At 36.8% G+C, this 144,179-nt stretch overlaps 1 protein-coding gene across 1 annotated transcript; it reads right to left on the bottom strand.

Annotated features, from left to right (window-relative positions):
- Positions 1 to 61,116: 61,116 nt before the first annotated feature.
- Positions 61,117 to 129,681, bottom strand: LOC113107546 (protein FAM19A2). The gene is made up of 6 exons (XM_026270140.1): positions 129,507 to 129,681; positions 127,428 to 128,005; positions 87,125 to 87,237; positions 68,694 to 68,843; positions 65,439 to 65,563; positions 61,117 to 61,910 (listed from the first exon to the last, which is right to left on the bottom strand). Exons 3-6 carry the CDS (start codon positions 87,234 to 87,236, stop codon positions 61,899 to 61,901), a joined length of 399 nt encoding a protein of 132 aa, XP_026125925.1. The 5' UTR covers position 87,237; positions 127,428 to 128,005; positions 129,507 to 129,681; the 3' UTR covers positions 61,117 to 61,898.
- Positions 129,682 to 144,179: the final 14,498 nt, after the last annotated feature.

Genomic DNA, 144,179 nt, shown 5'->3' with positions numbered 1-144,179 from the left:
GAAAATAACAAGCACAACTGACTCTAAACCGGTTAACAAGATATATTCCCCGACCTATCAGCCCGTGTGTGTGTGTGTGTGTGTGTGTGCTATTGAGAGATGTGTTCTCCCTCTGCCCACTGTCTGATTGTGTAGATAGCTGTGCCGTCTCGTTTATAAGCTCCGGATGAGGAGACAGGAAACACGGTCTGGCCAGGCGAGATATTCGCATTACAACTAGTCAAACTCTCTCCATGAACCAAACTCCCACATGCTGTCTGCTCCGAGTCCAGCTATCACACTTCCACCCTCAAAATCATTCTGATAACTCTTGTGCGCTTCCTCTGGGGAGCAAGACCGGGTGACTGCACACTGGGATCTCCAGGGAAGGCGAGGGGAAACGGCTTCTTTTTTTCCCAAGATGAGGAGGATTGAAAACTCATGAGTGGACACAAGGGCATCCTGATTTAATCTCACGCACACATGGCTGTTTGAAGATGGTTGGAGTGATTGTGAGTGTGTGCGGGGTTCTCTCCAATAGCTTTTACACCCTTCCCCTTCTTTTCGCATCATGTTTGAAACAAGTGAGCAGTGGATGAAGTGTGAAGATGCCACTCAGTTTCTCCATCCCTTTAGCCGTCTGCATATGAAACGACGTGTACATGAGACACCCTCTGGAAAGAGCAGAGAGAATCAGGGGCTACGAGGTCAGGTTTCCATGGCGACGGGAGTGCGAAGATGACGAGTATCCTCTTCTTCCTCCCGTCAAATGCCAAACCTGTCCGTCCTCATTAACCTCTGAGCTCTTTCGTTCTCGCTCTCTCACTTCCTTAGGCATACAGACACCCCTGTCATGTCAGCACTAAAATATATGCGGTTGACTTCTGTTGATCTCAGCTATAACGCCCTCTGCATATAAACATATGGTAAAGAAATTCACTCGCTGATCAAAGAGTGGGGTGCCGCGGTGAATGTCTGATGGTAGATTTAGAGATGGAAGAAAAAACTGGCAGTGAGGGTGGTGGAAATCTTTTATAGCACTGAGCTGCCCGAAACAAGTGCGTTACAGGAGATAACTCGTCCCCGGGCTGAGCTGTGTTCTGGATGGCTGATTTAGATTGGGATTTTTATTAACAGCACAAGCTCCTTTGTGCTTTTAAAACCAAGGCGCCCAGGATAATTTGAAGTCAGAATAACGTAAGGATTTAAGGCTTTCAACTGAATATATGTAGTCTTAAGGTGTGGTCACATTTACTGTTGTTCATAAAATTTTCGCAAGTAATATCCATTCATTCCAATATAAAAAATAAAATAAATTGACATGACATTCAGTCAAGTATGGTGACCCATACTCAGAACCCATGCTATGTATTTAAGACATCCAAAGTGCACACACAAACTATGAACACACACCCGGAGCAGTGGGCAGCCATTTATGCTGCAGCACCCAGGGAGCAGTTGGGGGTTTGATCCCTTGGTCAAGGGCACCTGATTAATTGTATTGTTGGCTCGAGACTCAAAACCACATAAAGATGTTGCTGTCGGTAGGGCTGTAGTACTTGAGTCCGGTCTTGGACTCGAGTCCGGACTCGAGACATATTTCTGTCGTCTCGGACTTGTCTCGGACTCTTTGCATTTGCACTCGGACTTGTCTCGGACTTGGCCATTGGACTCGCCAAGTCTTCTAGTTGGTCTCGACCAAGTCCAGCAAAAAAATTAAATAAAAAATTTTGCTGGCGCAAACCAGCAAAACATAAAGATGCAAACATGTAGGACAAGTAGACAATGTATCCGTATCAAAGCTGATTATTAACCTACTCTTGAGAGATAACTGATTTGGTTTTTGAGAGACTGAGATGCGCAGCGCGGCTGTTTGATTGGTGAGCGCGCTGTGCTTATTCCATTCATTCATATCATATCATACCCTAAGCTTTAAATATTTGCCTTTTAAATATATACAAATACTATAACGTTTAAAATTACTCTTGCAATGCTCTGATTTCTGAGAGATGCACAGAGAGGCGACAACAATGCGGTGTTTGATTTGTGCTCTTTTCATTCATAAAGTTTACATTCATTCACTTCTGCCGCTGATCCCCTGGCTCACCTGTTATCACACTGTTATCAAACACCAGACTGTGTCAGCTTCAGCCGAGTATTCAGGCAGAATTATTCCTTGTCCGTTATTCGTTTTTAAAGCCATTATCCTTGCCATTCCGAATAAGGTATTCGGCTTCAGGCACAACCCTAATTATTACATTACATATTTTATTTTTTACATACAACATAGATAAGGTCTAGGTACAGCTCCACGCAATATTGTTATTCTAAATTTCACGTCGTATTTGCAAACACTTTGTATGCATTATGGTTAATGCATGCTGGAGTAGTCTACTGTTTCCAACAGCGCCGACTAGTCTATGCAAGCACTAGCACAGTAGGACAAAAATTTTGCTGTATTTATGTGCGCATGCCCAGTAGAGCCAGACGTATCCCTTCTAGCCTAGCTGCGCGCATTTGTCATATCCCGAGCTTTGCGTGTGTCTGTGCACTGTGCCAAGGCATCAGTCATATACATTTTTGACCACAGACATAATGTCAGCAAAAGCAGCATTATTAAGTAAATCAAATGAAAATAAAGTACATACAAATAATTTGACCTTACAGTTCCAAACTTTGTTCTTGAGGGCCATGTGTCCTTTATAGTTTAGCTCCCAGGATCGGACTGGGGGTAAAACCAGTACTCATTACCAGGGCCCCAAAGGAAGAGAGGGCCCTTGAAAAGTATGAATCTGAAATATATTTTATTTTACCTGGATATTTTCATGGGTGGGGGGCATGGGGGCCCATCAGGACCACCTATGCATAGGGCCGGGATCTTGTGAAACGCCCCTTTCTTCAACCCTAGCTTCAACCCTAATTATACACACTTGAACCAGCTAATCAAGATCTTACTAGACACACTGATCTTCCAGGTGTGTTAAGGCCAGTTGGAGCTAAACTTTTCAGGACATTGGCCATCCAGGATCTAGTTTGGAGATCCCTGTCCTACAGAGTTGTTACTTTGCACATGCTTTTTGATCATTACAAATAATAATGTACAATTATTTTCTTAGAATAGGATATATGCTGTCTCTCACATCACATACATTATCAGTAGTTAAGTATGTGGTCTTGAAGAGGACCCTTTTTTCTCTTATTTGGACTCACTCTTGACTTGGACTCGAAACTTTTGGACTTGGACTCGAAACTTTTGGACTTGGACTTGACTTGGACTCGAACCTCTTTGGACTCGGTCTTGACTCGGTCTCGACTAGTCCTGGACTTGGACTTGACTTGGACTCGACAAAGCTGGACTTGACTACAGCTCTAGCTGTCGGTCGACTTCAGAGTTCCTGCTGCTGGCAGGAATGCAACCAAGAAATGGCCAGGAGGAGAAATATGCTCTTTAAGAACGTCCTGATCACTAGTTCCTAGAACTAAGTTCCGGGAACTACGTGGAGCGAAAGCCCCTTCTGAATAAAAGATTTACCAAAGGAGATTTTGCAACACTTCAATTTGGTCATGCAAATTTTCTACACTGACCATCAGAAAGCTGCATAGTTTCATTAGTTTCATCATGAGTGCAACATTGTTCCAGGTGAGATACCAAACAAGTTTACTGTCAGAAAATCCATTCATATCAAACCGATTATGTGATCCAAACTAAATGTATTAGTTTGGAAATCATACATATGGTTAAATGTGTTTTGAGGACATAACACAGTATAGTGAATCATGTGAAAATGATGATTTATTAATTGATCATCTTCTCCTGTAATCATAATTTGTGTGGAAAGAAATACAAATATTTGGGTATTTACTGCCACTGGTGTTAATTTCAGCTGGAAACTGCAGTAAATTGTTTATGAAGTTTACTTTTTGCAAAAATGTTGGTATATGCATAATTTCCCAGTGAGCTTATATTGGCATTTGTGGCTTTTAGAAAAAATAAAATAATAATAATTAATAATAAAAAAAGTTAAACTCCCACTATTTAAATTATAATTTTATGTTGGTTTGAATATTTTAGGTTTAATGGCATTATGTTGTTATGGCAATGAAGTTGGGAACTTGCATATAACTGTTCACAGAAAAGGTTACAGAGCAGTAAATATTTTTACATTTACAGATCGGTAAACATTGGCTGACATTTCCCTGAATGTGAAACGTATGTGTAACTGTCATAATGCTGACATTTCTAATGGACTACAGATTGTCCGACTCCATGAACAGTCCCCTTCATCAGATAATGCATTTGATTGAATACCTGCAGTGAGATCATTCGGAGAGAAAGAGAGTCAAGACCAAAACATGAAACCGAGAACTAAGGACCCTGCTGTTAGAGAAAAAAAAAAGTATAAATTATGCCCAGAGAGATGGGGAAAAGGTAAATGGATGGTGGGAGGAGCAAACAGAAACAAAGTATGATGCAAATTCATTAGTGTTGACAATTAAATGTGTCATCTGTGATTTACACCTGCATTACATTGTTCTTTTGTAATTGAGGAAGGTGTAATAGACGTGATGTTGACACTAGATGCTAATAAAATCCAGTACCTGGCCTATATTCTACAGTGTATTACCCAACATCCATTGCACCTCACAGCCAACATTAGCCTGTATCCAGGGCTCACCAAAGAGTGGCCTACACTACTCACTGATTAGACTGCTTGTTCTTTGCTGCTGTTTCACACTAATAATAGACTGGTCCTGAAAAATTTATAAGGCTGTCTCTCCCACTTTCTCAATCGCACACACACACACACACACACACACACACACTCAGACACACACTCTTGTTGTCTACGCTTCAGTGGGGCATGAAATAAGTGACTAAGCACTGACCTATGCGATTATAGGAGAGAGAGAGAGGGGTTGGGGTATATCCTATTTTTAAAATGATTGATTTGGACGGGCCCATTTTTCTTTCAAAGAGATTAATTTGCCTCCAGGTCCTACTGCTGCAGGCCACCACAGCTACAAAGCACACCGTAAACTCAGGTGAGGGGTTAAAGGCAGTCGGATGGGCAAATTCAGTCAAAAGTAGGGAGTACTTTATTCAGAATATGCTTATAATGGTGTTATTCAGTGCAGTGCTATTCTTTTAAGTGTTTATGTAAGCAATTTATTTAGATTCTGTTCTGTTCAGTTCTATTTGATTGTTGCAATTCATTTTTTCAATATCAATAGCTACGGATAAATATATTGTATGTTTGGATATACCCAATGTCCTATAGGTACTGAGAGCATCTAACATGTACAGTAGTTTCATAAGCACAGACTTTTTTTAAATTATTTTTATTATTTTTTTGAGATTTTCTGTTTACATTATGAATATATTTGAATTCTTACATTTTACTATTAGTCTATTTAGGCATTTTTGAGTCCCTAAACCAAACCACCTACTGAAAAAAAAGTTCAAAAGCTGTTACTGGGGCGTTACTTTTTCAAAGGGTACTCATTTGTACCTTATTTACCCCTAAAAGATGTGTAATTGCACTTTAAAGGTACTAATTAATACAAAAAGAGTACATATTAGAACATAAATAGTGAAAATTAGTAAATTTTGAAAAGGTGCCAGTGACAGCCTTTGTAACTTTTTTTCTGGGAATGTAACATTGATTCTGATATGACTGGAATTTTTTTTATTACATTTGTGAATATTTTATTATTTACATTGCATTTCAGCTGTCAAATATATATCGTCAGCTGTATATAAATATGTTAAAAATGGAAATTGTCAATGATCCATAGTGTATGTGTGTGTGTCTGTGTGGGCATGTTTTTGTGACATATTAGGACACAACTTTGTATAATGACATGGGTATGACACAGGTATTACAAGGAGAGGGTGACTAATGAGGACATAACCCATATCCCCATTTTTCAAAACGCTTATAAATCATACAGAATTCGTTTTTTTGAGAAAGTAAAAATGCACAAAGTTTCCTGTGAGGGTTAGGGTTAGGTGTAGGGTTGGTGTAGGGCCATAGAATATACAGTTTGTACAGTATAAAAACCTTTACACCTATGGGATGTTCCCACTTTTCACAAAAACATCTATATATATATGTTGATAATTGACATCATTTTCATTAATTTTAACAGCAAGAGTGAACAGAGTTAGAATGAAACTGTCAGTTTGTGAATGTGTTTAATGTGATGACACAATCATGTATAATTATTTTCAATAGTACAGTAAATGGGTTTTTAAACAGATCATTCATAAAATGCTTAACTTTTAGATGCTGTTGTCAATATATATTTCAGCATCTATATAAAAATAAATCAAATTTACATACAAATTCCTATGAATGATGTCAAGGTATTATGAGTATTGTTGTGTCAAATCTGGTGCTAGTATGTTTTTTCTAACTGCTTTTATGAAGTCCTGTTGACCCAGGAGTGTAATGACTTTCTCAGTTATGCAGCATGAGGGCTTGTCTGGACTTACTAGTGATTTGTTTGAAACCCCGATTATCCCCGGTCTATTCCGGTCATACAACTGCTCCACTGACCCCCCAACAAAGCAAATACATTGTTAACCTGATGGAGAGAGAGAGCTTTTGAGAAGTCTTTAGAAAAGTCTCATGATGGATTCTTTTCCCATTTTAACATAATACAGAGTCAAATCAATCTGCAGAAATTTGCAAGCAGCCGAAATAAGCTTTTAAAGAGCTTTGTGTGTAATCAGCACAAGAAGGGATTCAAGTCCCCAAGCAGAGAAAGAGAGCGTGAGAGAGGGAATAAGAGAGGAGAAATCGGAAAACTCTGCTGGATTTCATCTAGAACATATGTATTTAGGTGGTTTCTCGGCTGGGTGTAAAGTGTGTGTAAAATTAAATGGTATGATTGTGTTGTCACTCCCTCTCTGTGGAGTAAATGGTGCTGTTGTGTATCCCTGTGGGCAACTGTTCATGTGTGTGTTGGGTTTACAGCTGTAATTGTGTGTGCGTAATTGACTTTATTTTTATATTTGTATATAACCTTTAGTATGGTGGCCTTGGGCAGCTCAAAAACACTTGTAAAACAAACAAAATAATTAGCACACAACATGACATTATTATCCTACAGCACTACAGCATCGACTGAAGTGATATTTAAATGCTACATTTCAAGTTGCTCAAAACAGAAAAAAAACAACAACAACACTGAGCTGGTTAGGTTTTCACAGGGAAAATTAATATAGAGAGCTGTCAAATGCAGGTTTGCTCTAAATGTGTTTAGAGTTAGAATTGACATTTATATTTATGCGTTAGAGGGTTATGAAAGCCTCAAAATATACATACTTTTAATTATGTTACCATAACATTTGTTTTTATTGAGCAACAAGATTTTTAAGAGTCAACAAAATTCAGTTATGATTTCCATATTTACTTGGTAGCAAGTTTTTCCCTACAGTGGAAATGATTAATACCCACTTTAAAACTTTACCATAAACCATACTTTAAAGTAAGTGTCTATAAATTATACAAAAAATATATCAATTTAAAAAAAATATAACACAAATACACCAGTGTTAAACAATCCTTATGGGAAAAAAGTATACATTTCTTAAAAAATAATAATAATAATAAAAATAAAAAAATCTTACTAGTCTTACTAATCTCAAACTAACGTCTAATAGTTAGTAACTATTTAGACATTTTCTATTTGTAAAAGGTTCATATTTTCACCAAAAACACCCCAGGAATTATGACTCCATGCATGCACATGCACATACAGTCTTGCACACTAGTATGCGGAGACTTCACTGACCCTGGTTTCTTCACAGTTCCTGTTTTTGCACCGCTGCATCTATGATGCTTCTCCCAAATGTCAGGGGAAACTTTTAAGTTTCCATGCTTATAGCACAAATAAATTGTGACCGATTCTGTAATGCAGCCGGTGACAATTTTATGATCGAGGATTCAGTACACTGGCCTATAATTCAGAGAATGGCAGTGACTTTTGTCTCAGGCTTATTAAAGACCATATTTCAGTCTCATCATAAACAGCACAATCACCTTTACTGGTGGCTTAAGGGGGCCGGAGTGCATGTGGTCCAACAGCTATGACTGACTGGCTGGACATATGGTATGTAAATCAGCATTGATGATCTCAGATAAAACTGTCCGCTAAACTGCTGCCGATTCTGTGAGATGTTATGGGTTCGATTTCATGCAATAGATTCTTTGGAACAATACAATAATAAAACTAGAGTACACATTTTTTTTAACAAACTACAGGAATCCACCCTTTTATATATGTCATGCTTTTAGTTGATGGAGCAAATCTAAATTAAATCAAGACCAATAATGAATCGATAATAAAATATTCTTGTTTAAAAGCAGATGAGGAGGATTGGCTGAATAAAGTTCTTATGATCAATACTTTAGTGTTGTTTTCCAATCATTTTGTTTCAAGAGTGACTGAATCGAGCTCCTGAATGAGATTTACTGAGGCATGTTGCTGTGCTGTTTTAATAAATGTATTCAGTCTATTTTGAAATGCTTATAGAATTTCATCCAAAATGTATTGACTGTATTCACACACACACACACACACACACACACACACACACACACACACACACACACACACACACACACACACACACACTAACGGTTATGATAAAATAACTTCATAAGACAAAATGCCAGTCATATTGATATCTGTTCTCATCTTTACTCATTACTTGGGAGACATTTGGAGTGACTTAGAAGGGAATATTTGAAAAAAAGAACACTGAACATTTCACCAGTCAGCGTGTAAGCATAAATATTTTACTACAAACATAATTAAAAGAGGCATTATGAATTCAGAAGCTGAATATCATCAGGTATTCCACCAAAATGCTGAATTAAACACTGATGGTGTTTAATTTTTCAAGAGGCTGCCGGAGGACTCTGAAGATTCTGCGTGACGGGGAGTCTGTTTGCTTTCTGGTTCACTCCTAATTTTTGCAAACATCATTTGTCATGTGACGCGATAGTTCTCTGCCGCTATCATTTTTATTCGCACCCTGATTTGAAATACGACGTGCGACAGGAACAGAAAAGTCAAGTTGTTTGCTCATAAAAAATGAATGAGATGTGAGATCCAGATATCTTTATTAATCTCATCAATTAGTCAGCGTGACGATAATTAAACCATCTCAGCTTCTCATTTATAATCATTAACTGCGGAGGAGAGATTTATGCATAGGGTTATGTGACTGTTCCATGTGTGTATCTGACGGTGTGGTTTATACATTCATTTGTTTGTCTTTTCCTCCATCTTATTGTTAATGCCTAATGTAACATTAGATAAACACTCATGCAGGCAGAGAAGAAGTTCTTGCTGAATACTGAATCATTAAATGCTGCGAGTGAACATGCGGTTTGGGGAAGACATGTCTGTCTGTGTGTGTTAATATGACTGAGTTTCTGTAATCTGACCGTTTACAGCCGGCTGACACTAATGTTCCCTCTAAGGGAGAATCTCATACCTCTCATTTGTTCCTGTCGTATTTTCTCTCTCTTTCTCTTCTGCTCCTTGGTTTTTGATGTCTCTTCCAAATAGTGTATCAATGACTGTAGTTTTGTCTGCATGCCTGCCTGTCCATTTGTCAGTCCGTCCATCCATCCACTGCTGCCACTATGTTTGGCACTTGATGTGGTGTGCTTTGGATCATGAGGCTTCTCAATCTTGATTTCATCAGTCCAAAGAATCTTATTCCTGAACATGGTAGGGTTTTTAGATGTTTTCTGGCAAAGACTAATCTTGCTTTCCTGTTCTTGAATGTTACCAGTGGTTTTGCTATCTCTCTCATATCTTTTTGTTAATTTTTCAGCTTAATGATGTCCTCCTTCACTTTCATCCAGATCTCCTTGGACTTCATATTGGTAGCACCAGTCAAACAGCTTCCAAAAGGCAATTTAATACCTAATATCAACTCAAACTTTAATCTGCTTTAATTTGTCTTGAAGTAATGAGGGAATAGAAAGCACCTGGTCAATAAACCTCTTCTTAGTGAACTGTCCAAATACTATTGATACTATATATAGTAACAATAAAATAACATACACAGTTAGTATAAGATCCTGGATCACCTTTGTCAATAATCAGAAACTTTACTAGGCATACGATCACAAATAATCATAAAAAATTTTCACATCCACCAGTTTTAAGAAATATCTTCGCTCTTGGCTAGTTCGATAACCAAAGGAAGTGTTGTACTTTCAGCTCTGTTAAACACATTTCTATGGCGTTTAAATCCATTCCGCAGACTTCAGCAGATTTTCCTCCAAAACGCAAAAGAAGTCAGCAGATTGCATCTGGGCCTAGTCATGTGTTATCTTTGCCTGGGGCACCGAGTGAACCAGGACTTTCACCGCCACCCCATCAAAATAAAAAAGGTCCATGACATCCTGATCTTGTAGTATTTGTGCGAACTGAGTTCCTCTTTTTTTGTTCAAGACATTTCAAAATCTGTCTCTGAGCTGATCTCTGTCAGAAAGAAACTGAAGAGAGAGAGATTTGAATTTTGTTGGCATTTTTCTCTTGCTTTCACTTTTCTGTCTTATCCATTTTATCTCTCTTGCCCTTCCTCCCTCTCTTTTAATCTTTGTTCTGCCTTTCTCTGCAGTGTGGGCTGAGATAATGAATACACAGAGATGTAGGGACCCGCTTTGTGTTTGTGATTGCGTTCTGTTTGTCCCTTTCTGATCATAATGGAGGAGACATTCGCACAGGTGTGGGTATGTGTGTTTAATTCTCTCACCACACTGACAGCTGGAGAGCAGAGAATCCAAACTTGAATAACTTCCTCTCAGGGCAGTATGTTTTGTACAATCACCGCGGTAATAACATCTCAACAGAGTTAACATATGTCTGTTTATGTTTTTTTTTCAGTCACATACCTTAGAGGAAGCGCTTCAGCATAGAGGTGTGCATAAAACATAGAAAGAGTGTGCAGCTCAAGGACATGGTATCATCACTTATATCTTGTAGATGAGCGTATTTCCATTACACATGACTATCATATCCAGACCCCTCACAGAACATCAGGCGAAGATTTATGATAGGAAATTCACATTTCATAAGATCATCTCATCAGAACGTTTGTGAGTTTGTATGTGAGTTGTTGTTGTGCATGCAGATGTATTCAGTCTTGAATAAAGCCTAAAGCATCTTCACTATTGTATGTGTGTGTCCTGACCTTGCCCCAGACTGAGGTTAATGATGATCATTTGGGAAATATTACATCATCAATATCATGTCTTTCATTCGGATTGAAACTTGCGCTATTTATCATGGATAAAGAGGATTATCTTTCGGGCAGTCAAGAGCAAAATGAATAATGTTTTTTTTGTCTAAGTAGTCAATTGGCACCATTTAACATCTTTAATAACAACTAACATAATAAGGGTACAAGCCTTTACTCCAGTAGTCGGTGTGATCATTCAGAATTTTTTTGGAAACCATTATAAATTTTTCTTTAGGATTCATTAAAAGTTTAAAAGGAAAGCCTTTATTTGAAATGTTTTTTTTTTTTTTTTTTTTTTTTTTTACAAATGTCATTTATAATCCGTTTATAATCAATTTATTGCATCCTTGTCTCCACTAAAAGTGAGTAAAAAATTTTTTGAAGATCTTCTCCATGCAGTTTTGAAATTAGCTGGGATGTGATGGACTGAATATAGACACATTTAAATTAATTGAATTGATGTTTATGCGTGTATGATGTGTCTTTGTGTGTGTGTTTGATAAAGAGTTTTAATAAAACATGTATAGTTTATTTACATTTATCTTTATTTTTGCAGCTGCCATGCTTTCAATTATAGACCATTCTATTGAATGAAAAGCGCTATAAATTTATCATGTTGACACAAAAACAAAGAGCAAACCTTTTTTTCTTTTTTTCTGCCAATTTAAACTTAAAAGTGGTTGTTTGTATAGAGACTCATAATACATCTCTCTCAAGTAAATAAATGTGAATATTTACTTATTTTTTCTTCTCTAATGACATTCAGCTACTTTCAAATTCTCTGACCTGCAGACTTGTGTACATTTATTGCCCAATGGAATTATATAAATATTATATGTTGTATAATATATAAAATGTAAAACTTTTTTATAGAATCATTATATGAAAATAATAATATAAATATAATATAAACAGTATTACTCATATAATAATTAAGTACACTTTCTCACTGACATATTTAAAATTGTCATTTCAGATTATTAGATTATACAGTGCAAGCAGGGTTCCCATGCACAGTCCTCTTATTATTATTCCTTCTCACTTTAAACAGCTTTAACTTTTTACCCCTATGGTAAAAACTCAGCAAACTTTGCATGCATGAAGGATATGTGGCTAATTGCATTTTATGTCATTCTGGTTTGGATGGGATGTATGGTTGCCTAGCAACTGACAGAATGTCAGGCCCTCTACCCCGTTTGAGCTCGAGACTTAAATTTTCACATGAGAGTTCCTCAGCTCATGGGGAACAAATTTGCCTTAAGGACCCATTGGTTACACCGTGAAAAAGCCTTAGTATTTTTCAGTAAAAGCTTTACAAATCCTTTTTCTTACGAACATGAAAACTGACATAGATTTCTTGAGTTTTATGTGTGTAGAAATTACAATGTAAGACAATTTTTCAGTCTTAATCAGTCGTGACCATATACGCATATATGATAATAATCAGTGCAACTCCATGCAGACTGTAATGGTAAAGGGATATTCTGGGTTCAATCCACATTAAACTCAGTCAACAGCACTTAAAAAAGAAAAAGTAAAAAAAAAAACAGGAACTGAGGTTACACTGAGGAATAAGAGTTCATTCACTTATTGTGATTCGAGTCACTTCCGAGACACTAAAAACATGAAAGAACACAGTCCTATGCATCACTCTAAAACAAATCACAACATACTGTACTTACGTAATTAAATCACAGGCTTTTGTGCACTACACTCTAAACAAAAATTGAACTAAATAGCAGTAAAAGTGGTTCATTGACTTGTAATCATAGGGGAACCACTGTTATATACAGCACCTATTTTTAAAAGTGCGGTAGCACTTTATTTTACAGTACGTGTACTTACATGTTCTTATAGTGTACTTACAGTGTATTTATCTAAGAAATTTCTGGTAATACAAGGTAACTACATAGGTCAGGGGTAGGTTTAGGGGTAGGTTCAGGGTTAGTACCTAGTTATTACATAGTTATTGTAATTACTAAAATAAGTACAGAGTATGTACAAGCAGCACCTTTGTAAAATGGTGCTATGTAGAACCATTAGAGCCCTATTCTCTTCCTTAGATTTTAGATGTGTTACTCTGCTCTTACATGCTTGCTATGAATGGGAATTTACTACAATGGCAAAATCTGTTTGTGCCAGGGCCCTGAAATATGTCCTTATGAGGGGGGCTAAGGTGCAAAAAGCCTAAGAACCATGTTATCTTGAGGAAATACACTGCATTTTAATGTAATTTTTATCACTTTGTCCAACTACACTAAGAGACTGTGAGAGAGTTAGAGAACCGTTAGAGAACCTTCAAAGAACTAAACAGGGGCTTCATGGGTTCTTTGTATGGTAGTGCTATAAAGTACCCCAAATAACACATTTTGTGTTTGTAAATGTCTGTTTACTGTTAGTCATATTGTTATTTTAGGTTGATTGACTGATGCTTTGCTAAAGCAATGGTGTACAACACAACATTGGAGACTTATATTGTATTCATATTTTTGGTTCCTTATAAAAATGTGGTGGAACAGATTAGGCATAATTAATGGGAAACACTAAGAATCTACAATAATATTATAATACGGGAAAAATAATAAGAATCGACAGTGATATTGAAATAGGGGAAAAATAATCAAATGAATTTAAAAGCACAGGGAGCAGCGCAACAAGTAGGGCCTGTCATTGTCTTTACAGCAGCTCAGCGATGTACCTCACTAGAGAAGGCAGCAGTCGCACACATATTTTGCTCATGTGTTAAATATGTGAACAAATGCACATCAACACACATGCAAACAAAGCAGTCTCCTGTTCTGTTTTCAACCTGATTGTGTACAGAGCCTTTATTGTCTTTGAGCAGAAAGGGAGGAGAGAGAGAGAGAGAGAGAGAGCAAGAGCTTGTCTTTTAAATGAGAATAAGTGAGGGAAACAGTCCTAATTGCAGCAATGGGGACAGAAAGGAGACACCCATGAGGATACTGAGCACACAAGAGTGACAACATGATAGATAGCCTAAAACTCTTGATCTTCTCCGTCTGCCAATCTCTTTCTTTCTTTTGTCTAACCTGTTGGCTAATACCAATGCATACTAATCTCATTAGTAATCAGAGGTATTCACGTGTAAAGTGTGATTCCATCCCACATATGATTCACACATTTGCCTAGACACTGAAACATAATATTAACACATTGAAAGCATCTAAAACCTAAGCATTTAACATTACTTTAGTGATGTAAGATTATTAACAAATACTTTCAGTTTAATAAAATATTGAATTCATTGAATTATTAGTTTGTTAATAGTAGTTACTCAAATTAAATACAGTAAACATGCAGCGTACATTTAACTACCTATTATGTATTTATATTGATTACATGCTCAGGTCTAGTTTGGGAGCTCATAATACATATAATAGATAAATATATCTATACAGATTTATTTTTAATATAACAGATTCATAATTAATCTTTTATAGCTACAAATATTAATGAGATCAAGCGAGTGGTACTTCAGGCAGGTGACAGCTTTGGCTGGTCAGTAGGATACAGTGTGTCACTGAGGCCTGGTTCTGTCTCTGTGACCCGAGGTCTGTGTTGCTCTGTGGGAATCGGATGTTCTGGACAGTTACATGTGTCTTGCGAGAGGCCGTTTCAGTGTAATTGATATGACTGTGGTGCTCGACAGATGTTTTCTGGAGCGCTATGGGAAGATAAGAGGATTAAGGCAACGACCAGAGAGCATTATGGGAGTGTTAAAAGAACGTTCTACAGTAATAAGGATTTTTTGGTAGAGCATTGGGAGAACAACCTCCTGAAAATATAAACGTTTTGAGGGGGATGTTTTTTGGGTCGAAGGTACCGTTTGGAAAATATTATAGCAAAGTTGAGACTTGAGATAATGTTCTCAGGTATTGTGGATATATTGGGAGTGTTTTCACTCCCAGGCATTTCGATATAACACTTAAAATGAGACCTCATGTCCCATAAATTGTTGGTTCTCAGGAGAATTAGTTTGTTTAATGCTCTGAGCCATGAACGGAATAAGATGATTACATCGCCAGAGTCTATTTACTTCTTATTTACTGTTATGCTGGGCAGAGTTTACTTAACAGACCCCTGTGTGCATTTCATATGCATTTATTAATTGGGCACAGAGATCATAAAATATACAACTCTTGGAACAGGGTCATTTCAACAACAACTGCAAGCTGGCATTTGACCTGGCACTTTTCAAATGACTGTGGCAACTTTCCAGCACATTTATTTATAGTTAAATTAATTATGAAGCTACAGAAATATCAAAGTAAATGATTTATTTGTACATCTTTTCGAAAACATAAAAAATAAATGTGGGACCACCTTTTAAACAAGCCTCTGATAACCGAATGAATCTGACTGGAGTGAGAGAGATGACTGGAGTATTTTAATAATAATTGCGTGAGAGGCCCAATTAAACATGTCAGGGAAAACCTAATGGTACCAAATGGACTTTAAACCCACTGGAAAACCCAACTGGAAATATTAACACTGAATTTTTATGTCACGGAGGTCTTCCAATGAAGCTCAACTTTGAAGAAGTCAAGCATGACACATGTGTAAAGTTTAGTGAGTCAGTGCCCATGACAACGACTACTGTAATAACCAAAATAATATTAATTAATGCATAAGTACAATGTAGTCAACGTGTTCTTCATTTTCTGAGTGCGTTTTTTTTTTTCATGTCCAAAATGTTGGAATTTTCCTTTCTTTCCAAATAATTTTGTATTTAAATACCTTAACCAAATTTAGTGTATTCTTCTTCCCAATATAATATACTCCTTATAAATGTAATTAAAAATGTATAAATTATATGACTATTAAATGTAATGTATTATCTTGTGTGTACCTGCTTGTGTAAGAGAGATTAAAGTGATCAATGAAATCACATGTAATAATAATATAAATGAATTAAATCAAACTTTTTGTTTTTATTTTGTTTATATATATATATATATATATATATATATATATATATATAATGCATTAATAAAATAGTCCAATTTACATCCAATATCATGAACATATACTTATGTAAACAAAATAAAACCAAAAGGTTTGATTTAATTAATTTATATTATTATTAAGTTATATCATTAATCACGTTATTCTCTCTTACACACAAACACATACACACAATAATACATTACATTTAATAGTCATATAATCTTCCACTACCCCAGTTATTAAATTAAATAAAAGGCCATCAAAGTTATAGTGTATGTACCAAGTATTTAAATAGAGGGATGTAGTCATGCATGGCAAACTGTGAGACTGAATTCCACTAAATGAGTTTGATGGGACTGACAAGACAGCGAAAGAAAGTGAGGGAGGAAGGAACGAAGGAAGAGGGGGAGAGTGTGTGCTGTAGTTTTTTCAATAAAAATCAGACCTGAGTTCTTGACAGGTTGTTCTACCTCATTAGAGACTTTGGGCTGTTTGAACGGCAGGGTGAGATCTTACCTTCTCTAATCCTATGGATTAGCTAATGTAGACACTGTTAACTCAATTATTAGTCTCTCTAAACATACAAAGAGAGAAAGCGATAAGCCATGTTAAGATAAGGCGAGATCCACCGTTTCGCTGCTATTTATTGTATGATTTACCATTGTACTATTTTAATTGCAGGGAAAGCCTCACTGGAGCATGCTGGGATTAAGTCTTTTGCTCAAGGGCACAATGGTGCTGGAGGAAGATTGGGATTTCATCTCTCCAGTTCATGGATCCCTGTAACTTTAGTTCAAACTCAATAATACCTCAGCGCAATTAACCCAATTAGTCATTAACTTTCCATTATCGTTTAAAGAAAATACAAATTATAATAATGATCATTTTCCCACACCCCAAGTCCAAAAATAGATGGTCTTCGTCAGTTTCAGATGAGTGTTGAGATGTTTCTGGTCATCCCGAGCGCATGTTCAAACAGAATGGATGTCTTTAGGAACCCAGCAGTGAGAGCCGTTCAGTGGAGCAGGAGCAGGAGGATGCTCAGCTGAAATTAAACAGCAGGCTGGATCCAGTTTGTTCATCTGGCCTGACTGCCAACGTGGCGATTTATCCAGAACCAAATTCTCAGTGCGTCAGATAAACTGCTCCCTCACTCATGATAATGTGTGTGTGTGTGTGTGTTTTCTGTACGGAGACAGCGAGTGAGCGGCACACAATTTGATGTTTATTACCTGGCTGAGGTGGGATATAGTTTCCTGATGGAAGAAGCATTTTCTGTGGATGAAATTGACATGCTGTTTCTCTCCTCAGTCGGGGGTGGGGGGTTGACCTCCCCCTGTGATGGCAGACGGCCAGCCGACCCACTACAAGGTGAATTTCATTTGTCAGAAGTGTTTACCAACATTTTACCAAAGTTATTACAGCCCTGTCATCGCAGAGAGGCAACAGAGTAATGAAAAGTACACAAATATAACAACCTAGGAGCGAGGAATAGAGAAAGAGAATGAGAAAAAGATCTCTTTTTTTTTTGTACCTTTATTCATTTAGAATCAGTGATATTTGAGAAGACTGCTCTACAATCCTCTAGCATTCTTAACACCAGTTAAGACCCTTATTTATAGGCCTTTCTCCATTCTGACCTCCATAACCTTGCTGACCCTGTCAACACTGTCATTTCCAGTATGTTACATAATTCTGCTCCACCCACATCCACCGCCTGCTGGTGTCAAGGTTTCAAAGTGACGCTGTATGCTTGAGTCACGATGTGACCGCACAGATAGCATTTTAACAAGTGACTCGTGCCTGCATTTGTACCCTACACCGGCAATGTCACAATAATCTTACATTTTATTTCAGTATTATTTAATGTTTCCATTTTTTATATATTATATTATATTATATTATAAATGGTATTGTTAATAATTATATACATTTATAATAATTTATATATAATTTATTTCTAATATTATATATAAAAATTACTATACATTCTTATTAATATAAAATAATATTATAAATAATTATAAATGATATTATTATTTTTTATTTAAATCAAATTATTAAGTTAAAATAAAATCATATTGGAATTAATAGTTACAAATTCATTTGTAAAAAAAAATCAATAAATAATAGTTGCTGTAATTAATTGAATAATAATATTAATTGAATTTATATTAAATAAATATAATGATACACCACCACCAGTAGCCTGCACAGTGGTAACAAGGCATGATGGATCCATGTTCTCATTCTGTTTATGCCAAATTCTGACTCTACCATCTGAATGTCTCAACAGAAATCAAGATTCATCAGACCAGGCAACATTTTTCCAGTCTTCAACTGTCCAATTTTGGTGAGCATGTGCAAATTGTAGCCTCTTTTTCCTATTTGTAGTGGAGATGAGTGGTACCCAGTGGGGTCTTCTGCTGTTGTAGCCCATCCGCCCAGGGCCGGCGCTAGCCATTTGGGTGCCCTAAGCACAAATGCTTGGCGGTGCCCCCCCTCCCCCTCCCCAACCACCCACCAACCAAAGAAATAACTACCATTCAGAATTTCTTAGTTAGGTTCTCTTTACTTCCAAAATAACTGCTGCAAATGAATAATTGGAACTGAACAATTTAAACACAGAAAGTTAAAAAAGTGCAAAAAAAGTTTAGTGGAAATAACAGTATAAGTGTATGCATTTTATTAAGTTTGAATTTTAAAGTGCACATTTTAAACTGCAAATAACCATGCATAACTGCACAGTAGAAATTACTCAACAGAGGGACTACATCTCTATGAAGAGACCATTCTGCTATTCTATAGAACTATATTAAACATTTTCACTACCATCAGTTGTCAGAGGCCCTACAGAGGCACACGCCTACATTTCCTAGCTGCAAAATCAGCTATCAGCAGTGTTGGGAACCTTACTTTAAAAAAGTAATTAGTTATTGTCATGATTCTGCCTTCATGTCCTGACTTTTCTCTAGTTTTGAGGCAGGATCATGACAGACCCGTGTTTTGTGTCCAAGCACATGGCCTTGTCTTTGGGCCATGTGCTTGTGTTGTCTCGTTCCCTTGCCCCGCCCCCCTTGTTATCATAGTTGTCGTGATTGCCTTACCTGTGCCACCTGTTGAGTCTTGATTAGTTCTCCTATTTAGATCCCCTAGTGTGCTCTGTCTTTTGTTGGTTCGTTGTGATTGTTTCCACATTGTTTCTATAGATGTTTCTACATGGTTCTTGTGAATGTTAGCTTGTGAGATATTGCAAGTCCTTGTAACCCCTTGAAGAAAGTCTTTGTGTTACCCGTAAGTGTTTTGTTTGTAGTTCGTGTTCCAGTGTTTAGAGTTTGTTTATCGTGTCAACCCAGTCCTGTTAAGTTATTTAGTCTCTGCCCTAGTCGTTGTTTTCCCCCTCGTGGGTTTTGTTTTCCCCTTTTTGTCTTTAATATACCCTCTGTGTAGTGATTCCTGTCTGCGTATGAGTTCCGCCCTTACCCTCCACATAAGTTATAGTTACTCACTACTTGTTCCAAAAAGTAACTGAGTTAGTAACTGAATTACTCTATAATAAAAGTAACTCGTTACCAGGGAAAGTAACTATTTGCGTTACTGTAAAAAAGAAAAAAGTTAAAAAAAAAAAAGTTTTTTTTTTTTTTTTTTTCAGTTTTCACAAGTCAGTTGACATTAGTAGAACAGACAGGTACATAACTTTCAATATTTATTGCACTTCAACAGACAGCAAGAGTTTTATCCTGCACTTCAAGTATTATCTTTGAAAGAAAGGGTGTTTTTGGCCACTAGCTTTGTAGATGCGTGTCACACATTGCATGTACACATTACATGCACGTTCTTGCCTTTGACTACAATGAATTTGAAGTAGTGCTTATATCTTTACCTTGAAAATGCCGACTTTTCATCGGATTGCTCCTGACTCGCCATCCCTGCTGCGAATCTCTGTGTAGCTTTTGTGTGTGTGTGTGTGTGTTTGGCACCGCTGGCGCAGCCGCGTGTGCCGGCATGTGTGTAAAAACACTGGCTCTGATTGGCTACCATGGAACACATGACTCTGCCTTAGCCAATCACAACCGCTTATCTCGTCATTAACCCACCTGCTCACTCGCTGTGTGAGCCAGGGGTGCGTTCGGATTGCGTAGTTTATTAAATCAATGCATAGTAACGCACCACATTTAACGTTAACGGCGTTGTAACGACGGGAAAAGTAATTAGTTAGATTACCGCGTCACTGAAAAAATAACGTCGTTAACGCCGTTCTTTTAAAACTAACATTTTTATTTAAAACATTGTCTTACCTGCAAGCGACGCGCGAGCATCATCCCGCTGTCTCTTCTTTTTTTTTTTTTTTTTGCGCCCCCGACTCTTGGTACCTTTTCGAGGCCATGTCTGAGGTCGGTGTCTGCCAAATTTGACATTGATTGAGGCATAATCGAACAGACCACTGGGGGGTGGGGAAGGGGGGGGGGGCACCAGAGGGAGACTGGCACAGAGATTCACCTTTTTCTCGACTAATTTGGTCTAGGCCTATATTACTTTTGTATTGCTTTTGTATATTAACATGCTTTTAGAAATATTTTATTTGTTATTTATACTAGTAGCCTATTGTGATGATTTTTTCACGACCCAGATTTTTTGGTGCCCCCTAGGGTGACCACCCGTCCGCGTAGCGCGTGCGCGCACAGCGTTTGAAGCCCCATTCATGCGTCCCGCAAATTGAGACTGTGTCACGCATAATCAATGCTTGCTCAAAAAAAGTTGGTCGCTCTATATCCTCGAGCCCCAGGCAGCCAAATATATATTACTATTACAAATACCATCGATGAAACCACAAAGCTGACGCGGGAAATATGTATAACTGCAATATAAAGTAATTTTGAGTATTATTGCTATTAGTATTATTTTCTAAAATTAGGTACATGTAATATAAAAGTACACATGGCAATGTTTTTGCAACAGCTCCAAGTCTCACGTGCAGTGTAGGCTATACGTCACTGTCCGAATCCGTTCACTTATTTATTTGTTCACTCCTTCCTTATATAGTGAACTCAACTGCCATACACTATATAGGGATTAGTGAATTCCCTTCCCTTGAGTTGTGATGTTAGACTTTTTTTTTTTTTTTTACTGTTCCTGTGGTGTTGAGCACCTACAATTCATTTTAATCCTATAATTGTATTATATATTTAAAGTTAATAAATTGTAATGAAAAATAAATAAAATAGCTAAAGTAAATCGTTAGTGGAAGTGCATCTGTCAATGTTTAGGGGAATAGGGCATTATTAATATACTTATTAATATACCATGTAAGGTGGTTTGTGCTAGGAATGGGTAAACCACTATCAGTGAGTCTGCCCATGGGGTGTCCCACATTGTCCCTCAGAAACACACCCCTTGTCCCCCCTTGGGCTTATTAGCAAGTGGTCACCCTAGTGCCCCCCCAAAGCAGTTGGTGCCCTACACGCAGTGCGCGTGCGGAGCGCCGGAACTGCATCTGCCTCAAGGTTGTGCGTGTTGTGGCTTCACAAATGCTTTGCTGCATTTCTCGGTTGTAACGAGTGGTTATTTCAGTTAAAGTTGCCCTTCTATCAGATTGAATCAGTCGACCCATTCTCTGACCTCTAGCATCAACTAGGCATTTTTGCCCACAGGACTGCCACATACTAGATGTTTTTCCCTTTTCACACCATTCTTTGTAAACCCTAGAAATGGTTGTGCGTGAAAATCCAAGTAACTGAGCAGATTACTCACACTGGCCCGTCTGGCACCAACAACCATGGCACGCTCAAAATCACCTTTCTTTCCCATTCTGACATTCAGTTTGGAGTTCAGGAGATTGTCTTGACCAGGACCACACCCCAAAATGCACTGAAGCAACTGCCATGTGATTGGTTGATTAGATAATTGTATTAATGAGAAATTGAACAGTTGATCCTAATAATCCTTGTGAGTTTAGATAGATATTCTTCCTTATGCTCTGCTTTTTAGATGATACTTCTTATTTCAGCTGTCCTGTATGAAATAAGGTTTCATATGTTGCCCCTCGGTTCATTCCAGAATTCATACAATCCATAAAATCCGAGCCGAGCAATAAGCTTGTTCTAAAATGGTTCCTTAACACATCTAGGGAGAAAGCAAGAGGTTTATGAGAAAAGATAAAGGGTTATTGGATAGGGGAGGGATTTTATTGTTTCACCTTCTAGTGAATCAATCACTCTGAAAAGTGAACTGGGGGGGGGGGTTATTTATTTATGTGTTCATTAGTTTTAAATAATTCATGTTTGTACAGCTGTAGAAACAGAAAGACGCTCAGCAACAGGGGAAGAATGAGCAATTAACAGTGTTCACCAGAGCTATATCTAGCTAGTTATTAGTTTTTGAAACCATAAACACACAATTTTTTCTCTCCCTAAATCAATCTGTTCTCTCTGTACAAAACAAATGAGAGTGATGGAAGGTGGGAAAGTGAGTGAGATGACTAGAAAGCCAGTATTATTCTCTGCTGTATAAGGTGTAACAGGCAAATTTTGGAAGCGTCAAATATGAGGTGATAACAAGGCATGGGGGGAGAGAAAGAGAGGGGGAGGAAAAATAGACAAGTGGAGGAGGGCTGTAATTTGGCCGTTGGCCTTCATTAAGGCTGATGTGGCAGAGACAGCTGGAGAGAAAAGCACCATCTGGAATTGAGAGAGCACGATCGCGCAATCGCATGTCTTTGCAGCAGACTTTCAGATATAATGGACATCGGAGTTAGAATAACATCATCAGAGAAGGCTATTTGTGTGATTGGAAACTGAATATTGTCCATGAAACCAATAAACTAATGTGGGCCATCAGTGTGTAATGTACAATGAGCCCAGGAGCACAACATTTCTGTGTTTTTCTGGCATCAAAGCATTATAATCATCAATGATTCTTGAAACAGACGCGTAAAGGAAAATTCCAGGTTTAATGCAACATTTGTGACATAAAGTGAATTCTTTAATCAATCAATCAATCAATACAATTAAGGCTTAGCAATTATTTCTTGAAAAATAATAAATAAATATTGAGGTTATGGTAAGGCACATAAACACTGCTCAAAAAATTAAAGGAACACATCAGCTCTCAATGGGGGAAAATATCATGCTGTTTTTCTATACTCATATGGACTGAGTGATGCCAGATTGTTTGATGGAAATGAAAATGTTCAACCTACCGAGGGCTGAATTCAAAGACAAAGTGAAAAAATTATGCAGCAGGCTGAAAACAAATTAGAGCAGTTTATTTGAATAAATGGGGCCCATTTTTAAAGAATTTTAAAAGCAATAATTTGAAGTTTATATAGTAATGTAAAAAAAAAAAACATTAATTATTTTGTTAAAACTTGTGTATTATTTGAGCTGTAAAGATCTTCTCCTCATTTGTACTGTCATTTGAGGGTTTATGGTGTTTTCGAGGCAACAAAATCGCTAAATATATAATATATATATATATTTTTTGCACTAAAATTTTTTCAGACAATGAGATTAATTAGAAAAACTAAATAAAATAAAAATATCATGTTAACACTCATATTGTTTATTTCTGTTGCTGCTTTTTTTTTCCAAAAAGGCAATAAAAGAGATTAGAAAGAAACGACTTAATTTTTTTACCACATTAAAAGAGAAATGAGAGACATTAGAAAGAAACGAGAGGAAATTATTTTTTGGGTCATTAACATTACGCCACATCTGCTGACTTATTGAGCCTGACATGTACTGAATATCCCTTCAAGCTTTGTGTGACATCATCAGGTAAGACCTTTAAGTCTTATCAGCATTTTAAATGAGAGCAATGATTATTATATGTCGTGCCCCGAGTGATTATTAATCAACACAGAGCATTAGCCATTGCTCAAGCCCTCCTACTTACAACCTGGACATGCTATTAAAACGCCTTTAACAAACGTGACCTGCGGATCAGTGTCAAAGGCCAAGACTCACGCAGCCTTGTGTAAAGAATGATGGTTAGAGGATAGATATTCTCAGTATGGAGGGAACTGTGCCGGTCAAGTGCTATAAATCCAGGCATCACGGTCTCTGTGTGTCTTCCTTTAAGGGCTTGTCTCACTTTAAAGATTATTCCTTCAGCCCTCCGCCCACTGTGACATACTGCCCTACCCAGTGCCGCTGACTTTGACAAATATCACATCTGCTTGCAGACAGAAGAGCCACGGTCTAGACGAGTAGATCCATACACATGCTGACTGTGTCTCTCTCTTGCCCTGCCTCCCTTCATGTCCATTACAATGCACTTGTGTTCATTTGTAATCCTGACATCACTGATGCCGCATCACCCTTCATGTTCAGCCGCTCTCTCTTCTGCTCCAAGGCTAAAGTCTTTATGAATATAAAGTTGTTTACAAACCAACACTGTGAGGATAGAGCAGGCTCTCATTTACAAACCCTGGCAGAGGGAATCTATTTTGGGCTGGTTTATATGCCATTGGCCTGAAGGAGTTGCGTGTGTTGGGTGTGTTGGAGTGATTTGTATGTCGGTGTGGTGAAGTCTAGGGTACGGCGAGTGTTTTTTAGCATGTGTGTGTGGTGACGGAGCGCATGCATCTGGGCTGAAGGAGTAAAGTCTGTCTGTACTAAATCAGTTTTGGCACTTGAGTTATAGACTCATAAAACAGACACCTTAAAGGGACAGTGGAGCCAAAAATGGAAATTATTTACTCGCCCTCCCGCACATTGTTGTAAACCTGTTTAAGAAGCTTCAAAAAGCACAATTCAGGTAACAATATACAGTAGTTTTTCATTAGATATTATACAATAGTTTTGCATAAGAAACAGACTGTTATTTAAGTCATTATTCTCTTACAATCTTCTCTTTCAGTAAGTTAAGACATAGTTCACATAAAAATGAAATTTGTGTCATTTACTCACCCTCATGCTGTTCCAAACCTTTGTTCTGTGGAACACAAAAGAAGATATTTTGAAAAGAAACTCGAGAATCATATGAGTTTATTCATGAACGAATCATTCAGTTAGGACTCATTCATTAAAAAAAGAGTGAACAGAATGACCCGTTGATGAATCAACCATCGTCGTTTCTCATAGTCATCATATGGACTACTTTTATGATATGTTTATAGTACCATTTTTGCATTTCTGGAGCTTGACAGGCCCTGACCGTCTTCACTTTTATGATTTAGAAAATAATATTTTGAGATAAATTTTGTGTTCCATGGAAAAAAGAAAGTCAAAAGGCTTTGAGACAGCGTGAGGTTATTTGGAAGCCCAATTCTTCTTTAGAGCAGTGTCAGTAAAAACACTTGTGAAAAAAACTAAATCCACATAAAATATTAAGCAGCAGAACTGTTTTCAACATTGATGTTACAAATGTTTCTTGAGCAGCAAATCAGCAATTTAGAATGAATCTGAAGGATCATGTGACACTGAAGACTGCAGTAATTAGGTTTGTCACCACAGGAATAAATTACATTATTAAATATATATAAAAAGAAAACAGTTTATTTTAAATAAACATTTAATAGTAGTATTTATTGAGTAGTAATATGTCATGTTATTACTGTTCTTGCAGTATTTTTGATCAATTAAATGTAGCCTTGATGTGCATGTACTGTATATGATACAAATCTTACCAACTCTAACTTTTGAATAACAGTATAAGTCCCAATATGAGTTGTAAACTCGCAGCTACGAGTTCAACACTTGCAATTACAAGAAATAAAATCATATTTGTGAGAAATTATGTTTCGTTCATGTGATAAAGGTCCTGATTACTTTTAATTTTTTACACCAAAAACGGAAAAGACTTCCATATGAGAGTTAATGGCATTTTAATGCCATAAATAGTGGCAGAATTGAACTGCAGTATCAGATGGTGAATGGGAAATCAGTGTTATTTTATTAAAGGTGTGAGGTGTTAGAGAGAGAGAGTGTTTGTGTGTGTGTGTTTGTGTGTGTGTTTGTGTGAGAGAGAGAGAGAGAGAGAGAGAGAGAGAGAGTGAGAGAAAGATGGAGGATGTTTCTCTGTCCAAGGTCTCTTCTTCACGTTGCTCACTGTCACAGTCACTCATTCTTGCCGGCCCAATATCCACTTCACTCTGATATTGACAAGTCACACTAATACCCACACACAAACATTGTTCAAACGTGTCCTTCACCACAGAAACCCTCACAGCGTCAAGCACTGCTCAGAGCAGATGAGACCCGGGGTGGCATGTGGCTCTCTGGACTCATGATTTGTATTCTCCACATGATATATGTGTGTATGAATAATATTTCTGTAGTATCTCCAATTTACAAGGTAACCGCATTGTATTAAAGCTGCAGCATGTGAACTCATGCACAGCGTGTATGTAAACGTGTGTGTGTGTGTGTGTGTGTGTGTGTGTGTGCGGTAATTTGTTACTGGCGGAATGAGGCTGTATGCTTGCTGAGAATATTCCAGCTCTTACGTGCTGCTTTGCTGCCTTTGAAATGCAGACAGCTTCACTTCAGTCCCTGAAATCAAAATAAATATATAGACAACAGATATATTTTAATTTCTGTGTAAAATCAGTGTATTGCGGCAGGCTGGTGCCATGTAAATTGTGCTCTGTTTCAGTCCTTTGAGGAGAATTGTGTTAGGGCACACCAGATTACACCAGGTGTTATTGCATCAGAGTGCATATGATTTACTAATACTGCAATCAGTTCTTAGAATTTGAGAGCAATTGTTTATATTTAAAGCAACTATATTCTTCCAACTAAATTTTCTTTTTATTTGTATTGGCAACAAGAGAGTAAATATTTTAATTCAGCTGAAGAAATATTATACAGCAAACTCAACCTGTAGATTGAGTGACAACTAATTCGCAGTCACTTTAAATATCTGTAATTTAAAAAGAAATAGAAAATGAAGTAAGAACCTTTTAACTGGTTAACTGTCAAGTTATCTTTACATAACTTGCCATTTACAGTTACTATACAGTGAAATATTACAATACATTTTTAAATAAATATCATGAATTTGCTTAGTAAAAATGTTAACCATGTAATTTCTGTTGAAAATGTATTAGATTCAAGTACATATAGTTTAAATTTATGTTTATGTTTTATAGTAATACAGTTGATTCTTATTTTCTTATCAGCTCTTATCCGTGTATAAAAGGGTGTTTTATTTTACATTTCAATGTTTTTCTTATTGCAGTGTTTAACCCTGTTTTTTATGTACTTTTGATTATATATATATATATATATACTGTATAATTCTATCAAACACCTTCAAGCCAGTTAAGAGTCCAGGGAAAGTCTAAAGGACACTTAAGGACACAACCACACTTCATGAAACCAGAAAATAGTTGCATGCCTGCACAGTGGACAAGTCAGGGCTGCCAGGGAAGTTTAAATCCTTTACCTACCATGACTCCTCTGGCCCCTGCTGGTTAATGACATCCCTTTAACCACTGTCTTGAGCTTTGAGAGGAAAATCAGCCACTCTTTATGTAGGTGGTTGGGTCTTCCACGCAGTATCAGCACAGCCTTATATGGAAGGGAGAACAAGCTACAGCTCCCATTCAGTAGCCTGTCGGAGGAGTTCATGGTTTCCAGAGCAAGAGATGTGCTGCTGTATAGAGAATCCACTGACAACAAAGTTTCCTCAGCTGGCATCAAGGATGGGTGAGGATGGGTAAGAAGTGGAGGGCCTAGGAGGTAGTTGACCAGGCTGAAATGCGGCTGCAGCACAGTGTACTGGTGGGGACAGTAGAGTTAGGATGTGCAGGGCTTGACTGTAAAAATAAACCTCGGTATGACAAGGCCCGGGGAAAGGATCAATTGGTCCGAGAATAAATCTTAGCAGGGTTGAAGGAAAGGCACTTTAGTGGGATGGTGGGGATGAGACAATAAAGGGTGTGGACTTAATAGGAACAAGTGATGGACCAAAAGATATTGTGGGCAGGGTTGTGGAAAGCGGAGCCATACCGGATCCAGATCCTTATCCAATCAGTCTACAATGTCCTTCCCAGTCCAACCAACTCCTGGGGCTTGAAAGACTCCCCTACATACCTACTATGCCAAAAAGAAGATTCCTGGAACACATATAAAGCTGCTGCCCTAAGGCCCTGTGAGCATTTCAGGCATTTGTAAAGGCTGGGGAGAATCCATCAGGGAGCAGGAACCTAGCGGGTGGACTCCTGGCAACAGCTCGAGACTGGCAGCTAAAGGTTGACCTGGGAAGGCAGCTTAAATTCCCAGAAACCATTGCCACAACAACGCTTAGGCCTGATATGGTCCTGTTTTCAGAATTATCAAGGCAGGTGGTTCTACTGGAATTAACTGTGTCCTTGGAAGACTGGATGGAGTAGGTCTTTGAACGGAAGAGGGCCAAGTATGAAGAGTTGGCAGGAGAATGCGGTAACAGTGTATGGTAGACCTGCTGCCTCTCCATCGAGGTTGGCAGCCAAGGTTTTGCTGGCCAGTCATTATACAAGGCACATATACAAGCTCTTGGGAATAAGGGGACTGCACAAGAATAAAGCCATCAGGAACATCATGGATGCCGCTGAGAAGGCATCAAGATGGCAGTGGATCAAAAGGGGCATTCTGTGGACTACACAAGCTACCTAGACACAAATCGGGGACTGATCACCCCTGGCTGGGTCACCTGTATGATGTTGAAAGACACATAAGACCCGATTACCCCAGGTTACATCACTGATGATGTATCTAAAATTATATGTACACATATGTTAAATTTTATAATGAATATATTTAACTGTTTTCAATTTTTCTTTAGTTTTTATTTAATTTAATTATTATCACGCTTTTTGTTGCCTGAAACATTGTCTGGCATTTTCGTCTACTATTAACACGTAACAGTTTTTTTTTTTTTTTTTTTTAAACAGTATTGGCTACTTAAAAAAAAACACAAACACAAAGGTCAATAATCATGCAAAAGCATACAAACAACATCAACTGTGCAGGTTGCACAGTCATTTCCAGTTTCTTTTCTCTCTGTCTCACTGTAACTGCACTTTAATAAGAGCTTTAAAACAGATTCAGAGTTAGGAGAATATTACCCTAAAATGATGATCTCAGACCAGCTTTACCTGCACTAAATCACACCCTTGGCCATTGCCAAGGAAAAAAAGATATCTGATCAGCAGCTGAATTCAGTTTTAATGGGCAGCTCAGGCTCAGAGGATTGTGATGGGGATTTGGCCTTAACAGAAGTGCACTAAAGAGCTGAGAACTATTGTGAGAGAAGAGGGTCATCTGGGGGCTGAGTGCACATTGCATTATTTTCTGCGTGCTCTGGTCGTTGTCCTCATGGAGCATGCTGTTTTGCAGCCAACATGCATGCCTTAAGGACAAGAGCTCATGGACCGCAGCTGGAGATAGACGATGGCCTGCCGCATTGCCCCCCTGAGAGAGGAAGCTGTGGAGAGAGGAGACAAACTTCCCCTTTCCTGACAAAATAAGCTCCTCAGCAATCTGACATCTGATGTTGTGTATCAAAGCCTGCAAACATTTCTCAGCTTTAGGGAATGTTTAAATCGCTATTTTGTGGCCCAGGGCATCTACCAGCAATAATTGCCCAATGATGAAGACTGAATGGAAAACTACTGAACGTGCTCCTGACTCCCTCCACAGAGACAATGTAAAACTGCTGAGTAAGTGTTTAATAGCCAGAAGCTGTTTCGCTGTTTGTTTTGATGAAGGTAAAATTGTGTGGTTGAATGCCCTGTCCATGAGGAACGCTATATTTAGTGAAAAACAATGGCAAAAAGCTAGTTGAAATTAAATAAACAGACCATCAAGAAGTCAGCAGGATTTTTTAATTTGCCAACAATTGTAAAACGCACCGAAGTTCAGGCTCAGCCACGCAGCACAAACAACACACAATGTGAAGTGAACTTAAGGGGGTTTCACATTATACTTAACCCTGGGTTAACATCCTTTCCCAGAGGACCATTTTAATGCTCAGGGGCTGCTATTTTATAGCTTGAGAGTTTTAATGGAGTTCTCAGTAATGTTTCATTTACTAAAGTCACTAACTTAAAAAAATAAATCATATGCAAAATGAAGAACTGGAATAATTTGATGTTAAATGTTCATATTAAAACCTCGGGTGATTGCACCTCAGTGCTAAGAGACATATTCAAGACATAAAAGTTTTCTTGTGACTTTTCTCCCAATCCTCTGGCTTCAACTGTCCCTGGTTAAAACCTAGGTCAAGCAATTTTCACACTTTTGATATACACTAGTGGAGACTGTGGTATGTTTTTTTTATTTTTTTGGTTTAAATCATTCATTGATGTTTAAATTATTCTCTTGTTCAGTAAAATGTTTTTGTTTGTTTGTTTCTTTTGTTTTCCTTGGATCTTCTTCTCAGTTCCAAACAATTTTAAGCTTTTCTTGGTTTATTCCATGTTTATAGGCAATTTCTGTTGTGCTAATTAAGAATAGCTCAGTTGGTTTTAACCTTCTGGCCCTGTTTGTTTAGGAGTCACACTAGCCTCCTTTTGTTGATTTTGATTGCTTCCATTGTCCTCATTTGTAAGTTGCTTTGGATAAAAGCATCTGCTAAATGACTAAATGTAAATGTAAATGATGTAAAGTTTTTCTAAAGCATTTTTTAAACTAGAATCTTAGTCACACTTTATTTTAAGGTCCAGTTCTCACAACAAATTCATCATTAACTACGACTTTTTTCTTAATTAATCTCTCCATTTGCTGCTTATTAGTTAGTAAGGTAGTTGTTCAATTTAGGTACTGCAGAATATGTGACCCAATATGTTTATAATAGGCATGCTAATAAGCAACTATTGTTTATAGTGAGAATTGTTCATTGAGCATTAAAGGATCACAGGTATGAGTCAGGCTGGGTTTAAGACTCTCTCGCTCTTCCCCTCTCTCTGGTTTTGTTCCTTTCTCGCTCCTTCTACCTCTCATAATAAGGTCATTCTGATTGATATGATAATCCCGAGCGTGATGCATGTAAGAGGTTGAAGAGATACGGAATAGCTGAGAGTGTGGATGAAGGTTGGAAGTGGAGAGCCCTGGATTTAATTTCACCTCTTTCACAGGACAAGTTCTTACAAAGTCTGACCTGATGTGATTATACAAAAGATCTTTAGCATTACCTTTTGCCTCCCCAACTCAATAATGAGAGACACCGTCTAAAGATCCGTTAAAGCTGCATGACTCACACAGTGATGAGTGCGACGGTAATCCCAAATATGAATTGCACTAAATCTTTGTCAATTGATTAGCAAAACCCTATGAAATGTGAAATAAAAGCACCACAGCCCTTTAATCCAAAGCTATTGCCAACTTTTCCTCAGGAGATGCCATTGATCTGCAAGTAATTTCTCCTCTGATATCTGCTAGGAGTTCTGTGCCAGTGTTGTTGTTGTTCTTGAAACTGAATTTAATTTTTGGTGGTCGGACTGAGGCAGTGATCTCCCTCCGAGAGCTGAATCTCATTTAGTGTTTCTGTTCACGGGTAAAAGACCTGGCCTCGAAGAAATTAATTAGTTTGTGTTTAGTGTCAACCCGTTTTGCTAAGTGTTTCGTTGTTTTGTTGAAAATTGAGGCTAATGTTTCTCCCAGCCCACCAAAATATACTTCAAAAACAGCCCTACACATTGAATCTTTATTATGAATTTTTCCTGCTGTTCTCATGCCTCCTAAGTGATGTCTGCTCAGCACAGACAGAAAATGAGACAGAAGGTTTGGTGAAGTTCAGACAAGGTTTACTAATAAAGTCCCACAGAGCTTCATGACGTTTTCAATATTCTTCCTCAGATTAGTTGAGGGGAGAGAGAGGTGTGCTTGGTTTGATTTCAGATGTCACTTTAATTCACGTAGAAGAGTGTGAGGCAATTTTAAAACTGAGCTTTTCACAGCTTTTTAGAGTTTATAAGTTGTGGATCAAGTAAGGTGTCATTTTACAGATTGCAAAGTTGTAGACTTTGTAGGAGGGAAGTATTCAAAATCATAATGTCATCACTGAAGTCATAATTTAAGTGGACTATAAGACAACTGACTACTAAAATAAGCCCAATCACTTTGCTGCTAAATTACAAATTTACTTAATAAAGGTGGCTTTTCAGGAGTGTTTCAGATCATTGAATGCAGCTTGTTTATATTTAAATTCTATAATCAAATGCTGTTCTCTTTAATATAAATTATTTTAATTTAATGCTGTCACAAAGGCAGTCTTGATTGTGAAATTAAAATATTACTTTACAAAATAGTTTGTAAGAATAGTAAAATTTAGTGAATGGTGGTTGACCTTACAGTTGATTTAACCTTACTATTGGACCTCACTACGCTGAACAATATCCAGTAATATTTTTTGTAATACAGTATATTTGATAGTCTATAGAAAATGTTACCGTTTAATAATTTATTATAGCAAAACTCTTTAAGCATCACAGTAATGGTATCCAATTCATTTTGAATCGGACATAATGGAAACATGACTCACGGTTTAGTGAGGCAGTTAGATGAGAACTATTATCTTTGGATAATTTACTAACTTCTGATTCTGATTCTGAATTAACATTGTTTAGTCTTTATGAATGAATAATAATAATTAAAAAAAAACTGGTTTATATAAGTTTTATTCAGAGATTGGACATCACTGCGCATGGTATGTTTGTTGTTGTGTGTAGTTTTCTCAGATTTTTTTGAGTTTTAACTTTTTGTCACAATTGTTACCATTTTTGGCCAGAACATATAAAAAGCTTGTGCATTTTATTAATGCCAAATTTGCTTGTTATTACTGGGAGTATTTGGTGAAGGGTGCATCTATTATGAAGAGAATTGGGTTACACTTTATTTTAAGGTGTCCTTGTTACAGTGAAATTATACAAATAAGTACTGAGTAATATGAATGAACTATCGGTACTTACTATATAGTTACTGTTAGGATTAGGGTTTGTTTTAGGGTTACTTGCATGCAATTATGCAATTATGTATAATTATACATTAGTATAATTGCTTGCTATACACTATACAGTATAAAGCCAATTGTTATGGTCTAAAAGCTGCAGAATATTTTAGTCACATGAGTAGCCTACTTAAACTGCTATTTTGCTCATTCCATCAGACTGATGTTTTTGCTAACCTTCATCTTCTTTCCCCCGTGTTTATCAATAGTTTATGTCTGGAGGATCCTTTGAGTAAAGTCCAGTACATTCATCTGGACAGCCAGGCTTTCTTATCAAACTGCTCCATATTAGCTTTAACATTTATGAGTTTTGTGAAACTGCATTTGTTCGTTTTGTGATATTATAAGACATTTAATTATTATTATCCGTCTCATAACACTCTTGTGCTGCCGCTCACGCTCTGCGGTTTTCATCAGTCTGTGCTGGCTCAATTTAGCCAAGAACGCACACACTCAGACAGTGGGAGACGGAGCAAGCTGTGTTAGTTCTTTGCTCTGAAAGCTCGGGGAGATTAATCTAGCACCTGAGAAGAGCCATGATCAGAGACTTGTGCAAGCCCACTGAATTTCACACAAGGCAATTAAGAGGGAAAATTAGGCACATTTACAGTGACTCTCTCTCTCTCACACACACACACACACACCAGACAAGTCCCTAATGGGTCCCTTATGTTGTAAAAATATCCAGGGTATCTGATGACAGTCTTGTTCCATGGACTTTCTTTGATCACAGATCTGCATGGGACATCTGTGTGTTTGTTCGTTTGTCTGGATCTTTCTCAGTGACACCTCAACAGTGACAAATGTGAGATGGGGGGATCAGTGCCTCAGGCTTTGTATATAATATATATAATATTAATACATTTGTAACTAATACAGCAATTTATACTTGAATGAATGAACCAAAAGCAAGATATCTTTCTGCCCTTTGTATTTGCTTTTATTTTTTCCCAGTACCCCTAAAAATGAAACATTTAATGCATATAGCTTTATTCAGGTCAAAATAAATAAACAAAGAAGCAAACAAACCTGAATGAATTAACCCAACTGCAGTAGGTTACTGGATAATATTTGTCAGGGTCAAATCAAGTAGGAAAAACAAAAACAAGCCTGCACCACTACAGTAAACAGTTTCTTGTGTGTTATAAGCAATACACTAGTATTTCAGACATAGCACTTCGATCCAGATCCTCTAGAGATACAACAAGTAATGAATGTAGACTTTGCTCCAAAACACCTCTATTTCCTTTGAGTTGTCTGGAAGCTTTCAGGAGGCCTCTGATGCACATGGACTGATGCAATGTGAGTTGAGCCGATGATGAGCCGACAGTCATGCCTCTGTTTCGTGTCTGACACCTCACTTCCTGTGAAGTGTTGTGGAGCTGTCCATGGTGCTGCATTGGGAGTGAAGCTGACAGCTGCTATGTTCCTCCTTATCACAATGCACAAACATATGCATGAACAAACAAACAAACAACAACATGGACTCAGACACATTCCCTACACCTCACAGCTGTCCATTCTGCTCATCGGGTATTCTCAACCCAGTAGACTACATTTTTGAAGAATTGTCGTATATCTTGCAAAATACATTGCAAACAAATTACTTTCTTAATCAGATTTATTTATTTGTTTGTCTGTTTGTTTGTTTATTTTTACTATATATTTTTAAATCTTGTTTTATGGAGTTTCAGATATACTTCTGATATAACACAGGATTTACTTAATATCTATTTATTTATTATTTTTTAAAATTTATTGTTTATTTATTATTTATTCATTTCTCTTTTGTCTATTTGGTAAGATGTATAGACTTCTTAAACCTTGTTTTAAGGAGGTTCAAATATTTTTCTGATATAAGACATTATTCCTTAATGTTTGTTTGTTTCTTTCTTTCTCATTCTCTCTTTCTCTCTTTGTTCTATTTTTCCCCATTATTAAAAAAAATTTCTGTGCAAATTTCTCTTTTGTCTTTCTGGAGAATTCAGTACAAGCAGAAGTTTTGTCTTTGTATGTAGGTAGCTGAGGTTTGGAGGGAAATCACGGAGTGAAACTAATGAATGGATTTAGAGCTCCCAGCTGACAGCAGAGTATTGACAGCATGGCAATAGGACAGAACCGACTCTCACCGACCCCATACAAGCAAACACACCGCTCTCACAGTTTCCATAGTTACAGGTTAAACCTGCACTGCTGATACTCCAACTGGTTTATTGTACAACACAACATCCCAACGAAATAAACAGCTCAGTATAAGCAGTCATGACTCTGCAGGTTTTAATTGACTCACTGAGATTTTGTGAATGTATTTTCCATTACATTGCAACAGAAGTATCTTTAAAATGTGCTCTAAAGTCTTATGCTTCTTATGTTGAGAGGTCAGGTCAAGATGAAATAACAGAGAACTAAGTGAAGTCAAACTTGTCTTTGATTTTATCTGCTGCTCAACAGTATCATCTCTTCTAAAACTAAATGTATTCAGAGAGAATGATGAAAGAGAACCTTCATCAGCAGCTCTTTCTGAAAGAAAAAAAGATTAAAGTGAGAGTGGAGAAAAGAGATCTGTACTGTGTTACATAGTGATGCAGTTTAATGAATGAAGTTGGATGGGTATTAACACTTTGGCCACCAGATTGTAATAGAAACGATACAGCGCTTCTTTTCCTTGAAGTCTCTGGTTCTAATTATATATATATATATATATATATATATATATATATATATATATATATATATACATATAGGACACACATGTGATTCAGTAGCATGTGTCACGCCCAAGCACCGTTCTGTTTTGTTTTGTTTCCCTCGTATCCCATGTACCTTTTGATCTACTTCCTCCTTGTATTTTCCTATGCCCATATTTGGTCTTCCTGTTCCTGTTCCATGACTGTTCTATGTAATTCCAGGTGTGTCTTGTTTTTCCCTATATGAGTTGTGTATTTAAGGATCATTCTGTTCAGAGTTTCTTTATCCACTGTTAAATGTCATTCCTTGTCTGCTCTCCTGTGCTCCTGAAGTTGTTCCTATTTGTGGATTATTATTAAAGATTGTTGAAGTTTATTCTGTGTCTCCTCGTTCCCTGGTTTCAGGGAACTGTGACAGCATGATAGTACAGAAAACAGACAAACATTTTTACTATATGCAGCCTTCTCTAATAATTATCATGAATACTTGGTTTTGCATTTATTCAAACCAAAAGGGTAACTAAACACACATATATATATAATAATAATAATAAATAAATGTTTCAAAATGTTTAATTAATCCTAATGAGTGACAACAGTTTAATCACTTTTAACCAGGTTAACCTGTAATCATAATCCACTGTAGCTCTTCTTCCCTGCTGAGGATATGTGTGAGCAGGACTACAGATTGCGGATGCTTGTATTGGCCCTCAGTGGCTCTGTAATTGGACAGAGATATCTCGGTAGGGGGAGCCGGTCTAAATGGACATGGCAAGAGCTTTGCGTAAACTAATGACTCTCCATGGACTGCGGAGGAACAGGGAAACACCTCCATTATGTGGAGCTTACCCTCCGTAAAAGTGTTTCATGAAATGTTCTTGAAATCAGAGAGAGAGCGAGAGAGAGAGAGAGAGAGAGAGAGAGAGTTGTTGAGAGAGAGTTGCATTAGGTCCATTAAAAAATATCAAAGGCAAAGACGAATTCCAGAAGATAAAAGACTGAAAATTCACCCAGCAGAAACATTAGCTTTTATGAAATAAATGTGTTTGCAGCAGACCATACTTTTTATATTATCCTCAAGATAAATCATGAAGCATATTAGATGTAGAGTGTTTCTATATTGTGTTAGATACAGTACAGGGGATCGGATTCATTCTAATAGACACACTGCTAACTGTGTGTAATTTTTGTAGTTCTGTAGTGATATGCAGCATAAAAACCATACTGTTAGCTCTGTATTAATATTGCTACTTGACCAAGTTATAAGTGGTGTTGTTAGCTCTATTTAGTAATAGTATTAATTATTAATATTAATATTAGCAATGCAGTATAATCACTACTGTAAACTCTGAAGGCATGCACCTGAACTGCTATGTGCACTATTGTTAGCAATGCAGTGTAATTAGCTGTGTGTGGTATTATTAATGTGCTATTTCTAATGTGTTTTAAGTTAAGGCTGGTTCACACGGCAGGATAATTGGGCCGATTTTAGCCCCGATTCAGCCCTTCCGACAATCTTAGGATGCTCCGATTATCGTAAAATAATCTGATCAAATATTCCTGCCGTGTGTGGTGTGTTAAGACTAATCTCCTCTGCTCGGAAGAATGTCGGGACCGCTCCGATCTCAAATCGGGGATATCCAACATGTTGGATTTATTTTGCCCGATTTCTTCTCGTGTGTGGTGTCCCCCGAGGACAAACAATCACGCAGCCTGTGGACTGTGGCGTGTAGCCAATCAGAAAGCGAGGTGACGAGGCAGTGATAGTACCGGGAAACAAAATCAAAACAGCCGGCGTATATAATATAACAAATACAAATAAAGTCGATGGGCATAACTACATCCACAACTGCAGTCCACCAGAGTACACGGAAACGAATATATGAACGTTTATTTCAACGGTTATTAATCTGTGTAGTACGTAACAACATTTATATGAGATAAAACAACAACTTATCTCCATATTATGATATAGCAAGTATAGTCCATGCTCGCGTTGTCTCCACCTCTTTGACCATCGCCTTTTCTTGTTTTTCTTATGTTTTTTTTTTTTCAGTTAAAAACCAAGAACAAACTATGGCCACTGCATCCTCTTCGTCCGCCATGATTGTTTACTCTAAAGTCACGTTTGATCTCGAGGGATTTTGCGAGATTTCCCGTCTGACCTGGGAATGCTCGGGAGTCAAATCGGTTCGTGTGTGATGTGTTGATATTGCCGTGTGGCTGCACACCACACACGGAACGACCAAAACTGTTAGACCCGTGATTTTTTATCGCTGTGTGTGGGGTCTCTCATATTTGGAAAATCGGCCGACAATTTTAAAATCGTCCCGTGTGAACCAGGCCTTAGTTATGCAGCGTATTAGCACTGTATAGTTGTGTACGGTATTGCTATTAGCACTGTATAGTTGTATGTGGTATTATCAATGTTAGCGATGCAATATAATTAGCACTGTACAGTATCATTATTGTTGTTAGCTATGCAGTCTAATTAGCATTGTATAGCTGCATGTGGTATTATTAATATTAGCCTAGCGTTTAGAGTAGTATTAGAAGTGGTGTTAGCAGGGTATGGTGCAGTACAGCATAAGCAGCAGTTTAAGTGCGTATTTTCGACAGCAGTGTTAGCGGGACTAGCCTGTGGTGTTTGAGCTGTGGGAGCAGAATCCCCTGCGGAGTTCTGGACTGCTCCCAGTAACAGCCCTGTTTGACCCACTTCACATCACAAAGCCTCAGACTCCAGAGACCCATGCGCACTCAGCAGAGCGTCTTCACTGAGCGTGTTTGTCTGTACTTCGCAACAACACCAGAACCCCCTAATACATCAGCGTAAAGCAGATGACTCCCACAGGAAGAGAGAAAGAAAGTGAATTGCCCCTCTCTTTCTCTCTCAGAGCTGTAGATCAGAGCTTTAGATCTCAGCAGAGGGAAGTATACCATGTTCCTGCACACTCAAACTGATTAGAAAGCACAATCTCCAAAAGGCTGGCTCAGCAAAGATTTTTACAGAATAAGGGAAGGAGGCCATCCGCTCTTTTCAAGCTATGTTTAAGCGGTCCTATGCTGTACACAGTGTCACATAGTCTTCTGTGGATCCCTTTGTAGATTTGAAGATGTTGTGTGATGTGTGTAATCTGCTGTGTCAAGCTTTATCTTAGCTATAGAGCACATATCGTAAAGTACAACACACACACACGCACACACACACAGTCCCTTTGGAATCTAGCACTTTTTTTCTCTGTGCTATTGATGTATTTCTCCATGCTCTGCATTAAAACATTGGACCAGAATCTAAATTTTAGCAGTGATAAAGTGCCTCATGCACATTGACAGCTGTGGATGTTTAACAATGAGTAGTGCTTTGGAACTGAACATCTTCAATGGAGATGGAGTTTTAAAACTAACTCCCATTTGAACTACCTCAGGATATTGATAGAACTGAAGTCTGTTTGTCTCCCTGTCTTTTTAAAGTAGAACATGCCATATTGAGATCCCAATTACAATTGTATATGCATAATAAATATACACATATTACGCAAACAAAAACTATGATTTTGGATGCAATTAGTCATTTTACAGCACTAGTTTTCTCCCAGCTATTATAGACAAACTGGACCAGTTTCTCTCTTTCTCTCTCTGTTATATAAAACTATTGTTCAGAGGGTTTTGTTTGTTTGTATCTCATGAGGTTCCTCCCAGTGATGGACATGAAATCCTCAGACCATCTTAAATTTAATAGACTTTATTTTTACCCTCATAGATTGTTATAAAAGCCTCATGATATTTACTTTCTGTAAGCCAGTGGGGAAAGTTGCAGCTCTGCAGACAGCACCTGTTGTGGCTGGTTTACTGGTTTCGAAGACCTCATCAGAAGCTATGACTCATCGTGTGACCTGCAGCGCTTGTTTACCTCTTACCTTCCTTATTATTTCTGACATGAAAATGCACATATTTAGACACTGCGACAAGATAAGGTGATTTAAGCAGAGGTTGTAGAGTACATCTAATAAACTCTCACCTCATGAGGTGAAATGTAACACACTAGCTATGTTAAGTCGTTAGAACTATTTTTAGGATCACACACACTGAAACATCACTAACAACATCTCACTGAGTCATCAAGACTTTCCTACACAGCTGAAGGCAGAATCATGTGGCAACGTTAAATTAGTGTGGTGCGTTCAGAAAACCTTTCTCATTCATGCTTCGTTGAAGCCGTGAGCTCTCTGATGCCTGCATTGCTTCTCTGTGCTCCAGTAACTGCTCTCTGCCTTTCGGACCTGCTCCCCAGCTGAACTTCTACTCCTCGCTCTGCTCCTCTGACTTTGCTCTGATTGGTCTCCTCTCTCTTACAGCTCTCTGCTCTCTGATGTGTAGATCCTGTAATCTCACACACCTACTGCTGAGCGAGGTTCAGTTTCACTTCTGTCCAGCCTTGCACTTTTCTTCAGATCAATAACACCATACGGAGCTGAGGTTTCTTAGGATCTTACTATTAATGAAACACTCCCTTAAGCACACACACACACACACACACGAACACACACACAGTGAAAGAATGCTACCTTGTGGGCAGTGGAATGGGGGGAAATGCAGACACATTTTTAAAAGTTGAACTTATTTTAACTTGAGTTCTGTGATTTTAGAATGGTAACACACAAGATTAATCCGTCTAGTGCATTTAAATAAAAACAATGTAAAAATAGCACAATAGAATGTAAAAAGGTGTTTTGTGTGAATGAGCCATGGTGCAAAATGCTCAGTAAGTGCAACATTGCTAATAATTTAATGCAGAATCTGTATGAGTTCTGGACATGCACAAAACTCAAATCTGTTGTGACTTGTGGATGTTTTGGAAAAGCCTGTTTTGTGCAAATTCAAGGTAAGAAAAAAAAAACTTCTTAGATAGATTTTAAAACGTTTTATCTTTTAATTTCTGGTTTCAAGATCATAATTTTATTTAGAATAGATCAAACCATACACCATTGTACATATGATTTAATTTTTTTTCTCTGGCCTCATTTACGACACATTATCTGGAATGTTCTAGCGTCTGTGTGAATGGAACAGCTTTCAGGGCCAGCTGGAAATATGGGTCCAGTTTATGTTCTGCCGAAATTAGTGCAAGAGGAATAAACAGAGCATGTGGCATAAACTCTAAACTACACAGATGAGAGATTGTTTGTAATACTTTAGTATAGGGACCAATTCTCACTATTAACTATTAGCATGCCTTTTATTAACATATTGGCTTTTTATTAGCAGAGATGGGACCAAGTCACACATGTGCAAGTCTCAAGTAAGTCTCAAGTCTTAACCTTCAAGTCTCAAGTAAGTCCCAAGTATTTTTTTCTTGGGCAAGTCAAGTCAAGTCAAGTCACAAGCTATGTCAAGTCAAGTCCAAGTCAAGTCACCTTAATATTGTTATTTTACCTGCAGAATCTGATCTTAATAAAGTTAAAAGACAAGATATAAGTAACTGTCAGTACATTAAAATAATTTGGATTTACATCGTAAATACTCATGTTCAGTAAAATACATCATGGAATCAAATAAAATTGTAACTTCCTTAAATTATTTATTTTTCACTTAATAATGTTTTACATTTTACATTTTTACATTTTTAACATTGAGTCCATAAAACTAAACATCCAACAGACTCCTCTCTGAACACCTCTCTCTCTCTCTACACAGTTTACATACAACATTAAACTTTGTTACATTTCTCCTCTCTCTCTCTCTCTCTCTCTCTCTCTCACACACACACACACACACACACTCTCTCTCTCTCTCTCTCTCTCTCACAGAGAATATCTCTCAGAGTATAGAATATAAATATGACGTATTTTCAGTTGTTTCATACTTTTTTGTTATGTACAGTACAGACCAAAAGTTTGGACACATCTTCTCATTCAAAGAGTTTTCTTTATTTTCATGACTATGAAAATTGTAGATTCACACTGAAGGCATCAAAACTATGAATTAACACATGTGGAATTATATATGGAATTATATACATAACAAAAAAGTTATGTTAACTCATAACATAATATAACATAATCATTAAGTTCACTCTTGGCATTCTCTTGATGAGCTTCAAGAGGTAGTCACCTGAAATGGTCTTCAACAGTCTTGAAGGAGTTCCCCGAGAGATGCTTAGCACTTGTTGGCCCTTTTGCCTTCAGTCTGCGGTCCAGCTCACCCCTAAACCATCTGGATTGGGTTCAGGTCCGGTGACTGTGGAGGCCAGGTCATCTGGCGCAGCACCCCATCGCTCTCCTTCTTGGTCAAATAGCCATTGATGCCTTCAGTGTGACTCTACAATTTTCATAGTCATGAAAATAAAGAAAACTCTTTGAATGAGAAGGTGTGTCCAAACTTTTGGTCTGTACTGTACATAACAAAAAAGTATGAAACAACTTAAAATCCGTCATATTTATATTCTGTACTGTGTGTGTGTATATATATATATATATATATATATATATATATATATATATATATATATATATATATATATATATATATATATATATATATATATATATATATATATATATATGTAATATGCATTTCTCATGATTGGGTAATCGCGGCAGCTACATTTGTTTTTCTGATTAATTGTTTTGCTCTATGAGAAAGACAAGGTAACAAAATATTCGGGGCTTATGCCCCCTTAGCCCAGCCCTAGCGCCGCCCCTGGAATGCGTTTTTTGACGGCCTGCTAGCGGATCATTAGGGGCCGTTCACATCACGTCTTTTGCGCGCGCAAGTTCGTTATTTCCAATGTAGGCGCGCGGTAAGCGCGCTCATAATGGAAGCAACGCGCTCACGACGCACTGCACTGCATCGAGTTAAAAACATCTAAACTTTTCAGAATGCTGCAAGCGCACCGCAGATCATGTGACAATAACTAACCAATCAGCTTCAACCTTTCCCGTATCAACGTTGAAAGCTCAGCTAACATGAAGGAACAGCTGTTCATAGCTGTATATGGATTGCCATTGCGACTGCGAACGATTTTTAGTGCTGCAAATCCATTTATCCTTTGCTGAAATTTCCGCGTCTTCAATGAGAGAGAGCGTGTCATGGATGCTTAGCAACGACAGACGCCCCAGGATCACTTCTGCCCGAGTGCTTTGGAAAGAAGGAGAAAGCTGCGCGACTAGCGTTTTCCACGCGTTTTTAGGCGCGAACTATTGAAGACAAAAGCGATGACCCTCTGTAATTACTTCTCAGGCTGACATGTTGATGTGATGTGATTTCTGATTTAAGTGGGCGTGGTGTGTTTAAGGTAGAGAGGGCATGACTGATGATAGTGTCCTGATCCAGTCACGACGCTATTCTCAGCCTGTGCTCCAGCTGAGTAATCAACTTTATTTTAAAAAATAATTTATATATTTTATATTCAAACTGAAAACATGATGTGATTAACACTCAATTCATTCAAGTCATCGTGTCTCAAGTCAAGTCAAGTCCCGAGTCTTTAACTTCCAAGTCCGAGTCAAGTCTCAAGTCCTAAAAATAGCGACTCGAGTCGACTCTAGTCCAAGTCACCTAGTCACAAGTCCCCATGTCTGTTTATTAGTATTATAAAGCATTTATTCTTCTGTATATGATCATATTATAAAATCAGAATACATCACTTTATTATTGACAAGTTTGAGAAACATGCTGTTTGCCCAAATAATAGTGTGCTTTTGAGGTTTACTGATGAACATAACTGGCCAAACTCTGACCAACTGGAATGTGACTGGGGACATACTGTAACCTCCCACCCCTAACATCACCTCTGTCCCTCTGTTCATGTAACCACACAAAGGTTTGAGCAGCCATGTCAAATCTAATCATCAGAGAGTCACCTTTCCTATGAAACATAAAGACACAAACCATAAATAGTTTATAAAGTAGCTAAGCCACAATGTATGTGTGTTTAAGCAGCACTTGAAAGTCTCAGAGTGCATGGTGTTTATCGATTGGTTATCAAGCCCTTCAGTGTGAAATAATGGCTTTGAAAGAGAGGTCAAACTCAGCTGCTCATTTCTGAGTTTAATCAGCCTTACTGCCACACACAGACCCAGTCAAACACTGTTGCTATTGATCCCCCGCACACACAACCACACACACACACACACACACACGCACACACACACACACACATCATATACTGTACAGCTACAAAGCTGGTTTATATTTATTTACATCCCATTTTAAACTTTATATTTAGCAGCAGCTAAATTTTCTTTCTGATTAATCTTGAAACACAGTTGTCTAAAGACCAATCAAGCTTGTTCACACAAAGATCTGTAAAAACAATGATTTTACAGGATTAAAGGAAAGAAAAGGGTTAAAGGAAATGTCAGTTAACTTAACGAATAATGTCCTGGCAAAACAAAATTGGCAATTTTTCTGATTTCTGAATTGTCTGAATAGTCCCTTTTCTTACAGTGCACTTGAGTCAAGGTTGTCTGTTAGAAAAGGCTTATTTAAAACATTTTCATTTAGCATAAAAAGGTATTTTTACTGAATGATGATGTCTCTTCACAAGGATAACTGTCTGACAAATACTGTACTCTTAATGTTAAAATGGGCTAGCTGTGTAAAGTAAAAGAAAATATGCAGGGCAGGAATTTGACCGCCCTTTAAGCTTAATAAAATAGATAATAAGGAAAGATTTAATGAAACTTCTGTCATTTTTTTACATGAATTTGCAAGGATAAAACATTGTCCTTCTTTTCCTTAATCTTTTTAACTCTTCTTTGCACTGTAAAATATATATTTATTCTTATAACGAGGTTTTTTTTTTTTTCTGGCACGCGAAGCACAGTGAAACACCACCTGTTGTAAAACATGAAAAATGTGACTCATTTTGGTGCCATAATGTGAGGAATCTTCCACATATGTGTCACCAAATGGAGTTTTAGAGGGAAACATCTGATTGTACAGTACATTTTGTTAAAAAAATTATAAAATATCAAGATAGTCACTGATGCTTTAGTAAGCATCTTTAGTAGAGCATTTGGACAGCAAATAAATGAGTCAGCCATGTTGTTTGAGAAAATCATGTTGAAAAAAGACTGATACTTCAGATTGTCCAATAGTTCTCGCAGTGGTTTTAAAATAATAAAATGGTATTGAAAATTAAAATTTGGTTTTTATATACCGTACTCGCCCTCAAGTTATTCCAAACCTGTATGACTTTTAAACACTTAAGTGGAAGAAAATCCTGTCCTGAACATTGTTTTATATAAGTGAAAGCTCCAAAATTACAAAAGGTAAGATGAAAGTAATACAGAAGTTGCCCAGACTGAGGTACTAAAATCCAGATTATCTGAAGCTATAGTTTTTTTTTTTTTTTTTTGTGAGAAACAAACTTTAACACCTTCAAATGACTTCAAAAGACTTGTAATATAGCACACACGTTGTCTGGACTACTTTTATACTTTTATGTCAGAAGAAAGTAAATTATATAAGTTTGAAACCCTATGAATGTCAGTAAATGATTACATAATTTTAAACTTTGCATAACAGGTCCCTTTAATTTTGGACCCACATACACACATAGGTAAACCATTCATATAGAAAGGGTACATGTGTGCGTGTTAATATGAACATACTTTAAAGAAAATTAACTTCCAAGCATGTATAACTGGACTACAAGATCTTCACAGAGGCTTGCCTGAGCACTTACTCTCTGACAACAAAAACATGTTGAGGTAAATTAGGCATAGATTGATAGACACACACATTCGCATCTGCTCAGGTAAGTAATACAGAGAAACATTGTTTCACACGGCTCTGCTAATTAATGATGAATGAACTGCTGCACCACGTTCAAATGATGTCTGATCTCTGAGGAGAGAACTCGTGCTGACTAACAAACATTCCATTCATATTCCTCTCTCGCTCTCTGCCTAGGGCCTACATTTGACTCTGAAGACTTTGCAAAACACAATTTAAAAGACAAGGCAAAACATCATAAAATAAACACTCCATGACACAAGCAGCCCATGTTCATCTACATATAAAGAGACTTTCTCTCATAGAAATCGCAGTCTTCTCTCTGGTGCAATTTCAACATCATTTGTTATTACTGAGATGCTCATATCGGCATTTCAATAATTTGAGTTTACAACAGTGTCACTGACTGGGTTTGAACTGCTGCTGTGGATAGAGAACATACTGTATTTAGACTCCATTAGTCAAAGATCTGTTGCTCAGATTATCAATAGATTTTAAGTGCTTCAGCACTAATCTCAATGTGAATGTCTGATGAACATCTGCCAGCCCTATCTGCCAAGAACCATTAGAGTAGTCATAAGACTCCAGCGTCTGCAGCCTTAAACCTCTAAGAAGAGCTGCAATGGGTTTCCATGCAGTCACAGCCAACTCAGCAGACCAGGATTTGGAAATAGTTGATATATTGTGTTGTTGGTTAGAAAATGATTTTTTTTTTTTTTTCAGCTGTTTGATAAATGCTGTATCAAACCCAGGATTTCTGGCTTGCATCTATATATTGAAAAGGCAGGATGTGCCTCTGCTCTAACTGCTATTGATGTGTGGAGCTCTCTCACAGAAATATGGAGAGATATACAAGTTTCTGGTTGAAGAAAGAGCTGGGTTTTTCTTGGACTATGGGAACTTCCGGGCTCTATCGGTTCTGACTATTAGAAAAATGGCCTTTACTTTTAGAACTTTAAACACACTTTACACTCGAAGCAGTTTAAGGTGTTCATTAACAATGTTCAACAGTGTATATACATACATTAGAGGAGACTTTTGTCATTTTATTTGCTAAAAGTCATGAACATTGCCACCATTCCATAATTTCCACTACTACTTATCTCAAATAACTGACTTTTAAAATTTTTACTTAAGCATATGTTATACTGTGTAGCCTACATTTTATATTGCATTGTTTTTTAAATATCATTATGTACTGTTTGTATGTGTTAAGCATATATTTGGCTGCTAGGTTCTCTGGTACAAGACAAATTTCCTTGAAATATATGTTTTTGTATATTAAATATTTAATCATAACATATAATAATATCCAATGTTGGAAAATATATTTAATTTAATTTAATTTCAACCAAATTATGTATTGTGTGTAAAAGCACACATGGACTATTTTGTTTTTTAATTTTTATCGCTAACATTTATGTATCCTAAATAAACAATTACATAAGATTTTCAAACTTTATTGGAGTTAGTGCATAATAAAAAGTTTCGTTTCACAAGTGATAACTTTTTTTTAATCTGTTTACATCATTCAAAGTTCTTCATCGATGCTGCTTACTTGGTAAACACATTCAGTAACTTTTAATAAAACTTTATTAGAGTCAAAAATGACACCTGTGGCACAGTAATAATTTATTTTATTTATTTTTTTTTACAAATGTTTAGAAAACATTTTTACACAATACATATTTAAAATGGTTTTATTTTGTATATAGATCTTTAGTTTTTATTTGAGTTTTTATGAATCAATTTTATAATATCACAATTCTTCTTAATTAATACATGCATTTATTTATTTAGTTAGTTAGTTAATGCAGTACCTTTTCAAAAGTTTATTTTATTTTTTGTACCTAATTTACCCCTAAAATATGCATATTAATACTTTAAAGGTACATATTATTACATAAAAGAAAACATATAAGTATCTTAATTGTGCATACAGGAGCTTTTTTTCTTAGAGTTTATAATGTCATTGAAACGCTGCGAGCAAGTGGACAGAGAAGTAAATTGTGGACAATAATAGAAACACTGAGAATGACAGAATTATTGTATACTACCTTCATGATAAAGCTAACAATAGAGCACAAAGAACACAAGACCCTGGTGTAGGAGCGAAAGCAAGAGAGTGATGTACATCCCCTATTGACCAAAAGCAATAAGCTGTCAGCCATGGCTTTTCAGCCTGATCAGACAGAATTATGTTTCCTCTCTGTATATCAGCCAGCCAGACAGCTCACTGTAAATTATCAGACGGCGGTTAACCCTGCAGTTACAGATGTTCCTTTCTCTATTTCCTCAGTGCTTTCTTCAGCATGTGCCAGCATTTGTGATTAGCTTGGCCTTTGCCTCTGATTCTCCACTGCGTCCACCCCTGCAAGAGCAAGTATGACTTCCTGAGACTGCCGTGGCAAAACTCACATTACATATAACACTCACCATAGCAACATGATCCTTAGCTTTCACGGATCAACTTTACCAGCACACTAATTAGCAGGTACACTAACCTAGCTGTCTAAAATGCCAGGAGGCTAAGGGAACTTTTAAACGTGTTCCAGAAATATAGCACCTAATGAAGTCAGGTGGTCAGAGCTGCCCCGTTCATTCTCGTCTCAGCGTAAACACGTGTTTTAGCGTTCGCAAATGAACATGGCCAGTCTGTCCAAATCTACACATTTCTAGCATTGCTTTTTGTTTCAATTTAATCTTCTTAGATGAAGTGAGCTCATAATGAATGTTAACCTATCTTTCAGTTCTGTCGTGATTGAATAATTGATGTCACACATTCTTGCCGAGAACGAAATAATATGTAGACATATTAAAATAACTTTCCCGAGATAAAATAAAACTGATTAAAAAAGGGATGAGTGAAATTAAAGAGCGAGCGAGAGAGGGGCCCTTAGGGTTTAGCTTCGTATTTAAATGAGGAGATAAAGCAGAGACAGTTCTGTGAAGTTAGTGGACCATTTATTAAATACTAGGGTCTACACTGCTTCTGTAGTATTTATGAAAGCTGTTAACCATTCAGCCTCGTCTCCTTTATTTTATTAAAACCTGAGACTCTCCGACCCTCCAGTTAAACAACCTTGAGATTAATACTCACTGATTTAACCATAATTGCTCTGATAAAATAATAGTTATGGCTATTGCAACACTCCTGGATGTGACGGATGAGCAACAGGGTGGGTAGACAAAAAATGACAAGCTCTTCTGTCGCAGATTTAACCCTTCCTTGGACCCACAGAATTTACTGCTTAATGCTTTCTCAGCCTAAAACTTAATGACATTCTCCACAAAAGGTGATTTGAATATGACAAATGTAAACATAACTATTCATTAAAAGACTAAGAGAGCAGGCAAAATAATAATTTTTATTTTTATAGTTTCATAATTACTGTTTAGAATAGTGTATCAGGGAACACATTAAATTGATCAAAAGAGTAAAATCCAAGAAAATAAAATCAAAAGATTTCTATTTGAAATAAATTCTGTCCTTTTGAAATTTCTATTCATTAAAAAGCCTGTAAAAAAATGCATCCTGCTTTGCACAAAATATTAAGCAGCACAACTGTTTTCAATATTGATAATAATAAGAAATGTTTATTGAGCACCAAATCACCATATTAGAATGATTTCTGAAGGATCTGCTGAAAATTCAGCTTTCCCACCACGGAAATGACATGCAATAATTTTCATTTATTAAAATGTAATATATATGCAAAATGAAAATAAAATACATAATAAAAATACAATACTGTTTATACATATATAAATAAATAAAAACAGTTGTTTCGAATTGTAATATTGCACAATATTACTGTTTTTACTGAGCATAAGAGAGAATTACAAGAAACATCTCTGACCACATGCATGTAATTTATTTCTAAGTGGATTTTTCAAAGTATGCACATTTTCTTCCTTTGGGGAGTTTTAAATGAGGATGTAATGTAAAGTGATTAGTAGTTCTCAAACTGCCAGACAAGGGGAAAAAGGGCATTGTTTTTGAGATACGAGTTAAACCGCAAATCTGAATCAGCCAGCAAAACTAGTCTGCTAAGCTCCAGAGTCCTGCATATAAATCTCTAGTTCTAGTTAATGCCATTAACTGCTGTTTGATGCTGATCGGCATCAATTTGCAAGCAACTGTAAAATCACCTGAGTGCAAGATGCTCAGAGCTTGCAGGCATGAGGGGGTGGTGGCATTAATTCAGAAAAGCTCTGAAATCAGCAGGGTTATGCTGGATGAATCTCTGCACAGTTCACCAACTCCAACCACTACCATCAGCAGAACCTCTGTGTGTGTTTGTGTGTGTGTGTGTGTGTGTGTGTGTGTGTGTGTGTGTGTGTGTGTGTGTGTGTGTGTGTGTGTGCGTATGTGCTTAAGTGAGATGGATGGCTTCAACCCTGAAAGAGGACAGCTGCCCTGCTCGCAAAACCCATGACAAGTTACAGCATCCCGAACAGGTTTTCTTGCCTTCGGGACACATAGAGGACAGACATCAGAAACTTGTGCCAACATGTCTGCCAGCTTTCTTGTGACACCTGACATGCATCCTCACAACCATTCCACTCACATCCAGACAGAGAGAGAATAAGTAGCTTTTATTCGTGTTTCACAGGGGTCAAACACCTGCACAACTATCCCCAGAGGAGCAGAGAGATGGAGAATGAAGGGAAGGAGGGATAAAATGGAGGGAAAAAACAAGGTTGAGGTGATGAATAGGTCTTACTGCGGCTGCACGATCGAAGCGATTGATCGGCACGGCCACTGACTGATAGTTTCACCTTCCGTCAAACACACAAGGAGAGATAGAGTCTGATAGAAAGGTGGATTAATGCTGGGTGGGGTTGGGGGGAGGCACCTATAAATGAATCGAATCTTTAAAAACGTCAAGTTAAACTCAGCACTTGAGTTATTTCCCACAGCTGTCACATAAATGATTTAGACCTTTTAATGAACCGGAGACAATCTGGAAAATGTGTTTCTTAGGAATCATAAATATCACAATTGAGCATTAATGTTTTTTTTTTTTTTTTTGCTTTATAATTATTTGGGGGTGTTAAAATACTTTCTCTAAAGCTGTTTTTTTTTTCACTATCTTCAACCTTGTCATACAGTGTGAATGTCACATTTCACTCCCTAGTGCCAGTCACATGGAACTTTCAAATGTTGAGAAGCAACCCTTTGATTGTTCACAATGGTAATATGAATGAATGTGAACGTGAATGCATCCACAGAAAACAAGTGACCCCCAATTCACCTGAAAGAAAAAAGGAGGTTTTCTAGGGCCAATCGATGCAAATAATGATTCAATCGTGGTCACACTTTATTTTTAGGTGCAATTCTCGCTATTAACAAACCATTAACTATGACTTCTGCCTCAATAAACCGCTAATTTGCTGCTAATTAATACAGTACAAGTCAAAAGATTTTGAACGCTAAGATTCTTTATATTATATATTTTTTTTATAATTATCTTCTGCTCACCAAGCCTGCATTTATTAGATCCAAAAAACAAAACAAAAGCAGAAATATTGTGAAATATTTTACTATTTAAAATAACTGCATGCATGACTGGTAAGCAGAAGAGACTTAATAACATAAAAAAAAAAAAAAAACATTTAAAAATCTTACTGTTCAAAAATATCTGACTGGTATTAAGGTAGTTGTTAAGTTTAGTCTAGGTATTGGGTAGGGTAAGGGACATAGAAAATGTTCATGCAAAATATGTGCTTTATAAATACTAATAAACAGCAAATATGTTAATAGGCATGCTAATAAGCAAGTAGTTAATAGTGAGAACTGGTATCTATACTACTAAAGAGTAACTATTACTTCTGCCATAATAATTCATAATCACCATTTTCTAGAAATAGTGATGAAAAAAAAAAATCAGTTTTAGAGGAAAAATACCGGTAGTTCTACCCTCACACTCATAGATTTGAGTTTGAATATATCACATCTGGGTGAATACCATCTAGCAACAGAAGTTCAAATCAGAATGACGTACTTCTCTCAAATACTCTATTTTTAATTATTTATTTTTTTCAGTCTGTAGTTGTGGTTTGTTGAATATAAGCTAGTGAACCTGTTTCATTGTCAGCTAGTCAGTTTAAGGCTATTTGCTAAACAATAAGAAACAGTAGAACAAGTTCAGCTTTTTCCACTGTATAAATTACCTTTAAGAGCTCAGTTTCAATGGCACTATTAAAGTTGTCTTTAAAAAAATTGGGACATGCATATTATTATGCTTGTGCCAAAGTAAATTATTGTAGAACTAATTCCCTACGCCAGTTTCCATCCATTGAGTCATGTTCAAATAGATGTTTCAAAAATGAGCAATTTTCGGTTTTATTAAGGAGAGTGAAGGGCAATGTTCACTCGTGGTACAATTACTGCAGCTGTTACTGTCAGTTTTAGCCCAAATCCTTCAGTGAATGCAGCTTTATGACAGACATTAATTTGATGGGCTATAAGCCATTAGAGGCTGCATCATTTTATATTGCTGATAAAATAGAAATGAAATTACTGTGCTGCAGTGTCTTCTCACTGGAGTGTCTCTCAGCAGCACTCTGTGGGGTGTTTCGTTTGGAAGTGTGGGAAAGATGGGTCTTTTAAACCATGCTTGAAATCGTTTACCTCACAGTGGGTGTCTTTAATAAAATATGCTTAATAAATATATACTTGCATTGAATATATACAGACTTTTTTCCCCTTTCACAATGAGCGCAGTTTAATCGTTGGGGTCATCAGGTCACTGTGTGGATGCTTACTACTGGATTGGTGAGCTGTGTTACTGATCATAGATTTTGAAAACCTGAAAAATAGCTCATGAACATGTTATTCAATTTTGACAATGAATCAGTTCTTGTGCTGCTCCTGTAAAAACTGACATGCTGTATGGAAAAGTGTTTGTTTATATGTGGCAGCAGTGCATAATGCATCATATCATGAACAAGATGAATGGTTATCAAAGTATTTCTGACATGGTTTTCAGTGCATCATTTTTTATTAAATCGCTGTATGCGGCAGAGATAGATCACACAGAACAGTGAAATCATTCACCGTGACATAAACCTCTCCATGGACAACTTCTTTTTAAGACTTAGCTTAGCATTACTGTTTAGAAATTTGAGGTTGGTAAGATGTTGAAGTCTTATACACACCAAGGCTGTATTTCTTTGATCAAAACTACTGTAAAAACTGTAATTTTATATGATTATAGATATCATTATAAATTAAAATAACTATTTGAATGTCTTAAGTGTCAAATGATCCTTCAAAAATCATTCTAATATGCTTATTTGCTGCATTAAATGAGATCGTCAGTGGCCCTTGTCTCTCATGTTGCTGTAAATTGCTAATTCTCATTGAAAATAAATGACTTCCAGTTGGTTTAGTCCTCTCTCTCTTTTCTGACTGTAGGCACATTTGGTGTGCTGTTTCTGTCACGGCCAGCTATGAAATAGTCCCTTTTTCTTGTGTTCTTCTCAGTGTGTATTCTTCCCAAAAATCCAGAACTGGAGAATAAATGTGTTTAGAGGATCCGTACAGCCAGTGAACACTGATATAATTGCTGCCATTTTATCATTGTGTTCTCAAGCCATTTGTCTTGCTGTCTCCATCCTCTGTTCTCAGGTTTTTTTCTTCTCGCTGCTCTGGCTTACTAATTAAGCACCAGCACCATGGGACTCACTTTTTTTTTCTGCTTCTCTCCCAAATACAGGTCACAAACTTCCACAACAGGAAACATCCTGGCACACACAGGAAGATGAAAAAGAGAACTGAAAATAGTCTTTTTGCAATTTCAAGTAAATCAGGTGAATTCTGCAATGCATCTAAATGGAAGGTTTTTTGTTTATAACCAAAAACGCTGACAAGATGAACAAGAGCAAGTTGCACAGATTTTAAGTTAGATTTTTTTTCTATCTGTGCCTTTAACCCCAGACAGAATTATTATTATTAATAATAATAATAATAATAACAATAACAGCTAATTGTTTTCAATTATCAATTATACATTTTCTCAATTTATTTAGAGAGAATACAATTATTATTATTATTATTATTATTATTATTATTATTATTATATACATACTAATTAATCACCAGCAATAAATATTTATGTGCATATGTGCAATCTCTCTAAATACTGATAAAACTGATATTTGTTAACTGAAAACAATTAACTGATAACTGTTTGTGGTATATAACAACAACAACAATAACACTGACAACAACAACAAACCAATAATAAAAATAATAATAATATTTTTCTATAATTACTTTTTAAGCACCAACAATAGATATTTAATGCAAACATAGCATTCTCTTTTTTTCATAACAATTATTATTGTTGTTGTCATTGTTATTGTTGTTGTAATATACCACTAATGTATAAATCAGCATAAATACAACAAAGATTGTGCCTCCCCTTATCAGCACTGCCATAAAGGCTTCCACATGTCTCTCTAACAGGACACGGGTCTCCCATGTGTATGACCAAGGTGTCCTTAAAGTCCAGGAAGGGTATGACATAGCAGGACCCCTATAGACAGAATGACCGCCTGGTCCTGTGCCTCTGGACCTAACGCCCCCTGCACAGCCTGACCTTCACTTCCCTATGGACACTGTAAATCCTTGTTATTTCATTTATAATAAAAGCCTGCTGTTAGTTTCTCACTGCAAATCCCACTGTGTTCGTTTGCTCTCTGCCTCACAAGAAATAATAGAGGTTCCAACTGCAAGCTTCTTTTCCAACGGTTTGATTGTCTTTGTCAGTGTGGTTCTGGATAAGAACTGAATGGTTGGGTGATGAGTGTTCAGCGCTGCTTTATTCTGTACAACATCTACATAGGCCATTTTCTGGCCATTTGCCGATATATATATATATATATATGAAAACTTTTGAACACGATGAAGATGGCCAAATTTTTCTTATTTTGTTGAAATATAATTGTTTTCCATTTAGTTCTGCCCTTCGTAAGGAACAGAAGATACTTGTATGTTTCCCGGTACACAAATTAAGTACAATTTACATTGATCTTCAAATTCCAAAAGTTTTCACCCCCCAGCTCTTAATGCATCTTGTTTCCTTCTGGAGCATCAGTGAATGTTTGAATCTTTTTAAACAGTTGTGTTTGAGTCCCTCAAATGTCCTCAGTCTGAAAAGATGTATCTCAAAATCATACAGTCACTGCTGGAAAGGGTTCAAATATGCAAAGATACTGGAAAACTGAAGAATCTGCAGGACCTTAAAGATTTTTCTGAAGAACGCTGCTCAGTTTAACTGTTCAGAACAAACAAGGGACTCATGCACAACCATCACAAAACAGAAAGACAGTCGAGGATCATCAGGTAACAGAACCCAGTATTAAGAACCAAGGGTTCCCAAACTTTTGAGTGGGGTTATTTTAATAATTTCAGCAATTTTTTTGTCTTGTGGACTAAATGTTAATATATTTTATGTACAATATCTTACTCAGGACAGTACTAAATAAAAAATAACATGCATTTAGTATGATCTCTCTTATTTTTTGACAAATTACTCATATTTTCACAGATTCTGCAAGGGGTGCCCAAACTTTCGATCCCCACTGTATATATATATATATATATATATATGTGTGTGTGTGTGTGTGTGTGTGTGTGTGTGTGTGTGTGTACAATTATATGTTTTATTTTAATGATCATTTTTATTTATTTTCATGAATGTTTGAGAAGCTTGAAATAATTTGAAAATGAATTATATTAAAAATAAATGTGTAAACTAAACATACTTATACTTTAGATTGCAACATCCCTGATACTATAATTCTATTACAGTATTATTATCATTATTATTTTTATTATTATTTTTTTTTTTACAAATAAAGAAATATTTTAAAATATATAAACAAAAAGAAAGTAAACACTGTAACCAACAGGGAACATGGTAATCTGGGAAGTTTGTGTGCATTTGGAAATCATAATCTTTCAACTAAAGCCAAGATTAATTTCACATGCAGCACGCAGTAAAAAATATAGGAATATTACAGTGCATAAATCAGCATAGTTTGAAGTCACGTGGTTAAAGTTGATCGCATGTCTCCAGTGAAGCTGACCTCTCCTGTCCAGATTCCATTCGCATGGCACAAGATCTCACAGCTAAAATCGACTATGGTTTGTGGAATAAAATTTTCATTAGTCATTTAAAGGTTTGTTTAAATTATATGCATATTTGCTGAATGGTGATGGCAAACGAGAAAGTATTATGTTTGCCTTTCTGTTACTTATAATATAAAAGCAATCATTAAAATTCTTTTTGTATACCTTTTAATAAATTTGTTCAACAGTTCCATCTGATTAGAGACAGCCTTCTATCTGTATTAGGTAGAACTGAATGATGACAGCGAACAAGAGGGAGACCATGAGCACTATAGACGTCTATGGTGAGCACTGTGTGCTCTGGCGCTGCCGTTCTCAACGGCATCAAAATAAAAGTCCCGACCAAGCACATAAACTTATCGGCCGATGCCGATATTTGAAAAATGCCAAATATATTTTTATATATATATCGAGGTTTCACAATATATCTATATGTGTGTGTGTGTGTGTGTGTGTGTTTAATTTTTGTTTAATCTAATTATTTCTGGCCAGTGTTTTAAAAGCAGAATGAAACCCAATAATGTCACATTCTGAAAATGTCAATTATTATTAGTAGTAACAATTTCTTAAATGTTTTTTCCCCCTCTGAATTTTTCAGATACCAGCAGATGCCAGTTTTAAAAACCCTTTCCATAAACCATAAAGCATTCATACTGAGCTTTGGGTATGTAAAAAGATATCAAACTCTACAACCCTGGACTAAACTAAACATTTCAGAGACTTTCAAAGTTTAAACCATATGACACACTTATAAAACTCATGTGTCTCTCTCATCCTCATTGTTTTTCATTTTTATCTCTCTTTCACTCATTCTGTTCATCTGTTGTTGCTCTGTACTCATCCTCTTCAGTGCTAATGGCTCTGTGACAGGGCCATCTGTTCACACACACACACACACACACACTGGACTGTGTGATGCTAAATGGCACTAGTGTCCTGGTATCTGATAATCACAACAAATTTAAATAGGGTGTGTAAATGTGTTAGCATAGGGCAAATGTGATCATTCTATAACATTACGCTGCATGGTTACACTGGAGCAATGGACTGCAGACAAGAGCACATTAAACTACAAAGATGCACCACTGAACTACATTTGATGCATCATAAAACTTAAAAGTGCAACAACACCATAGCATAAAGTCCAGCATAAACCACAGTATTAATTAAGCAATTAGACCACAGGATGAAACTCCAGCTCTGGAGATCACTGGATCACAGCGGTGGAGACGGTTGGCAGCATCTGAAGGAATTTGACCACAGGAGTCGCATTAGCTCGGCAAGTCCTATAGGACCAAATTAGAGCATTGGAATCTACAATCCCTCACACACTGAACTATTTTCTGCATGCCACTGGCACATTTTCAGGAAAAGTCAAGGGATCTGGGTACAGACTCCTAATGTGAATGAGGGGAAGCTTCATCTGTGCCAGCAGAAGTCTGGCCTATAAACCTGTAGATGTGACTCAGATAGGGGCTGTTTATTTTAGGTTTGCCACTTTAAGCTTCTTGAGCAGTTGATATTTTATGTTCGTCACTGAATCAACAACATTTTCAGCATGCATTTTCCTAAAAAAAAAAAAAAAATTATCAAGATATTTAGATGTACATGACAGCCACAGAAACACTCATAAATAAGAATTTTTTTTAAAAGAGTCAAGCTACTTTTCATTGACATTTCCACATATTTACACTTGTTCTTTCAGCATCACCAAGGACTGGATCTCCAGAGACATGATTAAACTTAGTAAATTTAGTCATGAAATTAATGAAATAAAAATGTGAACAGAGAAATGAGACTAAATATATAAGAAAAAAGAAAGAATTTATATATATATCTACTTACATCTCTCTAGCGATCTCCAAGTCTCCATCGTTTGTGTGTGTGTGTGTGTCCACTACCTCCAGCGTCTTGAGTTCTCCACCAACAGATCCCATCAACACTACCTCCAGCACCATTACCTCAGTACACTACCTGCTCCTCTGCTTGTGCCTCAATAAACTGTGTTTACTGTTATTTCAGCCTCCTGTCCTGGTTTACCATAACAATGTTCAATATCTAAAATATATTTTGGCAAGATTTAATTATTTAGTGGCGCAACTGAAAGCAGATATGCAAGTACAAACATCTCTCACTATTTATTAAAAATGTACTACTTCTATAACACATTTTAACATTTGAGATTATATAAATGAACTTTGCTCTGCATTTGAACTTTACTATATTTATTAAGCCTTTTTCCTCATGAGGATTGTTGGAATGTCCCTATGCTTTCAGATTTTACTAACTTTGTAGAGGTTTTTGTTCCTCTCAATGTAACGAAAACCTGAACCTAGCAGTCCACTTGCATTACTGCTTTCACCAAAGAATGAGCTCAAAGAAAAACAACAACATTTTCTTAGACCATAGCAGTACTAGATTTAGTACTACTATTCCTGAATATTTAATGTCAACAAACACTTTGATGGGGAATGTTGTCTTGTTGAATGTGGAACAGCAGAATGACAGAGGGGTCAGTTAAATGTTACCATCATGCCAGCTGAATTATTAAGATCTGCTAGATTTAGCTGTGAGGTGTTTGGCTCCTGAAAGATCTTGGTGTCCTCTCACATTATTATGCTAGAGGGGATCTACCCAAGAGCAGACAGAAAGATTTCTCCTCAATATTACTTGCTGTTTCTTTTATCCTTGTTGTCAGTGGCGTACACCCAATTCACCTATTGGCTTGTCTTTGTTGTTCTAAACACCACAAGCCTCTCGGGTCTCTGGAGGGAACGACTCTTCTGTGAGCATGTTAAGAGCCAACTGCAGGTCACAAATATTTATCATCACTTTGCAATTTGGGGCTGAAACTTTCCATTTCTTCTACACTTGAAAAATGAATGTCCTTTCAGACATTGCTATAGGCTGCAGAATACTGTATGTGACAAACTCTCTCTCTCTCACACACACACACACACACACACACACACACACACACAGTTTAGTGTGTGTACTGTGTTTGTGTGCTGGGAGGTTATTAATGCATCATAATTTAGCCGAAATGCATTAAAGCCCCAACCAGTGTTTTGATGCAAATTTCTATTCGAAAAACTATGAAGACAACATTTCCAATCTCTATCCAATCTTTCCTCTATTATTGTTCATCTGCCTGGCTGATATGAAAATAATGAGGAATGATGTGTTTTTATCAGCAAACAGTTATGTAGGTCACCGATGTTAAACTTCGGAACGGTGGAAGACACACTTACACAATCCAGCCAGATAAAGCATTATTAATATGCATTCCTCTGCGTGTCTTTGTAGCTATGTGTGTGTGATGGCGATAATGCTAATTTATAATCTACAGATGTTTTTGATTAAGCTGCTATCCTCTACCCACTTGTAATTTTATGCTGATTTATTCTGTAATGTTTGCATCTTTAAAGCAAAACCTTTCAAATTAATAAAAGTGATAATTTATTAAATAATAAGTGTGAAAATTCTGTTGTCACGGTCATGTGTGCATGTTAATCAAGCAGAGTGCAAGTTTGGAAAATCACCATGGCTGTGTTTTGGCTTTAGACAATGCTGATATAAAGGGTGATACCACATGATATTGCTATGAACAGTTCAATAAACAACTTTTTGGAAATTGTATTGTGTCTATGTCGGTTGCATCAGTGATAAAAATTCCAAATGAAGTCGCAGGTTCATTACCGATGTGCATTTAAGAGCAACACATATTTAGTTTTTAAATTTACTAGTGTTTTTGAACACATTGGTTTAGTGAATGATTCAAAGACTCATAGTGACACTTTAAAAAATAACAGTTCTTCATTGGCATTAGTGGTTCCGTGAAGGAAAACTAACATCCATGGAACCTTTCCATTCCACAAAAGTTTCTTCATAGTAGAAAAAAATGGTCTTTAAATTTTTTTAAATGTTCAGATAAATGGTTATTTTCATTGCTCACTGAAAGCCTCTTTGGGAAACCAAAAATAATTCTTGGAATTACAGTGGAAACTCTTATTTTTTAAGAGTGAATGATTCAATGTTTATTTCAAGATCTCTTAAAGACTATGTACAGTGCAGAAAAAGGCATCCCTGGAACGCCGCTCATCCAATCAGATTCAAGAACTACAACTAATTGTATAGCCCTATCTTGCAAATGGCTACAGGTAAGCATTTGCTTCACCTACAGAATTAAATTTTTTATGCAACCTATCATACAGCTTTCACATCTCATCACATTCATATACAGTACATGCAAATCCTAGTATTAATGTGTTATGTATGTACATGTGCACTTTCATACACATACAATATACAGTGCCTACATGTATACGCACAGTCACACAACAACAACCGTACAGTGATTCTTTCCCTCTTTATTTCTCGTCTTTCTTTCTTTCTTTCTTATTTATTCATCTAGCTCACATTTTATTTTCGTCTGTTGCTGTCAGTGTGCATGGTATCTCTCCTGGCCTTTTCCCTCTACCGTCAGACTTCATTAAATCTGCAAGTTGTATTTGCATAAGCGGCACCAAGTCTCAACACCTACATCTCAGGGTGACGTGTCATTTCCTGGTGTGTGCGAATGAGAGAAAGTCAGGCAGTGCTTGACAATATGTGTCTGCAGCTTTGTTCACCTGTTTGTATTTTGCCAGATTCCCACTGATTCAAGGTAGCCCAACAATCCCAGATGCTTTAGAAGAGAGCTGCGCCTATTATTATTCCGCAATGTTCTGTTGAATTTTAAAACTCACAGTCTGGTTGTTGTGCGGGGGGGTATTTCTGCTACAGTGAGTTCCAGGATGTGTATGTGTGCCTCTGGGTGTGCGTTTCATGATATCATGTATTACGATATCAGCATGCATCTCCATTCACGGCCTAATGCATCATTTCACTTTCAAATTTCTCTCTTTGTGCACCTCTTACTCTCTCTCTGTCTCTGTGCTGCTGCCGTTGTGGTTTGTATTAATGAATTTTATTTTGGGCTAATTTCTTTAATCTCTTAATGACATGCACAAACATTCTCAAGATTTCCTCAAAGCTAAAATAGCATGTGCATTGAACAGATCTGAGCATTTGATTAGACAAAAGCAAATCCCATTTTGTTGTCAGAAAGGGAAGGACAGAGAGAGGTGGTGCATAGAGAGCGTATATTTACACTGTAAAGAGTTATTTTAGATCCTTTTGAAACATGAGGGTGTGAGTGCGGTTTTGTCTTAAGGCGTAAAGGTCAGAAAGCATGATACATTTATAATGCTGATTATGTTCTTTTTCTGCGTATCACTATTGGTGGAGGAAAACTGAATAAATCATATTATTTGTGGCACAACAAGCCATGGGGTTTCACTAGCTTGCAGCCTCTGAAATCAGAGTACGGAGAAAAATAATTTTCAACATTTTTAATTATTGTATATAATACTGACACATGTACTCGATAGCAGTTACCAGGCTGGATAAAAACATTGATAATAAAAGTGATAACCTTTAAACTTTATTCTGCTTGTTTTGAGAAGAACACTTTGATCTTTTACACTTTTACATTTTCTAGAATACACTGGTACATCTAATCTGTTATTTCAGACTGTGGGCTTGAAAAGCTTTAATTTCGAAACAAACAATATACAGAAGATGAGTCGGTTAAAAGTCCTGATCGATTTTACATGTTTAAATGCTGTTTAAAGAACTCCACAAGAAATGATCAGACCTTCTGATCGGGGAAAAGCAGGGATGGTTATGGATTTGCCGGAAGTACTGCAGGACGAGGAAGGAGAGCAGGTTGCTGATAAGCTTAAACTCCATTGGGTCGCACTGGTATAGATGATCCAAACATCTTCTGTAAAAAAACAAAACAAAAAAAACAACAACAACTGCGTACGTACATCGAGACCCCCCGGCCAACACATTCCAGAGGTTGTGGATCCACACCCAGAAGATTGAGCGTCCGGAAGGCCAGGGGGTCCAATGAGGAGGACACATTAATTTCAGGATGGTCCTAATGTTTATGGTGGATATATTTCTGGAGTTCAGTCTGTTCCTCAGATGTTCTGATTGCAAGTAATTTTCATATGACTAAAACTAATCGATCCTGTTAGCTGAAGCTTAATGCAGTCTCTAGTAAGTCTTCACTTTCAGCGCTTTTGTCCCCAGTAAGTTGGGTCTGGTGGTTCCTTGGAGCGTAGAACTACCGGGTCACCTGAAATAGAGAACAGGGATGAGTTTACGTTTGACAGTTTGGGGTATTTTCCCATTTGACCCATCAGCACATTTGTTTACCAGCACATCTGATTCCAATGACTCCAAAATATTAATCAATATGAACTATATGTCCCCATTTTGTGCAGAGGAAGAAGTTGCCTGGTTCTCCATCTCTGTTAGAACAGATTTCATTTATGCTTGACATTTATCTGCACAGACTTCTTGTCCTGGCCGTTGATGGGCATGGTCCGCTGGAGCTGTGGGAGAAACAGTTGGCGCCCAAGCAAACTCATTCATTTAGAACTTGGCACCATGCCTTCCAAGTTGGCACAGAGGGACGACTGAAGAGAGTGGCATGGCACGATGCCTGATACTTGATCCACCCTCTCAGTCTTCCTCTTTCTTTCATCTTCCCGGTGTCTCTTCAGTTTTGGCAAGGTTTATGTTGCGAGAGGTGTGCTGGCATAGAACGAACAGTTACCATACTGATCAATCATTATAAACATCCATACCTGATCAAAGCAACTCTCTTATATTCTTACACCAAATCTTTCTTTCTTGGAATATATAAGATCTCCAGCTTCTTTCTCTTGATTTCGGTTTCATTTAATGCGATGTATCATTTGCAAGATCACATTAATCTTGGTTAAAAGTTTTGATCAGCATGTGGTCCAATACTGAATACAAACTTAGAGACGTGAGATCACTTTAAAACATTTCAGATTGAGTTTAAGAGCTGCAGGTTCAGTGCTGTAGGTCTCATTCTGAGCACAGTTGCATCTGTAATGAGAATTAATGTGTTTGTGTGGGTTTATGTAGCTGTACTTTTATAGGACCTGATAAAACCTCTGGGGATGTTCTCAAAGGTAAAAATTATTCATAAAGTAAATAACATTTTTGTTTTTCATATAAAAAGACAATATACATGCTTTAATATAACTTTTAAGAAAATGTGAGTGCTACCATGAGGCTGTAGGGTATTTTGGCTGGTTATCACTGGGTGGTTTGGGTGTTGATATGGAGGTGTTTATTTCTTGGAACATTAGGTGGTTGCTCGAGCCAAAAGAGAGACAAGTCTTTATGATTTTTTGTTAGCAGGCACTACTAACAATAAGCTTTGGGTCAGATTTTGTCTGCATTGTGGGAACAAGATCTCCCTACAGAGAGAGACAGATAGAATGTGTGTGCATGTGTAAGACAGAAAAATGTGATAGAGGGCTGTGTGTGTGCATGGTCCAAAAACTAATTTTCACACACACACACGCACGCACGCACGCACGCACGCACGCACGCACACACACACACACACACACACACACACACACACACACACACACACACACAATTTCACTACATCTAAAGAAATATTACATGCATTAAAAACCCTTCATCACACACATGTAGGTTCACATGAATTCACTATGATGAAATATGGATCAGTGTTATGTGTGCATTTTATGTTATGAGAGATATGATGGCACAGAATAGCTTAGCAGTCATTGATCATACCAGAATCTATCTTCTCCTCCTCTTCTGCTCTACTCTAGGGTTTTTTATTTAATTTTTTATAGAACTCTTTAAAAAACTATTAAAATTACCATGACTCTTTTTTTTTTTTACAGTAATGGATGAAAACTCTTCAGATACATCTCCATGTATTGTTCTCTACAAATAAAACAGAGTAGAAGCTTACTAAGTCTAGAAAATGTATATCTTTCAAAGCTTTTAATTGGAAATTTCAATATTTAGAACCGAAGTTTGTGGAAATACATATTCTACTGATTAATATTGTAATAATAACATATGCAGTTGTGTGCATAATTTGATTTGAGTCCTAGATACTTTCTCCAAAATTAACTTTCTGTCACACTTGATGTTGGGTGAACTGACAAAAATTGCCAGTAATATGTTTAATAAATGTCTTACTGATTTTGAATACATTATTGTAGTAAAATACAAAATAGCCTAATGCGCATATATATATATATATATATATATATATATATATATATATATATATATATATATATATATATATATATATATATATATATATATATATATATATATAATTAATTCTTTACAATAATTCTTTACATTTATATAGCGCTTTTCTAGATACTCAAAGCGCTTTACATAGACAGGGGGTATCTCCTCATCCACCACCAGTGTGCAGCATCCACCTGGATGATGCGACGGCAGCCATATTGCGCCAGAACGCCCACCACACACCAGCTTACTGGTGGAGAGGAGACAGAGTGATGAAGCCAATCAGTAGATATGGGGATTGTTAGGAGGCCATGATGGTCAGAGACCAATGGGCGAATTTAGCCAGGATGCCGAGGTCACACCTCTACTCTTTCCGAAAGACATCCTGGGATTTTTAATGACCACAGAGATTCAGGACCTCGGTTTTACGTCTCATCCGAAGGACGGTGCTTGTTGACAGTATAGTGTCCCCATCACTACACTGGGGCGCTAGGACCCACACAGACCACAGGGTGAGCACCCCCTGCTGGCCTCACTAGCACCTCTTCCAGCAGCAACCTAGTTTTCTCAGGAGGTCTCCCATCCAGGTACTGACCAGGCTCAGCCCTGCTTAGCTTCAGTGGGCAACCGGTCTTGGGCTCCAGGGTGATATGGCTGCTGGCCATATACACACACACACACACATTTCCTCGAATTTTCCACTTGGCAAGAGTTAATTTTGTACCCTGCTCTCCAGTGACTAGAGATCAGAATAAATGTTGACCTCAAGTCTTCTGGTCACTTCATTTCATTTTATTTACTGCTTTGTTCCGCCTTTGACTTTTTCTTTTGAGAACAGTCTCAGTCAGTCACTTCACATCTGTCACTCATATCATAAGTGCTTGTGTGTTTGTTGCTGTGCTTGTCTGTCTCTCTGTCTCTGTCTCTCTTTGTCAAAATTCAAGAAGCTTTATTGGCAGGATAAAAAGAGGTTGTCTCTGTTTCTCTGTTTTGTACATCTTTTTTTCCTAAATCAGGCTGTACTGTGTTTGATGTCAGTTCCAACAAACTTCAGACTCTCTCCACATGAACTCCTAAGGTATGGTACGGAGCGTGTTCACAACAAGAGGAATTAGGTCACTGAGAGAAAGAAAGACAGGATTTGTTCCAAAATCTAGTGTGCTGCCTAGCTAGACCACAATTTAAATACTGAGAGACGCATTTTAGCCACATTCTTAGGCATCATATATATACAGTATATATATATATATATATATATATATATATATATATAGCAACTAGCAAGTGCAATGGAAAAAAAAACGGATGTTGAACAAAATCAGATAATGTGATTTTTGAACAAAATAAAAAATAGATAAAATCAGTCTAATAAATATTGACTGTTTTACTAGATATTTCTGTGTGATTTGTCTTATGCTGGAGTATTGCACTTGGAGTTTGAATGACCCTGACAGCTTTGAAAGTTACGGCATCTCACAGGTGAAAAGGTGAGTGTGTTGAGGTCTATGTGCATGTATGTGTGGGAATGTATACTAACCTTGGTGGTCTTCACCTTGTTTCCTGTGCTGCAGCTCCAGCCTGTGAGGTCAGGCAGGACTTTACACTCCTCACCATCCAAACACGGCTGCATCTGACACCACCACTTCTGAGCTACTATAGACGCTACACACACATCACAGGGAACATGAACAAGTACACGCAGGTCAGTACACAAACACACTAACTTAAAAGAAGTAGGGGTCATATCATGGAATGGAAGCAAGCTAATTTTGCATTGTTTCTAGATGGGTGTAACACCTACTACTCTGCATTTCCTTTTGAAGAAACTCACTGTTAGAAACGTATAGGTCCCAGATTATTTCAGTGCAGATAGTATTTTCACAATGTAGTGCAGGCTTGGCAAAGAAATATGCCAGCCAATGGTAAAAGAGGTCATTAGAGGTCATAGCAAATACAGCCTGCTAATAAAGGGTGGAAAATTGGCATGAACAACTAAATTACTGTCAGGATCTTGGAACTGTATTGTCGTGCTTTGCCCGTTTCTGTTACTGTGTTAACTTAATTCATCATGTTCCTGTTCCTATTTAGTTTAATTAGTCATTCAGTGAACCTGTGTTTGTTAATTATCCCTAGGGCTGGGCGATATGGAGCAAAACATATATCTCGATATATTTAGCTATATCTCGATATACGATATATATATATCGATATCTTTACAGTAAAAATAACTCCCCAAAAACTCCTGCAAAAACAAATATGCCAAATATTACATGTTTAGAGCCCTATGAAAAGTTTTATTTTTTTCTTCATCATATGTTTTATTGTTACCTAATTCTGTGTTTTAGCATGTGTAATTATTGAAATGCATAAAAACATTTTTTTTTTTCCTTAAAATAGCCTTTTTTTCCCTCTGATATTTACATTTTTCTGGTTATCAAATGAAGGCATAAAACATTCATTTAATTTATCTTTTAACTATTGGAAAGTAAGCAAACTTAATTTTTTGGTAAACAAAGGGGTTTTACTATTAAAAATAATACATGGAAGAAATGTTGTGTGATTATTCCTTAAAAAAATTATGTTTGTTTAATTTTAATAGTAGTAGTAGTATGGTATGAACAATAGAAATAGATTCCTGGCAAATACTTGTCTTTAAATTATGTAAACCAGACTTTTATTTTGATGGGTTACCGTATCTTTAAAGTTCTGTGTATGTGATACTACAGTCTATCATGTGATATATGACGCTAGTTTTACTCAAATCAAACGGTCAAATGCTCATGAAGTGAGTCTCAGTGCAGTTCTGGAGATGTTCCTCATGTGTTTACGTCCTAATTTAGTGAGACGATAAAAGCTGAAATCACCAGAGCGTCACACACACTTCTGTGTGTCTCATAAACGACGACGCGCTTCTGTGGATTCCATCCACATGTTCAGCATCACGGAAATCATAGGGCCCCCCATACTAGACATCTGCCTGCTGTTTGTCCGATGCAATAAAACCGAAGTATCTCCATATAATGGAGACAGTTGTCCTTTTTTTAGACTAGTTCTGTAGACTCCGGGTTGGTCGCGGATGACGTCATGTTCAATGACACAACACGCGAGGGCAGGGGGAACTAAATCAAGGAGGCGGGGCCGAGCACAGCACAGAGAAGGCAAACAAGCAAATTGGCGGAATCAGAATTAAATATAAACAATATATCGATATATACGATATGTCAAAATCCATATAGAATTAAAAAAAATATCTCAATATATTTTAAATATCACCCACCCCTAATTATCCCTAGCATTTAAGATCTCGTCTGTGCAATTCTCCTCTGTCAGGGTCTACTTGTTGTGTACGTGTTTGCTCCAGCACCCACTGTGTGGGTTCCCCCTGTGTTCCTTGGATTAAAGACTGTTTCATTTCCTTGTGCCTCCTTTGTGCTTTCATAACAGTGTATTAAGATGGAAGACCCAACCGAAAACCGCTTCCTCCGTGTGTCTACCCTCCGTTTTTTTCTCTCAATGTTTTTTTATTTCCATTGTTTGTATGGATCCCTTCATCAACCTGGAATTCCTCCTCCTCCTCCTGCTGGAGCAGGGGGACAGATCTCTCGAGGACCACGCGAGACTGCCCCTGTTCTTTTGTTCCATTAACTGGTGATGTTCTTGTCCTCGTTTAGTTTAGTCATTCAGTGCACCTGTATTTGTTAATTATCCCTACCATTTTATTGTCTGTGCAGTTCTCCTCTGTTGGATCTACTTGTTGTGTACATATGTTCGCTACAGTGCACATTGTGTGGATTTCCCCTGTGTTCCTTGGATTTAAGACTGTTTACGTTTCTTAGTGCCTCCTGCATGCTTCCATAACAGCATATTGTGACAATTACTAGGGCTGTTGATTTAACTTGTTAATTTAGTGCACTTAATTATAAAAAATTCATGCATTTAATCATGCCCCCTGACATGTACAATGCTAAAAGTGATACGCTTCACCAAATCATGCTTATCGAGAGCAGACAGAATAGATTAACTACTTAAACATGATGTGTACTTGTGCTCAAAAACAGCTGGATGGAATTTAACAGAATGCATTTTTTGAAAGCTGAACTCTTTCAGCTATGCACATGACATCTTAAAAATGTGCTAATTACAATGCAGGATGTGATACAACCAAAGACGACCATCTTTTATCCATCAATAATTAGTTATAATTAATGTAATTAATTCCATTAAAATTTAAGCCCTACAAATTAAGGGTGTTTAATATCTCAGTTAAAATTATAAGTGGGCTCCAGGGAAAGAAAAAATAAAAATACAAATGATATGACCCCTTTAAATACAGTGGATCATGGAGCAGCTCAGGAGCAAGAAAATGGCAAACAGATGAGGAGCTATTTGAGATGATGCAGAGAGAAAGAATGAAGCATGAGATGGGGTGAAACATGGCTTATTTGACATTTCCTCTCACGCAGAACGCTGTGAGTAGAGACACTTGAGCTATTTTTTCCTGAGCTTACAGTCAGGCAAAATAAGATAACGATCGATTTCTCTGTCAAGTGGACAGTGTTGACACAATATTAAATGAAACAGCCAGACAGCTGAGGGAGACAAAGAGACCGAAAGACAAAGAATGAGAGAAAAAGAGAGAGGTGGAGTAAAAGAATGAAAAAATGCAGGGCACAGTTTCTCATTGAACCCTTTAATCTTGTGTACATAGGGGTAAATTTGTTAAACATTACAGTTCATCCAAACAATATATACATGGAAATAGGAATTAAAATTAATTGAAGGTCCATTTTACCATCCACACAGGAGGGTGCAGCCCTTGTTGTTCCAGCGACTTGTCCTGGGAAGCAGGAACACTTAACCGTCTGTGATCGCTCCTCAATCTTATTTCTGTTACAGCAGCGGTGGGCTGCAATCACCTCACATGTGCCAGCCTTCACGTGCACTGCAACAAAAAAGACACACACACATTTCATAAGAACATTTGTCTCTGAATGACATTGCAGTCAGCATCTCATTTACACAGGCACACCTGCAGTCAGTCATTTCACCACAGTCTGTTACTGCATGCACATATTGTCCTGCTCCTATGCTAGGTACAGCTTCGTTTTATGCAATATTTATAGTTCGAGTGTTATTCAATAACTTTTCATAAGATTAACTGAATAAATTTAGTAAGAAATGTAGTCAATCATTTAATAAAATAATAAATATAGTAAAACTTTTCATTGTAATTAAATTGTTATTTCAATTTAATCACATTGTATTAATTTTTTTATTTAGTTTTTTTTAAGGACATATTTTAGTGTTTCATGTTTTTTCAGTGTTAGCAAATTGTTTTATGATGTTTTGTAATTTAAAAATAGTTGTATGGTTTAAATACACACTCACAAAAAAACGATGTACAAACCATTTTCACTCAGAAATTGCTAGTAAATTTCACAATTCATTACACAGAAATGGCAAGAAACACACTGAATTAAACATGACATGTTGAAGTAGAAAGACTGAAACTCTATGACTATGACTCCAATAATCTTTGTTTTAAAACAACTTATGTTGCAAAAAATATTTTTCAACATTCATTTTGCACACAGGTCAGGGGGCATGTGCCAGTTTTTTACTGTGTTATTCTTAATATAAATAATTTAAATGAATTAAAAGTCAAATAACCATAATTTCTAGCTATTTTCATAGCAATTTTTTAATCTGTCCAAAGAATCTAGGCCTGTTTTTCTAATGTAGGAAACATACAAGCTTTGCGCAGTATTTTTTAAGAACTTTAATTAAAGCTCTGAGGGTCACAGAGATGAAAAGAAGACATAACCAAAAAATTAATAACTGAACCGCTCTGGGTGCCCGGCGGCTACTTGCTAGGCCTTCAAAATGATTGAAATTCTAGCAGAGATCTTCACCATCTCACTATCTCAATATCACGTCAATGGAAAGTGTTTTTCCTCTTTCCGAGTGTTTGAAATTTGTAGACATGCCTTTGAAACATTCAAACTGAAGCTGCAAGACAGAGAAACACAGAGTTCTATTAGAGAAAAGAGAAAATGCCACTAATGAGTGAGAAACAAACGTCTGCATTCATTTTTTTAAAGATCACTCTTGATCTTTCTCAATCCACCCACCTTGTCTGAAGCATTCAAAACAGTTTATAGTGGATCAGTGCAGCTTATTGAGTTTCACCCTAAGAAACACCAGAGGCTTCGGCTGAAATTTTGTCTGAGCTTTTGAACATTCCCCTTAATGGCTGGAGCGGGTTTAGCATCAGCCGCTGTGTTTACGGGGGATGCTCTTAACTGTTAGGTGGTATAAAGTTTCTGATCCCTGTTTGTGGAGGGAATTTTAGTACTGGCAATGTTATGTGGACTTGCACATAGATCGATACTGCAGCTTTGGGGTCCTTTTTTTAGTATTGCCCAAAATAAAACCTCTGAATCTGTACTGGGCCTTCTATTCCAAATCTCACCTGTTTGTTCCAGATTTATTGGTCATGAAAGCAAGTTGAGCCTTACTAAAGCCAGCTGTTTGTTCCAGTCAGTTTTTTTGAAGGTTTTGGATATGTACACCGTGACATCATAATTCTGTTGCTGGACTTCCTCTATAAATAATAATAAATATGCTGTTTTTTTTCCCTTACTCCATTGAAATGTTTTTGTCTTCTTCATCTTAAATAGAGGTAAATAAATATGAAAAAAACATTAATTTACTTTTAAAACAAGAAAAAAATCCAGATATATTGCATAAATTATAGGACTCTGTTCCTTGAAATCGAGAAAAAATCTTGATTAAATGAATAGATTTTTGCATTGTACTAACATTCTGAATTGGACTCGGTGTGAATAGTTTCAGGACAGATTTTATTCTGTACTTTTGTGCCGTTTAATTGCATCAGACCTTGTGTGATAAGACCTTGACCAGCAACAGAACATGAGGAACAGGCTAAGCAACTGAACCGCTGTGATGTACACGACTAAAATGAACCAACCAACATGACCAAATGTTACAATGGTGTTCGAATGGAATGACCTTTAGCTAGTTGGAAGAGGAAATTCTTGTGAGTGCCAGAATGAAATATCCTTCAGAACAGAGCATGCTTTATGTTGCTTTTGGAATAGCCCTGTCCTTCAGTGGATGGGCAGTGCAGGGAGAAACAGCCAATCAATTCATTCTCCGCACACATTACCTCACATCAGATTAATCCATCCTGACTGGGTCAAAATGGGGGTTGACGCTGCTGGTCAACAGCCTGTGCTGTGTGTGTGTGCGCGAAATGTGTAAATGTCAACCGTCCCGAGAGATCGACCTCTCAGCTGAGAAACGGTTCTTTCAACCATATTCTTTCTCATCATGCATCTCACTAACTGCAGTGACAGGGCATTTCATTTCTGTGTTCCCAACATGATGGGATTCCACAATATGGCCCCTGAAGATTTGAACGGAGGCGTTGTTTTCACACACACACTGTCATACAGCACCCGGGAGGAGTTTGGGTCGGGGGTCTGGGAGTGTGTGTTTGTCCTAGGGGAGTTATGTTTCTTTATTCCATCTTTCTCTTCATTTCTTGCTTTCTCACCTGCCACTTTTTCCTTCCTCTACCTCTCTCTTGGCCTGGGTTTCCATTTCTGTCTTTCGATTTAGCTTTTCACAATGTCCTATTTGGCTATTTCCTAAGTTTGTATGTATGCAATATGTATGTCTATAGATAGAAATATATTATATATTAAAAATATTATTAAAAAGTATAATATTATCTTATCATTTAATGTACCTTTAGGGATTCAGCAGATGATTTTATCCATAGCAACTAACAAAAGAGGAACTAAGGCAATTTGTATACACTACCGTTTAAATGTGTGGGATCAGTAAGATTTATTTTTTTTTTTTACAAAATTGCTAGTCCTCATCAAGGCAAAAATACAGAAAAAAACTGTTATTTTATGAAATATTATTGCAATAAATATATATACATATATATAATTTATTCCTGTGATCAAAGCTGAATTTTCAGCATCATTACTCCAGTATTCAGTGTCACATGATCCTTCATTCATAATCATTCATACTTTTATTCAGCAGGGATGTCTTAAATGGATAAAAAGTGACAGTAAAGACTCATATTGTTAGAAAAGATTTACATTTTAAATAAATGCTGCTCTTTTTAACCTATTATTCATAAAACAATCCAGGAAAAAAGTATCAGTTTCCAAACAAAACAACAACAACAAAACATAAAGCAGCACAACTGTTTCCAACACATAAAAAATCATGTGACACTGAAGACTGGAGTAATGGCTGATGAAAATTCAGCTTTGATCACAGATATAAATTATATTTTAAAGTATATTCAAACATAAAAACAAATATTAGAATATTAAATAATAGCTCACAATATTACAGGTTTCTATCTATTGACAGACAGATATTTATTGAATATTTCATCAATAAATATGCTACATTTCAAATATTTATGCAATAATATAAAATATATATATTATTTTCTTAAAATTTGTTTTCCCCCTTTTAGTTCAGAATCTGTTTTACAGTGAGACTGAGATGTTCTTTCAGCTTCTGTGTGGTTTCCGCTCTGCTTCTTTTAATACCAGCTTATTAAAGTCCACTGATTGAAATGTCAAGATGTAAATATTGTGAGTGTTGGATCCTCTAAGTTGGGTGAATTATATTACCCAGTCATTACAGACAGAAAACCTTCAATTTGTGAGGGAAAAATTGCATAGCTCAAAGGGAGTGCCGCCCAAATCAGCTCTAAATGCCATAATGCAAATTTTTGTGTAATCAGAATGAGAGGGCGATGGCTTTCCTGTATCGTGGGACCCCAAGACGGCAGGGAGATGGGCTTGACGCATCAGAAATCATCAGGATGGAAGGAAAAAGATTTGTATTCTCCACCTTACTAGCCACAGGAGATGCTGATAATTGCTCAGTATGTTAATGATATCTTCATGGTGCTTGCCGGATTTATCAAGACAGCTCACTTAGTCTCAAGAAACTCTCTGTATCACTGCTCTTCTTTTGAGATCTTCAGGTTTATATCCTGCCCAAAGCTAATACGTCACACACAGTGTCCACCACATTACTCCACTCATATAACTTTTAATATGTTGATGATATTTGGTTTAAAATAAAAAGTTTAATCGAATGATGAACAATAGTACAATTCATTAAACAAACTAATTCTATCCCACACAGCCTTGTTTTCATTCCTGCCCAAAATTAAATATGGTACTACCCTGACTAAGGTCTATTAAGTTAATTTCACAATTGAAAATTAGAACTTAGAAGGCTTTCTTATTTAAATTCTGAATATCACAACACATTACTGTAATTGCTAGTGGTCATTATAATGATGATGATGGGGAGTTTTTGATATGCCAACACAAAACACAGTCTTCAAGAGTCAGTTTATCTATCCCACACCGATCGCACATTGATATATCAAACAGTTTCTCGTTCAAAAAGCTCAAATGTCTGTAGGGAAACCGACAGTCATTATGTCTCTGAAGGCGCATCCCCTGTGGCGTAGCTTTAAAATGGGCTTTTTAAGAAGAAGAGCCCTCAAATGCATAAACATATTCATATACACATGCACGAAGAGGAGCTAATGGTTTTACAGATGCTTTTACGGGGTTCACACGAAATGAAATAACTGACTTAAAAAAAAAAAAAAGGACACACAGTTTTCAATTTGTTAAATTCATCGTAAAATGTGTTGGTTTAGTACACGAATCCAGGTGAAACACCTCTGAATCAAAGGGTTTATATTTGAAAATCATGTGTGATATTGCTGTGCTGGATCTAAACTCTGGAGGAAGGAAGATCTTCTGGAGATTGACAATATCTATAACTCTCTATATCAAATTAAACCTCATATCGTACAGATAGAGAGACAGAGGGAGAAAGGAAGAGGGAATAAAACAATATATATCTATCAAAGAGATATTCTGCCAACAGAGAATTGTAGCGGGAAGAGCACAAAGCTATTGTTGAAGTTACTGTGTTATACTAGCAGGTCTTAAGCTTTCATTTCGTTAACGTTCTTTTGGATGGCTTTAATATAACACTGAATTCGCTATGCTTGTGTGTGTAGAACTCAATTGTTTGTTCACTACACTGCAATACACTGTAAGCAGATTCCTGGCAGGTTTTATAAAACAATGCAATGAACACAAGCACGTTCTCATGTACCATTAACCTGTCTAACTGTAATGGCTTTTTATCGCTCCATCTGTAGGTTTGAAAGCACATTCAAATTGAAATGATTTCTTAGCAATACAAACTTAGACATAGAAAACTACTGCACTGAGGCAGCGAGAAATAATGTCTTAACAAGTGCTAGAAATGTGAGGGTACAAAGGCCATGTGTTATGTTTTGGCCATTTTTATTTTTTTCAGTTGTATGCCCTTCTTCATTTTACATCTAATCAATATTCTCTGAATTTGCAAGGGTTATGCGGGTGTCTCTTATGTGAGTTGATTTTCAATAGACCTTAACGATTTCAACTATTATATTTTTTATATGAAGGCCACGTTAAACTAAAAATATCTGAACAATAAATAAATAACAAAACCTGAAAATTATAAAAGTTGTAAATATTTATTGTGAATGTCAAGTTAATGTACAGTACTTGCTTACCAAGGAGTCAACATTGTCACTAAAGAACACGCTTGAAGTGAAATAAGTGATGTGAACTTAAACATTACTTAATTCTATCATATGTCCGTAGTTATTTTTTTGCTTAATACGTATGTTTTGAATGGATGGATGGATGGATGAATGAGATCCAAAAGTATCCATAGTTCAATAAACACCATAGTACACTTGAGCACACTCCTCCAATAGTCTTGCAAGGAATAACTCATCTACCAAAATGTGTTAGTTCATCACAACAATACTGCTCTAGACAAATTTTAACGTAATTTCAGATTATCCATAAAGCAGAATCTCTTTGCTCACTGTGACTGTCTGTGTGCATTTGAAGTAGTTTGTAATACATTTTTACTACTGTAAATGTATCCACCTGTTCCATTTCATACATGACTATTGTGGACTGGTAGCTTATGTAAGTGTCCTTACTGCTAACATCTGTGCTGTATTAATATGCATGTTAAGCACAGCGATCGCACACACATATGTCATTCAGAATGTAACTAAAAATATCTCCCATATTGCACTAGCATATTCTGCGTCATTTAAACACGCAATCCTATACATTATTTAAACACGTTATGCAGAGGTTTGAAGGAGTATGTGATCTAGCATGTGGTATTTGTGGTCTTGTGTGTATTATTGTAGTGTGTTGGGAGTGTGCGATGTCAGGAAATAGCGGTCTATGTTACACACAAATAATCCAAACATTAAATATTTCTGCCATAATATAATATAATATAATATAATATAATATAATATAATATAATATAATATAATATAATATAATATAATATAATATAATATAATATAATATAATTATGTATTTTCACGTTTAATATGTGCTTTGGTTGCGATGGACTGAAAGGTGAGTCTGATGAAATCTGATCTCCTCTAGAAATCCAGCCCTATAAATATCCCTAGGGACATATTTCACTTTTACAAGCGGATTTTTCCTCCCGCTTTGTGAGGGGGAGTTTCATGACATAGCTATTAAAGCCTGTGTCATTTTATGGCCATTTCAATCAGGCTCTATTTCAAAGGACAATTTGAGCTCCAGCCCACACCAGAGTTCACCAGATCATTTACCATCACACACACAAATAGAGCATATAAGCAAGAGAGAATCAAGCGATCAGTCAATACACAAAGTCAGAAACCTGTAAATATTAAGAGATATCATACAAAGACTAAAGAAAGAAAAAAAGACCACAACCATTATCAGGACAATGCTGATGATCTCCTTTTAATGTTATTGTTTTTGTTGGGTTTGCCCCATCATGTGTGTGTGTGTGTGTGTGTGTGTGTTTTGGGTGGTGGTGGTGGTGGGGGGTATATTAGCTGTATGTACTTTATTGGAGTCTGCACTAGTGGAGGTGTGTGTTAAAACAGAGGCTAGATGGATTGGGAATATGGACATCCCATTAAAAACCCTTTTAACCTGCTCTCTAGTGTCGTCCACTACACATACAATATCCTGCTCTGCTGTAACAGCTACAGCTCTCTCCACAAGGACCACATAAGTGGTTTGATCTTGTTCTTTTATTATCTTTTTTTTTTTTTTTAGACAGTGAGCAACAGTTTTTGCAACCCTTTAGTAAAATCTGGGACATTTATAAATACTATACTTCTGTAAAAATACTATAATACTATATAAAAATACTAAAAAATCATACAAATAGTTGCATATAACTATGAATAAAACATTTAACCTTTTTTATTAACTACATTTAGAATGGAATCGGAACTTTTTCAAACAATACATTAAAAATACACCAAAGTGTATCATACTCATGTAATTCTGTGGAAGTGTATGTGTAACTGAGTATCTTGGCCATCACGACGGCCACTTCTGGACGGCCCATTAACCAAGAAAGGATGAGTCACTTTAAAAGGCTTATAATCAGTGGGAGGGGTTGATCTCAGGCTGTCATCCAATCATGGTCTGCACTTGTGCAGTTATTATATTCATTAGCGAGATGACTAAAGCTCTGATGAGAGGAAACGCCCTGCTGCTCTCGAGCACTGCAGACACCTGGAGCAGTTGCACTACTGAGATGATAATGGAATTACACCTGCACCAATGCACTCTCTCTCTCTTTCTCTTTCTCTTTCTCTTCAGTCATTAAGAGATTGTTTCTCTATTAAAGTACAAGCCCCTTGCTCTTTTGTTGCAGTGTCTATTGGAGCATGTATAAACCCGATTAAAGCAGGATGGTTCTTATGAATGCTAGTGTCCCTAATGAGTTCCACAGATATAATAGCTCTGTTCCAACACTTAGTGCGCTGCCTATCTAGACGGTATTTTAAGGATGCTGACAAAGGATTGTCCAAAAGATGACTTTCTCCTGGTTTTCCCACAAAATCGGAACAAAAAATCTGTGGGAAAAATAAATTAAAGCAAACAATATACCAACACTGCTCGCTTAGCAACATGGTAGTCTACGGTAAGAGTCACGTGTGAATACATTTTCTTGTGCACTTCCTGCAAGGAGCACTATCTAAACACCATATAATACATATAATAAACCAGTCAATGAGGATTCAATTCCGTTAGGCTGATATCTTAGAAAGCAGTTGCCTATGTAGGCAGCAGACAGCAAAGAAGCTCAACAGGTTTAGGAACAGAGCTAAGAGATTAGACCGGTACGATGACAGCAGTGTGTGGTAAAAGAAAACAAATCCATGAGGCTAAACTAAGGATCTGTCAGGCAATCGAACCGGCCTGAACAGCTGTTGTTGTTTACTGTTTTCCCTAAGCAGATTTCTGTCATGTGTGATTATGCGTCACTTTTGAAAATCTGTATGGCTGGGAGAAATAATGACCTCTCTCGCACAAAAAGTAAGCGTTTAGATATACTGTTCCCAGAACGTGTCGCAAATATAACTCTGACAGATGGCGAAAATGTGCTTTTAATGACATCACTTCCTGTAAAGATACATCTTAGCATCATTCAGTTTCAAAATAAAGGAAAAGGTCTATTTTGCCTCTGTGTTTCTCCCAATCCCCCCCCCCCCCCCCCCACACACACACACACACACACATACACTCTCTCTCCCCCCAGAAAGAGTATGTAATATTAAAGTCGGATTAGGGCATAAAAGCGGATTAGTATTTTAGTAGCATTTGTGTTTTATTTAAAGTTCTAATATTAAAGGACTAGCAAATATAAACCCAGCTTAAGCATATTTCTCTTACACATTTCAGATCACTGCCATGTTGGGGATATTTATTCTCACTTCTGATCTGGTTTGTGTCTCGTCTCCTTCCTGTGCAGCTGGCAGCGAGGGGTCTGCGAGCGGCATCGCAGGTGGAGAGATCCGCTCTATCGCCCTCTAATCTGCTAATCTGTTAAAAACATGCTGTCCTTCAGCATACGCTCTCTTTGGGAGAGTGGGGTGTTAGATTATTTAAGCCTCCCATAGCAGTAGACAGGAGATCATCCTTTTCTGATAACTGTGAAATAGAGAGGTTCATGTAAAATAACGGCTGAGCACAAAATCTGCCCAGCCAGCACTTTGCCCTAGCCTGTTTTTCCCCCTCTTATCATTATCTCTTGCTCTCCATCTCTATCAGGGTATCGGCAGCATTGATGTTAATTACAGACCACCAAATAGAGGCAAAAAAAGCACCATCCATCAAACAAAGACACACTGAAGACGTGAGACTTATTGAGAAAGTGAGACACGCTAGGGATGCTTCAATCCCACACCAAGATTGTATGATTTTTTAATAATATTAGCCTTTAAATGCAAAATATTTAAAGTGTGCCTGAAGTATACTTGCAATAGTTCCACTTTAGCATGACCAGATATACTTAATTATACTGTATCATTAATTGGAATTCAGCACTACTTATGCACAAAGTTCATTGAATACATTATTGGTTGTTCCAATTTAGCAGATTTAAGGTATACAGTTTGGCATGCCACCAGTACAATTTCAGTGCACTTTTATTAAGTACAACAATATTTAAATGTATTTGTTGTATACTTATCATGAAATAAATGTATTTCAAATGCATTTTAGTATATGTATTTTTCACTAGGGTTCAGATCTGGCTTCATAGAATCAACAACCATCAGTGACATCAGTGGATAGAAACAAGTCCTCGCCCTACAGTTGTTGTTGTTGTTTTTTTGATGATGATACATTTAATTCAGATGTGCATCCCAGTTTGGAACAAATAATGTTGGCAGTGCAATATTTGACCGGAAAAGTGAAAATTAAGTTTATTTTCCTAAGTTACGGCTAGTTAGAGCGAGCCTGCTTCCAATCAAACTCAGAGATGAATTAGTGCAGTAAGATCACATTTGTTTGAATGAAATATAGTATTTATTGCAATTTACTGTTGATCGATTGAGAGCCAGAGAGAGAGAGAGAGAGAGAGAGAGAGAGAGAGAGATGAAAAGTTGGTTTGTAATTACCTGCATCTCTCTCTACAAACAATGAAGCTGTAAGTTTAGTTACTTCAAAAACAGTGATTTTACCTCCTTTTTGCTGAGAAATATAATGTAGCGATTCAGCAGCGTTGACAACAAGTTTCTGTGGATGATTTTGTGTGTGCATAGCATAATCTCCAATCTCTGTGTGCAGGTGATGTGTATGCGTCAATTAAAGCAGCGCATTAATATAAAAAAGTGATCAAACTGCCTTGGAGCTACCTGTGCATTAAACAGATTTAACAGCAATTAAAAAATAAGTTCAAATCTGCAATAATGCAATCCCATCTGGATCAGATCATTGAATTAATTAATACATTTTTGTGCTTTTTCTGATTGCCTTAACCAAAATGCTGATACATACCCTTTTGATTCTGCCGTATTGTTTCTTACACTATATGAGATGCAACCCTGTACAGGTTTGTGTTTTTTTATCTTTTGTTGTTTAAGTCTTGTTTAAAGAACGCAGATAGGCTGTGGCTTCCTGAAATATTTGGAAATGCCAGACAGAGGCCAGTGGGAATAAACGAAAAAAGAGAACATGGGCAGAAATAAGTATCACGCGACCTGTTTGCTGTGGTCAGGCCTCTTCCAATAATCCAGAGGTCAGTGTTCCTTCCTTCTCAGACCGACCCACATTTACACACCTCAGTGAAACTCCCAGTGCAAACAGCCAACTCTCAAACAAATATTCTTCTATACACTTCAGACCCCTTGAGAGAGACAAAAGGAGGGGTAAAGAGAAAAAAAAAGTGACATTCTGACGGCTGTCCAATCCCGTTGAAGCTGAAGATGTTATTCATTGGCTTCAATTTGAGAGGAACGGAACCTTTCCCCTTTCCTGTCATCCGGCGCTTCTGTGTTTCTTCCTTCCCTTCCGTACTCATCTCTTCCTCATTTCCGTCTTGTCATTCAGAGTCTCATCAAATGTCAGAGGACAGCATGCTGTCCCAGAGTGCTGGCTCCGTCTGCATCTTGAAATACATATTTGTGGTGAGACCAATCTCCCTCAGGTCCTGTGGAAGGGGTCAGCACATTTATACAGAAGCCTGATAAGACCACCTTGTGAGAATGTGACGGCACATGTCCCAGGAGACGCCACTCTCTCCTTTTGTCGTATTTTAAACTGCTCTTGTCAGTTAAACAAAGCTCTTCAGAAAGCCCTTCACAAACTTGCATGTACAAAGTAAGAACAGGCTGCTATTATTTGACTTCAAGGGATAGTTCACCCAAAAATGACAATCTTATCATTAATAATAGGACACAAAAGATGATGTTTTGGAGAATGTTTGAGCTGTTTTTGTCCAAATGAAGTCAATTTCAAAGGGGTTCAAAAGTTTCAAGTCCCAAAAAGAAAGCACAGGTGATTTACACATATAATGTCTGAAGGAAAATACTCACTTTGTATGAACAGAAGTGCATACATTTGTATTTTTTATATTTAAGACTTTCAAATCAAACACTTATAAACTTGCACACACAGACTACATTAAATATAAAATATGAACATTAAAAGTCAAACCTCATTGGTTCAAACATCATGGTTCATGCATGGTTCTTATGTTCACGTTTTAAATTATTTAAATGAAGTGAAATAAATGTGAAAATACTGATATTAGATTGAAAAGATTAGGCTTGCACCAAAGTTCGAAATATTGCCTTGGCATCAGTGATGAGATCTTTGAATCGTCAGTCTGTTTTTCCATTTTCTCTTAAATAGAAGCAACTTTTCAGTACCGATACTCTGCACTAAAAGACCTAACATCAGAAACATTAATCTATTAGCAGGTTCACGGGTAGGGTATGATAATGATTCGCATAGTTATATAAAAGTTCTCTTTCAAAAGCTCTCTCAAAATAACACCTCCACAACTCGAGCACGGGAATCAAACCTATCAGCACGTTTTTCTTTATCCAATAAGAAAAATGTGTCAGCACCTTTTCTCATAGAGAATTCTGCCTGAACACATGTTTGATTCTGCCGTAATCAGGACGCCTGATGGATAGGAAGCTGTTTTTGTTTATGGAGAGTGTGAGCGCACTGCCATCTGCTCAGAGATTAAACACCATGCTCTGATGGAATACATAAACACCCATCAAGCTCAAAGCAGCCTGCTTAAGACACTCATAAACGCCCATTTTAAATCACTTACTGTACTCTAGTGCACTCACACACACACACACACACACACACTCAGGGTAGCCTCGTTGTACCAATCACAGACGACAGTATTAACAATTATCAGTTGGCACAGGCCCTTCCTTTATAAAGCAACGGCCTTGCTAGAATTATAGTTAGAAAATTGTTAATAAAAGCACAAAACAATAATAACAATGTTTTTAATAATCAAACACTAATGGAGCCCAGAGCCATCTTTAAAGGGGACTGCATTCTAAATGAAACAGGAAACTGAATGCTAATAATTAATGAAACAAGGGTTGCATAAAAATTATTTACAGTAAAACTGTGAAAATACACTGCACCCTAAATGGAAAACGTAACTTGCTACATTTTACTACTTGATATGTTAAAAATAAACATAAATACTAATGCTTATTTAAGTGGTTTCAGTTGATCATAGATAAATCTTCCACTTCATCCAGTCACTCTTTTCATTCTCTTTTCTAAAGTATCTTCTTACAGTTTTACAGACTGAAAAACCACTCTGAGCTATTCAGAGTGTGATTCAGATTAAAAATCAATTGTGAATGGATTTAAAACATGTAGTAGCCTCTATACCTGGTTTATCAAACATCACAACCCAAAAGAGTGATTCATTCAGGAATCGGGCATTCTAGTTTTGTTCTACACATTTACTAAAACACTAAAGCTCTAAAGAAATGATCGTTTTGAACTTTATGGTCATCAAAGAATCCTGAAAATAATGCATCACAGTTTCCACAAAAATATAAAGCTGCACACAGATTTACAACATTGATATTAAGAAATGTGGATATGTAAAGGATCATGTGACACTGAAGAATTAAGTAGGATAACGGCTGCTGAAAATTCAGCTTTGCCATCATAGAAATGAATTACAATTTAAAATGTATTAAAATAAGCAATTTGTTTAAATTGTAATGATATATTTTAAATAAAAGCAGCCTTGATGAACTTAAGAATTTATTAATATACACATCAAAAACTCTTACCTACCCCAAACTTTTGAGTAGTGTAAAATACTGGACATATGACTAGATTGCTGAAATAATCTTGGTGAAAATGTAACATTTTTTAGTACTTTCCTGCTATGTAATGAATTGAATACAATAGCTTTGCTTCCGAAGTGACATGATTTCAAAAATAGCGCCACTAAAGCCCAAATGTGGTGAAAAAAGATGGTTGAATAAAATTCAATGAGGCTGGGGAGCTCTGGGAGGGTTTGACGGTGGTGTGACCTACATGTTTTATGCCACAGATGAAACAGAGCAGCGTGCTTGAAAATTTTAAATTTTTAATTCTCCTTCTGTGTCTCTCACAGGCCATATGGGCGCTTTGGACAGGCTGTGAACATTTACAGGAAGAGCTAACACATATCAGAGAATCATGCACGGAGTTCAAGGCAAAACGGAGTTATGGGATTGTGAATAGGTTCTTTAAAAAAAAAATTCAGACAGACTGAAATGGCCTGTTTTCAAATACTGAAAACTCATACTGGTTAAATAGCCAGGGAGATCTGGTACATCATATCAATACAACAGCTTTGAAATATAACAAAGCATGTGTGTACGCAGGGCCACTGCTGGACAAATGGGTGTCCTAAGTAGAACTGTATTGTTGTGCCCCTTCCATCATATGTATATATAACTTAATTTTGTAAGGGTTGTGATGACCACATGCTTTTTGTTAAGAAATTCTAAAGGCTGTGTCATCTATCACACAAAGGTGGGAAAAAAACGAAAGATTAAGTGGATATTTTAATTAAATGTTTGGTCGATATTAAACATTTGATCGTCCTGTAAAACCATGGCTCATTTTCAGAAGGGAACATGGAAACTCAGAGAATTTTAGATGCGCTGGTGATGGTGAAATTATTACCGACATTAAAACACGTTATTAACGTCAACAGGCAAAAAAGTTTCACAGGATTATGAATGTACCTGAAAGTGATGCACGGGCTTCATCTTTATTTGTATTTTTTTCTTGGTGAATGGATTGCTGTGTGAATCAATTATTTTTGAACAAGTTACTTGTATCTTCCCATTGAACCAATTCACTAAAACAAGCTTTTTTAGACCAGAGCTACATATTAAACTATTAAATACAATGAGTCATGTATATCAATTTTGAAAAGCAATATTTGCTATTACAACATTTTATAATATGCTAAATAGCAACTAAAATTTGCAAATTGATTATTTTTGAACAGTTTAATCTTGATGAATTTCCCAATGAACTAATTCACTAAAACGAAGATTTCAGAATTTTCCTCCACAGTTTTGTTCGGCCATAAAGCTTCTTCCACATTTATAAACTCTTTCCCCTGTGTCCTTGCGACACACCGTCCCACTGAATTGTACTATTTCTCTTCATAGTTTTGATGTCACTGGTCTCAGGTCATAACCATGTGCATGCTGGTATTTTTATAAGAGTTTTTCCTCCCATTAAAAAAAAAATCTCTGTCTACATGAAAACACAAAAGCATGCTATGAAGCACTGTCAAGAGCATGCCAAGCCAACAGGTGGCGATATAATCTCAACTGTAAAGCCATGTTGGCCAATCCTGAAAACGAAAATTTTCACCCTGGCAGGAGTTTTAAAATGTTTGCATGTGGACGAATGGCTAAACCGCATAGAAAAATCTGCGTTTTTTAAAATACCTGAACTAGTTTGGACAGGGCCTCTGTGTCTTGTTTAGGGAGGGCAGGTTTAGGACATGTCAGACAAACAGAGCGAGACTCATGTTTTACAGGGCAGAAGGCCACAGGATACACACACACACACAGAGAGAGAGAGAAAGAGAGGGCAGGAGAGCTCAGGACTGCAGTCATCCACAAGAGCCATGTCTCTTCCTGCGTTTCATCTCATGACACACTCATCTGTCTCTGTCTCTCTTTCTCTTCTTTATGCCCTTCAATGGATCTCTGCAGCCCTTCTCCCTCCTTTACTCTCTCTCTGTCTTTCTCTCTCCAGGGATATTAGTTTTATTGAGAGGATGAGCCTCATAAAGAATGACCTACAGTAGCAGCAAACTTTCTATATTCCCTGTGTATGTGTGTGTGTGTTTGAAACAAATACTTCACTCTCGTTTAGCTCATTGTCCCTGAAGCTTTTGCTGCTCGTAGAGAAGAAGAGTTTAGAGTTATTAGTTTTTTCCCTCCCAGTGGTTTAGTGTGTGTTTGTGTGTGTGTGTGTTTGTGTGTGTGTGTGTGTGTGTGTGTGTGTGTGTGTGTGTGATCAGTCACCTTGCTCTGACCTGTTAGCAGTAGTGTGTAATTAACTGATTGTCTAAACTGTTTCCCATCTCTGATTGGCTGATTTAACTCCTGGACTACTTATCCAATCAAAATAAAGAACTAATGTGTAGGGAAGAAAAGCCACAGATTCTATTTTCTAATGACATTCTAGTGACTAGTGACCCACATCAATTAATTCCAGCAATATGCTGTATTTTTTTTACGTCACAATAAAAGGCAATGAATTCACAAATCATTTCGTATGTGACATTTTCAGATATTCCCCTCCACCTTCTTCAGAAAATAGTCTGAGCCACCATTCTGCTGCAGCAGACGAGAGAAGTTCACACAAAGAGTGAGTTGTCAAGAAATTCAATCTACTCACCACAAAAGAAAAGAAACAGACTGGGAAGAAGCAAGTGTTTCATTTTAAAACATGTCATATTAATAGTACTCGATTATTACCTTAAAATTACTGCACAAGTCAGAAAAGATGATCAGGTTTATCACCCTCCTCATAAAATTTTTATCACTTCTAAAAAAAAAAAAAAATATCATCTTGATTTAATGGACAAATACACTCAAAAAAAGAGAGTAAATTACACTGTATTGCATCACCGGCTTGTCTACAAAATCAGGTAGATATTGCAAGATGGTGAACGTATAAAAATAAACAAACAACAAAACATGCATTTTGATGTACCACTGATTTAAAGAAATAGTTCATCCAAAAATGTTGTCAATATTTACTCACACTCATGTCATTCTAAACCTGCACTAGCTTCTTTCTTATGCTGAACATAAAAGAAGATGTTTTGAAGAACCAAACAGTTGTCGGTCCTCGTTGACTTCCAGGATAGGGAAAGAAATATGGAAGTCAATGGGGACCTTCAACTGTTTAATTATCAGCATTCTTCAAATAATTATTGTTTAATGTTAAACATAAGAAAGGAATGCTTACAGGTTTGGAACGATATGAGAGTGAGTAAATTATGACAACATTTTTTTCATTTTTGGGTGAACTATCCATTTAAAGTAGTTAAATAGATTACAGAAAATGACAAAACATTAGAAATCACTACCATTTAAAAATTCTTTTTTTAAAAAGAAAAATGTTCACCAAGGACATTTTAAATTGATCCAAAGTGTCAGTAAAGAGTTTAACACTGTTACAAATGACTTCCCTTTTAAATAAATGTTTTACTTTTGAATGTCTCTATTCGTCAAAACTTTTATATTTCCATTTCTATCACCAATGAAATTTGGGTTCCACTGACACCTCCGTCTTGCTTATTTGGGGACACTTTATACTTGGCAATATTATTGACTTTGACTGCATGGATGCTATAGGATGAGAACTGCATTATAGATAAATTTAACTCATTCCAAAATTGATGGACTTTACACTGAATCAACAATAAACTAATTTCATCTGAAATTTTACTATTGTCTTTTTAGGGTTGCTTTACAGCAGAATTGAATTTTATTTGTATCATTGGAAAATGATAATAACGCTTTTTTGGAACATTTAATTGCTGCTGAAATTTCAGCTTTACCATAAATGTTTTAAAAATAAATATTTATTTGAAATTGTAAAAAATCACAGTATTGCTGTTTTATATATTTTCTAACAAATATTTGCAGCCTTGGTGAGCAGAAAACATTTCTTTCAAAACACTAAAAAAAGTCTTACCAATCCCAAACTTCTGAACAGCAGTGTTGTTTGTCTAACCAGAAGTGTAGTTTTACCAAGGCCATGAGGTCAATTCTCTGTAATCCATAAACTGATAAATGTACTTCTTTAATGCAATGCAACTGCCAGTTGCATAAATCAGAATCAATCATCTTCATCTACTTTATAAAAGAAACAAGTGCTTATGACAAATAAACTATTTATCACTTTCTACTGGAACATTCTGCAGCGGCCTCTACATGACCTCAGAGACGTCAGTGTCTTCAAACGTCATAAATAGAGAATATTCTCTAGATTATTTTAGGGGCCGTTTACACGACAACATTTTCAGCCAAAAATGGGATGCTTTTTATGCATTTTGACTGTTCATCTACACAACAACAGCGTTTTGTGGATTGAAAATGCATATTTTTTTAAAACGGGTAACAAAGTTCAAGTATCCGTATATGGGAACACCCAATATGGGAATATTTGAAAACAGTGACGTCATGTGCGTGCAAAGTACATTTTAGATGTCAATGTGTTGATTTTAAAGGCAAGTGTGAACAATCATACAAAACAATGGCGGAGTACATGTTTTTGTCGTTTTTGCAGATATCTGTAAATGCAAATAATTTAAGAAAAAACATTGTTGTGTATAAACATGAAACTTTTAAAAAACCCAAGGGAAAAACTTTTCAGTTTTTGACTACACCATTGTCGTGTAATCGTAGCCTTAAGCTGATCTATGCATCCATCTACCACTGAGTTGTCTACAAAAACACGCTACTTTCTGTCTTTGGTTTGTGCTGTGAACGTTACATTAAAAAAAAAACAGAAAAAAAAAAACAGAACCAATCTTCAGATCTTTAAAAACAGAATGAAAATGTTTATGGTAATATCGACCCAAATCTAACTTCATGCAATTCACATAAGCTGTTTTTTAATGAGACGGCTCATTAAAATAATCAACACTGTAGGATGAAATGAAAATAAAACAATAACAACAAGCTTGACCGAATGAACCTTGACCTTGACTTACCGATGTGACTGCGGTGAGAGGAGGCATCAGACAGATGACCCCAGAGAGACAGAAGGGTCAAAACCACCAGCAAGAGCCACACACACACCCTCTGTATTGCCCGCTCCTGCATTCTGAAACACACACACACAAAGCATATCAGCACATGAGCACTACACTGATCAGAAAGGCTATTAGACTGCGTGTTTCTAGAGGGGATCTCATTCTCTCCTCCAGCGCTATCTAAATGTCATCATGTTCTTCCTAAATGTTTTCTGATACAATGCTGAGTGCTCCAAAACACTGAATTATACAATTACTTACAGAGAGAGTAAGCTTTCGTGGGTGGGGTGGGGTTTTCTGGCACACCCTGAGCCCCTACTGGTTGATTTTGGTACTAGTTTTGGTAATGTTGTCTACTTGATTTTGTTGGATGCATTGATTCAATCAGAATTCAAAAAAAAAAAAAAAAAAAGTTAAACTTACAATTTAAAGAACTGTTTTCTATTAGTATATTTATAAAACAGAATTTACTCCTATGATGGCAAAGCTGAAATGTTACATTTGTGCTCAGGAAACATATCTCATTATTATCAATGTTGAAAAACAGTAACGGTGCTGCTAATATTTTTTGGAAAACATTTTTTTTTTCAGGATACTAATGAATGGAAAGTTCAAAAGAACAGCATTTATTTGAAATATATTTGTTAATATATTTGTTTATCCTCACATTTGACCAATTTAATGCATTCTTGCTAATAAAAGTATTCATTTCTATTAAAAAAGAAAATAAGACAGCTGCTGAGAATATGATGTTGATTGGGGGTTTAAGCTTTAATTAGAATAGTCAGTTCCCTTCCAAACATCCTCACCATTCACACTCTGGCCGAAAATAATTGACACTTCTGAGGAATGTTTGTGTCGGGTCTAATGAAATGAAATCATAAAACTACATAGACCATTGGTTTAGACTCTGCAAGGAAAAAGGCACATCTCAGCTTTCTTCTTTTTTCCCCAATTCTTTTATCTCACACAGACATATTTAAGCATTTCATTTGGAGAGAAAATGAAAGCAGATCATTCATTTACAATGTTCTGACATCTGAAAGGTAAACGGTGCAAATGAACTCTAAATATGCATGTGTGCAACTGTGTGCTTATGCTATTACCGTAAGCTTTAGTCTATAATTCTATATAACACTTCTGAGAGGAAGTTCAGAAGACATCATGTGAGAGCATTTAATAGTATCAGCCAACCAATAAGAGCACACTTTTATCATGTATACTTCTGTGGAAAACAGACGGTTGGTTAGCAGAATTCTCTTACAAAGAGAAGTTTGTGTACATGTTCTACTGATCATGGCAGCAGTACCTCATCCAATGATGATCAAATGATAAAGAAAAGTGTTATAACGGGGCACATATCCAAAAACAATGCATTGATGAGAATCTGCATTCTAAAGAGCTGATTCAGGTGCCTGGACTGCATTGGAGCAATGCTGCACAGTAGATTCTGCAATCCTCCACAATCTAGCATACACAACCTGTCTGCAAAATGGGGAATTGCACTGTGCAAATTGCATTCAGCACTAATTTTGGGGCATGTTTGCACTGTTACCTGATTTGCATAATTCATTTAGTGAATTGGGTACTAACACAACACAAACAGCATGCACAAATAAATGACATTACTACTGGGCACAGTTCATTCTTAGTGAACTCTCCCCTGTTATTCCCCCCTGCAGTTTGGTAATGGAGGCCTGTTAGTTGCTTTTCTGATTAGTATCAGTTTAATAATGAATTTGCCTCTTTTTTTTTAACTCATATAGAACAACACACACATACTCTAGACACATATAGTTATTCAGCAGATTGAAAAAGATAGATTTTGTGTGGGAAAAATAGAAATGTTAGACGTGTGTGGAAGAAAGAGACACAACCAACATAAAACGGTGTTTTGGAAATAGTCTGCCTGGCTCAGTGAAGTCTATGAGTCGCCCTGGGATGTGTCAAATTATGCAGATTTAGCGTACTAATTATCTTTCAACCAGCAGTGCTCACTAGAAATCTCTCCTGTTAAAGCTGAGGGCTAGGCAGGAAAACCCCTGCCTGGAGGGAGTTTTACAGTTTGCAGGTGGATGACCATGAACACACAAAAGGATACTGCTGCTGTCATTTATATTCTCACATCATATTCTCACAGAAATCTGCTGTGTGTTATTTCTGCACCACCAGTGGCACCAAACCGAACCGTTTTCCCAAACACTCACATCTCCTCATTGTTTAGACAAACAGACATTCATCAAAGCTTAAGCCTTTTTTGGGTTTACTTGCAGTCAATAAGCTGAGATAGAAGTATTTTAATATAAAATACATCAACATTAACATTTTATTATGTACTACTGTATACACAGATGCAAATCAGAGTCAATTTAGACTGTAATCAGCAAAATAATAAGCAATGAGATTCATTACACACTCTAATTTTGTCTTTTTTGGAATTTCAACAGGCTGATCACACAGAAGAAGTGCATTGTGTGTGTTGGGTTGAGTGTGTTATATCTGGGTTTGCTCTCGCTGCTCTTCTTTAGATGGCTAAACTTCCGCTGTGTGTTCACTAGTTCTTTAGGAACTCTCAGTAAACACTGCCAAACACCCACTGGCTAGCATCATCAACATGTCTCTGCACTAATTCCAGTCAAGCTTAATCTCTAGCAAGACTTTAATTGCTAGCTATTTAGTTTATGTCAGAAAAGGGCAAAGAGTTTCAAACGGATGTAAATTTATATATATTTTTACTGTAGTTGTATATGCCTTTTTTACTTTTACTTCTTTTTGGGAGGAGATGGGATCAGCAAAGGACCTTGAGACGGGAATCAAACTAATTTCACCATGAGCACAGTCAGTATGTCAATGCACTAATCACAAGGCTATTGGTGCCAACATACCCTTTTTATTTTTATGTTTTTCCTCCCTTTTTTCAATTATTTACTTTTCAGCCTGCAGCTGCATCAAATGTACTGTTATTTTTCAAGCCAAAGAGCATAAAAGAAATGAGACTGTAAAAGTGAAAGAAAGGAGAGAGAGAATGGTTGGATGTGTTCATTGGAAAAACATCTTTCTGATCAAATGATTCAGTAAAACACTTCACACACCTTTTCCTGTATCCAAAAGAATGAATTAATTGTTCATTTGCAACCACAAATGCACTCGATCATAAGTATTTTGGTAATACAAAGTAAAGGAGCAGTATTTTAGAGTTGTAAGGCTGTATTAATAATAGAAGGGTCAGTATTTCTTACAATGGCAGAATTTGAGTGTTAAAAAGTTTGTAGTGTAATGGAGAAAATAGAGAACTGATGTGACAGAGGAGCAAGTGCAGTATTTGAGAGTAAAAGGGTTTAAGATTAGATATTTGTATAAAGCATTCAGAGACCAAAAAAAATAAATAAAAAAATCCATGAAAGGAGCATTATAGGTCAGAGATAGAACAACAGTATTTTCTGACAGAGAGCAGCAGTTTTGTACAGATGTACAACAGTATTTAACAACAGAAATAGAGCAGAACTTTCAGACAGCGCATCAGTATTGTACAGAACAGTATTTCAGAGGTATATGACAGTATTTCAGAGATACAGCAGTAGTATTTTAAAGGTATAGAACAATATCACATAAATAGAGCACAAGAGCAGCAGAGCACAAGGCAATATTTAGAAAATGCACAGCAGTATTTCAGACATAATTTCAGAAACAGAGCAGTAGTACTGCATTTCAGAGGTCGGCTATATTTCAGAGATACAGCGGCAGAATTTCAAAGATATAGCACAGTATTGCAGTACAGGACAGTATTTCAGGTATAAGAGGGCAGTATTTGAATGTTAAAGGTGGTATTTTGAGAGTCATAGATAGATCTACAGTATTTTAGAGATACAAGTTTATATTGTGAGAGGTGTAGGCTATTTGAGAGGTAAGATGGCACCCATTCAAAAGTATAATAGCCATATTTGAAGTGTGAGGGGCAGGTATACTTGCAGTGAGGCTTTTTTAACCCAGTTAGTGTTTCACAGTACAGCAGCTGCATCTTAAACATTTAGAGAGAGAGAGAGAGAGAGAGAGAGAGAGAGAGAGAGAGAGAGGCAGGAGTCTCAGTTCCATTCATTTAATTAGTCCCACTGGACTTTTTGCAGATGGTGACATCATCACACGCAGACATTTCTGTTTCAGTTTCTCCCCAAGTAGAGTAGATGTCCACATCAAACCTCTCTCTCTTTCTGTCTCTCTGTTTCTCATTCAGTATTTTAAACCATGGCCTAATGGTTCGGTTGGCCAAGACTGAAACAATCTTACCATTTCAGAGAGCTCTCATCATTTCTCGTAACGTTTCAAGTTCAAACACTAGCTACAAATCAACACAAAAAATAAACACACAAATATCCATACAACTTTTGCATTGTAGACCTCATTATGACCGACAGACCAAAAGGCATCAAAGAATATTCACCCAATCACCCAAAGCCCCTTTCATCTTCCCTTCCTGCTTCTATTCAGACAGGTTTTCCAGTCCTGTAACAAATGCTGCAGGCTGGTAGCTGTGCTGCTTTGTGCACTATAAAATTAATGTGTTTGTAGTTCTACTGTTCTCCCTCTACTCTCCCTTTCTCCCTCTCTCTCCCCTAAAGGAACAATCTGCATATCTGAACACACGGCTGCAGTAGAAGGCCTGAAGATATTAATGCATCAGCACTCATAAATGTTTTATTTTTTTATCTATCAGCAGTCTTTAAAATCAATGAACAATGCATAAGTTGAGAAGCTCTGAAGCTTAATGTGCAGTAATCAATACTGACATGTCAGGTCATGCTGGTAAATAAAAATTTGTTTTTAAGTTACCTGCCTGATTAAATATTTAGTAGTTCAGGTTTTTACCTGACCTGACAATATTTTCACTGTCTACAAAGCCATAGAAGTGCTACAGCAGAGGTTTTCGAACTGAAAATGCCACAGGGCGGTGCAATCAATCTGCGGAAAAAATGAGAGTAACATTATGTTAACAAGTTAACATAATTTAAGGTATTTAATTAAAATGATTAACATGCATTTTAAAAAGACATACACCTCTTTTCATAAACACTGATTAGATTACTTTAGAAAAATATTTGTTTGAATAAACTAAATAGCATTTATTGTAATACGTAAATATTTTTTAAATAATATTTACAATTTGCTTTAAATACAGTTACATTTTTAAAAATACAAATAAAACATCTAGCATTTATATTTTTCACACTACGCTGCAAGAGGAACGAGAGAGAAATGTGGACTACAAGCAAAAGTCTTTAATCCAGGAATCACAGGGATAATCCACAACGGTAACAGAGAACATTCAACAAGTATGGACGAAATAGACCCGACAGAGGAGAGACGCAAAGACTAGGGATAGTTACAAAACACAAGTACGTGGAATGAGACAATCAATATAGGACACAGAACACATGGAGGGAAAACAAAACATAATGAGTCCAGAGGCATGACATTACCTCCCCCTCCCGGTAGGTGCGACCTTGCACCTTAGAACAACAGAGGGGCGGAATGGTTGGGAACCAAGGCATAGGTCCCGGTGGAGAACAGACACCCGGGAGATGGCCGGCAGACAGAGTCCATGAAGGAGATGATGCAGGGAAGAGCCGGGGCGGAGACAGGAGGAGCTTGGAGCAGAAGCAGCCCAGCAGAAGCCAGGACACAGCCACAACAGCGTCCCATAGTGGAGCCAATGAAGGGAGAAGCCACTGAGGAGGAGTGGCTGCCGACTCCAGGGGGCCGACCAACGTTGGCAGAGCAGGTGGTGGAGGAGCCCATGGTCGGAGATGGAGAGCCGTAGATCAAGGGTGACAGGGAGGATCCGGAGGTCCTAGATGGAGCTGATGGCGCCGGTGTTCGTTGTGGATCCGGGAGGCTGCGGTGGAGCCGGAGCAACAGAGGACTGAGGTGAAGCCAAGGGGGTGAAGGAGCCTGACAGAGCCAGAGGGCCGAGGTGAAGCAGGAGAAGTGGAGTCCTGAGGTGCAGGATGGTCAACGTCAGACCAAGGTGGAGCCGGAGGGACAAGGGAGCTTGTGGACTGCTGGGCCATGGTGGAGCCGATGGGTCAATGGGCCAAAGCGGAGTTGAGGGAGACTCTGACCATGGTGATGCTGGAGGACTGCAGTCCTGCTGGGCTCACACCTCAATGATGGTGGGCTGAGGGTGAGCAGAGGGGCTGCCAGATCACAGTGGTGGAGGAGGCTTGAGCGGGTCAGATGGTGGGCAATTTCAAGGAGCGATTACTGGAGGGCACATTCTAGGAGCAGGCACTGGAGAACACTTTCTAGGAGCAGGCACTGGAGAATCGGAAGCTCCCTCAGGGCTGGACGAGGCGATTCAAGGGCTAAGGAGGGCTGGACGAGACCAGTGGAGACACCAGAGAGAGGAGAGGGAGCACTTCGAGCTCAAGATCAGATTCCCAGTTAATGAGAACCTCCTCCTCATTTTGGTTCTTTTGCCACGCCATATTCAGTTGACCCTTAGCTGCTGGGGGAGGAGCCTCCATCAGTGATGGGCTCGGGCAAATGTTAACACAGAACATCCAACAAGTATGGACGAAGTAGACCCAACAAAGGACAAACAGACCCAGACCCAATAATTACTAAACACAAGTGCATGGAATGAGACAATCAACATGGAGGGAAAACACAACATAATGAGTCCAGGGGCGTGACAATAATATTAATAGTGTTGTCAAAAGACCCGGTACTTCAGTACCAGGTTGGTACTAAAAAAATGACCAGGTTTCTTTAAGTACCGGTGGTAACGAGTGCCCGGTCAACCCAGTTCTTGACGCATACAGCGCTATGATTTCCACAAAGCAGAAAACACGGACCGAATCTCAAAACCCAGTCATGAAAATGAAACTTACATTTTAATATGGACAGTAACGGAATTTGTCGAAGTTAGCATAAATTAATCAAATCAAATCTTCATATGGACCAGTATCTGTAAATGTTAAGCCGCAAAAGATGGTTGAAATATGAATCCTGCATGTTCTGCGCATGTTCATGTTCTCTGTGTGAATGAATGAATGGCAGAGACGTGCTGGTTTGTTTACTACATAGACTGAAGCATGTGACACTTGCAGTAATTTCAGCATCTGCCTTCTCAATGAGGACATAAATACATAAACAACATCATGGATGGATTTTTACTGGGATTGGTACCGAAATATTTGGTACACTAAATATTAATATTTTTATATTAACAGTAGGCTATATTTTGTATTCTTGACATCAAAGTGTTTGAAAAACATACCGTGGACACACACCAGGAGCAGTGGGAAGCCATTTATGCTACAGCGCCCGGGGAGCAGTTGGGGGTTCAGTGCCTTGCTCAAGGGCACCTAAGTCGTGGTATTGAAGGTGGAGAGAGAACTGTACATGCACTATTCCCCACCCACAATTCCTGCCGCCTGAGACTCGAACTCACAACTCTTCAATTGCAAGTCCGACTCACTAACCATTAGGCCACAACTTCCCACAAACTACAAATAATTCCATGACTGCTATAAATTCACCTAAACACACTTTTTCTGACAACAACACCAAACAATAGCAAACATGGTGAAACTGCGAAAATTACTTCCTAAACAATTTAAATATTAGTAATGTTTTCTAATCTATATAATAGTCCTTTGGTGACATTTAAATGAGCATAATGTGACATTAATACATCACAAATATTAAGTTTGCAATAGATAGCACATGTACAATATCAATTATATAGTAACAGTGTAACGCAATTTTTCAAATTCAGTGGACAAGCAATACTAATCCACACAGGACAAATCAACCGACTCCAAACTCTCACAGCTGCCCAGTCCATACTGTTATACCTCAAATTGGGATTCAGAAGAGAACATGTCTCAAAATAGTCGAAGAAAAATCTGTTGAGTTTTCTCTTATAAGATAGAAGCTTTTATGAAACTCCTGGGTCTTTATCTGTGTATGTGTGTGTAATCTGTATGACCCCTACACTAAAACCCAATGTCTCGGTTGTGGGTTGATAAGATCAGTAAGTGTGTATCAGTTTACTCAAATGGCCACAAATCATGTCCGACACACTGGCGGATATCAGCCTCCGACTGAACCAACTCTAGAACCAACTCACTAGAATGAGAAAGAGCGAGTGGAGAGAGAGAGTGGGTGGAGGATTTTTTTTTTCACAGGGATATTTTTATTTGTCTGATAGGTGTTCATGGCCACTGTGGCTGGCAGAGACAATGCTGGTGAAAATAATGACTATGAGTTGGCATCCCTTCTCTGTCATGTGGCACATTCTGTCAGGTAACGGGCATCTGATGAAGATCTGAACTCGTTTTCTGTGCCAGTGGACCGAACAGGTGGTCAAACCTGGCCAGCAATAAATATGATGGTTTACATCAGCCGTTTAATCCCACCCACACACACCTGATCTCAATCACACACTGGCACCAGAAATGACAACCAATTAAAAATGAGAAAAATGCTGCGAGGACATCGACACTAGACAGGAAGCAGAGCCAGAGAAGGAGAGAAGCTCCTGGATAACAGAATGGAAGACTTCCTAAGTCACGCTTCAAGAAATACTCATTAGGACTCTACAATGTCAGTCATTATACTTAAAACAAACATAGCTGTTAAGGAAAATACACAAAAATGAATGCATGAACAAGTAGCAAATAGCTGGTTGAGATGGTCCACTCTGAGTTTCCAGGCTAGTAATGGTCTAGCTTAAATTAAATAAATAAAATATTGCTTTGCCAACAGCAGAACACAAACAAAGATTTTTAACTAATACCATTGCAGCCTGCCAGTTATATAATGGAAGTGGATGGAAATCACAACTTTGAGAGTCAAAAAAAAAAAAAAACATACACAAACAAAACCTAATTAAACCCTGCGGCTTGTGATGATACATTGGCTACGTTTACATGCACCCAAAATAATCCATTTGTAATCGGACTGACGGCTCAATTGGACTGAAAAATGTTAATATAAACACCTTAATCGATCCGACTGAGCTCGATCCGAATGAAATTTGGAGACTCATCCACAGGCAACCTTGTTTTTTTCGTGATAAATATGAGCAGCGCAGCACAGCGGTTTTTATGTATATTTATCCATAAACGGGTAAATATAAAAAAAAATAAAGGAACAGTGTAGGAGAGTGGTTATTAGTGCTGTCACTTTGGTGAAAAAATCATTTTCGATTTTTAAGAAATAAGTGTTCATTGAATCGATTGTAAAATCGATTTTCCATGTCAAAAAAAAAAAGACGTTTCCTTTTTCAACGTCAAATAACGGGCGAACGTAAAGAGAGCACTGGAAACGCACAAGTCAGCAATATTTCTTATTTATTGGCATGAAGTTTGTGCAGAATAACAAATAGCAACAGAAATGCAACGTTCTAGAAAAAATATATAGCCAATGCAGAGGGGACGGCTGCCATAACAAAAGAAAAACATCACTGCAGGCTTCAACTCGGCTGCATTTATGAATTAGGCAATTCAAAAATCTCCAAGATTATTTTAAATAATGATTCAATCCATTTCAAACAACTTTTCAAAAAAATGTGAGGTCTTATAGGCGCGCAAAATTGCTGGTATTTTCTGTCTAGCTTTCGCAAGGCATACTGCACTTTCGGAATTCTTTATTTTCTTTTTATGCTTGCTTGTGAATTTTGTTACATGTATATTTTTTTTATTATTTTAAAATTAATAGTGTAGCCTACATATTTGGTTAAAATCGATTCCCTATTTTCATTTTCAAAACTTTTTTTGGTTGGTCCGATCGATTGTGCAATCGACTTTTGAACTAAAAGTGACAGCCCTAGTGGTTATTATGTACAAACAGTGAGAAACTCTATATTATCTATGTCACTTTCAATTTTCAGTTTCACTATTTGAGCAGTGTGCACATGTCAAAAAATCTATTCCCATTTTTAGCTTGTGACATATTAACCCGCACATCAACTGATCACATTATTTAACGTTCATGTAAACACTACAATCAGATTCATCAATCGTAATGAATTCAGTCCGATTGAACCAAAAGTGTGCATGTAAATGTAGCCATTGATGTGTAAATGTAAGCCAGCACCTATTTCTCAAATGGTCCACTTGAGAGATACAGAAGGTGGCGGTAATACACTTATAAGTCTTCTATCCGCTGTAAAGCAAGAAAAAGAAGAAGACACATCAGGCGCCGACTAAGAACATGCTCAGGACGATTTCAGGATAGCTTGGATATGGCGGTGAAAATCAGAGGCAAAAACATAAATACTGTTCAGTTTTTTGCACAGACTGAACGCTTTGTATCTTTACACATCAATGTATCATCACGAGCTGCAGGGTTTAAGTTAGTTTTGTTTCTGTATGTTTTTTTCCACTCTATAAGCTGTGATTCCTATATCATTACATTATATGACTGACAGACTGCAACCGTTTGAGTTAAAAATCTCAGTTTGTGGTCTACTGAAGAGGTCTACATCTTGGATGCCCTGCGAGTAAGCAGACAAACAACAAATTTTCATTTTTGTGTAAACTATACCTTTCAAAAATGAAATATAAAAAATGACTACATAAAAACATAAAATTACTAAAAATTAAATACAAATTAAAAACTTAAAGATAAACACTCAAAATATAAATCAGTCCTTTAATAGTACATAAAAAATACTAAAATCTCAAAACATCAAAAATAAATAAAAATTGCATTCATCACATTTACGGTAAAATAACGGCAGCTGTGGTTGCCAGAACCTCATTGTAAAAACATTATAGGTAAAAATATTTTAACTTAAATTAACAATAGAAATATATATTTCAACAACTGATGTAATGCTAATATGCCAACATACTGAAGTACAAATTTTTGTTTGTAAAATTGTAATACACTGATAACCACCAAAAACAGGTGGTGATGAGAAAGTCACATGATAAGACAAAGCTCATCACAAACAGCTTTACAACAAGCTGAGGAGGGATATATTCATATATAGAAAGTGAATGTCATTCAAACAAATACTAAACACACTCATGGTAACATGATACTCAAATAATGCAATAAACATTCATTTAACAACATTAGCTACATGTAAAATAATTTACACAACTGATAAGGAAAAAAAATCTAGAAACATAAAAAACAAAATGTGAAGTGTAATGCAAGCAATTATGGGAGTCATTTTGTTTTTGTTTTGTTTTTTCACTGTAAATTATGCAATGACTTCTTTTTCACTATAAAAACAAACAAACAAACAAACATACTTTTAACAGTATTTTACTGTGTATATAGCACAGTATGGTTTTTACGGCAACATTTTTTTACAGTATTTTTTACAGTGTAATAATATGAATAATATAAAATACTATACTTTGTACACAAAAAACATTCGGTAACAGATGAAAAAAGTCACATGGTTTAGTATTGTGTGTGTATAACAAGGCAGCAGAAAACATACTCACACTGTATTGATATAGGACATATCCACAGCTCTGCCCACTCACCATGAGCAATGAGATTCTTATTTAACTGTCATGCCACAGCCATGAAGGGGTGTAACCACAAGATGTGCAACTCTCATATTTCATACAACAGAACACAGGAGATGCCACACACACACACACACACACAGAGTAGTTTGCAGTCAAACTATCTCCAAACTCTCTCTCTCTCCCACTGCATGCGTGTGTGTTTGTGTATGCGTGATGGAGCAGCTTCACTGTTGCAGCACAGCTAAGCGCTGATATTCTCAAACCCAGTGTGAGGAGTTTTACACAAATGAAGACTCTGCGCAGGATAAAAAAAATATAAAACAAGATCAAAGTGAAGCAGCACGGTGCATCTGCAGCCTTTATATTCATCTTTCAGGATTTACAGGGAGAGAAAAGACCCTCCAACACTTTGAACCAAAGCAGCTCGAGCACGATTGGTTCCGGGACACATTTGGGAATTTAAGAAATATATCTGAAATGCAAATAGCACAGTGTGGAAGTCTTTGAAAAACAATCAGCGTGTGGAGACTGAGGGGAGAGGTGGGGTGAGACCACCGATATCAGGTTTACTCAGAAACCCCTCAGCCTGCCCCCAAACAGGCTCTAATCCACTTTAAATCCACACTCTGTTCGAAACGAGTCCCATGGATTCAAATAGGATTGACCAAGTGTTACTTTGAACTCTGTCTGTGTCTTGGCCCAAGTCAAAATGCATCCTAGAGGAATTCTCTGTATAATGGTGAAATGTCTTAGGAACGTCTCACTTTCTCTCTTGCATCTCTATCTTTCTCTCGGTCCATTTTTTCTGCTGTTTCTTATTATCATACTTTAGCATTACAGCTGTCCAATTGGAAATTTGTATTATTTGTTGACCCTGTTTACACCTGGTAAATATCCATTACAAGAAACATACTTACACAAAACCGCAATACAGAGTGAAGATACATATTTACCCTGAGCATTTAAGATTGACTTTCTTTGCCATTTAGAAAAACTACAGATGAAATATGCACTAAAGGTTTATGACTCCACTGAAGTATTAAAATGGGCCTTGAAGGTGCTAAGCTTGAATGCTGTGGTTGAAGAACAAAACCTAAAATGGAGGTTTTTCAAGAACCAAAAAGCAACAACATGGGACTCTGGGTAGTTTTAAAAGTTAATGAGAGACTGTGTGGGGCTAGGTGCACACGCTCTGAATCATTTATGCAAGAGCAGCTCAGTGTCTGTTTCTGGTGAGGAAAAAAACACACTCTGCATGCAGTTATGAATTATTGAGAACAGAAAGGAGCATCCCAATGGGAGAGCATTCCAACTCTCACGGCCCACAGGAGAAGAGACGAAACGAGAAAGAATGAGACAAGATGAGAGGAAATTAGATACAAAGAAATGAGAGAAGAGGAGGTAAAAAGAGGTGAGAGGAAACCAGATGAGAAGAGACTAGATGAGATGAGAGAACAAAAGATGTCTGCCAGAGTAAGAAATGAAGAGATGGAAATGAGACAAGAGGTAAAAAATATGAGAGGAAATTAGATGAGAAGACACAAGATAAAAGGAGATATGACAATATGGGAGGAAGTGAGATGAAAGGAGAGAAGTTGAGATGAGACATGAGATGAGACAAAAGGATTAAGTGAGAGAAGAGGAGATTGGAAGAAATCAGATGAGAAAAAAAATCCAACAAGATGAGAGGAAAGAAGATGAAATGAGAGTAAATGAGACCAGATGAGAGGAGATGAAATGAGAAGAAAGGAAGGATACAGGAAATGAGACAAGAGGAAATGAAACATGAAGAGACAAAAAAACAGAGGAGACAAGATGAGATGAAATGAGTTGAAAGGAGTGACTAATGAAAAAGAGATCACATAGCAATAATAAATCTGTTATTCAATAAATCTTCTCACAGAGGTGCCTGTTAAACACGAGAGATCAAACAGTGATGTGAAAGAGGTTTTAACTCTATCTGTTTTGAAGGGATTTCTCTCTCTAACCCACATACAGTAACACTCCCTATAATCAACCTCAGGAGGATTTAATGCACCATTTTCCTTGACAAGCACAAGTTTAGAAGTCTGCAGTAGCCTACTGTTTCCTCTTAATAAGCTCTGCATCAGCACTAAAACACTTGGAGGGTGCCAAAAGCGCAACGCAAGACCTGTGAAGCTGAATGAGTTTTTACTTCTGTGACAGTAATGAAAAACCCGGCCATACCAGGTTCCCACTGATCAATGCATTTCCAGTGACCTTCCCACCACTTTTCATGATGAAAGGATAAGAAATCATTCAGTTTACTGCAATGGAGTTATTATTAGTATACTTACTAATGTACATGATTAATTATATTGTGTAACATCTTTAATAAGACAAATACATCAGAGCATCTACAGTATAGCACTTGATTTCATTGTGGTTATGTCAACATGCATATGCACATAACTTGAAAGCACATTTTTTGACAGTTTGCATTGTGTATTTTCCGAAGACCATGTAGAATGAGATTTCCAGTTCTGCATCTGGTTTAGTGAGAGCAGCATGATTGTAATTGGTCTGCTGGAGGGAGTTTGAGTTTTTTGATTGGCTGTCTCTTTTTAGAATGCATCTCTACTGAGCCTCATAAATGAGGTGACTGGTTTTTCACCGTTTGGAAAAAAATACAGTTCTGTCTCAAAACCTAGTAAGCTGTCTACATAGGCAGCGACCCTGAAGGCAGCAGAGATGTTGATATATTCTGGCTTTAAGCATGGCAAAAAAAAATATATTATATATATATATATACTGTAAATCTCATAATGTGTGGCATGTTAATTCCACTCACTTGAATGACTGCCACAGATCTGCTTCTGTTTAAGTAAATAATCATCCATAAATCTGTCCCCTGTAATCCTCCCTTTCATCTGCTCCCACCAGTACATTACCAACAGCATAATAGTGGCCTGATCCAAATTCTCCTCTGCTTCTTTTCACGCGCCTGCCTCAGCATTAGCGAAGCAGAAACTGTGCAGAGGACAGAAGTGCGAAAAGCCAGAACCTCAGCAACTTACTGTAGTTTTATTAAACATGCTTTTAAGACTGCATGGACCCAATAAACCCAACCCTCTCCACGTGCGCTGCATATCACTCCCTAGCTGTTAATTAGCATGCTGCGTGAACCAGGTGTGATTCTGCCCCTCTCTCTTTTTTTATGCCGTATTTTTCTCTCTGTGTGTTCACGGTGAACCTTTGACACTAGAGTTTGCGTAATTACCTGTGTTATGGCCTGGTCCGTCTGCCCTCCTGCCTGCAGAGAGCTTATGAGATCACACACCCCACCTCTCAGAACCCGGCCGGACCCTGCTGGGTTTTATTACCAGCTGGATGGTGCACTAATAATGGCTCTGCTATAATACTTAATGAAACAGTGTGCACAGGACTAAATCTACTTCCATGCTAATTTTACAGGCGTGGCAGCTTTAAAAGAAGGACTCGCGCGATAACACACTCACACTTAACCAGGGGTCCTCGTAATTCTCTTGAATAATTCCTGCCACACTTTTGCTATGCATGATAAATCAGACACATTTTTAAGATACCCATTCTGCCACACAAACATACACACACATCCGATCTTATGGGAGTGAGTTAATAAGGGAGGCAAACAAAGATCAAGAAAGATGTGGCTCTCTGGTTCCAGACTCCAGAGTCTCATTAGAACAGAGGAGAGTCGCATCAACATCAGATACATCCCACATCCCTCCCTAAAATAATTTGGTCTCTTGTAATTAATGTGACATTTGTGCAACCCCTGAAGCTTGCCAGTACCAATAACAGGAATTGGCATTAGATTGTTTATAGTGTTTTGACTGTGTCTGAGCTGTGCAGTTTATGCATGCTGATCATAGTCATAGTGTCTGGCATATTCTAAAATAGATTTTTCCTTCATTTGTTATAAATTTCCTACAGTTTTACTGCGACTTACACTACTGTTTGAAAGTTTGTGAAAGTTTATTCAGAAAAGATCCATTCAATTGTTCAAAAGTCCCAGTAAAGGCATTTACAAAAGATTTCGATTTCAAACAAAAACTGCTTTCTATTCATCAAAGGATCCTGTAAAAATCACAGTTTCCATCACTATATTAAGCAGCACAACGGTTTTCAACACTGATAATAATAAGAAATGTTTCTTGCAAACCAAGTTAGCATACTAGAACGACTGACTGAAAATGCGGCTATTCCCTCACTGATAAATTACATTTGAAAATACATTCAAATAGAAAACGGTTACTTTGAATTGTATTAATATTTCACAATATTACTGTTTAACTGTATTTTTGATCAAATAAATTAAGCCTTGGTGAGCATAAAAAACTTCTTTTAAAAACATCAAAAAATCTTACGATTGGGAACTTTTGGACGCTATAAAAACATCCAAATGTTGTTTTTGTGGGTCAGTTAATATAAAATTGTGCAGCTTGTGGAGTATATGGGCTCCATGAAATGTACACTGTACAAATGAATGTGAAGAAGGTGATACGGGAAGACATTTGAATCAGCGGTAGAGTGACGGCTAGGCTCATGTGAGTCTTCAGTACAGAGGCCATGCTGACTTTCACAGCCAAACCTCCACCTGCCAGGTCACTCGACACCACGGCTAACTTTAGCAGACATGACTTTAGCAGCCACTGACTCACAAAGTGTGAGAGGCTAACAGCTAACTAACAAGACTTAGAGCCCAACCAGCCGGAACAGATCCGAACTCTGATGAAGCCTGTCAAGATCTGTGAAGAGACGGGAAAACGATTTGGAGCGAACAGTGTGTGTACATGGACATGAGGGAGAGAGAAATGGATGGTTTTTGATTCTTCAAACAACACATATCACGTCCACTAGGGGCCTCTTATATGAAAGCTCGGCCTCTGTCTCTCCATCTGTCTTTGTGGCTAATGGAGCTTACTCATCTGTCATCTGCCTGTTTTACCCTGTTATGTGCAACACCTAGAACAAGAGAACGCTTTTAGACACAGTTAAGCTCTGACATCACACTGTCTGATAAACCAGGCCTGTCTGAAGGCAAGGGAGAAGAGCACGAGGGAACTGGCAGCGTTTCAGTTCATTTCAGGTGCCAGGATCAATATTTCTAGAGGAAGTGTGAAAACTGTAATCTTAAAGAAATATGATTTCTAAATCACATCAGTTTATTGAACAAGAACATATGGAGGGGAACTACGATGAAATGTAGAGGGGGAAAAAATTCAATAACACAAACATACACATATATTCTGCTTTTTTACTGTCAATTTTACAGTATACATTTAAAAAAAGGACTGTGATGTATAACAATTTTGATTTCAGTGTGGATAAACAAATTACTTGTCATGGAAACTTAGAAGCTTAGTGTTTATGAATCACAAAATTCTAAGAGAAAGGTATTAACTTTAAAAACTCCATCTTCACAAGTTACAGAACACCAGTGCCTTCTCTTTCTTTGGGGCTGTTTTACAGAAGAGATGTACTTTGATGTGACCCCTTCCACTAACATTCCTCATTAAACTTGACTAATTAACAGAAAGAGAGAGAAGAATGGCTAAAAAGTGGTATGAGATCAAAGCTCACTGAAACTATATTGGCATATCTAAATAGCTAGGGTATGAAGGGTCTTTTTTTATATAAACAAAATAAATTATTATTAAAAAATAGTTGTTAATAATCATAAAAAATTGAAAATGGAATCACCAAAATAAAAAAACATAGAAAAATGGACAAATGCCTGATTAGATTTTTATCTAATTTGCAGCTCTAATAATATTAAATATTACAGTTTTTTTTTCTAGAATCACAACCACCTTTCTCCCCCTAGCAATGACCCTGATAAACAATTTTAGGAAGAATTTTAGGAAATGTAAAAAAGAAAATTACAGTCCCAGGAAAATTAACAAATGACTGTATCTGTGAATAATGTAAACTTTTAAATGTATTTTGGACATTTTGTTATCATTATCATTATCTGTATTATCATCAGTACATATTTTTCTGATGTTAAAACAGCTAGCATCCACAGTAACAAGCAACACTGTAAATGTGTGTGTGTGTGTGTGTGTGTGCGTGTGTGTGTGTGTGTGTTGTGTGTGTGTGTGTTGTGTGTGTGTGTGTGTGTGTGTGTGTGTACAGCTTTATATGGTTTATGAGGGTACAATGTGTATAATGACATAGGTATTACAAATTGAATATGGTTTATCAGATTACCTCTTATGTCTTTGTAAACCAAATGGCTTAAAAATAATTAAATTATGTTTTTTTTTATATATAAAAATGCAGACAGCTTTGTGTGAGGGGTAGGTTTAGGGGATGGAAAATAAAGTTTGTTCAGGATAAAAATCATTATGCTTATGGAGAGTTGTGTACACCATATATACCGAAAGTGTGTGTGTGTGTGTCAGTGTCTCTACCTGCCACTTTACTCCCTTAATAGCTTTCAGGACCTGAGCAGTGCTTTTTTAATGAATCTAGTTCCAATTCCAGTCCCAGAATCCGTCTCCAGGTTGGTGGATCTACAGCTTAAACTGTAATCACAGATTTGAGAGCACAGAAACATTTATCCTTACGCAGAGCAGTGAAGTGGCTCGACTTGTCTTCTGCACTTTTTATTATCCTTTCAAAAACACAAGTTGTTCTGGATCATGGCCAATCCGTTCATAGCACCGGCTTATTTGCATGTATTTACATAAGTGGAAGCTTATGTCCAGTACTGCTCTAATCCTCTTTATTCAAAGAGAGAAACAGATCGAGAAAGAGAGCTTTGACCACTGCCTGTGCACCAAGGTCACCGATGCAGATTTGTTACAGAAGTCACCGTTAAAGCAGCACATGGTGATCACCAGATGGGCCTGACAAACACAAGCCGTACAGGATAAGGCTGGGTTACGTGTATTTGACAGTAGAAAAGAGTCTGTAAATGAATCTCTGAAGGTGTCTGGACCTCATCAAACTCTGCTTTGCATTATAGGTGAAAGTGAGAGAGGAAAATCAAATTGTCGACCTGTTAGAAAATCCCAGTGGAGCACATGGTAAACTATCATCTCGCCCTCCATCTTTCTCAATTTCAAATTAAATTTCAGTTTTCAATTTAGTGAGCTTCAGTGCATGGCATAACAAAAACAGTCTATTTACAATGTCAATATGCATATTAACATTAAATCATATAAAAACATAGATATAAACATTTAAAAAAAATTTAAGATAAAATGCACATTACTGCATAATTAGCTTTAGATTTGTTTGTTTGTTTGTGTTTAATTTTATGTTTATTCTTTTCTGTTACACTTTCTGCTGTTGCGCTTATGAGAAAAACAAAGATCCAGATCCAGATAAAAAATTATCATTATAATTATTTATATTCTCATCAGCATCATTATTAATAACAAAAACAACATCAACAATAAAATAGTAATAAAAAGTAATCTGTTGCTTTTTTATTATGGTTTAAAATTTTACTTGCACTAATTTTATTTCATTTTATTGAATTTAATTTACCCCATATGCATTATTATTATTATTAATAATAATAATAATAATAATTTTGTAGATGTTTTTATCCAAAGTGACTTACAAATGAGTACAAGTGATGTATCTTATTAATAATAGTAATAATAATGGTTAAGCAATTACAGTACTAACCAACAAAAAGGTACACATTTCTGAATCAATTTCAGTTAAATGAGTAATTGACAACGGTAAAGAAATAATGCCAATGTTTGTAAAAATGAGCATAAGCATAGTGATTCTTGTGCCTTCTCATCTCTCTCTCATCCTCCGTGTGAACACAGGCTTTACAGAAGCTAGAGTGTCTGGTCTTTGTTGTAAACCCTTGGTGCAATAAACTAGATTATATTAGTATTCTCTGAATGCAGCCCCTCTGTAGAGCAGTGACAGCAGGTCAGATCCAGAGAGGCCGAGGGCAGAGGCTCCAATAGCACAATCTGTTTAGGGCTCTACCATATACTGTTATGGCAGGGCGCACTGGAAACCACATCAAAAAGGGGGAAAATAAAAGCACTGATATAAAAAAAATTAAATAAAAGTCTTTGTTGTTCCAAAAAAACAAACAAAAAAAACCTGCTCCACTCAATTTAAAGTCTACTACTTCACCTCCACTGATACTACAGCTTCACATAAGCTATAGAGAATTATATAACTATACTAAGCCAACAAATATATATTTTTAGCTATTTGAGGATATCCATCATCATCTTCAAAAATCCATTTGCTCTAAAATAGCGTAAAAAAAACTGAATTCAACCAAACAGTCACTGTTGCCAAAGGATATTAATATTAATATGTAAAACAAGTACACAAAACAAAATAATGAATGCATGCTTCCCACACAGTTTTTCACTAAATGAACACAAGCAACTGAAACATTGATTGTTGACCACAAGTCCACATCAGTTTTCCTACATAAATTTAAATCAAAGACTATCTTAATACTCTAATACTCTCAACACTGCTCTACAATCTTCAGGAAACCTAGTTGCACACTAAAAGCCACCCCAAAACTGCAGTGATTTTTACAAGCTTGCTTGATTTCATACTGTATTACCAACAGAACATCTTATAAAATCCCAAATGTACAGTATTAACCAGCCTAAACACTACTATACAAAGGTGAATTTACAAGGAACAAACAACATTATTGCATCCAAAAAGTCTGTAGAGCACTATCATTCTGTCACTTGCACAATTAACATGTTTAGTCTAAATGTGTTTGCTTATGCCTTGTTGATCCCACCAGCAGTGGCAAAACATTAGCGCCTGTTGTGCTATTATTCCTTTTTCATCGCTTTTATTGATTGCTGGGATCCACAGTTAAACAGCAGGAAGTCAAGTGGAAGAGTGTTTAATTTCCATAGTGTTTCTTCTCCATCTTCTGCTATATACATCTGTCGCCATTTTCAGCAGAAAGACCATCTGGTCATTTATTTTCAATATACTGTATTACTTAAGCCATGTCCTTCTCTCTCTCTCTCTCTCTCTCTCTCTCACACACACACACACACACACACAGAATGTTTGCAAAGATTCTCGATGTGTCAGGGTGAAGTGACTCACAAAACTTTAAAATCAGTCTGTTCAACTTTAACCACAACTTGCAAAATGTGTGTGTGTGCGCACGCGCTTGCATGTGTGTGTGTGTGTGTGTGTGAATTATATAGAGAAAACGGGGAAGAGAGAAAGAAATTACAAAAAAAATCACAAAGTGTAGAACCTCAGTGTACAACATGGCTTTGGTATCCATCAACAGCTACACATACCACATCTGATGGAAAAGAGGAGGTTATCTCCCAATAATGTGCAACCCCTCTCTCCCAGGTCCTCTCTGACGCTCCTCGCACCTGCTCCAAGTGGGGCTCGAACCCGGATCTCCAACATGGGAAACGGAAGCACTAACAAGGAGGCTAAATGACTACAGCCACTATTGCGTCTCTTGATATTGGGCAGTGAGGTTTAGCTGCACAGCACTACTCGCTGGCCTCTGTTACACTCACCCCCCTAAACCTCACTCCCATCCGGGTCACGGCACCAATGTAACCCCTCTCTTCCGAGTCCTCTCTGACGCTCCTCGCACTCGCTCCGAGCGGGGCTTGAACCCGGATTTCCGGAATGTGAGGCGGACGCACTAACAATGAGGTTAAATGGCTACAGCCACTAGCGTCTGTCGCCAGTGCATCTCTACATTACAAATGCATGCTTAGCATATAATTTTACCCAGTGCATACACACACATACTGTACAAAACATTTAGGGAAACATCACTAAACAACAGCAGTACTGAAATAAATGAGACAAACCATCTTTAAACTTGAAGAAAGAAGCAGCAAGCAATTGCAAAGCTTCAATTCACACATCTGCCAACATCCTCATCTTTTTTCCATTTCCTGTATTAGTGCAGAAGAATCAAGAGCTTTACGCAGAAAGCATACGAGAGAAAAGGCTGAAATAAACACACAGTCGTGCAGAGACACTTGGGGAAGGATTCCACACCAGCCCGTTTTCATTTCTGAGCTGCTTATCCATTTCTGAGTTTCTGATCCTGTGATCTGAAAGCTTCTCTGCAGCCTCTCAGCTCCTCCACTGTTGGGATGTTTGGCTGATGCTTCGGTATAATCTAATCTCAAACATCGTGCAGAAACATAAAAAACAACAGCAGCTGCCAGAACAGCAATCCAAGACAATCTCACAAGAGTCTGGCTTGAAGATACAGAGCCTCCAGTAACATTCAAAAACATCTCACCTCAGCGTCAACAACAGCAAATGGGAGCCAGAAGGAAGCACCATGTTTTCTTTCTTGTTTCTTTCTAAGATTGTCTTAGAAGCTCATTAATAACTCAAACCAACACAAACGAAAGAGGAGAAACAGAGAAGACAAATTAATTTAGCGGAAAATTGTGTCAACATCATATACAAAAGTGAAAAAATTTTTACACTGCGTTTGCTGTCTCAGGGAATCAGTTGATCCCATTCACAAAACCGCTCTGAATGATTTGTTGAGACAAAGTGAATCGATTTGATGAATCAAAATGAATCTATTCAATTAACTGATTCAGTTGCAGCAGTTAATAGCACATCGGAGGGGAAGATTTCAAATATAGCACATAAATTAGGAAAAAGATATACAGATTTGGACAAACCTTATTTAATCTTTTTCATGTTTATCCAAACATGTATTCTTTTTGGAGGGAATTGTTTAAATCTACTTTGTTTGTATGTTTATATTAGCTTTTCTAATATTGTTGTGCAGTATTATATATATATTTGCAATATAATATATACATATTATATATTATATATAATATATATAATATATGCAGTATTATATATATATATATATATATATATATATATATATATATATATATATATATATATATATATATATATATATTATTTGCAATATAATTGTTTACAGTAAATTTATTTGAACTAAATGTAACAAACTTTTAATTAAACAAAATGTAATCTAAGTAAAGGTAATACAATTACCTGAACTGAATCTAAATTAATTGAAATTCAAAAGATGTCAGGTTGAAAAGTTGGGCCAATTCATCTCCACAAACTGCCAACTATTATCCTTTGAAAAAAAAAATGGCAGCAAGATAAAAAGCAACACATGAGAGAAAGAAAGAGAAAATTATGCTATTAAACAGTTGTTTTCTTATTGTCTTTTCAGTAGGCGACACATCTTTACTGCATTCAGTTCTAAAGAGTTTTAATTAAACAGTGAATATCACTCTAGTGCTCCATGTTGCAAGATATTGCCTCAGAACATCAAGATAATTGTCCAAATGACTAAAATCAACTGCAAGTGAAGCTACAAGACTGCCTACAACAGCCGCATAGACAAAAAAGAGCTTCTGATTGTTTTTCCAAGGACATTGTTCAACCAGCATCGGACAGATCTCACACAGCTGAGGGCAAAAACCTATCTCTATTTCATCAGCCGGCATGTTTGCACTGATCATATGTTTAACCCACATGTCAGCACATGTCTTACAGAACCAAAACACTGTATCAGAAAACTCATGTTCACAAAAATGCAATGGTTTCCTTGCCAGCTAAATGTGGTGAATGATGGAACAAATCACAGAGCAGCTCCCCTTATTTCCACTCTTGATAGTGTTATTAGATGCTTCAGTGACCTTCTCACATTAAATCAAACAGAGAGTTCATCATTTTCAGAGCTCTGAACCCAAAGGGAAAGATTCCGACAATCGAACCACAAACTCAATTCCCTTCAAGGCATCCTAAATGAAAGAATAACACAAACCAGAGCTTTCTGATCTCCTGCTATTACATATATTTACACTTTCTAGTAGAACGCTTTTTGCATTCTAAGAATTAAGAGAATGCAATACTATTGCATGTGTGTGTGTGTATTGCAGGTGTCCTTAAACAGGGTAATTGGGGAGCATGGCAGAAGACTTGTCCTAAAGCCAGTTGATGGTACTTTAGCATTCCACAGATGTTCTTCATGGTGTGCGGTGACAGGATTATAGATGTGCTGCTCTAGCTATAGCCTGACTGTAACAAACACATCAAACCAACAACTAACACGACTCTGTTACTGACCGACTCTAAACCAACATCAACCATTATAATCCAACACCAATAACTTCCTCTACAAAGCATTATGATTGAAAGAACACAGTGAAATGATGAGATAATACACAGGCCACAGGCACAGGGATGTCTCATGCGGAGCTATGATCTTTTGGGAAGATGCAAAAATATTATGAAGTAATTAATGCCTGGGCTCCAACTTTAAAAATATCATAAACTTCATAATGCTCGAGTATATCATTACATCAGCACTCTGATCCTGTGAACTTCACCTGTGACACAGAATCTCATTTTATTTAAATAAGACAGTGAATAATGAGACATTTGCCCTCCTGAAGCACAAAGTGTCATTTTGTGCAATAACCTCTGGCTGATATGATGATGCAATGTTCAGAAATGTATCTGGCTCTGTTTCAGTGGCTGCACAACAAATACTAAAATCACTAACCAAAACCACCAGTCATGAACCCAAAGTACAGTGGGCCTAATAAGGGTTGCGAACCAGAACTGAAATTCATACCCCTTCGTTTGAAGTGTGGTCGCGAAAATTCTTTGTTTGAAGGGCTATCTGGCCCTTCCCCTAAGGGCTAAGGGGTTGAATTGGGATTGGGCCTACTCGGGTATGACCAAAGACCATATAAATATGATTCATACATTAATATTAAACACTCCGTAAGGAAAAAGAAAGCACATTAACATTGTACAGCCAGCGAAACCAACACTGTTTACGCTAAATCAAATCTACTAAATCACCCATTGTTTGTATAGGTTATTTAACATGCTCTTGTAACATAATGTGCGATTTAAAAGGTAGATAGAAAAGGATGATCAGTATTTTTTGGTGTGCTGTACTCTTATTTTGTGTATGCTTTGTCTTGGAACCTTTTTCAAAAATGCCACATAGCATTGGCATTAAGGTATATTAAGGGCCATTAAGGATTATTCAACTGCTGTAGCATTCTGTCTATTATCATAGAAAATAATTTAGCATGTCCCTCAGATTGTATAAAAATAACAAAAGATAAATGCATATAAACTAACGCACTAATAAGTAAGGCACCATGAAATAGGATGTAAAAGCCACTTAAAAAATTATAATGTAATATTGTCAAACACGCGTTAAAACCAGTCAACTAACTAAAAAATAAATAAAAAACAATACCCTTATTAACTCACTGAGCAAAGTCGACCTTAGCAGACACATTTCTAAAGTTAACATTGTAAAACTTCACTGTAAAAATATATATATATATATATATATATATATATATATATATATATATATATATATATATAAATCTAATTGCCCATGACATTATCCACTAACTTTATAGACGTTCACTTTAACCCGAAAAAAAAAAAAACACAAGAAAGTGCAAAATTCAAAATACATAAAAGCTGTAATAATTACAGAAAATGTCTTCATTTTATTACAGTACAGTACATTGTGCCCTATTTTCCATTAAAAAAATTAAAAACCTGTAGCTCTCTCATATGCTCACTCAATAGCTCTCACATGTGCAATTTTCCACTAACATGAGTAGAACATACTGAACATACCTGTACTTAGGCCCAATCCCAATTCAACCCCTTAGCCCTTAGGGGAAGGGCCAGATAGCCCTTCAAACAAAGAATTTTCGCGACCACACTTCAAACGAAGGGGTATGAATTATCTCGGCAACATGGCAGCTACAGCGAACAAAAAGACACATAAATGTAAGCTTTTTTTTGCATAAATAAAGATTTTAACGTAAAGTAATCATTGGTTTTATGTTACATTCAATTGTGAGTTCATATTAACGGTCATGTTACTCAAAGAAATGTTTGCAAAAAATCACTAATATTTGCTAACGTCATATCATTACAGACTGCATGATAGTGCCACAGCATATGTCTGATTAGGGCTGATGGGGGCTAATCCCCCCAATAATTAGAAATCGCTAAACCATTTTCTCAAGAATATTCTGGAAAATATAATGTAGAGATTCAGTATTTAAACTGTATTTAATAAAAGTCGTGGGGCAGCGTTGACAAGTTTATTTTCTCCTGGATATGTGAGTTGCGAGATTTCCGATGTGTGTGTGTGTGTGTGTCAGTAAGCAGCTCATTAATACAGAACGATAATTAAAGGCTCTAATGTACACTAGTATCTGTGTGTATTGTAAGAGTAAGACAACGAATGATGGCGTGTGACATCATGGTAGTGGTGTCCCAATCCTTGGGGGGAATATTTTCTCCCCTACCCCTTAACCCTCTGTTTCAACAGACAAGGGGAAGGGGTAGGCGGAGGGGTAGGCGAAGGGGTATAAAATAGAATTGGGATTGGGCCTTAATCAGTGGCGCCACAACATCGAAATTTAATCTACAACATGATACAGACACAGTACAGTATAGATACAGTAGATACAATAGATAGATACAATAGATACAATTTTTTTACATAATTCCCTAAAAAAATATTCTTATGAGGCCGCTCTTTTTAATAAAGACCCAACATACAGCACAACCTGTGCAGTCCAATTCTTACATAACTAACCCTTAAGAGCCAGTGGTTTTTACTGAATCATAAACAAACAGTGCAACCAATGTAATTTTAATCTCTTGAACACATGAATGTTGTAATGATGACTGATTGTTCACTTGACAGTATCTTGCTAAAAATAAACATTATGCATTTCTGTCAGTAGCATCATTTTAAATATTAATGCATAAAATGTTACCACCTTTGTTTTTGTTTAGTATTGCTACTGGATTACAGTTATCCTAAAATGTATTATTGTAATGATCTCATAATTTGGCAATAGATTTTAGATTACATTTTTCCATATACTTATTCCGTAAAAGTAAATTAATTGTTAAATAGAGACTTCAAGGAATCAAAACCATTAACAGATCTGAAAAGAAAGTAGAACCAGAATCATTAAATCCTTCATGATGAACATCCTTTGGCCTTATTGTCAGTTGTAAAACATTCTATGTGAGAATGGATTTATGCACAAAATGATGTTACAGGAGGCCCAGTTAAGTATAGTTCATCTATCCAACAGATTCATCCAAAACTGCATGGGTGAGCAAAAACAAAAATCCTTTATAATGGAGCATGTCTGTGTGAGGCTGTTTTATCCATGTGCTCCTCTTACATTCAGACACATGGGGGGCACACAAGGGCATGATCCACCAGAGAAAAGGATTTTCATCACCACCTGTCCAATCTGGCAACCCAAAATGACACAGATCCTCAATCTGGCAACCCAAACAGCCGTGCACAGCTGGGCCGTGGTCTGGTCCAGCGTCGCAGAGCTGTTCATTTGCTTGTTTGAGCTGCTCTTCTGCACACAGTTACATGTTTACCCTCCTCCTTTCGAGAAAATGTGCTGTCCTGCTTTCACCCTACATTTCTTGCTTTTAACAGCATTAGAAGTATCTACAAACACTAATCGTGCTGTAGGGCTCAAATCTATACAGAGGGTTATTTAGGGTATGTTAAAATTCTGTGAGAAATGCATCAAGAAAATTATTTGGGTATGACCAAAGACCATTTAAATATGATTCATACATTAATATTAAACACTCTGTAAGGAAAAAGAAAGCACATTAACATTGTACAGCCAGGGAAACCAACACTGTTTATGCTAAATCAAATCTACTAAATCACCCATTGTTTGTATAGGTTATTTAACATGCTCTTGTAACATAATGTGCGATTTAAAAGGTAGATAGAAAAGGATGATCAGTATTTTTTGATGTGCTGTACTCATATTTTGTGTATGCTTTGTCTTGTAACCTTTTTCAAAAATGCCACATAGCATTGGCATTAAAGTATATTAAGGGCCATTAAGGATTATTCAACTGCTGTAGCATTCTGTCAATTATCATAGAAAATAATTTAGCATGTCCCTCAGATTGTATAAAAATAACAAAAGATAAATGCATATAAACTAACGCACTAATAAGTAAGGCACCATGAAATAGGATGTAAAAGCCACTTAAAAAATTATTTTTAATTTTTATTAATTTTTAATTAAAATTATTTTTAATTCTTATTAACTCACTGAGCAAAGTCGATCTTAGCAGACACATTTCTAAAGTTAACATTGTAAAACTTCACTGTAAAAAAAAATATATATATACATCTAATTGCCCATGACATTCTCCACTAACTTTATATACGTTCACTTTAACCGGAAAAAGAAAAAAAACAGAAGAAAGTGCAAAATTCTAAATACATAAAAGCTGTAATAATTACAGAAAATGTCTTCATTTTATTAAAGTAAAGTACATTGTGCCCTATTTTTAGTTTAGCAAAGTTTTAACATCTTCATCTTTTAAGATATTTTCTTATCTTGGCATTAGACTACATAATGGGCAAGTCGTGGCCTAATGGTTTGACAGTTGTAAGGTTCTCCTAAGGTTGTAGGTTTGAGTCTCGGGCCGGCAATACCATGACTGAGGTGCCCTTGAGTAAGACATAAATGGCTGCCCACTGCTCTGGGTGTGTGTTCACGGTGTGTGTGTCTGTGTGTGTGTGCGCGCGCGTGCGTGTGTGTGTATGTGTGTGCATTCACTTTGGATGGGTTAAATGCAAAGCACGAATTCTGAGTATGGGTCACCATACTTGGTTGTATGTCAAGTCACTCTCACATAAAACTAGTTAATACTGCTGTGTGAGTGTTTCTAATATAAAGGCAGAGGAAATTATATTAAACTGGACATATTTCTCTTTTTTGACCAGCTCTCTCTATTTTTTTTCGAAAGTCATAGAAATGTTTGTGGGTTTGTGGTTTCCTTTCACCATACAGAAATTTACCAAACTATCAAAACTTCTTCTTCTGAGAAGCCCAGAAATGTGAAAAGGGTCAAATGTCATTATTTTTCAAATGATGAATGGGCAGACAACTACTGAATCTCCACACATATATGCATTTAACCACTGAAACGTGATTTATACCATTACTTACTGTCAGAGACGCAATTTATTTAATGATGTAATTATCAGTGAGGAGTAACGTGACGTGATCTTTATAATACATCCAAATGCATAAGTAAATTGGACACTTTGAGTTCAAATTGTAATTTAATGCCTTCCTCATTTCATGCGCTCTGTCCTCAGATAAATGAGGACTCCTCCTGATCTGCATTGATTAACTGGCCTGCGCTGTTTTAATGAATCCAATCGTGATTAAGTATCTGTTGGCGAGATGTCTTTGATCACAGATGATCCTCTAATGGAATCTTTCTGATGCGCTCAGTTCTCATCCCTCTTTTCGCTCTCTTTCTCTCTCGCTCCCTCTGCTTCTTCCTCGCCGATGGCCCCTGGAGCAGTTTTGTATAGTAAGCTGTCTGTGCAGTTGGAGAAAAAGCAACACTTGACACCTTCTGAAAAATGTGGCCAAATCAATGTTTTATGACCCCTTTCGGCTTAGAGCACATTATGGATTTGGGAGGCCTTTCCTTCAGAGCGTTTTTGAAAACTGTTAGGTCCCATGGAAGTTAACTGCGAAAACACAAGCGAAGCTGCAGAGAAAGATAGAGAGTGACAGCGAGTCTGAGAGGCAGTCAGAGAGAGAGGAAGTGGTAGACTGAGATGGAAATAGAATAGACTTGGGAGGGCTATTTTAAAAATTTATTCAAGTATTAATGACTAAAAATGTTATCAGAAACCGAATTCAAGAACAAAATGATGGAGGTAGCCTACCTTTGAATTGTCACAATGTCTTCCATGCAAATTAAAATGAAAGAGAAGCATAACACTCAAATCATTTTTACATTCATATCGTTTACATCTTGTGGATATGCGTTTGTTTACATAAACATGTACGGTTTACTGACCCCAATCACATCCATTGTAAGTGCCTCACTGTAATCCAGATTTTGGCAGGTTCAAGTCAAAAAAAAAAAAAAAAAAAAAATTATTTTTATTTTATGCCACAATTGCTGTTGGCTGAGTGAAACTTGTGCTGAACCCAAAATATTCCTGATTCCCGAATCTGATTACATCAGAAAGAACAGTGGAGAGAGGTGGGCATCTTTTTTTTAATATATATATACACCTCATTATTCGGTAGGCCCCGGTCCAGTGATCAGTGCCTTGATCTTCTGCCTTGACAGTATCTGTATCAAAATCAAGATCAGAATATATTGAACCTACCTGCACAATCTTCAAAGAGATTCTCTTCTCAAAATGAGAAGAGGGGAAGAGAAAGAAGAGGACAGGAGAGGAGGAAATGTGATTACTACACACTGTGTGAAAGAGAGAGAGTGAGGGCTCTAAAAAAATGGTGGTCACTGCAAGACTGTTAAAGCTGAGAGACCAGTTGAGAAATACTTTTTGAGAAACATTTTTTGTTTATTTTTAGCCTTATACCACATTTTTAAAATGACTTTAAAATGAACAATTGCAATTGTCTTATGCAAGCACTGCAGTACATTCATTTTACAATAATATACATCCTCTGGAGCAGAGAGAAGAATAATTCACTTTGATAGCTAGTTTGGATTTTTTTTTAGAGGTCCGTGTAACTTTTTATATTTGATGAAGGGCACAATGGATTAAAAAATGTTACTAAAATGTTTCAGTATTAATCACATGTTCAAATTTGCAGAGAAAAGTCCACAAAGGAATATACATACATAATTGAGATGAATAAAAATAACCAGATTAAATAATTTCCAGATATTCCATAATTTAGAATAATTACATTTTTAAATGACATTTTGAACCATTATATATATATATATATATAATGCTCTTTTATTAACTCCATGAGCTCCACCCAGCTTCCATTGTTTATTTCATAGTTTACCGACATCTATTGTTTCTGTTTTCCTTGCAAACACTGTTCCTGTGTTGACTGAATGCTTTGACAATATTGTCTGGAAGCCAACCATGGCCATAAAGCACACTGAATTGAAAAACTAAGAGAGAGTGAATGCTGAAAGAGAGAAAGAGTGAGAGAAGGAGAGGCTGGCTAACGCACTGAAGCGTTTCTATGTACTGTCCTCTCCTTTTCACTCTCACTCCTGAACTAAATCCACTAAAAGCTTAAAACTCTTGCCTTCACCCTCCCTTCCCATTCCTCAAATCTCTCCTTCTTGAGTGCAGCAGAAACCTATTTTCCATCTTTTCCTCTGTGACCTCCCTGGCGAACACACCCAAAAGAAAAGAGTGAAGACAGAGAAAGTGCTGGAGAAGAAGGCGGAGATAGCAGGTCTCCAGCAGGGATTCATGAATCAATTAATGAGTTGAGTTTGGCTGCAAGTCCACCCAAATCTACAGCTCATCGCAGTCTGTGTCTGTGTGTGTGTGTGTATGAGAGAGAGAGAAAGAGAAAGAGGGCAGAGAAATGTGTTTGACTGGCAACAGTAGTATATAAATAATTCAAGTTTTAAAAGTCGAAATGAACTGGCGTAGGGAGTGTTCTGTGTGTTTCCATGAGGAAGACTCTCTAAGTGCCCTTAAACCTGAGGAAGTTGGCCATTGTAGACAGGAAATTAAAAATGTATCTGCATTAGTTTTGAAACACTGGCTCAAGATTAGATGACAAAGTCAGCATTTATCCTTATTATAAATCTGAGTACTCTACTTGAGAACCTCTTACAAAAAACACATTAAATTACAGTCTTTATACATATATTTATCACATTTTTGAACTGACTTGAACTGACTTAAAATATTAGACAGACAGACAGACAGACAGATATTTGGTTTAGGGTAATTGAATGTAAATATGTATAATTCTGCATTATATACATGTGATTATGTTTAACAAGGAAACTATAAAATAAAATGCTACCAAAATAATTTAATTATGATGAGTTATGTGCACAGCTGTGGTATAATTCCCACCATGCCAACCTATTTTGCCCCAATTAAGTATTACATAGCTGTTTAACACAAAATGCAGAGGACATGCCGAATTAAAACACATTTGTTCAGTAAATTATTGTTAATTTTTGCAGATTCTGACTGCTGTTTCACTCACAGGCTGGGTTTTTTAGAGCTGATATCCTGTGATGTACATACTGTCATGTCATGTCACTATAGCTGTAGGCCATCTAACAAACCTTCTCAGCAACACACCAGACGAATGGAAGACAGACAACGAGGGGAGGGGGCGATGTTTCTCCATTTCCTCTGGTGTTCTTTCTGTTGATGTGCGTGAGCGCTCTAGTCAGAGCAAAGTCAAAGCAAGTCTTGCTGTGTGACATGTCAGAGAATCAGAAAAGACTGGAAAGATACATGGAGGTTTTATCAAACGGCTACAGATGCGCCGAGAAGCCCGAGAGCAGAGGATGATGGGATATCGTCTCACTCTGCCCAGGGATCTGAGCAACGTCAGAGCACTGCAGCGCGAGATCGTCCAAATTCATTTCAGAGAGCTTAAACTACCCACACACACAACATGTATCTCTGTATGGCAGTAAATATGGTGTGTCAAATGAGAATGAGAAATTGTCTGTGGAGATTTGTAGGGATCTGCAACAGCCTGTCAACTCTGTCACTTGATTCTCATGCAAAATTAAACCACAGAATTTAGGGGAAACAACAAATTTACTTAAGAAGAGTCACTGTATTTTTGATAGCTTGATTCTGATAGTGTTGACTAATATTATATAAAGTAACTATACGACAATTAAGTAGCTTTTGACTAATGAATATTAGGTCATCATGCTCTTTTTTTTTGCAAACTTTCAAATCAACAGAGCTTCAAAGAGATGTATAGTCCACCATAGCAAAAAGGCATATATATATATATATATATATATATATATATATATATATATATATAAATAAACAAAACAATCCAAAAATAAAACAAAAATAAAAAATAAAAAAAGTCACTTATCTCTTTCAGAAAGTTGGGAATTTGCAGAAACTTCATCCACTGAGCTAGAAATGATGTGATCTGGTATTCACTGATGAGACTGGTGAACAAATGTGCCGTTAATAGCGGTCTCTCATCAGCGTAATTATGGGCTGGTAATCATGAAAATCCTCGACCCCGAGCTTGAGTCATTCAACCCCAATGTAATTCTCATTCAAAGACTCTCATTAAGAGAAAGAACAAAATAAATGAATGAAGTCAACTGAACTAAAATACAAACCCAACAATATTTAGTCACATCTACAAACTATAATGGTTGTACACATTAACATTAGGATAGATGTGCTAAATTACTAGTAGAGCTTTCAGTTCCAATGCTGGAAAGAGTGTTGGAAGTTGAATGGTTAAGGATCTGTGATGCTGACAGAAAGGTTGCAGGTTCAAGGCCCAGTTTATCACCATTCTGCCTTTAATTAAGAACCCTAACCCTACGTTCCTCAGGGGGATCCTGCTAGATGTACTCTGAGTCACTCTGAACAAAAGAAGCATCAAATAATGAATCAAGTGATTCATTAATTAAGGTCAGGTGAAGAGATAAAAGCAATTTTGTGTTTGTAATTAATGAACTGAAGTTCCAGAAATGTTCATGCACGCAGTGGTTACTACTGATATATATATATATATATATATATATATATATATATATATATATATATATATATATATATATATATATATATATATATATATATATATATATATATACATAAAACATTTATTTGGAATTATGCACACACAAGACAAAAGAGTGAAAACACAATCAATGTAAAGAAAAAAAGAAGTCATTAGTTTTGTTTTTTTCAGCCCTGAAGCAGAAAGTCCTCTTTCCAGCATGAAATCCCATAACACCCTCACAACAGAGAGAAGACCGAAAGAGAGAGAAAATGAAAAACTAGACACAGTGAGAGACAAAGAGAAAACCTAGTGGTTCAGCAAAAACAAATTGTTCTGAGTGAAAGCTTTCTCACCCCAAGATACATGAGAGGAGAAAGCAGGATAGGGAGACAGATAAGAAAGAAAACAGGAAGAATAGACAGAATGAAACAATTAAGTATTATATAAAAACAAACAAGATAGAAAGAAAGATACAGCTAGTCACTTCCTCTGTTTATTACAGCTTGACTGAGTCCAGGTTAGTCCTGCAAAAACCTCAAGCTAAATGATTGATGGCCATCTCTCCCACTTGTGTTTGTCCCAAAATAAACCTCAAAGGTGGATCCGTTCATATCCATCATCCTTCATGCAGCCCCCCCACACTGTTTGCGTTCATTCTGGCTGATCCTCAAGGTGTGTGTGCATGTGTGTTATGTGAACATTCACATCAGACAGGGGGTTGGGTGTAATTAGGCTCAGAGGTGCTTGTTTTGCCTGAATTCTGGCAAATGAAGATCAATAGCCACGACATCAGGGACCTGGAGAGTGAAACTCAGCCAGAAGCACCAAATACAAATCCACTACGATAGTCACACACACACACACACTCAAACACAAACTAGACCCCAAGATGCGTCCAGTGTTAACACTTGATGATGTGAACATCACTCATACAGCAACAGTGAATGGCTACACTGAAGAAATATTTAGTTGAGAAATAAATATTGTACTTTCTACATAGCATTATTAAGTTTAAACTTGATAATATTAAGCAAACTCTTCATTAGTACTCATGCAATAATTACAGTTCACAATTCATATAAATACATAGAAATGTACACTACAGATAACTATTTTCAACATGGATAATGATAAGAAATGTTTCTTGAGCATCAATTCAATTTTGTTCTGAAGGAGTAAGTAATGACTGCTGATTCAGCTTTGCATCACGTGAATAAATTACATTTTAAAATAGAATCAGTTTTAATGTAATGTTGATCCAAGAATTGCAGCATTGGTGAGCATAAGAGACTTCTTTTTTAAAAAACATTAAAGTATGTGTAAATAAATAAAAAAGTGCTTTTTATATTTAAAATAAATCAACCAGAAGAAAAATCTGTTCATGTTTAGTTGTTTTGTGGCATCCTTCTCTACTCAAAATGTACAGTATTAGCTCTTGATTGCTAACTTAATGTTTTAAGTTACATTCTCATTCACTTTATTCAATTTATGCCAAACTGTGTTTAAGTAGATTTCACTTAATTTTCAAATTAATTTAAATTTACTACAAAAACATTAGCAATGTCATTAAAAGTCTCCTGCTTCTAATTTTCCTCACATAATCTCACGTCACTGCACCAAGATACCCAAATCTGCAATGAAATGTCAGATATTTCCATATGAACGTAATTATTTCTCATCAAATTCTCCCAAAGCCAATTTTTCTGAGCAATGCAATCCTCTTTCATTGTAAAGCTCTACGTTCTTACTGTATGTATGCCGCATCTATTTTTATTTTTGTTTTAAGAGAAACACTTTGGACAAAGTTGATCCTTAAATAAAGCACAACATCAAGTCTCCTGAGCGTTAAAAGAGTAGCATTCTCCTGTGGCTATTTCTACTGTGTTTGTTTACCTGTTCTTTTTTAGGCTCTTATTTCGCTGTCTCTCACTGGAAAATAAAGATTCTTTCTTTCAACAAATAAATACTTCAAGCTACAAACACACACATACTTACAACCTCTCCACCCAGCTCACCCTGTTACTGAGCAAGTCATCCATTTATACGCTTCACCTCGGGAAACACTGGGGGTCACTTACTCTCTATTACTTTCTTTCTCTATCTCTTGATTCCCGCAGAGCCTGTGTCATGACAGTAATGTTAATCTTGTCCTGTGAGACAGAAATGATGTCTGAATGAATGAAAGAAAGGGGGCTGAGACTGCAGTAATGAAGTGTCTTCTTTCTCTCTATCTCTCAGTCAAGGTTTGTTGAACTCTTGAGGTGAAGAGTAAAGCAGTGGTCATCGCTGCCCTTATTTTTTCTTTGGGAGATTCTCACTGTGTGATCCCAGATGATGGGATCAGAAAATAGGATGAAGTTGACGCAGAGACTGTTTGGTTTTCTGAGGTGCAGATTTCATCTGTCTGGTGTTTTGTTGTTCTCTCATTAATCAACACTTTGGCAGATGGCTCAGCTGCACACAAAGCAATTTACTGAAACCAACAAATCATCAATATGAAGGCCATGAAACTTTCATGCATAAATATTCTGAAGTTTAAAACTCCATTTTTTTCTTCCAAATTGGGAAATTACCTTCTAAACACAACTAATTTACTTATAACTACTACTGGTAAAATGTATAGCCTGAATGCACTGTAAGTCGCTTTGGATAAAAGCGTCTGCTAAATGAATAAATGTAAATGTAATTTTGTACAGATCATTTGGTTTAATCATTACCCTGACAACATTTTTGAAGGCATGCAATGTAAGGAAAAAATCAGTACAGAAATGTATAATGTCCTGGAAGAGAATTACCAATACTTTTTACATTAAGTTTATAGACATTTCCTCTAACCCTAAAACACAATTCATAAAATAAGTGTAAAATACCAGTGGGAAATGATCTATACAGAAACGTCTTCCTATTAACACGATACATTGGGATAGATCATTTTGATAGATTTTTCTTAGAATTTATTAATGGACATATATTTCACCATAAAATTCACCATTAAGGGAAAACTAATGTATAAAAAACCTCATTACACTTATAAACCATATCTGCCAAAAAAAAAAAAAAAAAACTATGCCACAGCAGCCAACTAAACTGAGCTCTTCTTAAGTTCTACCTGTAGTCATTACACTCAAGAAACTGCAGATCCACAGCCAACACTTTGACAGCATTGTCATGTCAGTTTAATAGTTGCTATTCACTAATTTTACATAACTTCCTTTCAGACATTGACACGTACTATATAGTAAAAAACAAGTAATAATTTTCTTGATTTCATTTTTCATTGCACTCCAAGCAAATTGAATAAATGTTCATCAGGTGCACATTAAATCAATTTGCTAATATCTAATATGCATATCTAATATCTAAAATTTACTAATATCTAATATGCAGTTTCAGCATATTAGAATGATTTCTGGAGGGACATGTCACGCTGAAGACTGGAGAAATGACTGCTGAAATATATATATATATATATATATATATATATATATATATATATATATATATATATATATATATAAAAAACACACAAACCAAACACATGTAACTGTATTTAGCACTTTTAACCTGGACTGACAGCTGTATTCTGCCTGTGAGTGGAGAGTCACACACGCACAATGGCACAAACATAATTACACACACTGGTTCTATGTGAATGCTTTGATTAATTATTCACACCACGCTTGATAAATTAGTGGGACTGAATGCGAAAGGGTCTGGTCAGCTGACTACACTCGAATCATTTGAACTGAAACCCAAACCAGCTGCAGAAACCTGAGATTCCCGCTCTGACCCAGACATCAGCCCTTCCAACAAGTAACAGTTATTTGTCACAGTTAATAGCCTGTGAAAACACACACAATAATGCAGCCAAACATCTTTATAAACACACGATAGACGTGCAGTTTGACTGTATGAAGTTGGTAATGAGATAATGAGAGGAAAATAAGCATCAGCTAGCAGCTAAACAAAACAAATTCTTGGCGAAAGTGAGCGCTAACACAATAAAGAGCTGAGTGATTGTAAACAGAAAGAAATATCTAAAACAAGGTTTAGTGCATTAAAATACACTAGATTCTTAAAGGCCTACAAATGTTTCACCTCATTTGGTGCAAGTCAAATATAATTAGCACACACTCTCTCGCTTTCTCTATCCCACTCTCTCTATATGCTGAGTAGTAAATCATTTTTATAGAGCATCTCTCACTTTCCTGTCAATCTACAGGCTAATTAAACTTGCTCTGGATCTCTGGATCAGAGGCGGATTAAGGTGGTCAGGGGCCCCTAGGCTGCTCTTTGTGTGAGCCCCCCCCAATCATTATCCTTTACTGGAGATATTTATTTAGTGCCATACATGGTCCACATGCAAATATTAAGGTGAACTGGCATACACACACACACACTGAGACAGCCAATCCAACAGGGTTTCCTCTACATTCCCAGTGTCCCCACATAATTTTGTGAGACTGTGATTGGTACACATTTTTTTTCCTAATCTAGGGGGTTCTGTGGGTGTAAGACATTTTTGTTCATTTTAAATTTAAATGCATAAATCTGGTGCATTTTGAGAGCAGAGACAAGTGAATAGATCAATGAAGAAAAATGTGCACATTCTTATTAGTGGCACCGTAATTTATTTATTGGTTTCACAGACAATTTATACTATATAAATGCTTGTAAAAGCTACAAATGGCATTCAGTCAAGACTCTTTCATTGTTTGATTATCATTAATGCCGACGCTTAAAATTTACTAATATCGATTTTGAATGCACGTACACATTTTACTTTCGGTTTCAATTTAGCAATGAATCCTCTTTCGATGTTTTTTTATGGGCCAATGAGGATTTTTTTTGTTTGCCTAAAGAAAATTTAAAATAATAAAAAAAATAGTCCAGCCAATCCGAGGCCCCTGCACACGTGGGGCCCCTAGGCTGCAGCCTAGGCATGCCTGTGTGTAGGCCTGTCACGATAACAAATTTTTGTTGTGCGATATATTGCCCCAGAATAATTGCGATAATCGATATTATTGCCATTTTAAAGACCATTTTATGCCACTGAATATAAAATCATAATGTAACGGCATAAAATGCAAGGCAACAAACTTTAATTTTTGAGAATATTTAGATTGTGGAAATTAAGTATCCAAATAATAGATACCTTAAAAACTTTAATAAATAGTAAATAAACTTAGATCTATATGTATCTATATATAAAACAAAAAATGCAAAGTAACGAGTAGAAAAAAAGAAAAATGCAAAATGAACAATGATTTTTCCATCTACAGATTTTTCCCGCACCTTCTTTTCTATGTAAGTTAAAGGTGCACACTAATGTTGGAAATCACAGATCCTTAAACACAGATCCTTAAACCAAATCTGCAGATTAAACTTTTTTGTAGAAACGTGATTTAAATTTGAACAAGCTCCTCACGACTACACCACATTATGTACGAGAAGGTGCAAAAGACACAGGCACAAGTGGAATGTACAATAATATGTGCTATAAGTAAATATAATGGGCTATATATTGCATCACCAAAAATGATTGAGGTCATGTACATATATTGCGCGATAAATCGATATATTGGTTATTGCGACAGGCCTACCTGTGCGTTAATCCACGCCTGCTCAGGAGGGGCAGATCACTACATTTGACAGAAACAACACTATTGCACTTTTCCAAACATTTACATTGACAACAGATTTCAGATCCATCCAGTCAGTGACAATGAGTGTATCAGCATAGCAAGGCCAGTCCCACATGCAGTGCTCGGGTTAAACCACTTTCACTCTAACAGCAGATCCAGGACCTGCACACAACAGAGCCAAATCAAATAAACTACTACATTCAGTGGTGATTCACAAAGGATTATTTCAGCAGCCAGTATCAGCGGGGCATCTGTGTGTTCCTAAGCCTTTTGCTCCCGACAACATCCTCCCTCATAGCGAACACATAACCAGCACTGTTAGAAGGAGTATAAACACGCACTGTGGCCCGAAGGGAGTTATATCAGCCAACCACATCAGCCAAGGCAATGCAATTACTGTGGAAATTATAGTTCCAACTTACAAATTCATATGGCCATATTCTGCAATATTCATTTTTTTTCCTGTCTTTTATCTCTCTCCCAGAGTGATGTGGAGGATTTATAAAACGCTTTATCTTATTTGGTGCAATTTACTGATGCAAAGACAGCTTAAAAAGAAGAAAGTCATGACGTATGTCTGAAGACCACATTGTATTGCATTATTGTATAGTTTAACTCTCAAATCGTTCCAGTCAGTCGAAACTTTTGTAATGAAACAAATTAACTGGATCACAAAACCGATCGAAATGATTCGCTCACTAATAAGTGTGAAGAATCTGTTCACGGCTCGATTCGAGTGATTCGCGAGTCAACTACTCGGTGACTCACTGAACTGACAACTCATATTCGTTTCAAATCTAAGTTTTTAACCTTGTAAATAAATAAATATTAGCTACTGATATAATGTTTTGTTTAATGTAAATGCTAAATATAAGCTTATTTATGTTCTAAGTGTCATTTTATGAGGTAAATCAAGGCTGTAGCCTAAGACACTGAATCACAGCTCACAAGATTTGAATGAGCTGGTGGCTGTATGCGCGTGCCAGGCTATGTGCTCACTGGGACCAGAGACCTTTACTCTGTTTGCGCCCTTTCCAAGCAGGGTAAGTTGATTTACTAAGGGTAAGCCTGACTTTTTACATGGCATATACTGTTAATGCGGTAAGAAGACGAAGAGCGGTCAGACCACACACCCTCGCTCTCCCGCGCGCGCACACGCTAACTCATCACACTCATTGCCCTTTTTACTCTATGGTATTATTTCTTAATCACGCTTGACACCAAATATTCCAGCTTTATAGCTCCCAGGATGATTCTCAGGTTTACACACAGGCTATAGCCTACCTATTAAGTTTCAGTGACCCGCGCCCGATCACGATCAGAATGCATGACTCACTAAAGCAACTGTCATGGATCACTAAAACAGACTATTGGCTACCCGTTTATTTTACTTAACTGGTCAATGACTTTAATTAGAGTGGTACTATACACCATCCCATTCTTCTTTGTAGACATGTACATTGTGAAAAATTCAATTTAAGCACATGTAAAATAAAAGCGTGAAACCAAATAAATGGCAAAAGCTGCATACCTGTTGGTGCGGTGGTCCGGATTATTGCCCAGCAGCAGCAGAGACGGGTCTCATTGCCCTAACATTATGAGTTATTCCATCCACGAACCGGAGAGGCTTGAGCAATCCGCTCTAAATGATCTCTCCTGTATCTGCTCCGCCAGAGAGAGTCAGAAACCCACAAAAACAAAAACAAAAAGTTCAGTCCTCTGATCACAAAAGCGCCCTATGTCCCCGCAGGGCGTCCGGGTGCGCGGAGACGCAAAGTTCCTTCTCTCGCAGCGTCTCAGATATTCATCTCAACTCAAATAAGAGCGGCGTGAAACTTCAGTGCTTTCGCGTCTGGTTTAAAAATCACACAGATGTTTGTAAAGGCGCCATCACCCCGCATAGTTTCCAGTTGGGCTTGTTTTGTCGGTGTTGGTCCGCGCTGGAGACGCTCTGTGCAGGATCTGCCGGTGCTGAAGGCAAAGGTCTGGAGCTCTGTGCTGCGCTGCCTCGCTCCCTGCGTGCTCTCCAGGGATGTGAGAAGGAACCCAACGCACAGTGAATCAGCGCCACTCAGCGGCGTCTGTGACAGCTATCCTGTTCTGTTTAACCTGCCATTTAAAAGCACACAACTTGATAAGTACAAATGAGCTTAAAGTGGTGAAAAACACACATTTCTAAGCTTATAAAAAGTAATTCAAAGAAAAGGGCACATTATTTGAGTTCACAAGTTCATCTGAGTGGCATAAGATTTAGCTAAACTTGCCATTTAAATGTCTAATAACTACATATTTGTTTTAGGTGGCAGGAAACACAGATGTATCCAACAATGATAAGTCGTTTGAAAAAAAGGGCGACTTATTTGAGTTCTTATGTAAATACCAGTAAAATATTACTTTAATCCACTGACTTTCACAATGTGTTGATAAAGGAATTTTTCTTATAAATTTTATAATTGCAAAATCTGAAAATGTATCCGTAAATAAAATATCCATTGATAAAATAATAATATATCCATCAATAAAATATATTGATTTGTTTCGAGTACCTTGGCTTGATTTTGACCGTTTTATTAAAGTAAAAATAATTAATAAAGTGCTCTTTTTTCAATAAAAAATGGTTCAATTGGGTTAAATGGTGTATAAATACCATAGATTCAAAAATAAATAGAAAGGTTCATTATAATAGCAAGTAATAGATTTGATTTAAATGTAAGGGTGGGCACCGAAATTCTTACCTTGACTGTGCAATGTTTTCAATGAGTTAAGATGATGCATTTGCTATTATATTATTTGAATGTATTATCATAATCACTGTTTTTAGTGCAGGTTTTATTGTTTACTTCACTTTGTTATTCTCCTAGTTATCAAGCTGCTCAGAACTGGGAAATTCGTACATTCGTACATGCGCAGGAAGCTTAATTTTGAGAAATAATATGAATAACACATAAAATCATGAAGTGTTACATATATTACAAAACTCATTTACACAGTGAGTGCTTTTAGTGGGAAACTAAAAGCCATAACAAAATGTACTTTAATTAATGGGTCACAGAGCTACATGACTGCTTTATTGATTCCATGAGCCAGATATACTATTGCAAATGATTGCCACTGAATCCAGTGAAATGCCTCTCAGTCTTTACTGTACTTTTGCACTCGGGTCTCATTTTGGCACCAAACAGGCATTTGACAAAATGAACCCCCCTCAGCAGATGAAGATTGAACATTCTTGGCTCAGTTGGTCTGAGTGCCTCCCCCACAGCTGAAATTCAATAGAAGTCACAAAGAGTGATACATATGTGTTGGACTTCTTAAGTGATTTATAACGCGTGCAGTGTGTAGGGTGGACAAGTTTCCACTAGAGAAACTTTGGTGAGAGAGTGAAAGAGATATGGTGGATAAACAGGGAGATGGGGGAATGAGATAGACAGAGAGAGCGGGGATCAGACTGAGAAAGAGAGAAGGAGAGAAAGACATTTGGCAGACATTGTTAAAAGCCTTTCAGAAGGCATTTGCTGTTGTCGATACATTTGGCTCAAGTTTATTACACCTGAAAGTAACTAATGCTTTCCATTACACTTCAAAGCAAAGCTTTTCAGAGACATCTTACCGTCTCTACTCTCACTCGCTTTCTCTTCCCCTGAGGCTTTGGTCTGATCTAAGATCACTTGTGCATGTTCTTCCTGTAATAGCATTAGATGAGGCCAGAAGCTCTCAGATCAGCATTAAAATCAAATCCATCTGATGGGTCGAAGTGGTTTTATGGGCTGGTCTGACATGTTGAGCCAGTGACACCAGAATCTGTGAAAATATGAAGTGTCAGATATTGTTTAAAGCCAACATGTGTTTCAGACCAAAACAGAGCTCTATTTTTACTGATATCTCATGTGAGTGGCATCTCCTTTCATACAGACCGAGATGTGTGTGCGCGTGTGTGACAGAGTGAATGTACTGTTGACATGTTTGTTTGCTCTGAATTAGACCCTTTCACAGTAGGAGCGCTGCTAGACAGACACATATGGGCTAAAGGCTAACAGGGGGTACGGCGCTGGATTAACAGCTGTGTCTGGGGCAGGAGAGACATAAGCATAAAAACAGCAGTAAAAGGTAAAGAGAGAAGAAAAACTGATGCCGACAGTGCATCGACATAGACATTTTTATATTGCGATCATTACGATCACAAGGTGTAATCATTCCCTAACATGTTCATTTTGTCGGCTTAAAAGAATAGTTCACACACACACATCTTATTTCATGATATAGTCATTTTATTTTGCAATAATTTCTATCCTGATATAGTCTTTTTTTGTTAATTTATCTTTACCATCAAACAATAAGAACACACAGTAGATTCAAGTAACAAACTAAAGGACAAATATAATAAAACGAAGAGAAAAATGAACAGTGTTTTACTCTGGAAATATGGCTCTTATTAAAATGCATTCTTAGAGTACCGGTATTACTAAAAAGTGGAATTGTACCATTTTTAAAAGCAGGGCATCGCAATAACTTTTTAGTACCGTTATATCGTGCAACACTTTTTTTTGCACAAGAGGAACATTGCTGATCGGAATACTGAATGATCAGTTAATAATTCCAAAGAGTATCTACAGTAATTGTTATGATATTGTAAAGCTGTTAAAGTAGTTATTAATTATGTACAGTCATGTACTTCTGCATTACATTTTAATTATACTTAATAAATGTGGAAGGGACAATGAAACATTTAGCTGAACTTAGCTTAGAAAAGTTTGCGACCAAACAAACACCCTCTGTTTAAGACCTCTAATTTAAACATAAGAACAAACTGTGAAATTGTCAAAGCAGTCAGTTTGACCCCTGGAGACAGTAAAGGATGGTGTCTTTGGTGGTGTCAGCTCATCTGTCAACACTCATCAAGGTCAGTGGCCCTTTCCACAACACAAAAACCTCAACACCTCGATGTCTAAAACACTTCTAAACAGCAATTAATTAACCACACAGACTCTCTGAGCCAGCCTTCTGCCCCTGTGTATTTCGCAGGTCTGACAGAGATCATCAGAGCAAAGCTGCGTTTGTGATCTCAGCTTCAAACGGTTTAATTACAATAATTTAATGACTTACATACTCCAACCATTTATACACACAGTAATAATAATTATACACTTACTGGAACAACTAAACCCAGATGCATCGAGAGAAATCACAAAGTCTCTTTAATACCTCTGAGAGCAAAATACATCTTGTGAGACAGACCTTGCATGTGTTCAGTGGTGAACATGGTACTCAGATTCCATTAGAATTCATTGATCCATTGAACTCATATATTTCTAGTTATATTCTTTAAATATCAAATGAAAAAAATTGTCTTCATTTTGCCTATCTTTCTCTTTTAAATCAAATTTCTTTATTGGCATCTGTGGTTCCATGAAGAACCTTTCACATCCCTTTCCACTGCACAAATGTTTTTTTATTGCAGACAAAGGTTTTTTAGGATTAATCAAATATTATTCATACTAAGTAAAAAAAATAAATGATATTTTAAGAACTGTTTACGGAAAGTTTATTTGGGAAATGGTTCATCGATTGCATCGCTATTTTATGAAACCCCCTTTTGTAGCCTTTATTTTGTAAATGTATATGCAAGAGCAACAACCTATGAAGAACAGTGTTGTATTTCTGTATCAGTGAATGAATAAAAAGGGAGAGAGGAAGAGAGAGGAGGAAAAGAGAGAGCAAAGAAGTTCTTCACCCAATTAATAATTCAAACGGCACTGTAAAAACATTCCTCGGTGTCACCAGCTGTTGTATTCTTACACCTTAACCAAGCTGCTCCACCTCTTATTCTGTATATGCCAGTGTAACTGTGAGATGAACTCAATCTATTTGGCTCCAGTATCCCCAGTTGTGATGGGGTGGTTTGTGTAATTCATAGATCAGATGATATGTACAGCATGTGTGTGTGGTTTCACATGCATCTAAGCAACTCTTGAAAGTGGAAGCAGACGCATTTAATTGGAGTAGTGTGAGCACAAACTGTCGCAAGAGTTATAACAGAAAATTCAGTCTTCACTTGTAAATCCCAATTAAGAAAAAGTGCTTTCAAAAGCCTACATTTATAATACACTTCATACAGTGGATTGTTCATTAGTAAGGAGCAGGCTGTTCGCTTTCAGTAAGTCATGTTTCCACATTTAGAAATATAAGAACTTCATGTATAATAGCAGATGATGTTCAAACAAAAGATCTTAAAAGCTTAAAAAGAGCTCAATGCAGTGTTTTGTTCAGTTTATTATTGAGATTGCTTAAAGAAAATGGCTAGCTTCGATTTGATTAATAACACATTGCACTACTTTAACCTCACACGACTAAAGAAGATTCAAACCTTAAGCTAATGCTCGAAGCAGAAAAGAGCTTTCTGGTTTCAATATCTCTAAACATCTCAAAATGCATGTTTCTATATTATGCTTTAACTGAAATGTCTTGATTTCTCAGAAAGAGATTTCTGGGCTTGCTCAATTTAAAACATGAATTTGAGTCAAAACGCTGCTAACAAGAGCTATTTTTAAGGTTCTAGACATTCTTTTAATACATTGTTATTTTCAGAGAAGAGTTTTAGGACAGATTGTTCACAACTGTTTAGCAATTTACTTTTGTTAGAGTTAGCAACTGCAGCCCAGAATAATCCAGTGTTGGCATGAACAATTTAACAAACCTCAGCACATCCCCTTCTGCCATCTGTCTTATTCTCCTCTTCTTACACACACACACACACACACACACACACACACACAGTGGAAGAAAGAAACAAAAATTTAGGTATGTAAATAAGAATATTACAAAATCCAAAAAGGTGTCTGTGTTGTACATGTGATTTATTTTCTATACTACAGTACAGCCACTTTTGGTTTGCTCACTGGAGATATTAAAGCACACTTTTCTGTGAAGTGGCTTACAAACAATATGATTTCTGAAACACCTAAGGGATGTCCCCACTTTTCACAAAAACAAACGTGTGTGTGTGTGTGTGTGTGTGTGTGTGTGTGTGTGATAGACTGACTGCAACAGAAATCACCACTGGAGTTGTTCCAGTTTCTGTCTTCTGTTCTGTGAAAAATAAAAGAAGATATTTTGAGTATTATCTCAGTATCTGTTTTTACTCTCAATACAATGACAGTCAGGGAGGTCCAGTATATACACCACTGACTTTTGTTTATCGTATGGACTAAATCTATTGAAACAATCTTAAAAATATCTTCTTTTGTGTTCCACAGAAGTTAGAACATTTTACACATTTGGAAAAGAATGAGGTTAAAAGAAGATTTTTAAAAGAATGTTTTATTATGCAAGGCTGTATGAAACTGACCAAAAGTACACGTAAAGAACATTGTAACAAATCGTTTTCTTCTAAACTTTGTATTCATCAAAGTATCCTGAAAACTTTCATCATGATTTCCACAACAACATAAAGCAGCACAACTGTTTTCAACACTGATAATAATAAGAAATGTTTCTTGAGCACCAATTCATAATTTTAAAAATGATTTAGGGATCATGTGACGGCTGTTGTAAATTCAACTTTCCATCACAGGAATAAATTACATTTTAAATTATATTAAAATTGAATTTATGTGATCATATTTGACAAAATAAAAGTTTTCACTGTATTTTTAATTGAAGCAATGCAGCCTTGGTGAATATAGCCTTCTTTCAAAAACGTAAAGAAAAAAAATATCTAATAATAATCTTACCAACTCTGAACTTTTTAAATCTATACTAAGCTTGAATGTTTCATTTTTGTGCATACAGAATTCATTTTATTAAATTCCGACAAAACCTAAACAACAGGTGAAATAACTTTAAAGCACTGATGTCCATGTTTTCTCTTAAGATATGTGATGATTTTGCATACATTTTATTGAAAGATGTTGATAAATAAATAATAGCTATATAGTAATGGTCTCAGTGTCAATGATGGAGAAAAACAATCAGTTCAATTTATTTACTATACATTATTGCTATAGTGCATTTCCATAAAGATGTTATTTAGTGTTTTGTGCAGACATTTTATACCCATAATGGAGACAAAACTCTCTCACACACAAACACACACACACAGACACTAAACACAGTTCTCTCCAAACAGTTCTGTGTGTGTGGCAGGTGCAGATGAGTGCTTTTATAAAAGAATGATGTGATGCTCAGACGGATCTACTTCACCAGTTGCCTGTCAAGATAAACAGCGTGTCTCTCACACACACACAGTCTGACACTGAAATGCTTTCATTAATGTCACAGATATCATCAGGTGTGAGATTAAAAGCCTATGTGTGTGCGTTTAAGAAAAGAACGAGCGGTTGTATGCGCATGTTTCTGTCTGATAACTGATGATTAATGCATTAAATCAGATAAAGGTAGCATATGAGTTCACTGACTTGCTTTTCACTCACTCTTCTCTCATTAGCAATATTCACCAGCTCCTGCTGACAGCCACCATGTGCATGTCAAGATAAACCACACTATTAGAAAACAGCCATATAAAGCCCAGTAATGCACCCACACAGCTTTATAGACCCAGGTCCGTGAGAACATTTACAGAGCAGCATAACTCAAAAAGAAAGGGAGAATAATGATGAATTTCGTCGTTTATGTTTTTTAATACTTTCAGCACACTTGTGCTTATATCCTGTCTCATTTTGTTCCCATTTACACTTTTAAAAGCAACAAGGTGTGACAATTTAAAAGACATCTGAAGTCTAAAAGCATAATTGTGTGCGTGATGCTTCCTTTCTCTAACAAACAGAAAAAGATCTTTCTCTCCATTTATATGACTCATGTTGTTTGATATTCAACAAACTGCCTCCAAAAACTGACATAATGGCATTCTTACACACACATACAGAGAGAGAGAGACAGAGCGAGAGGGGGAGACTGGCACTTCTAAAATATCAGCATTAGCATATGAAAGCTGCATCTGCGTGTCTGTTTGTGTCTGCGTTGTGTACGGTGGTTTGCTGTACGAGGCACAGTGGAGTGTGGAGTGATATTCTACTCTGGGCTGAACATGGCTGTGTATGAGTCACAGTTAGTTAAAGGTGATGTCCTACGGGACTCCTAAAAAGCCGCCCCGCACACACATATTATCCATGCCAACATCTGCCTGACAAAAGGGCATTTGTGGAGGATAGACGTTTTTCAGAAAACCAGGCTCATGTCCAATTATTCTGGCATCAGTTTCATGTAATTCATGCCTTCCTGAGTCAGTAGCTGGAGCTGTCCACTGTACTGTGGTGCTGAAACTCTTCATGGGCTGCCTACAGTATTGGCATGGTGGGGGTTTTCTGATCTTTTTTTTTTTTTTTTCATCAGGATTGTAGGTTAAAGGAGTAGTCCAGTATTTTCAAAATATTAAATAAAAATGAAAGTTTGTTTATAATTTACTAACCCTCAGCCAATCCAGGACATAAATTCAATTAAAGTTCAATTCAAGTTGCATAGTGCTTTTTACGATACAAATCATTGCGAAGCAACTTAAAATGAGTGAAATAGATAATTAAGTTTCTTCGATATTTAGTAGTAGCTTATCAGTGGTGACTGTCGGTTTATGTGCATGTGGCAGAAATGTGGAAAAATCAATTAAAGACGTAATCAAACAGACGATAAACAATATTAACAGCAATTATTATATGATGCAGTCACACTAACAGCAAAATTTGGTTGTTCTGTATATATAAATGAGTCATCAGAACAAATTTTGGAAATTTAACAGTACATTACTTGCTCAACAATGGATTCATGGTAATGAATGGGTGCCATGAGAATGAGATTCCAAAGAGCTGATAAAAGCATCACAATAAACCAGAAGAAGAAAACTCATTCACGTCTTGGATAGCCTGAGAGTGACTAAATTATCAGCAAATTTTCTTTTTTGTGAATTTGTAAGGGCCCTAATTGGTCATGATCTCTTCAGATTTTACAGATCTGATGTGATGAATTAATTTTTAAAGGTACAAATGTGCAATATTTCGAATCACTTTGACCCTGAAACACATACACAAAACAAATAGTTTAATTCACTAAAATAAACATAAAGTCTCATACTTTATGCCATTACTTTCTAAAGCAAACTGATGGCGAGACTTCAGCCAAGTATGGTGACCCATACTCAGAATTAGTGCTCTGCATTTAACCCATTCAAAGTGCACACACACAGAGCAGTGAACACACAAACAGAGCAGTGGGCAGCCATTTATGCTGCGGCACCAGCGGAGCAGTCGGAGGTTTGATGCCTTGCTCAAGGGCACCTAAGTCGTGGTATTGCCGGCTCGAGATTCGAACCTACAATCCTAAGATTTGGAGAAAAACTCTCTATAGGCCACGACTCCCTAGTGTGTTTCTGTTTCAAAGTGGCTTAGTGATGGAGCAGGTCACAAATATTCCATGTAGTCTGTTGTTTAATATAATATGAATTATATACAAGAAATAAATTACGCGCAAAGAACCTTTTAAAAACCAGAGAAAATTTTTTCATGTATTATTTTATTAATAGACTTTTTAACTCACTGAGATATATATATATATATATATATATATATATATATATATATAGATATATAGATAGATAGATAGATAGATAGTAGGCCTATATGCACTATCATTTAAAACTAAATATTTTTTAAATGAATACTTTGTCTTTTATTCAGAAAGGATACAATAAACTGATCAAAAGTGACTGTAAATACATTTATAATGTTACACATTTCCATTGAAAATAAATGCTGTTCTGTTGAACTTTCTATTAAATAAAAAATGCAAATATATTAAACAGCACAGTGATATGAATTCTGAAATAAATGACCTCATATACATCTTCTTACAGTTACACTTGCCCAGCACTACTGCTCCATTACCCATAATCCCTCAGTCAACTATCTCAACACTGTCAAACACAGAACTCTATATTCATCCAGTCTCTCTCTCTCTCTCTCTCTCTCTCTCACACACACACACACACATAGTTGTACTGTGAATGTGTGAGTAGGTGGTGCAACGACAGAGATGAGCAGAGGGTCATTATCAAGAAACAGACACATGTTACTGAAAAGGAACACAGACAGGTGGACATAGTTCAAAATCCAAGACATTTTCAAAAAGTGTCTGCCTTTTTAGAAGCACTAATCAGACTGGAAGCAAGAGAGAGAGAGAGAGAGAGAGAGAGAGAGAGAGAGAGAGAGAGAGAGAAAGAGGCCTGAGAAAGTAAGTTCTCTGTGCAGAACAAATGCACAGTAGCTTATTAGAGGAGAAGAGAGGTTTCCTCTGCGGCTTTACAGTCTGAGTGAGCACCCAATTTACAGAAGGCTTGAAATGTGAAAGGTCAGAGAGACACAGATCAATTATGTATTAAACTGATCTGAGACTGTTAAACGTCTTGATGAAGCTGACTGTTTTGTTCATTCAAAGACAGACTGTTTTGCTCAGTTGCAGGTTTACGATGCTGCCAGAGGAACAACAATTTTTTCTAGTCATGATCCTTACATCTCACAGAATTTCTGCTCCAAAATGATTTTCATTTAGAGACTAATCTCCTAATATCACTCTTTTCATCCATCCATCCTTCGTTTGTTTTATCCTTCCTTCTTTTCCTTATCCTCTCATACCTAATCCTTCTCTTGTTCTCCTGCTAGTGGCATGCGACGGCTGTTTTTGTATTCCGGTTTCTCCATAATCCAAAGCATTTCAGGAAAAACAAGTAAAATCTGGGATTAAGTTTCGGTGGCCTTGTGGTGGAAGACAAATCTCTCACTCTTACTGGCTGTTTATCGCACCGCTTTCTTCACAAAAGCTGCTTTTGTACTTATCAGGATAAAATCAAGCGAATGCATGTGGAAGTCTAGGGGGTGATGCACACACACATACAAAAAAAGTCCTCCTGGGACTCTTGTGGGCTGCTTTTAGTAAAAGAAGATGCTTGCGGATTGGAATCAGAAACAAAGAGCACATCCATCCAAAGAAGGATTAGCAGTTTTATCAAAGAAGAACAGACTTTATTGGATAAGTAGGTTGAAATGTAAGGCTTTCAAGATAGCAGAAGTTATTATCTGAACCCTGGCCATCAGGATAAAAGGACAACAAATGTTCATGTCTGTAAAGTGGGGGAATATATATATATATATATATATATATATATATATATATATATATATATATATATATTTGCATTATTATTATCATTATTATTATTATTATTATTATTGTTTTTAATAACTAAATATTTAGCAATATTATATGGGTCGATGGTGTGACACTCATTTTGTGGTTCTGTTTATTTTATTCTATTTCTTTAATTTTATCATTATTATTATAACAAATTTAAGTACCATACTACAGTATATAAATACTGTCTGAAAAAACTCACCAACATGCAGAAACATGTAGGGAATCTTTTTTTCAATGTTGACATACAAACACTAATTCACAATGTAACGCTGTAAATGTTTAATTTGGCCCAGTTTCACAAACTATTCATTCACGTCTCAAAACAAAGACAAAAACTATAAACACGTTTTCAATACTGTTCCAAGTTTCTCAATGTTTTTCTCAATTAGAAAACACAAGCAGGCAATATAATTAAATAAAGTCATCCTTTAACCTAAAACCATTTATCCACTTGTGAACTCTGAAGTAGCAAACTGATGGCACACCAATCAGAATCTTAGAATAACATAAATATGGCCAAGTGATAATGTGCTTTGGAAAAGAAATCCTAGCGATGGGAGACAAAGAGGAAGGGAAAATGAAGAGGACGGGGTCAAAGGTAATTTGTTCCTGAAAAACAAAGCAGTACATTTGACCATGTTTCTTGTGCATGGCATGACCATGAGGGAAACTGGCATACAGGGTCATCTACAGGATTTTATACTACTTACAAATACAGTGCAATTACAGTGCACAGTAGCAGAACTTCTGATTAGAGAACTGATTAGTATCTCTGTTTAGTATCTCTGTATACTTTGCAGAACTGAGAGACAAGTCTTTTGTCAGAAGACTAAGAAACTGCTATAGCATGTCAAATATGGTTCACTACTGTAATGCAGTTTTGGTAAGAATGTGGAATTTATTTATTTTTACTGTACTGTGATAGGATACTATACTGTATTGAATACCAAGTTCATTTTCAATTCCTTAGAATGTGAACTTTTCTCTTCTAGTGCTTTACATCTACTTTAAGATCAATTTACAGTAGTGTAATGAAAACAAACTTTTCTAAAAGCTTATTGTTAAATTTGTTGTGTACTGTAATAGACAATGACTTGCAAAATGATTTGTCAGTGTCAGTGACATACAACCAAGTATTGGTGACCCATACTCAGATTTTGTGCTCTGAGAAGTGCACACACACAGCAGTGAACACACACACAGAGCAGTGGGCAGCCATCTATGCTGCAGCACCCAGGGAGCAGTTGGGGGTTCGGTGCCCTACTCAAGGGAACCTTAGTCTTGGTATTGCCGGCTCGAGACTCAAACCCACAACCACTAGGTCACGACTTCCCCATGTCAAATATTTAAGGATAAGCAAATAGGATTTCACAAACCAGCTGCTACCACTATATCACTGAGGTCATTAAAGTAATTGAAAACACATGCAAACTTTCACACAAAACGCATAGTGAGAGTACTTGAGCGCTTGCCACTTCAAATCCTCAACGGTGCTAAAACATCCAAAAATATTCTGCACCACCTGTTGAAAGTCAACTACTGGCTCCTCGTCTCTGTGCAGAGCTCTCACAATAAAACCTGTGTGGTATTCATCAGCATTAAACACAATGCAACAGCGACGCTTTTTTATCTCAGGAAACAAAAAACAGACATCTGTTCGCAGCCCTCTATGCCTGCACTGCTTTTATGGATCTCTAATTTAATGTGTCCCTTCTGTTCTGCAGAATAATATCACACACAGCACTGCTTACAGCTGGATCATCATCACTTAACAATAGGCAATTATCGGCGCTCTAACCAGCAGCTGCACTCTCTGAAGGACAAAGAGGAATTCCAAACTGTCCAAAGTTGAAAGAGCTGCTAAACAACATATTATTCTTTCCATATGACTTTAGAAAGAATGACTTTTGCCCACCAATTAACAGTAACCATATGTTGCAATGTTGCTCATTTATGGAACTATAACTGCTGTTTATATTAGCCTTTAGCACCTCAAAGGGCATATTTATAATGAGCAGCACATAATCTCTCAGTTATCAATAAGAAATGTTAAAAGCTGGCTGGCTGTTTCATGTGATTTGTATGAAATATCAAGACCATTTAAAAAACATCTGCATCTTAAGCTTCAGAATTATTTTCTAGAGAGAGAGAGAGAGAGAGAGAGAGAGAGAGAGAGAGAGAGAGATAGCAGATCTGTCCTGTAAAATCTTACTGCCACCTAGTGGTCCGTTTCATAGTTTTATATAGTTTAATTTTCAGACATTCATTTAAATATTCAATTACTCATTAAAGTAATTAAAACCGATCAGGAACATTATATTGAAGTTTTATTTATTTATTTATTTGTTGTTGTACATGGGTTACTGACATGTTTAAACATAAAAATAAAATAAAAATCAGAAAAGGAAAGTTGAATGGCTGTTTATCAAAAAGATGATTTCAGGAGTTCATGCTTACTTATTACTAGCTGAAGTATGATCATACATATTTGGTGTGCTGTCCGGGGAGAGGCTCTGAGTGCGCTCCAACGGTGTTAATTAGGCTAAGTATCTGATGCTCCTCCTGAACCTTGTTAATAAAACATCATTTTGTGTCACAATATTGTATGGGAAAAAATCTTTTTGTTGTACAAATGGCATCCATAGTTTGCATAAGCTTAGAACCCACAATATTAGAAAGAAAATAGTGCAAGAATTGAATAAAAAACATCATCCACATGAACTGCATATACAAGCAGAATATATCTTCATGTCGAGTCAGCAGCAGTAGACTATACTTTTGTAATAGTTTCTTTCCCAAAGTTTTGTTCAATTTGATTTTTTTTTCCCTGAGGATGCTGCTAATAATTTCCCTACCTTTCCACATTCTCTTTGCATTTTATATTTAATAATATCTGAAGCTGAACAAAGACATTTTCTCACATTTAAATTGATAATTGTGATTAAATAAATAAAAAAATAAAAAAATAAATTGTAAATAAATTGTAAATTGCTGAGAGATGTATGCACTGTATATTGTTATGGGAGTTTTACATGGGAAATGAATTATAAAGAAAACAAATTAAAATAAATATTGTTTAGTGTGTTCTCAACCTTACAGCTTCACTGCCACATAGCGATAATGCTTTTAATATGCTAATGATAGAATGGGTTATTATTGAATTTTTATAACTGTTTGAGCAATAAATATTTTACTGAAAATATTGACCTTGACCTTGGAGCTCAAATGCAAATTCTTAAAAAAGAGAAAAATGTTACCTTTCCGTGTGACTGTGCATAAACTAGTATGTACCACAAAAGTATCAAAACTCATTTACAAATTTTGTAAAATTGGATTTAATTTTAATTCTCTACTAATGAATTTTTTATTATTATTATTACAAAACTGCAATTATATGGGCTAATTTTATCAAGGTTTGAAATCCTAGAGAACATGCGTAACATATATTAAATATCAGTTAATAGCCTACATAATTCAGTATTACGGACTCATTGTTCATTGATTTACTCGCTAAATAATCAGCTCCTTATTAATTTTGTCGGTCTCTCAACCATATTCAAACACAGCACTGTTGTATTTCCTTTGTACATTCCACATAGATCATCACCCACTCATTTACATTGATGAGTTACAGCTCTTGAGACGGTACTCTTATTAAAATAACTGACCTGATGTCTACTTCATTTATAAACTCTCTGTTTGGACGTGAGCAAAACAGAAGAAACAAAATAGAGCAAAAAGTAATGATTTATGTCCTCTAGATGTTGACTCTCTTATTTTCAAGAACGAGGAGAACGTGAGTGACACAGGAACAATTTATACAGGAACAGTGAAGATAAGAACAGTTCACCTAACAAACTCCTCTTTAACAGAACCTGCAGAGAAAATATTAAGATGCACAAGACAAACTCATGATACACATGACTTTTCCTCAGCACCTGCGAATAACGTTGCTGTGTAATATGAGAAAGAAAGAGCAGATCTTTAGATCTGACTCATCATCAGAGGTCTACAGTTCTGTTGTTTTCTGCTGTTGCAGGATCAGCAGCCTTACATAAACAGCAGGTGACGCTTTAGTTTCACAGCAACAGAAGTCAGAAGACAGAAAACAGGCAAACAAGTAAAACATAATCGCAAACAAAAGCTAACCTTGCAATTCTATCAGTGGTGTAGCATCTGGAATGTTGTTCCAGGAACATGTTGTTCTTGGTGAAATCACGCTCACCGCAGGTGCATATGGGCCTGGCAGTTTGGGGGCCTGCCGAGCCCAGGGGAACTTTTTGTTGAACTGGGGAGTGAACAGAGCTCTGTACAGGCTCTTGTCCAACATCTTACCAGAATTCTCACCCCAATTCTGACTGGAGACATGTCTTTCTTCCCTCTTTTCTCCATACACAGCTGCTGTTGCAGCCATTACAATATTTAAGTTTTGGTTTTTAATTGCAAAGTGGTCATATTTAACTTCTTTATTATATTAATTTAGAAATATGTTTAGAACATTTACTGTTTGTTAAATTCTTTTTTTTGCTTTTCTTTTTAAGGAACGAACGGCCCGATGCATGAAGCGTGATGAGCATATGTTTAATCAATTTAGCCTTCTTCTCAAATAATCACAACTTGCCTAAAATAAAATCTGTGGATTAAAAACTTCACTTCATGCTTTTAACCATATTAATAAAAAAAAAAAAAAAAACTGAAATGTGTGCTATTAGGCACATATCTGATTGTTTGTGCCAAAAGGGGAAGCTGAAGCAGGCTTGAGGCGCCAGCACGATCTCTCTCTGTCTTAGTGGTTAGAAGAAAATACGTAATTTTTTATATATATATATATATATATATATATATATAGTGCACTTCACACTTACTGTAATTTTCTTAACAAGAATCGACAATAGGGCCTAGGTGAAGTGAACCGAGCTGGACATTTGTGGAGGGGGGGCTACAAATTGTTTTGCATATGGGCCCGGGGCTGACTTGCTACACCACTAACTTCAATTCTAAATCATTTGACATATCTTAAACTCACTAAGTCAGTATAGGAAATTTTATTTCCTTTATGATTATCTGTGAACAGAAATGCACTGTACCTTTAATTTCAACAACAATGCAACTAGAGACGATTTCCTGTTTCTTATTACACACAGCAGGTTGTCATCTTAGGGCTATATAGATAAAGTCATCACATCATAGTTTAATATTGTCATCTCTATGGAAACAGCAAAGTGCTGACAGATTGTTAACATAACACCATAACAAGATGGTAAAGTTAGACAATCTTTGAGTTGGCTTGAAAAAGCCTAGCCAGAAAGTTTGTATAAGTTTTAAAAGCTTGAAGTATGAAGATTTTCAGACCAGCTTTTTGTGACTGTGTGAAGCCCCTACTTATGGTTTTTTTTTTTTTTTTTTTTTGTCTACATCATATAAGACATGCCTGTTATTACAAATACCTGCATGGGTGCCCAAGTGCTCCACGAGGGGTGTGGAAACTTCATTGGCATGGATTAAGATGTTCGTGCGACTGCCAGTTGTGCGTCACTGCACTGTTGACTAGACGTCACTGCAGCAACGCTAACTATGTCGGTGCTTACCAAAAGATTTTTTAAACCATAGTCCATCACTCTCTTGTAAAATAAAGGTGTATGTGGTAGTGCTGGTCCCTTCAATTTAGTTCAGCGACTTTGTGGGGCGTATTCAAGGACAGGCTTTAAGATGGTTTAGATCCTACCTGTCCGATCGCTACCAACATTGTTTATTTAAATGGGGAGTCATCTCATTTATTACCAGTAAAATATGGAGTGCCACAAGGGTTCTGTCCTAGGTCCTCTGCTATTTTCAATATACATGTTGCCCCTTGGTAATATTATTAGAAAATACGAGATTAGTTTCCACTGTTATGCTGATGATACTAAACTATATAATCAACGAGACCAGATGAAACTTCTAAATTAACTAAGCTGAGTGTGTTAAAAATATAAAAGATTGTATGACCAATAAATTTATCCTATTAAATTTGGATAAAACAGAGATAAAATAAATATTATTACTTACCTATAAGGCCCTAAATGGTTTAGCTCCTGCATACCTATCT

The sequence above is a fragment of the Carassius auratus genome, chromosome 8 (genome assembly GCF_003368295.1).
Source record: "Carassius auratus strain Wakin chromosome 8, ASM336829v1, whole genome shotgun sequence".
Taxonomy (NCBI): domain Eukaryota; kingdom Metazoa; phylum Chordata; class Actinopteri; order Cypriniformes; family Cyprinidae; genus Carassius; species Carassius auratus.
Note: the sequence above shows the minus strand (reverse complement) of the source record. Positions and strands in the feature narration are given on the sequence as shown.

What these genes read in the sequence shown, in the direction of transcription:
- LOC113107546 (XM_026270140.1), bottom strand. Translation starts at nt 87,236, where the DNA reads ATGCAGGAGCGGGCAATACAGAGGGTGTGTGTGTGGCTCTTGCTGGTG. An exon ending in CTCTCACCGCAGTCACATCG is followed by an intron (nt 68,844 to 87,124) that starts GTAAGTCAAGGT and finishes TTTTTGTTGCAG; the next exon opens with TGCACGTGAAGGCTGGCACA. An exon ending in TGCACCCTCCTGTGTGGATG is followed by an intron (nt 65,564 to 68,693) that starts GTAAAATGGACC and finishes ATGTGTGTGTAG; the next exon opens with CGTCTATAGTAGCTCAGAAG.